The sequence below is a fragment of the Mercenaria mercenaria genome, chromosome 14 (genome assembly GCF_021730395.1).
Source record: "Mercenaria mercenaria strain notata chromosome 14, MADL_Memer_1, whole genome shotgun sequence".
NCBI lineage: Eukaryota > Metazoa > Mollusca > Bivalvia > Venerida > Veneridae > Mercenaria > Mercenaria mercenaria.
This window is the reverse complement of record NC_069374.1, coordinates 60,778,524-60,922,702: the sequence shown is the minus strand read 5'-3', so window position 1 is coordinate 60,922,702 and position 144,179 is coordinate 60,778,524. Positions and strand designations below refer to the sequence as shown.

At 32.1% G+C, this 144,179-nt stretch overlaps 1 protein-coding gene and 1 long non-coding RNA gene across 2 annotated transcripts; both read right to left on the bottom strand.

Moving 5' to 3' along the window:
* Positions 1-27,096: 27,096 nt before the first annotated feature.
* Positions 27,097-119,117, bottom strand: LOC123527841 (transmembrane protein 26-like). Its single transcript, XM_045307534.2, has 5 exons — positions 118,155-119,117; positions 33,009-33,101; positions 31,706-31,805; positions 29,828-30,031; positions 27,097-29,422 (listed from the first exon to the last, which is right to left on the bottom strand). The coding sequence occupies exons 1-5, from the start codon at positions 118,343-118,345 to the stop codon at positions 28,760-28,762; spliced, it is 1,251 nt and encodes a 416-aa protein (XP_045163469.2). The 5' UTR covers positions 118,346-119,117; the 3' UTR covers positions 27,097-28,759.
* A 20,855-nt stretch (positions 119,118-139,972) lies between these two features.
* Positions 139,973-142,104, bottom strand: LOC128548292 (uncharacterized). Its single transcript, XR_008366921.1, has 3 exons — positions 141,811-142,104; positions 140,895-140,991; positions 139,973-140,381 (listed from the first exon to the last, which is right to left on the bottom strand). It is a non-coding gene; the product is annotated as an uncharacterized LOC128548292 (long non-coding RNA).
* Between the last annotated feature and the right edge of the window lie 2,075 nt (positions 142,105-144,179).

Genomic DNA, 144,179 nt, shown 5'->3' with positions numbered 1-144,179 from the left:
TAAAAAAATGAATACATGTAATATAAAAATCTATATGCGGAAACATTATCTAACATATCACTGCCAAGTATTAAGTAATAATTAAAACATGTCAACCATGACCCCATCTTGCAATCGCACCGGCAACTTGAGATGTCTGCTAGAACGTATTGTTGCTTAGTCCGTTGAAATCGCAAAAATAATGTTCTCCAGAAAAGAAGAAAAAAGATAATTTCAGAATCTTTATGACACTAGAAGACTTTGTTTTCTTACAAATGGCAGATATAATTTAGAATGCATTAACATTTCATTGTCGACACGAAATACTAAGGTAGGTCTTTAATATTCGCTTTGATGTATATTAACACATTCTTAGAAACCCTTTGCTCATGAGTACACATTACTGAGATTTTCAAGAGCAGTTTCTTAATCAAATATACGTGATACAAAAACATCGCAATTATTACTAGTGTTTCATTTGTTTTAAACAGAATTGATTATTGCTTCATTGCTTGGTCGTAAAATTAAGCTTTTTCTATACACGAGAAGTTGTGAAAAAGTACAGTTTGAAAGACAAGTGATGCCTATCTTTCTCAAAACATCCTTAGGTATTTCTCTCAAATGTAGAAAATCCACATCAGATGGACTTAACTGATTTTATATACACATAGAATGTATATTTATATCCTTGTTCATATTTACAAGTGATGCAATAGCGGTCGATTGGTGAAAACCTTTCCAGTTTTTCCGTTTTAGTAAACTATGTTAAGCTATGATATAATAAGTGTGTACTATGTTAATTCAAATGCATAACATTGTTAAACAAATTAGTATGTTAATAAAATATTTACATATAAACTATTCACGAATGTAGCAATTGCTCAAATGTAAAATTATTATAAATTGTGTGTCTAATGCACCTGATAGAAGTATTAGAATCGTCTAATTCAAAGAATTATTTAATCACGCGCCTAAATATATGTAAGTGTTAGTTAATGATGTTATCCACCTCTATTCATCTTGATCATTATGTTGTGAAACATTTTTAGTTAGATTTTTTTAACATAATAATAAAAAATATCTTTAAGGCCACACCAAATTGATAAGTTGTTCATCGGATTTTTTTCTGAAAAAATTGAGGCGGCGAGCGAAAAAATAATTTAAATATTTGTTTAGGTTTTTGAGAAAATCAGGAGCGAGCGAAGAGCGAAGAAATATATTTATCTTCATTTGGCTCTCGGCTGACTAATAAAAACCTTAAAATAGAATGCATAGCCCTTTTAAATTAAAAAGTAAGTCCCCAGGGATTGAGAAAATCTGACCTGCAGATGCACAACAAAGCGAACTCGTGATAAAAATGTGTTAACAGTGTCACACAGTACGCTGTAATCAAATAATGCATGCTTTTGAAATGCTGTTAGAAAATATGTAATAAACAACAATGCATAACCTTACACCATACTTATCACATACATATGTGACTTGAATATTTACTGCTATGAAAATGTAGCATTCTTAGCTTTACAAAGTTTTTGATACATCAAATATTAAGTTTTATATAATGACCAATAGTTCTGTACTTTCAAAGCTTCTGACTATCATGCCCCTTTTACCGGCAAAGCTCTAAAAGCTCTAATTCATAAAAATTGAGCATGATGTCTTATTGTACAGCTCTTTTTCTAACTTTTAAACTTTCATAACATATTAAATTTGTTGAAACAAAGTCTCAATTAAAGTCTGAAATGGAGATTAACGTGCATTAGCATTAACATTAGTCAACTAAATGATTGGAAAATTTGAAAATCGAAACGGTTCTGAAAACAACTCATAATGTAAATTCCTTACCCCACCAACTTTCGTATGCAAATGCTGATCATTTGGACATGAAAAACAGAAAACAGATAAGTGACATGCATCAATAAGTATTTACCCTTACCAAAATAATGTAGATTGATGTTATCAAATAAATTAGTAAGCTTTTCTTCATCCAATTTTCAATGAAATAAATCGATTTTTTAGCATGTAATTTGGTAAACATTTGAAGAAAATGGCGTAACTGCATAAAGGGGAAACAACTTTAATGCAACTAAATATAAGTGTTATGATTTATTATAGACGATGTGTGCGTAGTATGTATTTATTTTGATTAAAATCCATTTGAGAACAACCTAGGGCTGGAATTATAAGCATTTATACACTTTTACGTCCGTAAAAAGTAGCGCACCAAAAAATTTTGGATTGATATTTTTCAATGGGGCGAGCGCAAGCCAAAAACAAAAAAAAATATTTTTTTTGTGTTTCTGAAAATATACGAGCGGCAAATCCGATGAACAACTTTTTCATTTGGTGAGGCCTAAGTGTTTTTTCTTAAAACTTCATGGTATATATCTGTTACAGGTATTTAGCACGTGCAACGTAAGTGAAATAGAACTGTTTTTATAACAGAATTTTTGTTTATTTATTCTAATAAAAGATACATAAATGGACAATAACTAAACGGAAATAAAAATGTATCCGGGTTAACAACCTGCACTTTGACGAAAAACATATCACTGCACTTGTGAATACTGATTGCACTTACAAACCTTGAAGAAAGCATGCAATTGTACTTTTTATCTTCATCTTACTTAAATGCCACAGACATTTCCCATGTTGGCTTAACATATTTCAATAAATATTAACTTCTGGTACTTCATAAGCTGTGATACATGAAAAAGTCCATGTCTAGCATTTAATAGTGCATCACACTTTTCTAATTGCTGTGGTATTTTTTAAAACTGTCTTCATATGTCAAACTGTTTTGTATTTAAAGGATCACAATGGAAATACGAGATTCCATGTCACTCTCTTTTTTTTGTGGCACCCTTTGTATATAATGTAGTTGACATGGATTATTATCACATGTTTGTTTCTGTTTTCATGGATAATGTATTGTGATGCCATGTTTTAAACATTTTATGCGGAAGTAAATCTTTCATGCTTTGGTTGTAAATGTTTGCTAAATGTCCATTTTGTCATAACGATCAAGTTATAGAATATTTTCGTTAGACAGTATTTCGTAAGCGTATGACGTATGTGTACAATGTCACTCTTCAAAAAAGGATTAAAGGCCATAATATTAAATGTTTTATGTGAACTTTTTCTAATGATAATTTGTATATCGCATTTTAGAAAAAAAGACTTTCGTTGTTTGTACGCCATGAGATTAATCCCGCAGAGAAAGTCAAACTTATTAAACATATTTCAAAGATGAGTTTGGTATAGTTTTATCTATGTGGTCGAAGAATATAAAATGAGAAAATGTTTGCTTTATCGTGACACGCCTAAACGCTTTACAAATGGGGAGTGGTTTCTAATGTTCCAGTATGTGTGTAACCTTAACTTGCTAAACTTCGTGTTTGATATTTGTATGAAATGCGCGACACACTTTGTGCATTAAAAACCTTTAGTTACTTGTGTGTTAGGTATCTACCTGGTAAAATGTACTTTTATTTTCCGGTAAGTTTGGTACATGGCTGGGCTTAAAAAATGGGTTTGTGTAAAATAAGCAGATTTAAAATCTAAAGTGATAGTTTTAGTGTTTTACTGTTATTATAGTATGTCATTGTTGTCTGTACTTATTATTTACTCATCAATACAAACGATCTGGATGCGGTGTGCTTCAAACGCTGTTTTTTTCGTGTCTTAATTCATTGTATATTTTAACGCTTATGATATACGTACATATTATTATTACTTTATAATTGCTCGTTTAAGCTGAAAATTTCCATTCACATCATTATGATACATGTCCTATCAACAAGTGTAGAAATCATGTTTTCTAACTATGCGTATTTTGTCTTTCTCTTAATTTTCTAGCGTTATTAGTAAACAAGGAGATATTTACGATATAAAGACAAAAAAGACCGTCAAGTGAGGCATATTTAATTTAATGATTTACATCACAGGTGTTAAATATGTGCGCAAACAAACACTAAGTACTTGCAACAGACTGATTCCCGAAACATTAGATAACATAGCAATAAATTAAACAAAAAAAAATACTTCATGTATTTCCGCTCTGTTAAAACAAGCAATGTCCTCTAAGCATAATTTTTGCATTACCACAGGTTCATGTATGTAAGTTTGTTTATCTCCTGTTAACTGCTTTAACATAACTTTATATTTTAAACCTGACAGTGTTAAAATAACTGGTATAATTTTATTAATATTATTTTACTAATTTCGTAGCTTTGACATTTCTAGCCGTTAAATTAACATTAGAGTATTGGCATGACTGGCATTTGAGAAAACATCATTTATTCCATTAAAGCGTTCATTACGCGTTATAAATCCATATAAATGTCATGTGTTATGAAATTGGCGTCTCTGTTCGTAAGAAGAATTTGCATTTGTATACAAATCCGAAAAAGTGTTTTCGTGGTATATTTAACTCATTTTGAAGAGGTAGTAGTTATATTGAACTAATGACGCTGCAATATAAAAAATATTAAACTATGTCAAAATTAAGAAAAAGAACAAAAATAAAATTGTTGTACTTGTACTTGATAACTAAAGTGAACATTCCAAAGGGTGTATATTTCCTTCACAATCTCCTTTGGTCAAACCAATCGACAAGGAGCATTGTATTAGACTTATCTGCTCCATCAATAGTTTAGCAGTTGATTTTCTCATGCCCTGTGTGCTGGAACTTCTTCTTCTTCTTGTCGTTCGCGACTACACTGTCAGACCAGTAGCCTCGATGAAACTTGTAGTTTGCCGCAGATCCTCAATGCCTCCATACAGTTTCTGGTGGATTGAGGTATCTATCGACCAAGTCGCAGCTCTCTCCTGGTCATGCCTTTTACATCTCTGAAGTATATGCTCCACAGTCTGATCTTCTTCACCACATGGACAAGTTTGCGATGATGTCAGTCTGTATTTCTTGTACATGTGAGCATTGAGCGTGTTGTGTCCTGAGCGGAGCCTGATCATCATCACTTGTTCAGACCGATCAAGGAGATGAAAAGCATCTTCCTCCATCCTTGGTCTGTTTTTTACTAATATTAAAGAGACAATACATCTCCTATTAAATATTACGTCACGTATAATAAACCACATGTGCAATAAGATAAATGGAATTTTTAAAACGAAACTACCAAGAATCAAAATCGTTAAATATGATTTTTCCTTTTCGCCCGAGTACAAGCGTGAGTCAGAAAGTAAAGTTTTGCTCCGCTTCGTTTCATTCCACATAAAATACCGACAAATTTATCTCGAATGTGACTGATAATATCATATATTGTCGGCATTGGAAATATAAAGGTATATGGCATCGTTTTTATACTCTGATCTGAAGAAACTGCCACAAAACTAAACAAAAACATTATGCTACAGTAGGAGCGTTTGATATTTTTGTGGCGATCTTTATACAAATTTTTGGCTTGCGTACGAACGTATCTTTTCAAATTGTATACATAATATAATCTCGGTCATAGTTCTAAAATCGAAGAACTACTCCGACAAAGTGAAGTCACAGAACAATTTGTCTTCCGCAGTAAACAGAATCCTTATAAGGAACATAATTGTTTGACTAATATTTTGCCAAGTATAGGTTTTGAAGTAGTTTATAAAATTTTAAAATTCATTTCATGTTATTATAATGGAAACTGTGTCAACCATTTTATTTTACTTCAAGACAACTACCTCCTTAGAAAGGTACGTAGCGTAAACAGTTCTACAGAGTTGCTGTAAAACGAGAATTCTTACTGAATGCATACGAAGTTATTCCAAACCAGGATTATCTTTCACGTTGTCTTTAAGCATAGTTCAGATAGAACTGTGCTGTTCATTGTCTCGTAATATCAGCTTGATTACAGGGAACAGGGATTATAATAAGGCATGTTTAAACTGCTGTTGGTAGATTCTGTTTCTATTTTAATAGTATGTCATATATCTGACTTACCTTTAAAAAGAAAATCGATGGATATAATATTTCTAAGCACCATTTTTGATGCTATCCTAATATACAACAAACAGCTACTTGAACATAATTTTCTTTTACAGCAGTCTACGATGACATCATTCAGGAATTGAAATTTGATTATTTAAAGTTATTGTTATAAGCTATAAACATACATGTATATCAAATGTACAATGTCTAGGTTATGGCCATATATAACTTGTAGTTTGGTATACATATATTCGGTCTGCATATAGAATGTCAGATTCTATACGTGTATTGTTTGCATTGTTTGAGGGACATGCCATATTCCTCCAACAATAACCAAGGAAAAACAGGATGTCATACATGTTAAGTTTAAAATGTGTACATATCGGATACATACCACAGAATGTACATTTACATCTGATCTTTCCAATAGTTTAAACCTATAAAATGATATGTTAGACGCATAAACTGTAATCGGAAAATAAAGTTTCTGTATTTTGTTTTCATTTTCATCCCCAGATATATGTATACTCATCAGTTTAATTAACTTCCACCGCATTATCATATACCTTTCTGATTTGTTTTCATACATACCGTTTTAAATGAGATAACATTGTTAATATTGTAGGCACCTTCAATTATAAACCTACTTCAGTCAGAGAAATTTCACGATTGCATACTGAAGCAGCTAAAGTATAGATCCGAAGTAGCAAAAAATATTTAACAGAACAAAAACGCTATATAGCAATATTTTCGTATTCTAAAAACCCATCCACCTAATTACGACATCATAAAAATAGTGTTTATTAAGTGTTTATTTGTTATTTACGTAAACAATAACTGTTGAGATAACATAGAAAATATAAACAGAGTTGAGAACACAGCAACAAACTTAGATAATATATGGCAGTATAATTATGTAACCAAGATAACTGCTCAAATAGAAATATAAAAAATACTATACACCCCAAGTTCTCTTGCAAAAAGAACGCATCATGAGAAAACATTTACCGGTCCAACGAAATATATTGAATAATACATATCATAGCAGTTCAGTCCAAATGGGCTTTGTAAAGTCATTCTGACACGTGAAACAGGATAAAAAAAATAACGTAAAACAGTAAAAGGGCTGAACATCAACATGCAGTGTGTCTCAAAATAGCCTATAATGCAATAAGAAAATTGCACTATGCCCCAGAAACTTTGTTACAGAATTTTCATTTGTGTCCTGAATATTTAACTTGCGTATATTTGAAACTGTTTCGAAAACTATTTAAATACTATTTAAAATGTTGTTAGCAGTCACGGGATTAATATGTACAACAATTAAAAACGTAAGCTTTTATCTAAAGCATAGCATAGAACAACTGATATAATTCCTTATAAGCTTATAGATTATTAGCGAATTACGACTTTACAAATATGATGACCATTGATCATATATCAATTACAGACAGCTGGCCTATCAACCGACAAGGACAAATGCACTAATGAGATCTACTTTGCTGCGTCAATATTTTCTGCTGTTTATGCTGCATATCGATTGCAATGCCTGAGTATCAGAACATATCATTAAAAAAAATAAATGCAGTGGGAGTTTTATCGGTAGTGATAAAATATTTAACGATTACATAAGACTTGTCATCCTGAGGCGCCAAATGAGTTATCACATTTGTATCAGATAGGGATGATTCAAATTACTGTTATGCAAGTAGACTGATATCATATTTGTCATAATGTACAAACGAAAATATTGATGCCACTTTAAAAAATCTAACACAAATGCACGAAGAGTCCATCAGATAGTCTTATATGTTGCTACAGCTCCTTTTTATGATTATACTGAATTCAACTAAAAAATTATTCTTAGGCTTATTGAAGTTATTTCAAAATTCCACTATTTCAAACAGTTTCTTTGTCTATAATTATCGCTGCTGCGGAAATTCACTCGAACGAGAATAAATATATATATTAAGATTAATCAGAAATTCTCACAAATTATTTTTTGAAGAAATTATATGGTTTAATAAAAATTTACCTTATTTGACAAAAATGTGTTTTAAACGGGCATAACTACCATTACAAAACATTTACTTCAGTTTTCTTGTTGCTAGAGAGACATCATACTTTATTAGGACACCATCTTCGTTTCGAAACCAGTTTTTGCCCTTTCCTGAGTGGGCTCTTAATACAATTATTAGAGTTATATGCTAAAAAAACAATGACATTTGTTTGTTTTTTTGAATGACAATTACAAAGAAATTATCAATTAGAATATGAAAACATGATTTATGAATATGAACACAGACTTAACAGAAACAATTGAAAACAAAATTTATTCCGATGTTGCTTTTTTTCAAGAGTTTAATGCTTGCATTCTTTCTGCTGAGCAGTTGCGGCACAGCTCTAAAGTAACAATGAAAATATGTTCACCGATTCTAATAACTTTTTTTGCAAATTGTATAATCTGTTAACAGCATAGGTTTCCTGAGATTGTGTATGCTAGTGATATGCTATCATTGTTCATAGAAAGACTGAGCCCTCTATGCTTTAGTAAGTATTGCACACGGAAAAAGCAATACCAAGTTTAACTTTTTTATCATATGTAATTCTTCCAATTTTCTTGAAAAGATCAAAAGTGGCAAATGTGATTATTTTGTTCTCGTACAAACGAGCTATTATTGAAATGTAATTTTATGTCTTTATTATTGTTTCCACTGGGAAGTACATGTCATGGCTTTCATAAAGTAATACTAAATTAACATGCTTTGGTATTTCCGCACCACAATAAAGACAGATACTGATAAAATTAGATCAGAATATAAATAAGATTGAAGCCGGCGTTTTGTTATAACCTCAAAATATCTCAACGACTTAATCAGTGGAGACGTAGACAATGCTGCAGACAGGCACCAAAGTATGCTTGCTTTTTATGGAAGGTTGCAGCAATAGATGTCTGTACCGGCGTATGAGAAACATAATAAATGAAAAGAAAATGTTGTCATTTATCCACTCTTCTAACCTTCTCCTAATATTAAATTTTAAGTTAATTTTTTTTTAAAAGGAAATGGATGGCTCATATTAAGGTCTTTTATAATTATTACCTGTGAGAATGAATGGCTTGCATGCGCATTTTGTAATTTTGTTTTGCAACTGTTTTTCAACATTCAATTCCGTTGTGAAGTTTCCAAGTTTTAGATTTAATGGTGACACATCTTTATCCTATTTGAATGTACACGTGCGTACTGAAGGTTTCTCACATTTACTGACTAACTGAATACATGTAAATCAGTGCTAGTTCCACGTTACCAAATATACCAGAACTCATAATGTCTTAAGTTTTTGTTTTTCTAAGCACCACTTGTAGCAGACAATGAAAACCTCAATCAGTGTCTTTCATCCTACAAAAAAAAAAAAAAAAAGAAATAAAGAATCAGAAGTTGACAATTAAGTGTTGTTTTTTTTTCAGCGTAGAAAATGTACATAAATAATTATTATAACTTGCGAAGGTACAGCGTAACACACATTACTTTAATAGTATGCTTACAATTAATAGGGTCGTAAAGAAACAAACGAGTAAATGCCTTTAACGGTTATCAATTAAGTGTTCATTTTTTCTTAATTATTGATTTAGAAACAGTACAGGAAACGTACGGTTAAGGACACGTTTGTTTTCTTTTTCTTAGAAATATATTTGATCTAACTCGTAGATATATATGATTTAACCCGACAGACTGAAACTGCTTTCCGAAAAAATATAAGAAAGAAACCTGTTGAATGTTCAATATAAATTTGTTCAATTTAAACATGAAATGATGATGTAGGATATAGTTATATTGCTATGACTTAAATGACTTCTTTTCTAGAACTTCATGATTCAAATTGCATAATTACAACCTGTAACAGCTCTGCGTACAAGTTTCGTATGGAAGCGCACGCAGTAGTCTTAAGACGTTTTGATTTTTCAGACTCCTGTTACATAGGTTAGAACTACAAAAATACCTATAGTAAGCGGACAACAATCGGCGTACGAAATTTAGAAGAAGACTTCTGAGAAAATACGCATAGTTTATATTCCAAAATGTAATGAATTTGTAGATAGGTTTTTTTAATATGAGATATTTTTTGTACTAAAGGTACAAGATATTTATAAAAGATGTTGGGAATCTAACATTATCACGTCTTAAGCAGGATCACACACCCACACACCCACGCACCTCCCCAACACACACAAGCAAACAGTAACAAGAGTACAACTGGAACAAGTGGGCCAGAGCAGAGAATGTTACTAAAGCATAGATATGAGTTCCTACTTTACCTTATGACATTATACAAATCTGTGTTAAAGGTATCATTTCAGACCAATGAAGGCATCTGTTTAAATCGCCTTGCTAGAGAAAGTTGTACACATCTTAGAATTAAGAACGTATTAACCAAATGTGTCGCTTGAACATGTTTATAGATACAAGAAGTTTTAACGTTTTAGGAAATAACAGCGATAATAATGGACAATATTGAAAAGAAAGTGGAGCTTTATTCTAGGTAAAATGAGTTGTAAACCGCATTTTCAACTGCTAAAACGTAAGTGTGGCTGTATAGTTACAGATATAATATATCGTTAGTACAACGAGCAAGCACACTTTAAGACTGAAGTACGTAAGCTGCTGAAAACTAACAAATGCCATGTTGCTATGCAAGAAATTATCAATACCGAAACCATAATATATATAATAATTGTATATAACCTAGTTAGCAAAATAGTTAAATTTAATGATATAAATAAACAATGCGTCAGTATGAAATTAAACAAACTTAATATCTATTTTCCTTTTGACATTATTAACTGAATAGTGATGCTTCGGGATCATGAATTCAATTCATTTAGATTTGAAGATTGAATACTGTGCTAGGGGGCGTGGGCAGTGTTGCATTTTGAATTACGGCTTATGAACAGACTCAATCAAACCGAGTCTGCAATTTCAATGTTTGCCTTGTTATCGGTGCTTCCGAGGGATCTATTTTACAGATTTTATTTGCAAACAAAATGATCTAAAACATGAAATGCAATCAAAATTAAACACTTTTATTTCATTACGCTACAATCGTTTATCAGAATATGTTTCTAATTATACTTTATTTACAATATTGATTAAATTTGGAATATAACAATTTTCATTAATTTTTTTTTTGTACTAACACATATCACATACATCGCTCACTTGTAACAAATACCAAGTACATGATCAATAGTTAATATATATAACTGTGCTCCAAATTAAACATTTATCTGAAGTCATCAGAAAAACTTTGTCATCGATTTTGAAAGTGTGGTACAGAGCAGTTAGTTATTAAAGTTAATTGAATCTAATACAGGTATAAAGAAATGATGCCAGTAAATGACTTATTAAATAGCATTGAATGAGAGGAATGTTGAACAAGTCCTTTGATTTGTACTAAATATACGTTATTCAATTTCGTAAGCTTTCAATGATCATAAATAAATGTTTAGACATATGTTTGCTGATGATAAACGAGCAATGTACGTTTAATCAAATTGAGATTAAGTTATACATTTAGAGTATGAAAATGTCATTTTCAGACATAATCGTTTGCCTTGATAGTGAAACGTATTTAAGAAATATATTACTTGATAAACGATCTTGTCAGTTTATAAAATGTTTACTTTCCAACGCTTAGCCTAGTTAATTGCTACTTAAAGATTCTTTGCTGCCTCCTTATTCAATTACGTGCATTGAATGTCAACAATTCCAAACGAATTCAAGATAATTACAAGTCCGGTATTCAAGCATTTTATTACTCAGTCTACATTAACATTAGGTGTGGTTCTCAAAATAATATATGATGACAAAACGTACATAATATCAATCTTATTAGTTTTTTCTGAACAGTACCGGAGATCAAGCAAGATAATAAGCAGGTGTACTGTTCCGTTTGTTCAGTTACATTAATGAATTGTAAGGACATGTTGTTAGGATACAAAAGATACTTTGCTGCCTTCTCACTCAATCACATAAAATAAAAAAAATCATTTATAGTTTGCCTAATGTAAAAGACGGGTTTACACATGATTTTAATGAATTGTAAGGACATCTTGTTAGGATACAAAAGATACTTTGCTGCCTTCTCATTCAATTAGGTACATTGGCTGTCAACAATTCCAGAAGGATTAGAATAATTTCGAATTTTGTATTTCATTCATTTTATTACAACATTAACATTCTTAACTGCTCCTTCATTTTCAGTAAAATTAATGTCGCTCTCAAAATTTATACATGACAAAACGCACATTATATTAACCTTACATTTTATCTAAAGAGAACCAAAATCAAGCAATATTTATAAGCATGTGTCCTGTAAGTAGATCACAAGTCTATCTAAACAGCGAAGATTTTTTTTCAGTGCTGTCGCTTGTTTTTCACAAAATATACAAATTAAGCATGTCTTCCTCGGCAAATGAAAACTCGCGTCATCGTCTATATAAAAACGGGCGGGAAAGCCAGAAAATAACACATGTTATGTCTGCCGATTAGTCGAAACGTGGGAAACATCGGGATTTTAGGTCCTTATTTTCATATATGACATATTGTTTGGTTCACATGCAAGCTATTTCTCCTTTTTAATGTTCTGAATTAAGACATTTACAATTTAAGGTGAGTGTTGCTCATTTATTGCTAGAATTCTGCCTTAACAATGTCTACGAAAACAATGTTAAAATTTCTAAATACATATATTGGCGAATTAATAGAGCGAGGCAGAGAAGCAAAAACTCAAAATTACCTGGCCTAGGTCAAAACACTTAAACCTCATAAAATGACACAACGATACAATTTTATCAACGACGTTGACAATTCCAGTATTGTGTTGTGACTACTGGTGTGAAGTTTTATGATTTATTCATGGAACTCCGGTATACTTATCGCATCTTTAACTATCTGAATAATTACTAAAGAAAAGATTTATGCGAAAATATTCTTTTACTTTTTACAATGATATTATGATGTAAACAAACATCATAACTGTTAATAAATAATCTTTATTAAACTATAAATTCAACAAACTTGGCTGAATTGTTCCCTAGGCTAGACATAACCTTTATGATACACACAATTTACACTTATAAGCGCTTAGCAAAATCTTATTTTATGTTTTAACTGTTAATTGAAACAACCACAATATTGTAGATATCAAGACAGTAAATATGGTATTTAATCACATAAAATAAAAAAATCATTTATAGTTTGCCTAATGTAAAAGACGTGTTTACACATGATTTTGACCCCATGCTTTATCTGAACTATTCCAAACTTGTTTCATTCTTTCTACAGAATATCTGAGATGAAAACTTTTCTCAGCTATAAAAACTTGGTCCGGTAATGATTAAATGAGTGAAGCACGTAACAAGCTGAAGGCTTTCTTTCATAGCTTCCTAATGGTTTGTTTTAGTTCAATGCTTTGTTGATTTAGATTAAAAGGTAATTTATGATACGTTTATATGGTTAACGTCGTCTGAATAACTGAATATTGTGTAGCAGGTGAACTTAGTCATCGATATTAGTACGTTACATTATTCTAAATTTTATATTCTAAATTTTACTTATTTTTAGTCGAAGTTTCCAGCTCACAACATTAAGATTATCTGCTTACGAGTCCGATTGACAGGTGTTATTGTAGGCGTAATGAGTATTTCATAGTAACTCAGCGTTTTGTTTACATGACTTACTGGCGCCACGAAGACATTTATAGAAGCATGCACTTCTTCGCAAATACCACAACTACTTCTAACGTTAATCTTCAACCCAGTGTCAAAGTTTTTCTGAAGATGTATACAGAAAATCTCTGTATGTGAAGTTACATACTGCACTGATTTTACACAGGGTAGACATTTATATTTAGATGAAACTCTGGAGTACGAAACCAACTGATATTTAAGTACTAGCCATAATAACATTATAAACTAAAGTAAATATTATCATTGAATGAAATTTATTTGAACATGAGAAAAGATTTTTAACAAGTTGGGTACCTTGCTACGTTAGTGAAACATTTAATAAAAAATGAAAACACGAAACACACTGAAAAGAGAACCCCCTTGCACTCCTCTACGTAGGTGATCCCTAGCATGTTGTTTTTATATTATGTTTCCATATATCTATTTAACTATTATTCAGTCCATACAATTGTTTCATTATTATGACGATCGACGTATGTTTTCAGAGAGTAAATGAAAACGTTATAAAGAACAGAAATAATTCAGGGATATTTTCCCATAGAATCAAATCAAAAGGTCTTTATCAGGCTGCTTTAATCTACAAACAAGAGAAAACTGTCACACATCAAAATAAAACAAAAATCCAGGAAATTTAAAACATAGTTTATGACAATAATGTTTGCAGTTTAAGAAATGTCTATCGGCAATTAAGTATGATAAAGTCGTAGTGTTGCAGCTGCTAACTATAATTTGCTCATTTTATGTGCAGAAAACTGACTAAACGAAGAATTTGCAATGCCAGTTATACATCTAATTAACGTTTATAATACAAAAAGTAGATGTAACATTTCGAATCAATTTACATCTGGAAAATTTATGAACTGTAGGTTTTCATTTTTCAGTGGTATCTGTCTTAAGCTTACTTAATTGCACATAAGTATTTCATCACATTTTCTCATATAACTTTACAAATATCATGGATATAAATCTGTGCGTACAAATACAGTTTAACTGTTATAACTGCTTTCTATAATAATTAATTGAAGTAAATTTACTGTTGGATCAATACACCAACATCTTCATAACATGTTACACTTTCGAAGATATTTTTTGATCTCCTATCCTAACATGCTCTGAGGGCATTTGATTACGTCTCCTTAAATAATTGTTTCGCTTTTAAGAAAAAAGCAGCCACATACCACACAAGTTTAACACCTCATATATTGATCTGTTCTCTATGCTGCAAATTATTTAACAGTACTGATCAACAATATATTATATAGTAATAATACAATAAGAATGGAAGACAATTGGAAAGTGATGCTGAAACTGCTCTGTGATTGATCAATATTGTTCAGAAGCTTGCTACTCTTAAGCACTTCTGGAATGAGTAAAAGTAAACAAGATCATAGCAATCGCATTGATATACCACAGTTTCAAATAAAATATATGATCATTTGACAAAATTGACTGTCTTATCTATCCTAAGTAATACACATGCTACATCTGAAGTTAGGACTTGTCTTCCTTTTTTATCCTGGTTAGAACGAGATTTGCGAAACAGCTATTATGATCGCAGTGTCCACGTAAGTTATTTTGCAAATGTTTTATACCTTTCAAGTTAAATAGAGCTTATTGATACATTCCCTTTGGAATCAAGTTATGACTTAGAAGGCCTGCACTGTTAGTGCTAGTCAGTGTTTTAGTTTGTTTAAGCAGAACATATTGGTTATCTATGATTGTTAAAAAAATAAAAGAATATGATACAGAATTCTGACATCAAAAGCGTTTCATAATTGATCTATAGGGCATGGTTATTTCATGGCGTTTTTTTTAAGAAATGCAATTTAGTTAATTGTTTAATCAGATAAAGAATTTAGCTAAACAGAAACTACACGTGCTTAAACTCCGTGTTCTTAAAGGAGAATGTAATCAGAATTAAGAGGCATGTGCTTAAAGTAAATATTGCAATCCAGATTTACAAAACATGAATACGAACAACAAGCAAACAGAAGCGTGTGCGGACGTCAGGTGTTGAATCATTAATTTAAATTTTAATTGACAAGTCAAGTTAAATTGTTATGAATAAACACATCCACCTCGGTTGATTAAAACATATTTTTTAGCATTCAGCTCGATGACATAAGGACATACTTAAATTTAAAAATAACAATAACCAATTAACTAAAAACCACAGCGACAAATACATTTTACTTTGCTCAGATGTTTTCAACAATAGTATTCTGTCATTGTCACCTTAACTTTGATTTTCAGGCTAATTAAAGTTCAAACATTTTACTGGAATTGTAGTGTAAGACTGTGAACTGAATTCCATTTTCTGTGTATCATGTGTCCCAGAATAGAATTTGAACATTAAAACGGAGAGAAAGTATGTAGGCTGCCGGAGAGCATCGGGACAGTCTCGCTGCACATTTTTCCCACACTGAGACATATGGCGCACAAAGTGGGACCGTAACATGCTTGCTTCGTCAGTCTTACGACGCATGCAATATTATGTACCTTCGGAACTCGAAGACAAGTTTCCAATTTGTGGGGGTGTATGTCACGGTACGGACTTTGTAAAGGTGGTGGAGAAGATGTGTCAGGCAGCCGATTAGCTCAGTCAATAGAGTACCCACACTGTAAGCGAGGGGTCCCGGGTTCGAGTCCCGGACTGATTGCACATTTTCCTTGTCGTATGACACATCTGTACCAAAGAGTAGGCCAAGTAATTGAAAATGTTTGAAATTACATGCAGGCTGAAGACCACTTTAATTCGATATTTTTTGCAATATAAATCAACTAAAGTATGCTATGAATCTCTTAGATGTAACCATGATCTCTTATTTTGATAAAAAATAAATAAACAAATATCAGAGTAATCAGCTGTTACATAAATAAGATTACATAATAAGATTTATTTTTATTTTAGAACAGGTAAACACAAAACCTTTAATGCTGATATCTTATTAGATATCGAATTACATTACAAATTGTTTTGTGATGTATTTATCGAGATATAAACGTATTTAGACGTAAGCAGAACAATGACTTTTCTAAATATATGATGTTATAATGTTCTAAGATATTACTATACATTCTTAAACATATTGTCTTATTTCTTGAACAGTATCATCATACACCACAAATACATTCATAAAACTGTTTATGTTTTTGCAATACGCCTCAATTAAATACAATATTACACTTCATTTTTTATTTACTTGGAATAGAAAATTTATCTAACCTAAACTGCTTCTTATACATTGTAAATATAAATATGAATCTTGTGCGTTATTTAATAATATTTGCAAGAGCAAAGTGGAAAAACAAGCAGTTGCTAATGTGCTTCGATGCGCGATATAGGATTTCTGTTAAACACGTGTTATTGAAAGGGACGTAAATTAGCTCGGAATTTTAATAACACTTTTGTGTATAGCCATTGCCAAAATGTTATTATGTCTTCGTAAGAATAACATGTGTAAGCTTCGAGCTGCTACTATATTGAGAATACACTGCGTTTTGACGGCTCATTAACATTGTTGGAAATAAGAGAAACACATTTAAGCCTAAAATGAAAATAAAAGATGAAACAAAAGTATCCGTCATATAACCATATCGTAAATACATGGTCCAATATAAAAATGGTTCAGGTTTTACGACAGATAGAAAGAATATCATTGTAAATAAATAAGTACATTTAAGTATTTTCCCCTCGTGGTGTCTATACTTGCAATTCTGTTCGGAAGAATGGTAACAGGTTTGTCCTATTATAGGGTCCTCAGCGGAAAAGTGATTAATGTCGCCGACTTCCTGTCATTTGTCCCTCACTTCAGTGGGTTGAAATCTTGCTTAAAGAGTAAAAGTTTCATGTGAACCATAATGCTGACTTTCAGAAGGTCGGTGGTTCTAGCCGCTAAAGAGCAAATTGGATCTTTCTCTGCAATCAAAATATGACCTAAATTGTGTCGATGGATGCAAAACCAAACAAAAACATAACAAAACAAGTTGCTTATTATTATTTACATTAAAATGGTATGTCATTTTATTTCAATGAGCTTAAATGGGCTAGGATATTAATAATGTAGAATCACTCATCGATACATCCACAGATATTGAAAAATAGCTTTGCAAAATTGCCTTTTAAGCAAATTGAACTGACTTAAACTTAGTTTGAATTATTTATATATAGGGCTTATCATATTAAATTCATTTAAAGAAGTTGAATAAAATAATAAAATATTAAGCTCCGTAGAGTAAGTTTCGATTTATATTTATCTGTTTAATGAAAAATTAATTCGATATTAAAAGACACAAAATTTAGATTCTTTGTTTAGAAGTTATTTTTTTCTTTGCTGAAACTCTATTTAGTTTTTCTTTATCAGTTGCGGCCATTGTCAGTTCATCCAGTGTGCTTAAAATGCTACTAATTTCAAAATGTGAGATTACACTTAAATGTTTAATACAAAAACTTGGTACATGGTACGGTGTCTAAAAAGTGTAAAAACTATTTAAAACATGTATCATTATCCAATTAAAATTATTATTCGAATTCGAAAAAGAATGAAAACAAATATTACAGACACTCATTGCAAATAATTTCTAGCATCAAGTTTCTACTTCTACTTTTATATTTATGTTTTTCTCCAAATGTATTCACAAACCTGTGATGTCTTATTCTATGATGCTAGAATTACTCTAGTTTGATTGATATTGACAGGCAAACATTCTCGATATACATTCAGCCTAACCGACACATTTTTGATGATAAATACAGTCTGTAAATCCAATAACCATATATTTATCAACACATCTTGGAAAAAGAATTTTGCAGTAGAAACTACTGACGATAAGATATTGTACAAATGTATGTAAAACTACCAGACACTTTTCTTGCCATATTTAACATTGTCGTCAATTTCTTCCTTTTTTTCTATGGCGATTGAGCAGCCTATAAACACATGAGAGCTTTTTTAAAATACTAATAGTGGGGCTTTAACGCGTTTAAATTCTATTACCATTTCTTACGTTAGAGATTCACCTGATGAGGACAACTTTTATTTATACTGTCCAATTACATTTGAGCATTGTTAAGTCAACAACGGGATTTAGTGTACTATCGACCACTTTACACATTGATGATTCCAATGTGGTTTCACATTGTACACCATTATCTGTTTGGTTTTCTGTTATTACATGTTTTACATAGGCTATGTATTTATGTGTATATGTCTATAATCTACATATGCATACATTCTAATTCCATAAGAATTTGGTTGGGAGTGTTATGTTTGGATCTATGTCATTGGATTTTCCGACAATACTCTAAATAGAGTTCGACAGTTTTCGAGTCCACATATAATTGTTTGTAATCAGATGCATTTAAGAATTTAATTGATATCAAACGTCCGTTTGTTTAATGTACACATTTCAAAATAGCATCATATCTCAATAATGTAATGTGAATATTCATTATAACCTAGTTATATATACACAATCTGATGTATTAAGGTTTTGGACCCGTAATAGAGTACCTCCTTTTTGAAGAGTATTCATTTCCTGCCATAAACCTACTTTGACTGCAATTTTCAGGGGGCGTAGGTTCAAGCCTCATTGGGACCAACATTTTTTTCCCGTATTTTCCTTTATTTCTAGTAAGTATTTACTTCTTTCAAGACTTGTTATGGATGTATTGTACAAAAGTGGAAAAAATTAATTTTATGAGCGGTTTCTTGCTGTTCAAAGTGAATTTACCTCTGAATCAGGAGGGGTAGAGTTAGACATCTTTAAAAATACTGAGTTACATGCGGTAAAAGTTCTCTATTTTGCCTTCATTCTTTAGATTACATATTGTGGAAGAAATGCAGGTAGGTTTTACTTATGCCCCAAGGTTATTTTTGAATGAAGTGAGCAGAATTCAAAACAGACCAACAGGATTCGGCCCTAATTTTTCAATGTTGGAGCTGGAATTCTGTCTCATTAAATCTGTTTTCTTGAGACACCCTAGAAAAAATGATATTTACAGTTTTATTTTGTGTTTTATAATTGTTTAACAATAGTTTGATGTTACTTTTATCAAAATTACTGTTGTAATAATTCTTTGCAAACGTTTTCGATAGTGTCATCACATTGAAATTTGTCTCTATTTGAGCTTGAGGAAATACCATAAATTATACAAAACTTACAAAAAACGGCACGGTAAAAGTTGTTTAAAATTTGTAACACAGTGCGAAACATGGTCAACTCTAAGAATATACCAAGCAAATGCCATGTTTTAAACATTACTATTAGGGGTCCAATACTTTAATTGTTTATTAATGATCGCTATCAAATTGCACCAATGACAATAGAATAATCGCATTTGCTTTAAGTCAAATAATTTATCAAACGATGGGACACCCTGTTACGTTGGATAGTTATTCAATAACAGCTACACTTTCATTGCGATCATTCAACGGCTTTCTTATCTCGGACAATTCTGAAAATCTTAATGCAGACCTGTTAGGTAATGTGTTGCAGACCTGTTAGATATGTGCCTGTCAAAACAATATGCTGGCCAAAAATATAGCATACTTCAATATTCTATAAAGGCAGTTTAACCATAGTTGTTGTTATAACTACAACAACTATGATATTTAACGATTTAACGATGCACCGATACAATTATATATTATATGGCATTTTTTCAGCTTTGATGGTGGAGGAATATCCCAGGTGCCACTCCTTGCAATATTTCATCACGGGCGGGCACCACCGACCTTCCGGTAGCCAGATGTATGGCTGTAGAACGCCTGGAGTGAGACTGGAACCCAATTCGGTGAGAAGCAAGTGATTTGAATAACCTCAACCGCTTGATCACGGAGGTCATATCACAAGGATCAGTTATACCATGTCATATGAAAACAACAAACCCTGAAGAAATGTATCCTACTTCTTGGTGGATAAAAGTATCTCATCGGCAAGTGCTTCGAATAGCTTTCCGAAAAGATTGATCAATGCTACACTTACATTGTTTGTAAACATGAGTCTGAGAGCAAAAATCTTGATTGAAATTAAGGCTATAAGAAATTAAGATGTTGTTTATATCTGGCACCATTGTACCTAATATACTTGACGAAAAATAACATTAAAAAATGACATTTGTAAATATCTGAAATTTAGATTTCTTCTGTGCACTTCATATTCACTATGTGAAATACAACGAAGTCCTATTTTTCTTAAATGAGCCAACCTGCACGATCTTTTGGTTTAAATTCAATTAACGCATATAAAATTAATGTAGGGACTGAATTTTATATGAAACTTATTTTTTTTTGGATTTAACGTCGCACCGACACATGATAGGTCATATGGCGACTTTCCAGCTTTAATGGTGGAGGGAGACCCCAGGTGCCCCTCCGTGCATTATTTCATCACGAGCGGGCACCTGGGTAGAACCACCGACCTTCCGTAAGCCAGCTGGATGGCCTCCTCACATGAAGAATTCAACGCCCCAAGTGAGGCTCGAACCCACATCGATGAGGGGCAAGTGATTTGAAGTCAGGGACCTTAACCCCTCGGCCACGGAGGCCCCTTTATATGAAACAAACAACAATTACTTCTATTGGTATATTACTATATAGTCCGTTGAATGGAAAGTGAACGCACAATTTAAATAGAAAAACTGCAACAAAACATTATCTTCTAGATCATTCTTTTAGGTTGGTCCATTCATAAGTGCTGTGTCTGTGTCGTTATATATAGATAGTTACATTCTATAGCTATAGGTTTGTATGAAGTACCTTTATAGCATAAAACACATTCAAAAGCCATGAATGTCAATCATTTAAATTAAAATCAATTAGCTTTGAAGTGTTTTAATATTCAAGCATCCTTAATCTGTAATTCCGACTTTTATCTATTTAGGCATTTGATTTATTAAAAGATCTTTTAAAAGAAGGCGTAACTAGTACTTAAGGTGATTTTATAATTCACTACTCTTAGAAACCATTTTAAAAGCATTTTGACTTGGTTTAAGTACTCGTATACATAAGATAAAATATTCAAAAAGAGCTCTCGTTATTTCAAAACGATGTTCAAATTTATCAACTTAATTACTTTCCATTTGGATTTAATTCTTATATACTTTAGAATTAAAACTTTCAGGATTTATTTTAAAATATTAAAGTTGTAAACATGAACTAAAATAATCTTAAACGATACATTTTGTTTGTGCAATATGATATAATTAAATGCATTCTTCTTTAGGGGAACGTGGACCTAGTGGAAAAGACGCCAGTCGATGAACAAGGAGATCATTGGTTCGTTCCCAAATGGGATCACAACTATACCACCTAAAATGACAACAGTACTGATACATGATAGAGAGTGATTTGAATCAACTTTAAGATGTCATCATATTTAGACTTAATTAATTAGTATAATGTAAATGCTTTCTTTTATAATAACTTTTTATTAAAATACAAAAAGTCATACCACTTATGTTAACTGTTTATTATCGATTTGGATATGCAACTTTAAATGCCCTTAAACTTAAAGAAAGACTTTTTTCAGTATTTGTTACATTAAAAGGATTATAATAAGTTTCTTTGTCCTATTATATTCGCCAACAAAGATGCATGCCATTTATTTTCAGGAGGTTTGGGTAAAAACACCAACGACAATGATAAAACACAGTGATCGATTTCATGAATCCAATAAGTAGGCATTTTCAAGATAAGAGGAAAGCAGCCATTAAAACTCAAATTGATTGATTATGACAAATATGTAGAACTCTTAAAAAATAAAAACGGAACTCGACATTTCTGCAAGATCTCATATACTAGTAATTCATAGATATAATTATTTCTCACAGAAATTTCTGCTTGACGTACAATAATTTTATAATCTAACTATTTCGTATACACCATTATATTGCTGCTTATATACATTGTTTATTCTATAGGGTTGTGTATTTAAGGTTAAAAGGGGACTGCTTTGATTATTGTCCTTGCTTCTCGTATTGTTTGGAAGAAAAAAATGATTTTCAAGCACTTATCGTCTTAAAGAAATGAAACCAATAATTGCTAAAAATATATTAACAGTTACTAAAAGCAAGCATCAACATGGCTTTCTTCTGTTGCTGTTAATTTTCTACCATTATCCATAAACCAAAGATGTCATTGTATATTTTGCTGTGACTGTTATTGAGAGGCAAACAATTTTGATATATATATTTAGCCTAACCGACACGTGATTGATGGGAAATACAATCTGTAAATCCAATCACCATAACTTAATCAACACATCTTTGAAACAGAAAGTGTGGCAGCACTTACGAAACTACTCGAAATTCGTTTATGCTTATAACAGACCCCTGAACATTCTTAAGTAGCTAAAAAGGTGGATGTTTCTTTCCTTTGTTCTTTCGTTACAAGAAGGCTTATTTATAAAATATAACTCATTTTATATACGTAAAAACGGATTTAAAAATTCTGAAATATCTAAGTCGACCCTTTTCAGCATTTCTCGAGTTATCATCTAAGCAATGTACATATGTAATCAATATTACAAATATCATGTTAATAAAATCGGTAAACAAATCCTTTGCAAGCAAAGAACGCAATCAAGAAGAATAATAGCAGACTCGGTTTGATTGAGTCTGTTCATAACAGGTAATGAAATGTGCAACACCTCCGGCTTAAGTGGGACCCTATTACAAATATGTTGAATGGACTCCATGATCCCAAAGGACCAGAATATATATAACAACACTGAATCCAAGTACGGGGAGACTTTTTACAGCGGCCATATGGCACAGAAAGATTACTGTTTTGATAGTTAATAAAATCTGTAAAAAGATCCTTTGGAGGCAAAGAACGCAACCAAGAAGAATAATAGCAGGCTCGGTTAAGTCTGTATTTTTGTAATTATTTGTATTGCATTAAATTCGAACACACCTTTCACTTAGTGTTGTGATATTTCTCGCCCATTAAAAGCAAAAAATCTCCCCGTCCTTTGACTCAATATTCTTATATTTTCTGGTCGTTTGGGATCATAAAGATCATTCAATGTTTCTGGGTATTAGAGTTACACTTAAGCCAGTGCTGGTGGGGCTCGAGTGGTGTTGCACATTTCATTACGTTTCATGGACAGACTTAATCAAACCGAGTCTTATATTGTTCTTCTTGATTGAATTCTGTGTTTTCAAAGGATTTCGTTACATATTTTAATGAAATAGATCTAGTGTAAAAAGTTCAAATGATGATTCAGTCCTTTTTCGTTTTATTTGGGTTCCAATAACCCAGTATAATGAATCATTATTCTGTTGTATTAATTATTCATTAATTGCATGATCATTGCTAAATCATCCCCGTGACAATAGACCACAATTAATGTATGTAGCTTTAACACCCTGTGACGTTGCATAACAGTTCCGTCAATCTACCTTATGTTTGTATTGATTCCGGGCATTTCATAATGTTTGTCAAGGTCAATCCAAACCTTTTCTTGTTACACAATATGCTTAGTTTTATTTGTTTTTACTTTTGTTTAGTTTGGCGTCACACAGACACAATTTTGTTCATATGACAATTTTTTTTCAGCGTTTTCTTGTGATCGAGGTTGACCCGTAATGACACTGTTGTAGGTATGGGCGGTCACATGGGTAGAATCGCCGACATTCAGAGATCCAAATGGATGGCTTCTGCACATGGAAGAATTCCTACCAAAAGGCGAGGTTTCAAACACACACCGGTGAGTGATTCAAAGTCAAAGAGTTTAACACCTTGGCCTGTCTGAAGTGCTTCGGTACACGCTTAGCTTTCCGCCTTAAACCAATTGATGCTCCACATACACTGTTTATGTATTGGATAGCGCAAACACGTGATTGAAATTAAAGGCACAAGACATTTTTATAAACTCTACGCACCATTTCACATACTAGGAATATGATATTTTCTAATCAACCAGAACTACTGTTCAAGTATCACAAACAACGGCATTTCAATGATGATGTATCGTTTAACATATTATTGTCAAAGATGTAACTTACGACGAATTCAACCGTTTTTTATAGTTTACATAATCCAATGGATTGTTATTGAATTGTAATAACATAAGCAGTATCAAGAGTTATTTTTTGAGACAATCATGTTTAATTCCATATTAACTGTGAGGCAATTTTAAAGACTGAATGGTACTGAATTTTGAAAATATCTATAATAAAACTGCAAAAAAGCCTTTCATTTACAGTTCACATTTATTTTAAGCGATTTTGCACAAGGACCAGTTATGACCGTTTCTTACAAAATGGCCATGCACTTATCCTGTCCATACCTTGAAGACGAACATGGTGACATATCCTAAAATAAGTGTATTTGTAAAAGTATATAATGCAGTTTCAACAATTGAAATTAAAAGTGTATGCCCATAGACAAAATCCAGGAAATGTCATAAATGCCATAAACCCCCCATCATTTTAAACAGATAAATGATCGTGTACATATCAATACCTCAGCCTTTCTTGGGGGGAATTTCAAATGTTGGCAGTTTTATTAACGATCAATGTAGGCAAAATCGCACTTTCTCCTTTGAGATACTTTTACCCATCTTAATTACTTGTAGCCGCCGTATGAATCTTATATAAATATGGTATATGTATTACATAACACTCCATTTCAGATAGAGTGATTCATCATTCCGTGTTAAATAAGATGATTGTAACAAATATGAAAGCAAAAACTTCGGCAAATTGGATAAAACTTCTTGGTCTTGGAAGCGATTTCTCAACGTCAAGTATTCGTGTTTTATGTAACTATTTTCATGTACTATCAATTCTTTCTATTTGTACAACACCAAGCTAAACCATATGACCAAATAGCTTTATTTTATGTCTGAACCATAGATTCTAGTCTTCTTGAAGGATTTCCATGAAAGTTACATCAACTGTTAGCTTCATCAATAAAACATACAGTGTGCATTACCCAAGCCACTAGGTCAAAGTTCAAGGACGAATTGTTTGTTATTGTTTTTCTTCTTACCCACTGAAAGCACTAGATCAAACCCTCTTCCGTCTTTCAAAGAGAGTCTGGTTGAATCAAGGGCCTATACAATGTCTTTGATGTACAAAATGTTGTGGCAACAATCGGTTAAGTCTAAATGTAATATGCACTAATTATTTTCTTTACCGGGAATTTTCTTATAGTTGTTAAAATGTGCATATAAAACGCTCAAGAAATGTACGGGCCTTTTCTGAGACGTTCACGTGTTTGAAAAATACAAATATTGCCTTAATAGATATGTACTTTGACTACTGGTATTCACTTGAGAAATGAAATGATTTTTTCCGGTGTTCATGCTAAATGAACGACAGAATAGGATAGGCAAATCCACGAATCGCGCTAGCGATTCATGTTTAATTTGCCGATTACATTATTACATTATATTTCCTTTCCATTTATAAACAAGATACTATTATAGATTGAATATATTTTGTTGTGACATTCAATATTAAAATCAGCTTACCGGCCATTCTGTTCACCAGACGGAACAACGTCGACATCATCTAAGAAACGTTCTCCATTACTATACGCGGACGTCGTCAAAACAGCGGTCGGATATCTCTCAGCAGCGTTGACGTAACTTTCGCGTCTTTACTTTTGCTGTTCATGCGAAATGAACGTCATAATTTTCAATGGAAAAAAATAGGGCGAATGTAAAAGTAAGTTATATATATTTCAATTTTACGCGTAAAACAAGTTTTCATTTTATTTTATGATTTTCAAAATACCGATTTAATCTAATTTTACCTGTGAAACACCATATGCTTTGCGCCATGCCGTGAAGTTATTATATCTTACTTGTAAAATTAACAAATAGTTCTTCGAAGTTTCAAGACTCTATAAATTTCATTAAGGTGGAGCTTGTATCTTTGCGTTCCTATGGCTATCTATATACATCTTAATCAAGAATATTTGTCAAAATAATTTCCCATTATTTTCAATTCGTATTCTTTCGATTTCACCTGTAGTTCTGTGACAGTAAAAACTGCAAATGTTTTTTTGTCTAACACAATAAAAGTTGTATAAAAAAATAAATGCAAGTTTTGAATCTTGTTTAACGTAATTAATTTGCAGTGGCACTCGGTAGTTTCCGTGTGATTTCACTTTTCGTCTGTCAACCCTGCAATATCCTTGTGATTTCAGATTTTCGTCTGTCAACTCGGCAATTTCCTTGTGATTTCACATTTTCGTCTGTCAACTCGGCATTCTTCGGCCCTAGATATTGCCCGAGCAAACAACGACTCGTTACGATTGTCGTTACGAGTCCACTACCTTAATGTACCCCTAGGGCGATGGGATCAGTGACTGCCATATCATTTCTAATGAACTTTGTATTCCATTGTTTTGAAAATAGAAAGTGATGCTAATATACTAAATATATCAAAGGGGAGTAGAAATAACAACCACAAACATGTTTAAACTTTGGTCAAAAAGTAATGATTTTATTTTCACACGAGAAAACAAACATAAAAAACAGGAATGAGATTTTGAAAACACGATTTTGACGGACCAGGTAATGATTTCCACACAATGTAATGAATGAAGTATGAAAATAAATGCATCTTAAGACCAAGATTCACATACGAAAACAGTTTTGTATTTTTTAAAAACAACAATTCCCGGGCCTCCTTGTCATAGAGGTAACGCTCACGTGCCCCTCATCTCCATGAGATCAAACCAAAGTATCTACTGAAATAATGCTTGGAGACGTAAATGAGCCTTCCTCTATCATAAAAAGCTGAAAAACTATCTTTATGTCCTAAATTCTGTCATAGTTATTGAAACAGAAACAACAAAACAATCTAATAAAAAGGCATTACTATCAGCAACAATTCACATAGGTGCGCGTAAATGAAATTACAAACTCTAAATATGGAAATTTAGCACAATCAAATGGTGTCCTCCCTACAAAGTTAACTACGAAAAATTATAATGCTCGTACATGGTGGTCAATGTATCAATAATATGACGTTCTCGGAAATTCATATTGTATAAATATGTTTAAAGGGATAACTGGGTTTCTTTGCCAGGAAATAGATCCAGGACAAATTTGTTCTATTTTACTCAATAAATTAAAGAAAACAAAAGAAGGTTGTTTAATCTCATTAAATCTTGCTCTGGTAATCGCTACATGACCAAGTGTGAAGTTGCAAAATAAAACATGATAAATTGTCCAGTCAAACATCTTATAATCAAACTTTGTTGATCCAAACTTATCATACGTAGGTCAGATTAAAAAATTATTTTAGTAAGCATATCAGTAAAATGTGAGAAATATGTTTACAACAATTATTTAAAGGTTCTTATTGTCTGTCCACACTTTTACATATGTATCCCTTTAAATATATTTAGATAAACTATGACATGAATACATATATGATCATGTTGATTTTAATGTTAAATTTAATTTGCCCATGAATGACACGATTTTGTCAATACTTGGTATATGCTATGTTCACAGTGTCATTTTGGTCTAAACACATACTTTCACAATGACAAATAAAAACCCCATATAAATCCGACTATCATGTATCACACGTAAGGAGAAGGGATTATAACGTGATTTTCTACGTAAAATCTGACGTCAAATAATTTGTGGAAAGTATAACTAATTAATAAAAAAGAAATGTATAATCAAATGTCCTCTAGGAAGGACAAGAAAAGCCGAAGCAAACATATGTCAATAATTAAAGTGAATGTCTATTGAATTTAAACATGTGAATTGTGCACAATTGGTTAAGTGTGTGCACTGTACACAAAGGAAACGAATACGTAATGTATATGAAAATGTTTGTTCGAGGCTAAATAAATGTTGTAGTTCCTAACATACCTTTTGTAAAAGCTTTTGGAATATTGCAAGATGATATGAAATAAAAAGCTCTAATTATGCACTGGGTCCATCGGCGTGAAGATTCGATATGGTTTAAGTGAAAACGGTTTGCCTATCAAACGTTTTCGTTTTAAACTATCCAGTTCAAGTCAAACAAAGTTATCTCTATATAAAACAACATTACAGTTCAAAAGTCTTATATTCAATGAATTTTGATGCTGGCTTCATATTGCTAATTACACTAAACGGTGTTAAAGTTTGTTTCTTTCTGTCGGTGTTAAGCTTTTTCTCCGGTCTTTGGTCATTGTTTTCATGCTGGTTTCTGAAGAAATTGTCGGAATAGCCGCCAAGCTAGAGACGCTATGACAGTGTTTAGCCTGTTGAAGTCCCCTTTTCTTAATATGTCTTGGAAGAGAAGAGTCTGAGCCTTGGTACACACTCGGTGTGCTTCTAGACCTATCTTTATTACGAAGCTGTTTACCCAAGTGCTTACCGTTGTGCTTGTGTCCGTTTGCATGTAGTTCATATAAAGGTAGGGAGATAACTGACTCCCTTTGCTTACGCCGCTTTTTCCTTGCCTCTGTATGAACCACTATAAGGCGATAAATAAGTAGTATAATAACAAGTGAGTTCTTAGAGGTGAAGAACATGTTTGTGTAGGAAACAACATGGTACCAAAAGATCAACATCAAACGTACACATAAAAATGGAAGGTCTTGTAACAAAATTGACGTCAGGATGCCGTACAACTCCGGATTACAGCATCCGACATCTTCCTCAAATTCATTTCTTTGCATTGGTAGGCCAACTTGGTCTCGTCTCGCTTTAGAAGCAGTTAACACCATTGTAAACTGTAGTAAACTCAAGGACCATATTCCCAATATTATGTAGCACAATAGCCTGTTATACTTTACCTAAAATTGTAGAAAACAATATGGTAAAAAAAAGACAAAATAACATAAACATAAATAACTGTAATTTCAGTTTATTTGCATGCATTGAGTTGAAAGAGCGATGAATAAATTTTAAATTTTGTATCAAGTTGTAAGAATTTTGTGATTTGTAATAAAGAAGTCCGTTTCATTGATCTAGACAAGACATTAATTTCACGGAGCCTTTTACCCTCTCGAAATATCATCAATCAAATTATGTGTGTAGATACGTTTTAATTAAAAACATTTTTTTCCAATTCTCTTATTTTTTATCATATAAGCATGCATTTATAACCAGCAAAAACACTAAAACATCACAGCATCTATAAGATCAATTTTATACTTTCGTCTCTCCCTATCACCAACCATAATAAACAGACGGCTCACCTCATCCTCGCTGAAAGCCTCGTAAAATTCTACAATATCTGCTGCAGTGCCTACATACACAAGCAGTAGCTGAGACAACTGATCGTGTGATATAGAACCTTTGGGCAGGATCCACCGACCAACTATTAGCATCAACAAGAGAAATTGTTCCAAAACTCGCAACCATAAATCAGCACTGAATGCTATGGGAATGGAAATACTGAGCTGAAATTAAAGAAATAGGTCATAATTCTTATACAGGTAAGCACACAATGATATATTATATTATATATTTAAACTGACAAGAAAATTGTTGAGTAACAATTCTTTCCAGTACTATGACACTTTTTGCTTGCTACATCGAACAAAAATTCATTAAGGTATATTTATACAAATATCTCGAATGAAAAAACCCCACAAAGTACTGAGACAAACTAGGTAACCGAAATAAACAAGAAGATATCTTAAACGACCTGTAAAGCAAACCTGCACTCTATATGGATGTGATTGTAATAATTAACGTCGAATATTCTGGTAAAGCTTAGTATAATTATATTAGTTATCTCATGTTGTAACACTTTTTCTCTGATATTTACAACTTGATAAATAACAGTATATTTTATACAAATGTCACGGAATTTATTTAATAGCAAAGAACTCGCTTATTCCATTTCTTTTAGATATAGAATGTTTTTGTGGTGCATTCTATTACCTAAAATACGTATAAACTATAAATGTTTTGATTTTAATTTTGTTATTTTACCTCATTTACGGTACAAACATTTTGTTGTATCATTACATTTCAACCATTTTTTATTGTCAACTTTATCAAACTAACATGATAAGATGTTACCATTCACTTGAAAATGATCACACCAGGCAAACATGGATTCCAGAACGCATTTTTCCGTAAAGATCGTATTAAATGGAAAAGCTAAGTCGCGGTTGAATTTATTTAAAGGTTAAAATGAATTGTAATATTTAGTTTGTAATCTGTTGGTCTCACTGAGCACCACTCCAAAGATGAAGGCCTTGACCGGAAAGTCAAAATACGGATGTTTTGCATTCACGGTATCAATTCACAGTTGTTCTTCTGTAACTTGGATATGATCTAACTGTATATAAATAAACAAGTTGCAAAACCTGGTTTACTACAGAATTCGTATTTTTACGAGAATTGTTGAAATTGTAATCTGGTTAATTCCTTCTGTATTCTATTTTACGAATATAGATCTACAGAATAAGTAACATTTAGTTAAAAAAAAACAATAAAAATCATAAAATAAAAGGGTAAGGAGAATGTTCATATTTGCCTTAAAATGTTCTAAAAAGTAAAGAGTAAAGAAAAATATCTGAGTTTTCTTTCATTAAATTTGTTTTGGTTGTTGGGTTTAACGTGACACCGAAACACAATTTTAGGTCATATGGCAACTTTCCAGCTTTGACGATGGAGGAAGACCCCAGCTGTCCCTCCGTGAATTATTTCATCACGGGCGGACACCCCCGGGTAGAACCAACGACCTTCTGTAAGCCAGCTGATGGCTCCCTCACATGAAGAATTCAACGACCCGAGTGACACTCGAATCCTCATCAGTGAGAGACAACTAATTTGAAGTCAGCGACCTTAACCACTTGGCCACGGAGACAATTTTATTTCATCAAGTTGTATTTTTTTCTGTCAAACTGCATGTGCAATATTTTTCAATTTATTCACTAAATGAAAATAATTGTAATAATACGGGTATGGGAAACCTTAAGTTTTTAAGTGAAGGTTTTTACAAATCAAACATTTTCGGTATGGGCATAGCTGTTGATCACAACAATAATGACCATATTCTGTGAAAAGAGCTGGACCTTTGTTCATATTATTGGTAAGGTCTATATATACACAACACTTACCCCAAAATCGTCAAGGTTAAGATTTAGTGATTCCTTTGTTACGTTGCCTTGTGTTCTCTCTATAGTAACATTCGTGGCATTTGCATTCGTTTGTTGAAGTCTGAAAAAATCCACGAAGAAATAAAATTAAACAGAACAAAAAGAAAATATGTAGAGATTGAAGTTCAAAATATTATATCCTGAACTAAAAGATAAAGGTAAGAATTCCTAAAAGCACAGGACCCAGCAATAGTCAGAATTCTTAAACTAGTCCCGCTACAAATACTACCTATTATTATAGTGAAAGAATAAAACATATAGATTCCTTCAAAACCCAAGAATATAGTACTTTTGTGAAAGATACAAAATTGGAAAAAATGGAGATGGGGTAGAGAAAGGGGTGGGGAAAATGCAAAGCTGCATTCTTACCATGAAAAGCAAGGTTCTAAATAGGCAGGCTCGCAAGATTGTTTCTACGACCGTTTTGCAACTGGTCAAATATCGAAATGTGTAAGGAAAATACAATTTCTGTGAAACGTCTCAGTCTATGTCATTACTATAATTGAAGGCTTTACGTTTGATTTGTGCTGTATTTAATACATTCAATTACATTGCTGATATATTTATCCTAACAAGTTCATTGGCGCTGTCAAATGAATCAACAGCAAATATATCGACTGTAAAGTAACTTATATTAGATTGGATAGAACTGTCAAACAGTCTGTTAGCATGAAAATAGACTCATTATCAATTTTCCCTTTTATTATGAACATAGATGTCAACAACCACTTTGTCAAAAATACACATGATCGCAAAACAATTGCTTGTGCCTTGTTAAGTTTGTGTTGTGTAATTTACACAAATTTATCTCAAGTTTTTAAAAGATTCTACTATTACGGGTGTTTAGGGAGTATTTTATTTATTCTGTCTATTACAGGAATATGGTGGAGATTACAGAATGAGGTTTAATGCAAATAAAGTAGTTCACTCTCCCCAGTGTCGGTTTTGCTACTGATTTTTTCAAGGTAACGCCTTGCTCTGTTCCCGTTTTACTTTAATATATTTCTGTTTGTTACATCTATGTTGATAATACTGCATTAATTGTTTGTTTAGATAAAGATTTACTCAGCTGGTGTACATGTGATTACAACAAACCCTATATCAGTTTAAAGTAGTGTATGAGCACTTTCGTTCTTTCAATGTGGCATTTTCTTTTCCGGAGTCATTGCAGTGTGTCATTAAATTGCGCTCATTTTGTGCATAGTATATTTAGTCTAAGACTTAAGACATTACATCATTATCCAAAGGAATAAGTCTAGTTTACCTAAGCTCAATTCTTTGTTCCATTTCATGCAACTCTAGGAACCATATAGCCGGCACCACACTGCCTAAGTAGAAAAACACACTGGGACAAAACCTGAAAAAGACGAAATAAACTGGTTAGACTTTAGCTTGCACATATTGCATAGGACGGTAAATTTGTAGCTGTAGGGAAAAATAAGCAGGCATACCGCATTGCAAGGAAACACACACACACTGTTAAAAGTTTTGAAATAAACTGTACTGACACATTTAAGTATTCTATAATGCTAACTAAATACATATAGGATGAACTATTAATGCCGTTGTATTTGTATGTTATATGTTGATTTAGTTGAAATGAATCTCACTATCATTAGCAATAAAGCAAATACAATAATTTGTTGAGTCTTAAGTCACACCTATAAACTATATAAATATACGACAACATTATTAGTCTTTGATGGTAGAGGATAGACCCCATGTGCCGCTGCGGGTACAGTTTCAGGCATGGGCGGGCGCCTGGGTATTACCACCAGCATGCCGTAAACCAGCTGAATCTCAGCGGCGTATTATTATGACAAACATTTTCCTTTTAGAAGCAGCACTACTTCAAAGACTACGCATGAATTACACCAGTGCTGTACCTATTTAAGTAAAGGTCAACTGATTTTGATACGCCAAGAACTCAAAAATTAAGTTTATGAGTTAGTTTCAGCTTTTTACACATACATTTGAAGAAAAAATATAACAGACACTCTAAGCATATCTCACTCATATCTCGATAGTTTAGTTGTTAAGAGATCTTTAAACAAATATGAACAAAAGCTGATAATATCAATAAACGATATTGAATAATTTGGAGTTGATTATCAACGAAACAGCACAGGGGTATGGGACGTAGTATGAGACAAATCGCTACGTAGTGAAGTTTTGAGACTGACCTATACAAATTACGATGATAGCTCTAAGCTGAATTTGAATAAAATGTGTTCCGTAATGTGGACAGACTTTTCTTTTCCTAATAGTATTTATTTATTAAGGCAACATCATCCAAAATAACCAGTACTCAAAAGCTTCAAATCAACAATTTGTAACCTATTTTGCTTTAAATGTACAGGTCAACAAGTTGCTGGAAAGAGGAGATAATCATTAACTTTCTGATGATTGAAGTAAATGGTTGCAGTCTTCCATTAAAGCTAAATACTCCATTTTTTTGTAAATAAACTTGTTTACACACAAAAAACAAAAAGCAGATGTTCTACTGTATTGATATATTTATGAGGTTATACCTCATGTTGTGTTTATATTTTGCTTCAATAAAAAGTGGAATTATAGAAGTAAATACAGGTTATTTGGGGATGCTATTGTTCTTGCGAGTTTTTTTTTTCTTATCGTTGTGAGCATTTTGTCTTTGACAGACAAGTCTGTTTTGATTTTTTGAATTTTCTCACATGATTGCACTGAATTTGAGCAGTCAGCATTTTTTTCCAACAAAATGTCGAAAACTTCCTCACCGAGAACAGACTGTTTACTTTAGCTGATGTGTGACAGTTTTCCCTGAACCTTAGGCTTAACTAGTTAGCATCAAAATCAATTCTTGTTGGAAAGATATCATTTGAAGCTAGTTAGAACATGTATAGTATAAAAGAAGTTATGTGATATACAAATGAAATTGATGGCAAGTCGTCTACATTACTTTTGTGTCTTTCAAATGTTGATGTCAGCATGTTTTCTTTCACGTTTATTTTTCAAGACAATTACAAAACAGAGAATTTCACAGTTGTAATGAGACAGACAGGCAGACAGACAGTCAGACAATTACTTGTCAGATTTGGAAATAACAATATTATGTTGTTTATATTATTAATAAAATGATAATATATTTGTAAATATAGAGAACTTGTTTTACAGAAGAAAAGAAAGCCGTTCAAACAAATACCTTAGTATATTAAAATCTGCCATTTTGTTTTATGTTGCTATTTAAACGAGACGGCTTTCATATCAAACTTATACTGAAATGTTCCTTAAAAGAACCTAGAAGATCGAACTTACGTTGATACAAAGTTGCCTTCTACTTTTTACACAATGTAGATATAATACACGTTTTTCTTTTGTGTATTACCATCTCCAGAAGCTCGCGGGATATTTTGTGATCGAGACCGAAGGTCGAGGTTACAACCATATCCCAAGGGCTTCTGCAAACGTTGATACAGAAAACAAACGTGTATTTTCGCTATTCTTGCATAAAAAAATACACGACACCTAAATGCATTGTTTTCATATGTGATGACTTTACGATTCCGGAAACGATAAACATGTTTTAAATACACATGTATTCATAACCAGGGCCAAGAAATCAACAACACTTCAAAAACATGTACTGAAGGTTTTTAACCGATTATTTATATCTGTCATTATTACAAACATAAAAGTATCCATATTTTTGCATATCACTTAAAAATGTGGTAAAAAAGAACACTATTTCAAAAGTAATAACTTCACAATCGAATTATTTTGAGTACGGACATATGTAGAGTACGGATGAGTACGAACGTAGTGAAAAGGTTTCAAATATTTTATCCAAATTCTTCGCGATATTAGATAAACGCATTTCGACGGATACGTACAAAAAGTATTAAAATGATCCATAAAAACCAAGCAATTGCACAAGTTACAGGCAGTTGTTATACATTCACGGCTATCAACAAAAAAATGGAGCGTCTCCGACCCCTAAAAGGCGTGTAAACAAGGGGCGGATTTTTGCATTTTTGGGGGTAGTGCGTTAAGGTTCGGTAACTGATACAGCAAAAAGTACTATGGATTAGATTGCATCTTTTTACGGTGCCCCTTAAAAGTGACATATTACACACTTTTTTTCCACTTAGGTAATGTGAGACTTTTTTTTATTTCGTTTAAACGAAATAAATATTTCGATTAAACAAAATCATTTCGTTTAAACAAAATCATTTTTATTTGATTTTGTTTAAACGAAATAGTTATTTCGTTTTAACGAAATGATTTCGTTTAAACGAAATGATTTCGTTTAATCGAAATAAAAAAGTCTCACATTACCTAAGTGGAAAAAAGTGTGTAATATGCCACTTTAGGGGCAATAAAAGTCATGTATTAACAGCACGTGAATTGCCTTGTTTGAACACGATTTTTCTCCTGTTAATACATGGGCGGATCAAGTAAAAAAGTAGTTTTTATGCTAGAATTACTTTGTATACACTCAAATTTTATATCATTTATAAAACTATAACATATTGTATATTAATAAAACTCGTAAATCTTTTGCCAGTTCTTGAAAAATACTGAATTTAACGTATGTTCCCTGAGATGCCATGCTGTAACAATAGTTTTAGGTAGTCCCCGTTGTATACATATCATTTAAAAGTGCTACTCGAAGAACATGATTAAAAAGACAAAAATGTGTTAATGTGAGGTATAGCAGCCACTGTATTTGTTAGAGGGTTGTCTGTTATAATGAACAATAAATCGGAAAGATTAAATAATTGTATTTTCGATTTGTGTCTAAAAGTTTATTACCAGTAAATTATTCCAATGCATGTAAGCTATCTTAATTTGAAACAAAGATAATAGTTATTGTTAAAACAGTAATTGATACCAGTGGGTTTTATGTTTTGACAGGTCTTACGTTGTACTATTTCTATTAAAAAAAACATACAGTAAGTACATAGATAAATAAAAAGAAAAACATTATTTGAGCAATTACCTTTAGTATTGAAATTTCTTTCGATTTAATACACAAGAAAAGTATTCAAATTATTACCCCAACATGCATGAGAAAGAGAAAAAATGAAAACTAGAAGACAAAAATGGAAATTATGTGGACTCGGTTTGTCTGAGACTGTCCATGAACGTTAGCTGAAATGCTTGCTTCCTTCCTAGGAAGACTAAATTACATAATTCTAATGTTTAACTTTGATGAAAACTTTTATAAGCCGTCTCACATTGATATGCATTTACATGTACGCATTTATTTTGTAATATTGCATTTAATATGCATTTTTACTTTATGCACTTTATACAATTAAGGAAACATATCAAATGTCATCTTGATTACGCTTGTCCTATATGGTATCATAGTCTGACTTAGTTACTTAAATCCAAGCTCCAAACCACACATAATAAGTTAATGAGGTTTACTCTGGACCTTGATGCTAGGTCGCACATTGGTCCAGAGCACTTTAAATCTCTCAACAGGTTACCAGTCAACAAACGTGTAGACCAGATTATCCTGTGTCATGTTTTTAGGACAAAAAATGGCTTAGCCCCGGACTATTTGTGAGACAATTTTATCCCACAGGATACTGTTCATTCATATAGGACAAGGTTAAGTCACAAAGGTGCTTTTGCTGTTCCAAAGGTCAAAGGTTTGGGTTAAAGTCCTTTTTATTTTCCGGTATTCCCCTATGGATTAAGTTGCCTGCTAGTATAGCACAGACTGAGAAATTACCTGTTTTTAAAACATTAGTAAAGAATTATTTACTAGACAGTTTAGCATAATTACTTTAATGTGTTTTAATAACTATTCATATGACTTTCAATGTATGAACATTTTAACTTTTTGATATAGTTTTGCAATTTCCATATTGTCACATACTTCAATTTCCATTTAGTCACATAATTCTGTAAATTCTGTTATACCTCTCTATGTCTTGCCACTAACACAAAGGACCACAATGGAAATAAGAGCTTTCTCTTTTTTGTGTAACCTTTGGTGACGTTGTGCCTGTTCTGGCTATTTATAATTTCATGTATGCATTATGTTATTATATTGTATTTACTATACATGTTGTTTTTAATTGTCCATGTATCTGCACACCTTACCGAAATAAATCTATCTATCTATTGAATGTTCCAATGGACGCCGTATTATTAACTACATGTATAAACATTGATCAATTTCTCAAAGAGACAGTGAAATTAACCGTAAAACAGACATTTAAAAAATCTAGCAAACGGAAACAACCAAAACAAAACAAAAGGAAAATATAACAACAACAAAAGAAAATCAGACTCATACATACAAAAAGGCAGCAAAGAATAACACTCTTACACAATGAAAGCAAAAAGCAAAACAGAAACACAACAAATAAACCTGCATAAAAGTCACAAACGACCAACAGAACAAATGTAACGGTCAGACAAAGACAAACGTAGATACCATTGCAAAATTGCAATAACAATTCAGAAATCAGACTTCTGGTACTCATCAAGCGTCTGCGAGAATAACATAGAGACTATTGAAACAAGAACAATAGAAAACATCGCAGAGGCGGAATTGTTAATTGAACATCTCACTTTGGGACAGATAGATAATTAATGACAGCAGTCTAAATCAAGTTATATCTGTGGCTGTAGACATTTGATATAACATGACGGAGGCAAACAGGTCTGTTTTGCGAAACTGACAAGACACTGTGACATTAGAATCGTTCTTTTAAGAGTCAGTAACACGTAATTGGAATTATTACGCTTATGTTTATATTCTAAAGTATAGTTGTAAAACACTTAAATGAATCAGTAAAAATTAAAATGGAATTAATAACATGCTATGCCTTGGGGAAAAACATTTTGCTAGTAACCGCAGGAACATGAGGCATGAACAATATTTAAATTATAAACTTAAAATTGTATATTTTTATTCCTTTGAAATACAATTTCTGTTTCATTGTAATATAAAATATCGCTCTCAAGAAATTATGAATAACATCCAAAACCTTACATATATGATTTAATGCAGTATAAATTTATTTGATCAATTATTCATTATGTATTTGAGCTCTGGAAATTACCACAAATACTGCCAAGAAAAGCAATTATTTTGGAAAAAATATGCACTGATTCGTATCAAGAAACCAGTTAACTTGATTTCCTGGTGACCTACTGACGTCTATTATTGTTGGATGTATTTTGGTTGGCGACGTGTAGGTTTGTCGATAAAAGGGATGCTCAAGGCTCGAGTTCTTTTTTCTGACATTCATTACATAGTATGAATGAAGTCTTATATTTGGAACACAACAAAATATTACTAGCCAGTAAATATACTCCTTTATGACATGTTTGCCTTATGCTCTTCTGATATAAGTTTTAACTGAGACTCTAAGTCTGGCATACGTATACAAATTTGTGTGACAGTCTATGAACACGTTTGACGCTAGATAAGTATTTATTTTTCTTTATGCCGTATTTGTAAGATAATATCGAGTAACGTTAAAAGAGCAGAAGACGTTTATTTGACTGTTATGAAAATGAACTGATTAAACATGCTTTTTCGTCTGCCATGCAAATTGCAATTTGCCTTAATAATGCTGTTGTTATTCATTTTATAATTATATGAAATTAAAAGCAGCCTGGAGACAAATGCGATAAATACTGCAAATTAGAAAATAGTTTATTTAATAAAACACACTTTTACAGGTAACTCAGCTGTACACATTGCATTATAAAACGGCAGAAATTAGCTTCTATGTCACTTAGTATCCCTTCAAATAATATAGGAAAGATAGATAAATGTTCCTGTTTTTTTTTTCATATACAAGGCGTATGTAATGTCGTAAAAAACTGAAATTGTAGCAATATATCTATATCAGTTGAAGAATTCAAATCTATTTTTCTTATGCTAGACGGAAAAATAAGAAACTAACACATAACAAGATATTATTCGCCAAAATGTGTGACTTAATTCAACATCTAAAATGTTAGTATATATCTGCAATGAACAATTGACAAAGTAGCCTAGATCGCTTTGAGTAATAGAAACGATAAAATTATCACCGTTGCAGGTAAGGTTTTACATCAAGTTCTTTTCTTGAAACAGGCCAAGTTCGGAATAAAATGTCTGCATTTGCACAAAGACGTTTCTAAGATCTAAGCTGTTGTTAAAATTGATAACATGTTACACTTTTGTAAAACATCTGGTCATTATCTGCACTGTTACTACATGAGTACGTGTAATGTTTTAGTGTGCCAAACCGTATTTTTGTAAAGTAGAAACTGGTTTAAGTTCTGACAGGTGATACAATCTCTAAGTACTTATGAACCCATCAATCAAAATAAAAATATATCTTAATAAATATAGTTATTGCATTTTTGAGAGATCTTTTCCAGCATCATCTTGCAAATTATTACTGAGAAAACAACATTTAATTAGCAATTCGTTGATACAGTTTTACGTCAATATATTTTCAAGATAACTAGTAGTATTCAAAAACTGCACTATGCGCGATTTCTTGAAAGAAACCAGTGGTATTTTCTGGTAAACTGATAAGACATTTGACTTTAAAATGTTAATGTTGTGGCCAGATTAACGTCTTTTAGATACACAGAAATGGAAACATATTTATAAGACGTATTGTGACAACAATACTCTTACTTTCGAAGGTGGGGTGATCAGTTTACTTTTAAAATTAATTGAAATTATTGCATGTTTGGTAATTTCACCATCTGTTATTCATTCATATTACTTGCAGGTAGATACAGCTTTACAAAACATCTTCCAAATAACATTTTTGTAAAGTAAACTAGGCATACAGTGTTATCTTCGAGAACAAGAATTGTTGATATTCATCATTCAGTTCGTGTTAATTTTCAGTATTCATAAAAAAGAATAAAAGTTGCTTGTTTTTCAGCAGCATATTTTACATTGACGCACGCAGCTTGTCGTTTGATTTGTTTGGTTTACATTTGATCTTTTTTTTAGTGAATATGATCTTTTCAAACACCACGCAATCTCTTAGAGAAGCAGATTTGCAATTTCTTTAGATAAAATACTTTATAAAAACAGGAAATACAAGTACGTTTTTGTGATTATTGATTTGCGAAATATGGGTAAAAAATGTACGACTTTCAAGATGTATATTTAAAATGAGAAGATAAGATATCTGTATAAAAACAATTACTATTAAATCCAGAAAATCGCTACTCCTGTTAAATAAAACATTTAATTGCATGTTGTATGTTACATGTATGTACAGTGATGAGATGAAAGACTGTTAGTGTTTTTGCCATTTATTTGGTTTAAACAATATTTTATTGATCACTATTCATTTACAACATGTACATATAATAAAAAGGCATACGAAATTGAGTAAGACGCTGAAAGCTTATTTGAAACTCCTTCCTGTGCCATTTATTTAATGTAGCAACCTTATTCATAGTACAGATTCAAAGTGGTAACGTACACGTTTTTGTGAATTATTGACATTTACTGTTGTTACCAAGGAAGCAATGTAATCAAGCCACGTCAATTCAAAATACAAGGATAATACCATGCTCCATAAAATCGAAATTATTTATGAGATTCTTCATTTTGGGACATATAGTTGATTGATCACATCAAGTTATAAAATCAAGCTGGGACCCATATAAATGTCTACTCGTTTCTATTGAACGTATATGTATAACTCTTATAGTAGTCAGAAATGGCTTGTGAACATGTTTCACTGATGTGTGATATACGCACAGTTATAAAACAGTTTTATTGTTTGATCATTAAATTTGATTCCTATGATAAACAAGAAAACTAGTTTTTTGACTGGAAATTAAACTACTGAAATAAATGAAATTGAAAATTAACAGCATTACAGTGGATTCTAGATCTCTATCTTTTCTTTATTTTTTATTACATGATATCTTTGATCGTTTAGTTAGGATACATAAAGTATGATTGATTCGCGAACTGATTTGTTTGAATGGCTACGACCTATAGTTGAGCGCCATAATTTAACATAAAAAGAGAGATTATGTAACTGTGTTTCTTTAATCTTTTCGTCTTTCTTTTAATTTTTGAAATATTATTGTCTTTTTTCAACGCTACGTACCATTGAAAGATATGAAACCCTGGACTGGCTGGAGTTTTTCACTGGAAAAAATACTTTGAATGCGAAAAATACTGTAAATGGCAGATTGCAGATTTATTTCTTTGACATTATGTAATACTGGAGTTTGTAAATAGTGTAATCGTGTTCTGAAATAAACACTAAGACACCGACACGTATAAAACAAAAGGATATCAAAGATTGTTAAATAATGATAACTATTTGACTAAAATACGAATTCTTTCAAGACCTTAGATTTTTTAACAAAACATTTTTCGTCTTTTCTGAAAATCTAATTACCCTTATATTTATTTACAAAAAGAGTTAAATGTCTCCTTGGTAGCTGAAAATTGAGTAGTACATTGTAAATATTGAGACGATACATCACTTGGTAGCCTTGTGGTAGAGCGCCAACTTCGAGTGCGGGAGGACATAGGTTCGATCCCTGGCCGCGTCATACCAAAGTCGTAAAAATGGTATCAGTAGCTTCCTCGCTTAGCTCTCAGCATTAAAAGGATAATGCTAAGACTGGTCAGCCCGGTGTCAGTATAATGTGACTTTGTGTGATATCATTTCAAGTGTCTACAGCCAGATATTCCAGTGAGGCAGATCTATAAAGTTGGCATTGTTCTCACTTGTACAAGTAGATTCCGTCGTTTATATGACTGGAAACTTGTTAAAAAAACGTTAAACACAAACACAGACAGAAACATCATTTAGCCGAAAAAAAAGTTTATTTTTACAAATTGAGCGCTGCTTGAAAAACAACATACAGACCCGATTGCAATTCTTTTAAACACCTGTCGTAATATTTTAATTTTGACAGGGATTAAAACTGTATAAAACAAGGGTGGCATTATTGTCCAGGTATAAATATGTAATGGAAATGATAATGACACTTGAACTAAATGCAATAATTGTAGAATTGGTTAGACATATCAAATAAATAAAACATTCAACACATTTACTTGCATTATCTCACATATTCTATAAAGCAATTTCAGAAAGCACTTGTGTAATCATAAGCAGGTATATATAGAGGCAATTAAAGAATGCAATAAAGCACTGCATGGGAAGAATTTAGTTTTTATTGTGTATTATCTAAACATCATTTATCTAAGCTAGGAAACTGGAAAAATATATCTGTACTAGAAGTACTACGATGTCGTGTTACAAGAAGCAAATGGCCCCTGGGGGTGGGGGGGGGGATAGGGGGAAGAAAAATGTGCAGTCAGGTCAGTACTCGAACCCGGTTTGCTACTTTCTTCTTTTCCCAGACATAAGCATTTATATAAGAAAACAAAGTAAATGTTATGAAATCAGTCTGATAATTTCATTCCCGATCTATTATCGTTTTTTTTCAGATATAAATAGTTCCAAAGTCATTAGACGCGGTTTATGTAAATAATGTAAGGGGAATTCAAAATAAATCAATGAATTAGAAACACAGATATCGCAGTTGGATAATGATTACAGGCTGCAACAAAAAGCGTGAAAATAATGTTACTTATACCTAATTGGCGGTGTCAGTCAGTAAAAATGAGAATGATTGACTTGTACAATTCCGTAAGGCATGCTCTGAGTGAGTGCTTAATGTCTTTTTTGTTTAATTAACAAAGTTAAAGTTTAGATATAAAAATTATTCTTTGTCTTACTGTTAAACCACTTATGTTTACATATCTACGATTTCAAGAATATGAAATATATCTGTACAGTCACAATAAATAAAATATACGTGATTTATAGGAAATTTGTTATATAATTTCAGCAGGGATTACTTACACTTGACAAAAGAACATGCAGTGAGCATATCGAATATCGAAGGTGCAACATGCATATCGAGTAAATTTATTCATTTTCAGAAATGCGCTCAGGTGACATTATTTGCTTATTGATGTGCACATAAGCAAACTTGTGCAGATGTTCGTGACATTAACAATATACAAGTGTTCTCTTTTGCTAGCAACTCAATAACTTATTAACCATTTTTTTAATTTTTCTTTTTTTGGGGGGATGGGGGGTGTGGTGGGTGGGGGTTAACGCCATTTCCCACAGTATTTTAGTCATTTAACGGCGGGCAGTTAACCTAACCAGTGTTCATGGATTCTATACCAGTACAAACCTGTTCTCCGCAAGTAACTGCCAACTTCCCCACATGAATCAGAGGTGGCGGACTAATGATTGCAGCAAAATACCATACGTTTTACCAATTCATTAAGATACAAGTGGGAAAAATATGCCTAAAACCTACAACCAACATAACAAATTTAGTACAATCAGTAAAGCCTTATAATTCCGCTGTTACTTTCATTCATACATTTTCAGATCGACTTACTTCGCTCGCGTATACTAAGTATTTTCAAAGATGAAGCAGGGAAAGACAGTTATAGGTAAGGTTTATGTTTAACTATTAACAAGGTTCACGAATACCGTTATTGCTTGTTTACGAAAGAAAAATAACATTATCAAATTGACCATAGCAGTAGGTAAAATACGAATGATTGACTTGTAGAATTATCTTCTATTTGTTTGAGTTAAGCTAGCTACTGTGTAGCCGTGTAAAACGTTGTTCAGGGTTGTTTACATTGTAAACATTCTTGAAGTTGCTTCAGACCTGTATGTTAAATATATACATATGGGTGAAAATATGAAGTTCGTTTTATAACTACATTATAAATATTCAGTACTTGTTGTAATTTGATATTGTAACATCAACTGTAACTTGATTAAGAGGTATGTTGAATACTAGAAATAACTGTGTTTACTTTTTTCCAAACCGGGCAATAATATACCTAGCAAAGGAATTTCGGAAATGCACAATTGAAGTTTGTTAAGAATGTCCATTATTGTTGTTCACACTGTTTAAACAGTTTTTGTTAATTACGTACTTTTGTTAAGCATTTTATCTACAATAACACAAAAAGTCGAAAATTGGATCTAATCAGGAAAATAGATGGCAAAGAAAATGACTGATGACTTATTATGCCATGTCTACTCAATACTGTAGTCAGAATATTTTTCTTTCAGCAAAACTGTATGGTATTTGAACTCCACTGATTTAAATGGTTTTGTGCATGAAGTGATCAAATTATTTTTCAGTTTTGTTGGCCCGTCTTTCGAAAGACATTTGAATTCTACGAAAGCCCAGTCTGACTTCATGTTTCACTATTCCTATGTCCTATTTCTTTCTCATTTTTGTATTATACGCTTTGAACGTGTAGAAACTATGAAATGAGAAGTAAAAGTAAGAAATTGGAATACTAAGACGTGATGTCACCACCGGACTTTCCGAGAAAAGGAAACATTTCCACTTTTATACAAAACAACTAAAGAGAGCTAAAAGTTTAGTAACATAATAACATATTTTAGTATTCGAAGTTTCAAAGAGATGAAGATAATATATAATATACTATTTTGATAATACCCAGGAAATCTAAAATTAATACAAAAATCAACGTTTTCCTGAAATAATAATATTCCCAGCTTACAATCGTGACTTTCTCTCTAATGTAATAGTATGTTTAAAGGTGGTTATTCAGAGTATGGGAAACTAAAGGATTTGTTAAAAGCTTTAACAATTAATCATACACACTTATTTGTGTTCACTGATGTCTTGATACATGCTAGAATTGTACTTCGAGTATACTTAAAGTAAAAATTTGATAAACATATTTCGCCTAAAAAATAATATGAATATGAGTACTATTGCATTACATTTTTTCAAAGCTCTGCATTGTTGGATCTTTTACATATATACTGCAACACTTGGGGATTAAAGGTTAATACAACGAAAACAAAAGTAATGTTTTTTCGTAAGCGTGGGCGGTTATTACCCGCAGAACACTGGACCTATGATGGCCATAACCTAGATGTTGTGAACGATTTTAACTACCTTGGTACTGTTTTTAATTATACAGGCAATTTTGCATTAAATCTAGAGTATTTGAAAGGTAAAGCGTTAAAAGCATTAAATACGTTATTTTTTAATTGTAAAAAGTTCAACTTAAAACCAAAGACTTTATGCCAGTTATTCGATGCTTTGGTCGGCTCTATTTTAGGATACGGATCTGAAATATGGGGTTATACTAAGTCTAAGGAATTGGAAAGAATACATCTAAAATTTTGTAAAAGATTATTAAATGTTAGAATAAATATATGCTCAGCAGCTGTTTACGGTGAGCTTGGTCGATACCCGTTGTATGTATCTCGTTATGTTAAAATTATTAAATATTGGTGGTAAGTTAGAAATTCCAAAAACATTATTTTAGCAACTTTGTATAAAGAAGGTTTAAATGATTGTATCACAGGTAGTAAAAACTGGGTATCAAACGTCAAAAAGTTGTTAAGTGACTATGGTTTCTCAGATGTTTTAAATGAAGATTACTTTGTGGACCCCAAATTGTTTCCTTATGTTTTTAAATGTAGAGTTGTAGATACTTTCAAGCAAGAATGGGCTGGTACATTGGATCGAAGTACAGTACTTAGTAACTATAATCATTGTAAATCTGTTCTTTGCTATGAGAACTATCTTGATATATTACCACGAAATTATAGAGTTAATTTTTGTCGATTGACAGTCTCTGCGCATCCCCTTAGAATACAAACTGGAAGATATGCAAGTAATAACATTCCACGCGAACAGAGATATTGTCAATGTTGTAACCTTTTAGATTTAGAGGATGAATATCATTTCGTATGTGTATGTCCATGTTTTCAAGATATACGTAAAAAATACTTGAAAAAATATTATTATGTTAAACCGTCTATGTATAAATTTATCGGATTACTTAAGAGTCAAAACAGAACGGTCTTGATAAATATATCCAAATATATTAAAGAAGCTATGTCATTAAGAAACGCAATTTTTAATTCCCAACAGAGTATACATAGATAATTGTTCAGCCTCAGTAACAGTTCAATGTGTGTGTTCTTTGTGTTTTGTTGTATATATTCATTTGCCCTGTACATATTCCCGTGATTATGATTACTATTTATATTGTATGTAGACAAGACGATGTACTTATGTATAAGTCTGGAATGAAACATTCTGTTCTGTTCTGTTAAATATATATTTGCCAAAGCTCATTAGAAATGCAAGTGTGTAAAATTATTATTACCTCCCTTTGTCTGTTGCGGTTGCGCAACCAAGATATATTGAAAATAGTTGAATTCCAAAGCAGTTTTAAAACCTTCCTTTTGTTTCAGGTAGTTGTAATATCTCAATATTTATCAAAAAGCAAACGTAAACCAAGATATTATATTGAAATCGAAAGAAATTGTCCACTTTTTAAATACTTTTTCATTAATTTGAGGTAACTACAAAATTTCATGAAAAGTAATAAAATAAACATTGCGAGTAGGGATCTAACTCTGTGTACTGGGTGTTTCTGTTCCTTAAGTAAATCTGTAATAGAATTCACGGAAACTGAAAAATGTTGCTCAAATGTGATTGACCACTCTTCAGCATAGTGGAATTACAATTTACAATACCTTTCGCCTTTGAAGTGGATTAAACAGAACGATAAATATAATATCGATAATATAGCGGCTATAGCGTAGAAAAAAAACTAATGGAAAAGAAGTTTCAAAATGTGAAAAAAAATGCATAATAATCTGTCATTATAAATTTTATTTTTAAAATGATTTACGTAGTGTGTTTATGTTTTATTATATTTTGCGCACCCTCTGTTTGAAGGTGAGGGTACAAAACACAACTTTTAAGGAAAAAATAGTATGTATTAGAAATTGGCATAATTTTAAACAAAATTTTGTAAAGGTCTTAAAACGATGAAATATTCATGTTGTTTAGCTATATAATCAGTATTTAAAACAGTAAAATCGATACTAATAAATTGACAGAGAACTTATCCATCTGGTTAACATCAAGCATCGGAAGAAAAAGAAAAGTAATATTTAGATAGCAGCCATAGGAAAAAATATACGAGAAACCAAGAAATGGAAATGCTGATTGAACATTAAAACAGATACTTAATTGACTGATGCTACAAATCAAATTACAGCTAGGCGTATATCACAAAAGAACATCAGACATTCGAAATTTGTTCGTGATCTACGACGAAAACGTATTGACAAATAAGTTTATGGGATGAGAGCAGGATATAAAAAAAATATCCGATAAAATTTATCTTATTTTATGATAAATTTGAAACAACTGGCGAAACATGAGGACAAAACGAACAAATATAGGAACAGGGTTAACCATCGCCTTGGAACGGTCAGTAAAAAAGACACCACTGGGAAACTTAAACCGGTTTATGGTGCATCTAACCTCACTTTTACCCCGATCATGTTCCAGAGTCACAGGACAGTGTAAATAAAAGCTATCCCCGCCAGATGAATTCCTAACACAAACACACACACAGACACACAATTGTTACAGAAGGCATGTTATACAAGACAAAAAAAAAAATGATCTAGTTAACTTATATAAAGGAAATCTTTAAGGACCAAAAATGCATTACTCAATGCCTTTGTAGAACACAGAACAACAAGGAAAACACCCTTAACAAAACAGTCCAGTCAGCTCAGTCCCGTAGGGATTTAAGATATACCTGTCAAAGAGTCCTCCATCGGATCCGTCAGACACAAAGAGGAAAGCGTAGCGTTCAACTGTAAAAGGGCTGAACACCGAAATGATACCTCGTCATTGTCTGCCTTTATCATTTTCACATAATAATTGTATAGTATATTGATTCTACTCCCGAGATCAACAAGATACTGTCAAGGTAAATAGTTTCAGGTGTTTTCAAAATAAAGCAAACAATAACATCAACAGACATAATGATAACCCCCTACTTCAAAGATTCCAGAGTAGACACTAACGAGTAGATAACCATGCAGTGAATAACACTATCAAAGTATCAGTGTCAGTCATTTTTGTCAAAAATTATGTATTGTGGACTTTCTCATGAAAGAAATTTGTAGTGGCATATACTTTTTAAAATCGAGTAGAAGGTATTACATGTACTTTACTTCATAATTACGTAAACAAATGTTTAGTATAAAAATCAAACAAAACTATCTGACAGTCAACTTACGTGCATCAGTCACTTGCAAATACAAGAGACAGTCAAATCTGTGTTAAAGACCACCTCTGAACAGAGACCACCTGGCTCTAAAGACCACGTGTTTTGTTTCCCATCTAAACAATTACAGTGTAGTTTTGCCTGTGAATAAAGACCACCTCTGAATAGAGACCACCTGGCTCTAAAGACCACGTGTTTTGTTTCCCATCTAAACAATTACAGTGTAGTTTTACCTGTGAATAAAGACCACCTCCCAATAAAGACCACATTTTGGTTCTCCCAAGGGTGGTCTTTAAAGACAGGTTTGACTGTATATTGGATCTTTCTTATATATTTTTGCGTCTAACTATTTTACTCCTTTTGTGTAGCGTATTGTTTCAATTAATGTTTTACTTGTTTGTTGTATTTTCTCATTGAATTCAATAGTATTGTTTAATATTCTGTTGTATTGTATTTTAGACGCTATCATAAACTAGATGTTTAGATAAGCATATAAATATTCCCTGACGATACTTACACATAATGTTACAATTTGCGACCTTGGAAACTTCAGGAATGTTTATATCAACACTAACTCGTATACCGTTTTTGAAACTTTATGCAGAAGCAAAAATAAAGAACTTTCTGTGTTTACATATTATATTTTTACGAATGCATATTTAAATCATTTTGTTTAATGAATCGTGCGCAACTCTTTATTGATATTAACCATATTATTTGTAGTTTGTATGGACAGTTCCAGTTTTTGACGATAAATTTCATCTAATTCCTCCATCTATTGCTGTTCTATTCATACCAAGGTCACGTGCTCACAAGCGGTATCACAAATAAATGGCACGTGGTCTATTGTGCAAACTATGTCAATCGTATTTGACAGTCCCGATTTGACAGTCCGTTTTATGTAAACATTTTAATGTTTGACAGTTTTGGATCCGTCCATTATACGAATAAAGATGGCAAAGCATGAATTATTTACAGCATTAAAGAAATTTATAGAATTGATTATAACGTTAAGCGTGATCACTTAACATATTGTAAAGCGACGTAAACGAAATGAGTTAAAAATTTACATACTTCGGACAGAAAGTTTTATAGTACAAGATATTTTATCAGAAGTTTCAAACTGTCATTCATAAAATTATTTTATGTAAGATATAGGCGGCACTATAGTTGTAATGTTTAAAACCTAAAAGAATCGAATTAAGGCGTTCTTGAATTTATCATTTATCATGCAATGACATACAAAACGAATTGCGTCCACCAAAATTATAGCTTTCCTCCATTACGTAAACTAAGAGTTTGCCTCTTGTCAGTCTCTCTTTGCATGTTTTGTTGTTCGCAAAAAGCTGATTAAAATGAGTGCGCGTATGCATACAAATGTTATTACATGAAATATATAAGTGCTTAATAAAGTATTTTTAGTACGATTGAGTAATTGTATTTATGACTATATTAACGTTGTAAAACTTCGGTTCAGCGCAATATGTGATATAAGTTAATAAATTATATCTTTAATTTATACAAAGGTCGTCGAAACCGTAAACTTGAAAGTTTGATAATATTTATATTATGTATATATCAATTCATTCATAAATAAATTATCAAAAATTTGTATTCTGTTACTGCCGCTGATGTTGCAAAGAAAAACAGTCAAGCAATATGTATTATATAGACCTTTCATTAGAACATCAGTTTTAATCTCTAAACACACACTGTGATAATTTAGTAAGTTTTGACACTACGATACGTGTGTGCGTCATTTACAAATAATTTTTACTTGAAGATCTTACGTTTACTTGAAAGTTAACACCGATGCCAGAATGAAGAACAGCTGCACACTACCGTTTGGATGGACGTTTTGGGGAATACATTAAATGAAAGAGAAGCAAACATATTTTGTTCTAAGAATAATTGATATAACAAAGACGGATATGTTACAAATTCTGCTTGAACAATCATAAATCTAAATTGCAATATCTATCTGTCGGTCCTATACAAAATTACAGGAACTGTAGTTTCTTTTTTGTAAGGTATTATGTACGAATAAATGCAATTTGTAAAACGAAAATGTCCTTTACTTACATTAATTTATGATAGATGTTAATCAATGTTCAAGCTGACGATGTCATACTGTTACGATGTTATTTAGTGGTCCCTTTCGACTGTAAATCATTTCGAACCGTCATTTGTTCATCTATACAAAACCCAAAAAAATACAAAATGGGTCCTAGTGTCAACTTTTGTGAGGTACAAGTTTCTCTTTTTCGCTGCATGCCAGAATCTGCTAATTACATCAGTTCAATCAGAGAATGTGTTTAACTGCCAGGATATCTGGCATGTCGATAAGATTTATAGCTATCTTGGGAAATACCGCATCAAGTTCGTGTTGAATCGAATGTGATGAAATGAGAGATTAAAAAGTAGTCCATGTGTTACTAGGTCAATCGGGATGCTTTTTTTATACTATTGTTTTGTCCCTGAAAATCAGGACACAGAACTGACCGGCCAGAGAAGATCCAAACGAAACTCCACAACAGTGTACATATTGTTGTGAACTTGAGATGTAGAAATTTTAAAAAGCTTTCAGCTCAAGTAACATATATACAAAATAGATTTTAGATGAATGTTCTCAGTAAATTTCGACTTTGTCAAATTTCCTACTGACTCTTCTGCTTTTGTTATAAAGAAACTCAGATGTAGCTTATTTAACGGTATTTTCGTCTCCTTAAAAAGTTGCACGTATGATAGAAAATTGAAACGCATTCCACAAATATCTTCTATTCTTTCCAAAACTATTTAAGTGCAAATTTTTCTTTTACAGATAAGAACGATTCGGTTGGCAGAAATCATGCAAGGTGTTATACAGTTTTAGAATAAAACGTTTAATCAGAAAAGATAGAGGTATAGTCAATTTCGTACAGAATACAATATCATACTCCGATGTCTCAGAAAACAGATTGGATAACGCAGAAATTATTTTATCAAATTGGAAATATCGGTCATTCAAGAATTTATTTTTGTTCAGTTAACGAAGCACCGACACAACTATAGGCCACATGGCGACTTTCCAGCTTTGATGGTGAAGAAAGACCCAAGGTTTCACTCTGTGTATTATTTCCTCACGGGCGGGTACCTGGGTAGAATCACTGACCTTCCATAAGCCAGCTGGATGGCTTCCTCACATGATAGATTTAACGCCCCTAGTGTGGCTCGAACCCACATCAGCATAGGGCAAGTGATTTTGAGTCAGCGACCTTATTTAGTCGGCCACGGAGGTCCCAATTCCAGAACTTTGACTCTGGATAAAACTGTATGAAATGTCTTGCAAGCTGCTTGGTAAATATGAAGCTGAAGTATATATGTTTTGGGTAAGGAGTGGATACATTTAGAAATCAGAAAGGAATAAATAAAACCTCATTCGGCCTCTAGTGATGTGCATAATTGGAACAATGCACAAAGGGGATTTAGAAGATCAATTCACTAAGCAGAACCATCTAAACACGCAATTTGCCAATTGATTCATTTCTCCTTTATTGCATTTAAATCACAACAGATGGGCAACGTAGTTTGCTGGAAACAACCATTTGTGTACACAAAACAATGTATGATAAGACTCTGTAAGTTTATTTGTTAAATTCACTTTAGAGACTTTTTTGTAAAACTAGATAGATAGGCAACTGCCCCTTGTCATGACATGTGTAAACAGAACAGAACAGAACAGAATATTTATTTTGACTTAAGCATATACAGCTTATCGTCCAAACATGAAAATATATTACATTGGCATGCACATGAAAATGGCAAAATATCTAAGTTTACATAGAAGGCACATATCATACACTTTAAACATCAACGAGTATTGATACTACATTTGTGTTTAAATAAAATGTTGATAGATACTGTTAACGATTGCTATTTTTTAAATTCAACAACTTGAACTTTTGGTAACAGATTATAGGAATGGCATGACATGGTAAACGAACCAGGTCAGTTACGCGCCCATAAAAAACTATTTCTCTTTCATTTATTGAAAATATGCATTTGCTTTGATGATTGTAATTTTGATATTTGTTTGATATGTGTTATATACTGTAATACAAAAGAACACATTATTTCTATAAAGTTATATGTAATAGAAACTAGTGCGTTCAAAGAGGGTTTTCCCTCCAACTGAAAGCCATTATTGGTGATTTTATTGATATGTACAACATAATAATATACACAACAATACATAGATAAAGACAAACTTTAAAAAACAAAAGACAAAACATAAAAGAACATTTAAACCATCGTCTTACAACGTTAATTGCAAAAGCCGAACTGGTGAGCTTAATCTGATTAATGGAGGCTAACCAAAGTTTAATTATTGATTCCCACCATCCCTAGACAGTTTAAATAAGTTGTCCTCGCCAGATAAATCACTTTGGCAGGTTATTGTGACAAAAGCCATGGTATATACATCGCAAGGTTGTTGTTCTTGGTACATATAAAAGCAAACATGAAGAATCATACACTCGATGCTTTTGTAAAAGATACAACGTGCTTGCTTTGTTGATTTTACACCAGATTGATAATGAAATAACATGGCATGACTAATGCGATGAAAGTAGAAGTATACACAATGGATGCTCTCTATTGACCAAATTCATTCTTTTATCTTTTGAAATATGTTTATTTATTATTTGTTAGACAACAATTTAGTTAAAAAATTGCAACATGTAGGTCAGTACCGCAAAGTTCTATCAGTTATCAATAGGTTTATATGTTGAACCGGATGTGTACAACATTAATGCGCTTTGAAAAATATCACATTTAGAAGGGCAATAACTCTAAATTTTAAAATTCGAAATCGAAAGTTCTTTAGACAAAATAAACCTCATTTAAGGATCTGTATGACAACTAAAGTGTTTCCGCCTAATCGCAATCTGACATGATTAAACCGCATGAATATAAACTACCAAATGGTATATGTTAAGCTACTCCTTTGACGTATATCAACTCTTTGTTGGAAGTTTTAGTAAATACTGAGTAGGCATTACTGGGATATAAAGAGCTATTACTTAATTAGAAAAAAAGAAAATATATGTAAACATCACAATTATGATTTGATTATTCCTTGATTACGCCAATTCTCGCTTCATTATTACCGTTACGGTAATTGACTTGTTTACCTATGTTAGCTTGACAAAAATGTATTATTTATGTAAGCTTGTGGCAAAAAGCTGAAAATAAGGAGGAAGAACAATTTCCTTTCATTTTATATCTCAAAAATATTTCACAAGCTTGCCAGTCGTATTAGCACTGTAGTAATATTGTCCGTTTCGGATGTTAAAGTTGTCATTTCAAACAGTTCGCGTAAATACTTTTCTCCTCAGACGTATTAAGAATGAAGTTAGAAAGTACAACACAGGCAATTTAAGAATTATACACAAATATTTAGACAAGGAAATAACATCATCGAGCTGGCACAATTACCCATTGAAGTTGTAAATGATTGAATGTTTGAATGCTTTAGTGCTTAAATTTCATGAACACGAAATACAAAGTTCACTGGTGTCGTAAGTTATGTATACTCAATAATTTGGTTCACAGCATTTCTAAACAATATTTTAAAAGCTTAGTAAAATACTACAAGGAAACTGTCCGACAAACACAGGCATTTGATAATAGGAACTTTACTCTATGCTGCCGTATGTCAACAGAAAGTTAGGTATTACCTGATTATTATAATCAGTTTAATATTTGATTTAGATGTTTTAGATAAGTGTTATAAAGTGTCAAACGAATTTTCAGGTTAATATACGGTGATTTCTGTACCTTTAATACTAAATGTTTGTAAAATTGTTCTTGTTTTATTTCTATCAATGTCAAATAATTGTTTGGCATGTACTTATATGGACAACATTAATGTTATGCATATACATGTACTAAGTAATTTGTCATTCGGAGTTTGATTAAAATGATGTCAGCCATATGTATCGTAAAATATTACTTACATGGACAATCAACCGAACTCACAACCGGAATATGTACTGATATCAATCCAATTTATTACATCACGTTATTTATAAGAAATAATTTAAATACAAAAAAGAAACGTGAATTTAAAAAAAAAAACTTGCATTTATATTAGTTCAATTGCGTTGTACGTTAAAGTTAGTTCACCAAATAAAACTGACACACACGATTTCCGCCATATTTATTTAGAAAAATACGTATTTATAATGTTGCCGTCCAATTATTGTAAAATATAAATATTGCGTATGTACTTATAATTTACTGGCCGTCTTTTTTTTCTATACCGATATGCGAAAAAAAAAGCTGAGACTGAAAATGTGATGATAACTGAATTTGGACCGGTGTGGCCTTTTCACTTACATGTCAGCAGTGTTGAACATGTATATCAAGTGTATTTCTTTAATTATCCTTCTTTTTACAAGAAATAAGACATACGGCATCTGATTTGATTATTTGATTGCATTTACGGTCATTTAGAAACACTACGAAACATAACTTATAATTTTGAAAAAAAAAGAGATCGTAAATGATTTTTTTATTGAATGTATGGAAACTTGAAAGGAAGAAAGTTTTTATGCTAATGTTTTAATCTGTTTACTAGAAAGTGTTTAAATTGAAATATATTCTTTAAACTTTATTTTGACCTATTACACCCGAGTACTAAAGCTTGACATTGATGCATTTTATCTATATTCTCCGTTATAATGATGATCGAAACATTTGTACCATACAGGCATAAAGTAGACACTATCATTTCATTGTAACTCCAATCTTTGTTATTCCTCTCTGAACTCTGTTTACAAACAACGTTGAATTATCTTGTGTCTTAATCATTATCTATCATGACTTCCGTAATAACACGAGAAACTTATGACATGTCTCACCCACAGTGCATGTTAGTGTATTTAGTCATTCAACATTCCCTGGAAAATGAAATAGTTCCATTTGTCATATTAACAAAAACAGAACACTCAAAAAGTAAAAAATTGTTATCTAAACATTTGAATGATGATCTACTCCACCAGGAATTATCATCCATCAACCATTACAAAAATAATCTTTGTTTTCCCTTTCATCCGTACTGCGTTATTACATGAATTAAGATTGAACAACATAAACGTGTTAACGACATAAAATAACATCATACATAGAATTCTAAGGACATAAGAGAAATGAATCATATTTATTTCAAAAAGCCTTCTATAAGAAAGTCCACTGTGCACCTAGATATAACAAACCACCGACCTCGTGTAAGACAGATGACTTCTTAACTTGAAGAAAGTCTACACACAAAGGGCGGTTTCGAATTTATAGACGCAGGTAGGAAGTGATTCAAATTGGGCGACTTAAACCAGTCGAGATTATGAAATAAATTTTGTGAAAAAAAAACAAACCCCACACAACCAAGCAACACAATAGGAGACTCGGTTTAAAGGTCTGTTTATGAGAGATAAAGAAATATGCAAACTCCCCCAGCTTATTATAAGCAAAATTCTATTACTGTAAAGATGGATGTTCTCCCCTATCCCAAGGGAGTAGAGAACAAAACAGTTCTGAGACCAAGTACGAGTTTGACCAAGTCTGTTCTAATGTTCAACACATCTCAAGTCCCCTAGCACCGGCTTAATGTTCAACACAATACTGAGTCCATGTGCGTTAATCTGATCTCGTGTGTACTTGAAAAGTACACACAATTTTATCTGAACGACGAAAATCAAGCGTTAAGCTTTCCATGACTAACCAGAAGTATATACATCCGTTTTATGTAAGATTAAAGGAAACATTCCAGCGAGTGCTATTAAATTCACTATCTAACATGTTTTAAGATAGAAAAATTGTGTAAGTTACTACGAAGAGTCCATCCATCAAACATGCTTCACTTTTAAATGTCGACACTGACACCTCTATCATGATTTCCTTGCCACAATGTTTGGAATTTCTCCATTTTGGAACTAATCATATCTTATATATTAGTTGATTCTATGATCATAGGTGCTCAAGTATGTAAAAAACTAATTTGTAATCAACAAATTAGGAATTCGATAGTGCTGTTGATATTGCTAAGGACAACATTTAATTTATTTCATTTTAATTTAATTTATCGCGTAGCGTAGAATAAGGTTGTCTGTATTTAGAAACAATAAGACATGTTAACATACTTCTATCTTCCACATTATTTTGTTACTGCTATACCAGTAATAAAAACAATCTAAATATCCTTTTCTAAAGTATCAGAGATGTGTAAAAGTATATATATATATATATATATATATATAATATTTTTAAATGAAATGTATTAAAATCCGCCGCAATGACGTTGATAAAATATAACAAAGTTTGAATAATTATTTTTAAATGCAAAAGAATAGTATGTTCATTCTTTCTTTTCTGCTTTTTTTTTTTTTTTTGGTTTTGTTGTTGTTGTTGCAGTTAGTGACGTTTATGATGTTATAACTGGTAAAAGTTAATATACAGGTAGTCGTCCATACATTTTTATGGTTATTTGAATATAATATTACCATGTACATACATTGTACTTATTGAAGCTGTGGTCGTTTTTCTCTAACAAAATAATCAGTCTGAAAGAATATTAGCAACATTTAATTACCAAAGGAAGACTTATATGGAACTCAGCGTGTCACAGGCTGTCAAAGGTATGGAATATGAACAATAGTAAACAGTGTATAGGCGAAAAACTAATTAAAGTGCCAATCAGAATCAAAGGGGGTATTTAAATGCAGTTGAAAGTATATAGATGATCATACAAATAATCTAGAGATGCTGATGTGTTTCATAATATTTAAAAATGAGTCAGGGCAACATTCAGATGGAAGAGACGGAAACATAACGCCGAAATACAAGAGCATCTGCTGGAATAATTTTACATAGCTATATCTTATAAGAGAAAAGGCATCTAAAGCACTGACCTCCAGATTTTGGCTAAAAATGGTCGTTCTCAAAAATTGTATTTTGGTTATGAGCATTAGAATATTAGTTTTTATTTCTTAACTATTTTAGATATGCCAAATCAAGAAAAAATGTTGGCCGCGTCGGGAATCGAACCCGGACCGCCGCGGCAATGAAGAAGTTTTCCGCTGTCGTTTCCAATACCGCTATTTAAAGAGGATTTAGTGTTAAATTCGCGTTAAATATAGATATCGAGGCAATTAATCTAGAGTAAAGCGTAAAAATAGTAAAAACAACTAATTCTCATGTGATTCCGTAACATATAGTCTGTCAGTAATAAAGTTACAAAGCATTTTTCAGAAATACAGCATTAATTGCCAGATATTTAAAAGGAAATCGTTTTTGTGCGTTGTGGAACGATCTGGAGACCAGAGCTTATAACAATGAATTAAAGTTTATTATAAATGAATACTTATATTAGAAAATGTAATCATACCTTGACATCGCAAATATTAGTACATTGAAAGCACCATGGTATAATATAAAATTGTAAATATCTATTTTTCAGGAAACAGGTGTGCATTTTGATGATAAATAATTATGAAACACTAGAAATCGGGTAAAAGGATGCAATGAAAAACTTGTCTAGAATTTAATTATCACCTGTTCAAAACTTCACCGGTTACAAAGTAGCATATTGTTATTCATTTACAAACAGTAATATAATTTCTGGTTGAATGCGCGTAAAATATGTTCCCAGAAAATGAAAAGTAATGGATTGTTTTATACAATGAAAGAATACTAGAGACTTCTAATAATAAATATATTATTGACGAAGTAAACATTTACTAAGTTAAAAGATATTTATTGAATTACAAGCTGAGATCGACATATTTCATATTGTTTCAATATGTTTTGTGAAGTCCCTTTTAACTAAATAACATTTTCTAGTTATATTTTTCCTCCAATAAAGTACAAAGAAGTATAAAAACAAAATAAACTTTTATTCAACATCTTTACGAGATGCACGCCATAGGTTTTTGAATCATTACATCGGAGTCTATTTTGGTCACCAAGATATATTCATTACATTACAGTGTTGCGTATTGATTAACGATAACCACTTTCTTGGAACATGCATTCCGATTTAACATTCAGTGATTTATAATCTATTTCTTTTTTCGATAACACAAATGAATACAATAACTTCAGGAAATTGAATTACAGCAAAAGTTGTCTGACTGCAAGAACTTGAATAACGATAGCCTTTACAGAATCTCACCCACTAAACGTTTATCTTATTATTGTATTTGCATTTTTCCCTGTTCTTAAGCGTTCGTTTGTACTGTTTGTTTTAAAAAACATAAAATTCCAAGAGTATGAAAGAAATTCAGAATATCAATAAAATCCTAGATATTAATCGTATATTACATAGTACACTGTACTTCAAAAAGTTGACACTGTTCTAAACCATGTTTTCTAATGTTTCGTATGCACTTTAACAAAAAGGAGAAATGCGATTTTCATCAGCTGTTTTTTGATTACCTCTATTTGTAGCTCGAACTGTACAGTCTTATGTGCAGTTTTAACAGGAACGCTTTTCTAACTATATTGTTTTGAATATCATATATTTGTAGTACAGCTGTTTATCGTTTTTTAACATAAAATGTAAAGCATTTAAACAAGAAATGAAACTCTGGAACTAGAATTCAAATGAAACATTTAGCTATACGCTTAAATAAATGTTAAGTATCGGTTAATTGTGTTTTTCTTTTCTATTCATCTTGAGCATAATGTTATAAGGCATTATCAGGTAGATTCTTGTAACAAAATGATACAAAAATATCTTTAAGTGTGTTTTCCAAAGACTTGATGTTATACATCTGTTACAGGTTTTGAGCACGTGCAACTTAAGTAGAAAAGGATTACTTTTATAATAGAATTAGTAATTTATTTTTCATTGAAAGGTATTGAACAAGAACAAAAAGGAAAAGAAAATTACAGTTTTACAACCTGTATTTGGATGAAAAACGTATCATTGCACTTCTTAATACTAATTGCACGTAAAAACGCAGAGGGAAGTATGCAACTGTTCTTTACCGTGCTCTAACTATTTAACTTTAATACCAAAGACAAAACTCAAGTTGGCTTATCATAATTATTCAGACAAATAATGACTTCTGGTGCTTCATACTTCGGTTGTAAACGTTTGCTAAATTTCCATTTTGTCATCATATTCTAGTCATAGAATATTGTCATTTGACCATATCTCTTGAACGTATGACGTATGGGTACAATATCGCTCTTCAAAAGGTGGATGAAAGACATTCATATTAAATGTGTTAATGGAGTGGTGTCTAATGAACATGTGCATTTCGCATTTTAGAAGAAAAGGGTCTTATTCGACCAATGTACGCCATGTGACCTTTTCCGCTGATAAAGTCATACTTACCTAACATAGTTCAAAGGAGTATTTGGTAAGGTTTCATCCATATGTTCTAAACATAAAAATTCTAAACAAAAATGTTTGGTCATTTTAAAGTCCTTAGTGTGTTTCTGCGTACAGAGACTTTGGAATCGGTTCACTGTACATTATGACGTTAGACTGCAAAGTTTTAAGATAATCAAAAGTTTGTGTAACTCTTTGGGTAGACGTAAAGCAATTAATCGAAATCTTTCTGAATCAATGCACATTTTTGATCGATCACAAACTGTCGAGAAATGTTCGAAACCTTTGTATACAGAAGTAAGAGTTCGCTGTAGTTCAGTGAGATACAACTATAATTGAGCCGTGCCATGGGAAAATCAACATAGTGGGTTTGCGACCAGCATGGATCCAGACCAGCCTGCGCATCCGCGCAGTCTGGTCAGGATCCATGCTGTTCGCTAACAGTTTCTCTAATTGCAGTAGGCTTTAAAAGCGAACAGCATGGATCCTGACCAGACTGCGCGGATGCGCAGGCTGGTCTGGATCCATGCTGGTCGCAAACCCACTATGTTGGTTTTCTCATGGCACGGCTAAATTTAGCTTACAATTCTATCAATGTTCATGCTGAAAAAAAAAATCACGCGAAAATATGTTCAGTTTCTCACGAACGTTATTAATTTTTCTTATACAACACAGCTACCTTCTCACGTAGTTTCAGCCGAAATAGAACAAGTCGTGTCCTTTAACACAATCATTTTTTTCAAATTCCGGTCGCAGAATTTCAAGTATAGCTATCGTTGCCCTTCTTTGTTGATTTTTACATTGGTGAGCACATTTCTGTAACTGTGATTTAAGAACTAAACATTATCTAGTTTTTCGAGAGAAGCCTGATTTATATCTGTCTTTACATCAGAATAATGGCTTTTGACAGTATACAAAAGAAAGACCTAGTGGCCATTGGTGTTGCCGCATAAGCTTAGTTTTGACACGTGTCCTTAATTACACACATACCATACTAGTGCACTGAATAAAATGATCTATGTGAGCTATTGTAATCGTCTTGTGCCCGTTGTTGTTGTTGTCGGTCATCAATAATGAGGCTGTTAATCTGAAGTTTAGCTAAATTACCAAACCTCAAGAAATCATTAATTATTACAGGTTGTTTGCTTTCATATTGTATTAACCGCCTTGGCTCAGTATAAGCAGGGTGTCATCTTGATTTGGTAAAAAAGGCTTTTAAATCATAAAGTATTACTGGAATCACCAAGTCTGGAATCATCATAACTATTAGTTAGCACACATTTAATATTGTTCCAGTAAAAGCTGATTTTCCCCTTTATTTATTAAACAAAAAGAAACTGCTTATAATTGAAGACGTATTTGAGATAGAATCACCAAACTTCAAACAATTATTAATTTGCCAATGAACTTTGCTCGCATATTGTATCATCATTCTACACTTAGAGTGAAAGCAGAATTTATTCCCTTGATTTGGTGAAAAACGTTGAAAATGCTTATATTATAATATCAAAAAGTATTTAACTAGAATCACCAAAGCTCACACAATTAATAATCAGCACATAAATAACATTCTTTAAAGTCTATAAGACTGTTCATGCCAATAACCTGAAGATGTCAACCGCAACCCATCTCAGTGCTTTGAGTGTTCTTTGTAATAATATGTAAATATATCGTTTGCTTCACAAGCCAAAAATTGAGTATGCCAATGTGATAATTTCAGTTAAGAATGTATGAAAAAGTATTTGTATTGAATGTAATGTAACGTTAAGTGCTACTACATATTATGCTCTTAAATACTTTTCTGACAGTGTATACAGTTTTGAGTGTTTCCTGTCTTACAATTCATTGAAATAATTGAAGCAGAATTAGACAAAATGGCTGAGAAAAGAACCTTAAAATAATTCTTGAACTTTTCTTTTGAAGTATATTAACAACTTTACGGACCTTTCAAAGTTATTAAGAATGATCAAGAAGGTATTTATCACAGTAGTGGATGGTCTAAAAACATATTTGAGTTGAGGCAAAGAAGATAAGAATGTTCATAAAATTACCGAAGCCGTTTGACCATATCTCTGGGAAGTCGTTTCATATGTATTTAAATGCTTTGCCTGTCTTTCCGGGTCCTCTTTGCATCTTTTGTGAGGCTCATCGTCATGATTGATATCTGTATGAAATGCGCGATACACTTTGTGCATTACAAACAGTGTGTGTATGCTTCATTTGGACATCTTTATTTATTATCTACACATCAGTACATACGAGGGCTGTGGGCTTCAAACGAGATATTCCGTGTTGGGCATTTTTCCTTTTACAATAACTTTAAAATAATTGAAGTGACAATTACCAGTCACATCATTATTATGATTTCGCTATCAGCAAGTGTAGAAAGCATTAACTGCTAACCATGCGCTGATTTTAAAGTATTCGGTAATTATTTGTCTGAAGAGGTACTAATTACTCATAATATACTAAAGAAGTAAAAGTGAAAAAGGAAGTGTTTTTTTTTTAACTACGTAAAGACAAAAGAAACCCATTCAAGTGAGACGTTTAAATTTTAAATTGTTAATGATTTACATCTGTCATAGGTATAACATATGCGTGCAACACACACCGTACCTGCAACAGCCTGATTATATATCTCCAACATTATATAACAAAGGTAATTAAAGTATTTCATAAGTACTAGTTTGCGGAAATATACTCTTATATAATAATCGAAAATAGCCTTAATAAAGTTTCATTTCATGCATTACCACACCTCTTTAAACAATTAGATTCCACTAAACGTAGTATCAGCATTACCACCGATATGTAAGTATGTTTATTTCTCGTTTACTATTGTAGGTTTTACACTTGCCTATAATAACAGGGAACATTTTAATACTATCTTTCAATAAATTTAGCGGCTTTTATTTTTCTAGACGATAACTTTTCACTAGAATAAGCTTTAAGATGTATTTTTTCTGTAACAAAGACATTGCTGGCACTTGAGAAAACATCATTTATGCCATTCATACTTCTGTATTTTTGTCGTTTTTTACACGTTATATTTTACACTTATATTTCATGCGTTTAGAAATTGGCGTCTGCGTTCGTAATAAGAATTTGCATTTAAATCAAAATGGTATTTCATGCTGCATTTAATTCATTTTGAGAAGGTAGTAACTGTATTGACTTAATGGCGCCACAATTTAACATAAATGAAACGTTGTTGAACATTAAAAGAGAACAAAAAGAAATTTGTTGTGCTTGTAAATGCCAACTTATTTGAACTTTCCGCAGTGTATATGTTCTTTCGCGAACTCTTTTTGACTAGTTAGTCGGCAGAGAACATAAGACTTATCTGCTCCACATATATTGTATCTTTTTTTGCAGTTTAGTATTTCAAAAGCCCGCCGCATGTCCTATGTACTGAAACGTTTTTGACTGAAATTAAAGAAAGAATAAATCCCTATTTAGCATGTGGCGGATAATTCACATATGTAAACGAACACTTGGTATTTGTCTAACAAATCTACCTAGAAACAAAAGCATGAAATCTAGTTATTTCCCCTTTTTGTTACACACATGAGACAGAAAGTAAATTAAAGCGTTTTATTCCGAATAAAGATTCGGTATTATCTGAATACACTGTCACAAAGCCAGACAAAGACATTATGCCACAACGTATGAGTGTTTAATGTATCACTTTTGGTCATCTTTATACAATATTTTTGCTTGCTTATTCTTATTTAATCTGTATTACCATAATATAATCTCGGTCATAGTTCGTAGTTCGAGGTATTACTCCGACAATGTGAAGTCACAGAGCAATTTGTCTTCCGCTTTAAACAGAATCTTTCTAATTAACTCAATAAATGAAAACACGTTTTAAAGTAATTGTTATAATTAGCAAATATTTTAAATGTACCATGACTAAGTAATGACCATATATGATTTAAAGTTCAGGGTATTATATATTTGACATGCATATAAAATGTCAGATGTATAATGTATAATGTTTGCACTCTTTGAGGGACATACAAACGTCCTCCAACAACAAAAATGATAAGATAAAATGTTTTAAACGATCAGGGTACAGATTGGATATATATCAGAGATGATTTAGATTTGAACCTTACTTTTAACCACGAATTTGAGATGTGTAGACTACTTTGTAAAACGAACAAACTGTAATCGGAAAATATTGTGTCTCATTCTTTCTCTTTCGCGTCTCTAGAAATAGGTATTTTCATCAGTATTTTGAACTTCAATAGGACTATCACATTCCTATCGGAACTTTTCATATAGTCCCGTTTCAAATCAGATAACATTTCCATTATAATTGAAGACATCATCAAGGTTAACCTGCTTCAATCAGTCATGAATTTATCATTGCATATTAAAGCAGCTTAAGTTTAAATTCGAAGGTATCAGCAGCAATAAATATTTCAAAGAAGAAAAACGCTGTATAGATACATCCTAAGAACATATCCACCTACAAACGACATCAGATTCTTATGTTCAAAACGAATGATTACGAACAGATTAAATATTCAGATTACATAGAATATTGTAACAGAAATAGCAACACACCATCAAACATGATAATATCAGGCAGTATAATTATGAAAGATAAACGGTAAGGGTAGATTTCCCGGAAGCACAGAACACCAAAATCACAACCATAGAGCCATGCATCGCAAAGTATGCCCACAACTAAAAGAAGCTGTAACGGAAAAATATTGTTAACTCAATTTACTGCTCATACAAAATATGTAGAAAGAACAGCTATCAATTCCAAATGCCCTTGCAAAAATGAACGCAGAATGAGAAAAACCGTTTAGGGTCAACTAAATTAGATCGACTGATATATATCTAAGCAGTTCATTCCAGCTGGGCTTTGTGAAATTCGGTCTAACACAATGTGTACAAAGAGGGAAACACAGCACCAAACAGTAAAAGGCCTAAACGTCATAATGCAGTGTATCTAAAAGTTACTTTATTACTGTATCGAGTGCAGCAGAATATGTCTTGCAAAACTGTCTTAAGTATAATTTATTATTTAATCTTAAACTTGCCCGCATTTAAAATTGTTCTAAAATTTGATAACTGTTTAAAAAGTTGTAACAATAATTGAAAGCTATAACAGTAACGTGATTGGTATGTTCAGCAAATAAACACTTACAGATCTATTTAAAAATTAATACGAGCCGCGCCACGAGAAAACCAACATAATGGCTTTGCGACCAGCATGGATCCAGACCAGCCTGCGCATACGCGCAGTCTGATCAGGATCCATGCTGATCGCTTTCAAAGCATATTGCAATTAGAGAAACCATTAGCGAACACCATGGATCCTGACCAGACTGCGCGGATGCGCAAGCTGGTCTGGATCCATGCTGATCGCAAACGCACTATGTTGGTTTTCTCATGGCACGGCTCATATTATAAAACAAGTGGCTTAATTTCGTATAAGCTTATACATTCTCCGATAGTTACGCTAACTGCTATGCAAAGACTTTGAAAATATGTTGCTCATTGTTCATATACAAGTTACAGACAGCAGACCTCTCAATCACAATGGACAAACGCACTAATGAGATCTACTTTGCTGCTGCGGCAATGTTTTCTGCTATTTATGCAGTATATCGATTGCAATTCCTGAGTATCAGAAAATATCATTAATTATATGAAAGGCATTGAGAACATTATCGCTAGTAATAAAATATTAAACGATTACATAAGATATGTCATACTGAGGCGCCAAATGAGTTATCACTTTTGTATCTGATACGGTTGGTGCAAATTACTGTTATGAAAAAGACTGATATCATTTTTGTCATAATGTAGAAACGAAAATATTGATGCCGCTTTACACAATCTGACACAAACGCATGCAGAGTCCTAGAGATAGTCTTGTCATTTGTGTGATTTGTACTGACTTTATTTCATGGTTTATTATGTAGTTTATTGAAATATAGGGTGAATTTTATCAGAAACATTCATTACTGCGAACAATTTGTTTTTATTTTTCAATCATCGCTGATACGGAAGTACACCTGAATGAAACTTAATTGTATTATGAAGTTATTTCGAAGAACAGATGAGCCGTGCCATGAGAAAACCAACATAGTGGCTTTGCGACCAGCATGGATCCAGACCAGCCTGCGCATCCGCGCAGTCTGGTCAGGATCCATGCTGTTCGCTTTCAAAACCTTTAGCAATTAGAGAAACCGTTAGCGAACAGCATGGATCCTGACCAGACTGCGCGTGTGCGCAGGCTGGTCTGGATCCATGCTGGTCGCAAAGCCACTATGTTGGTTTTCTCATGGGGCGTCTCAGATGTTTTTGATTAAAGTTTTACATTGTTAAACATAATTTGTGTCAACTGTGCCACGTTAACACAGAACAGTTTTTCAGATGTTTTTCTTTTTTGTTTTCAGAGAGAAAACTAAGTTAAATCAGGATACCATTTATGTTAAGAAACCAGTTTTGCCCTGTCTTTTGTGCTATATTCGTGTAAGTTATACAATAATTATACTATAATTACCATTACATTATTGAATGAAAATTTACACATAATATCAGGTAGAATATGAAAGATATGATTTTTCAGTAGAAGATACACTTGATAGAAAAAACAACAACTTTTATTGGATTGAAAACAACATTAAATTTTATTTCGATGTTTTCAGTACATTCTGTGCTGACCAATCACCTCTGCGCTCAAAAATACATCTGAAAGAATTTTCGTCGCTTCTAATTACTTGATCTATTGCCTGCATAGGTTTCCTATTGTTCTTTATGCTATGTTTGTGCTTAGCAATGGCTAAGACCTCCATGCTTTAGTAATTAAAGCACATAATAATTACAATACTTATAAAATCTGTAAAAAGATCCTTTGAATGCCTAGGATAAAAACTAACTTTTTATCTTGTGTAAAGCTTAAAAATGAATTTGAATGATCAAACTTGGTGAAAAATGTAATTATTGCATCCTTGTATTAAAGAGCTTGTTATTAGCAAGAAATATTTAATCTTTATTCTTGTTTCCACTGGGAAGTACATTTAGTAATGATAAATTAACACGTTTTGGTATTTCAGCGGAATGCAGACAGATACTTATAGAATTTGATCAGAATATAAATACGATATAAGCGTGTGTTTCATTATAGCCTCGAAATATCTAGTGAATGATTTAGTTAGTGAATGCGGAGACAATATTATAGACAGGCACCAAAGTGCGTATGAAAACATAATATAATTACAGAATAAGTAATCATTTATCCATTCCTCTAGACTTCTCCTAATATTAAGTTTCAAGATAACCTTTTCCTTTTTAAAAGCACATGGAAGGCTCGTTTTGGGGTGTTTTAATTGTCTATGAGAATGAAAAATTTACATGTCCACTGGTAAAGTTACTTTGTAAAAGCAATTGTTATTCTACATTCCAATCTCTTAGTTTGCGGTTTAATTGACACAACTTTATCCTGTTTGAATGACAACGTGAGTTTTGAAGGTTTTTTTAGGTTTTCCACTTTTCCAGTACATATTTATTTGCTGACTAATCGAATACAAATAAAGAAGCGTCTGTCGCACTTTCCCAAATAAACTGTATCAGGAATCATAAGGTTTTAAGGTGTTTTTTCTAAGCACCACTTGTAGCAGACAATGAAAATCATAATCAGTGCCTTTTATCCTACAAAAAATGTAATATGAAGTATAATAGTACATTTTTCAGGATACGAAAATGATCATAAATAAGTATAATAAATTGCGAAGGCGCAGACAGGAACACATTAGTTAAATTGTATACTTACAATTAACAGGGTCGTAAACAAACAATCGAGCTATACCAGACGGAAAACATCAATTAAGTGTTCTTCTTTCCTTTTTTTACTAAAAGCAATACAGAAAATGTACGGTTAAATGAATATTCGTGTTTCTTTTCTAGAAATATACTTGATCTAACCCGTAGTTATGTATGATTAAATCCCACAGACTTAAACCGCTTTCCGAAACAGTAAGAAAAAAACCTGTTATAAGTACAAAATAAATTCTTAAGGTTAAAACATAAAATGATGTAGCATATAGATATATTGCTTTGCTTAAATTATTTATTTTTTTAGAAACTCAAGATTCAGTTTGCATGACTACAAACTATAACAGTGCTGCGTACAATATCCGAATGTAAGCGCATGCAGTAGTCTTCAGGTTTTTTGGGTTTTTTTTAAGACTCATATAAGATAGGTTAAAACTACAGAAATAACTTAAGCAGACAATCCTCGGTTTAAGAATTTAAAAGAAGATATCTCATGAAATACGCAAAGTCTATATTCTTTAACGTAATGAACTGGTGGATCGGGCTATTTCAATATCAAGTGCTTTTGTACTAAAGGCAAAGGATAACTATAGACAAATCTTGCTATTCTAACATTATCAAAACTTAAACGAAACTACACCGTCATTGTGGTCATTCACTTTCAGAATCGAAAAAAGATTTTATATCTGTATACAGTATGAAGATACATTTTGAACAATGTGAGTCAGAGTAGAGAAAAATACCAAAGCATAAATACGTGTGTAACATTTTGACAAACTGTATATAAAAGTATTATTTCATACATATAATATAAGAAAATGGCATCTATTTGATCCATCCTTCTAAAAATATTTTGATCTATCATAGAAATCAAATGTTTCTCTATCGTGTTTGTAAATAAAAGAAGTTAAAACATTTCAGGAAATAACGATCATTTCACTGATTCAGAAAATTATTCAAAATAAATTCATGCTTGGTTTTGCATTAACAACTAATAAATTGTTGAATGTTAAAGTATATTGTAACAGATAGAACATATCCCTATTTGTATTACTTTTTACGCTTAAAAAGTTTAGCCAAACATTTTTTCTCTTTCGACTATTGTGTAAGTAAAACGAGCAAACACATGTAAGTGATACACATGCAACTAAAAGCAATTGTTGAATTTGTACGAAACTGAAAATAAAGCATAATAACAGAAAGCAGAAAAATTCAGGTTCCTCAAAGTCTCATACACATGTACGTTCAAAAACCGTCGGAGTCTTATCCGCCCACAGTTGATAATCGTTTTTCTGCTGTAATTAATCGATTTAACGTACTTATATTGTTTTTAGGCTATTATAAATAATATAATATATAATAAACGGTTATTCGTAAGTTATATTCGAAAACAAAATCTTTAACATGATATATGTTATAAATTTCATGTTGCTATTTAAGCATCTATGCAATCATTAATCTTTTAAAAACAATCTAAGTTATCTTTCCGGAATTATAAATACCGGCAGTGTAATATAATTATGTAACAATAATATATAATACTAGCAAATTAGCTTTTATCGTTACAGATAAAGAATGCATCAACACAATAACAAATTGTTTGTACATTTCATATCTTTAATTACTTTAATTATACTTTGTTGAAAATATAATTTAAATTTGGCAAAATAAAAGTTTAATTCGTGCTAACTTTAAGAAACACAAATATCACACACATCACTACCTTGGTACGAATACCACACTATTACACAGATTGAGTTACATGAAGGAATTGTATTAGACAATAAGCCTACAATCCAGTGCAAAACAATCAAATATTTTATCAATTGTTTTGACAAATGATTGCGTTGCAGATTAAACGTTTCTCTAAAATCATTAGAAACACTTAATTGCAGCTTCCGTAAATTTCATATATCACCCGAAGCCATATATAAATACGATCAACACATTAACACAGTAGAGGAATGGCATACTTTCAAACATCTTTATTGCTGTATGGTTATGTACAAATTGATATCCTTTTTAAAAATAAATTAAAAGATAAGACACATCTTCACACACCAGCCTTTTAAATTTGGTAAAATAATGGCAAATCAGTTTCAGAAATAGTACAGACATGTATCTTAATCAAACATCCTAAGCATGGAATCATTTTGTTTTAAAAAAGCTTAAAATATTATATGAAAAGTTGCAGCTATTGATAGCATTGTAAGCAAACTTTCTATTTACTGGTGCCCTCAACATTTGTATTTCCAAAATCTTTATTATGATCAACAAATATTCAGTTTGAAATAATTATTGTTGTACAGAAAATATGGACATTAATGCTAATTCTAATATGCTTGTCTTTGTTAAAACACTCTTAAGCTAGAATGACGTCCCGTTAACGTGCGGTTACGTCACAGTTTTTGTTGCGACCAAGAAAGGGCGCTTCTCTACTTTTTCTAGTGTTTGAGATTAAGGGCATATAAGAATCGAAAAAATTTATAGCACAAGCGTGCTTTAACACATTTTATACACTCGGGTGGTAATACGTCGTTCAAATAATTTCACTCGGGCTGCGACCTCGTGAAATTATTATGCCCGACGTATAACCACCAAGCGTGCATAAATAGTGTTAAAGCACTCTTTTGCTATAAGTTATTTCTTAATTGAACCTAATACAGGTATAAAGATATAATACTGATAAATGACTTGTCAAATTGCATTGGATGAAGGGAATGATGTACTTATCCTTTGATTTGTCTTAAATACACATTAATCAAGTTCATAAAATATTAAATGATCATTAACAAATGTTTAACATCTGTTTACTTATGATGAACTGGCAATGCTGTGTTTTATCAAATTACGTTAAAGATTAAGAATATGAAAATGTCATTTCCAGTCATAATCGCTTGCTTTGATAGCGAAAATTATTTCAGTTATATGCCTTATTTAATTAAAGATCTCGTCAGATTATTAAATGTTTACTTTCCAAAAAATCTACCTACTTAATGGCAGCTAAGCGTTCCTTTGTAGTCACCTTATTCAATTAGGCGGCTTTGATGTCAACAATTCCAAATGGAATCAAGATAATTGCAAATTCTACATTTCAAGCATTTTGTTACTACATTAACATTCTTAACGGCTTCGTCAGTAACACTTACAAGTTTATACGTGACAAAACACACACGCAGACACATGATATTAATCTTACATTTTATCTTAATTGTACATAAGATGCAACAGTATCTATATAAGCATGTCTTATAAGTAAATCACAAATCTGTCTAATTTCCAAACCCGTATATCCACTTACATTAATGATAGATAAGGACATGTCATTGAAATACATATAAAAGAGCATAATTATTAGAATTTTAATCTAAGTTCCCTTTCATGTCTGATACGACTTTGACAAATAAATAAAGATAAAATAATTTGTTAAAGAGACGATTTGTATCTCAATCTTCGGTACTTTTACGTTTTAGAATGTGTTACATCTTTTTCGTGTTGCGTTAATTCATTCCACATTGACACGTATACAACATAGTACTTGCTTTACAGAAATCCTGGTATTAGCATGTATAGTCATCATATAATTTAGTATATAAGTATTCTCTGAAAGTCTCAGCGTTGCTATATCTGCTGGTCACGTGGGATCACAGAGTCCTTTCAATTTTACAATAACATTCCACCAGACGGTGCTGGGGAGTGTGACGGGTGTTGCAATTCATTACCTCTCAAGAACACTTAATCAAACAAATGTTGCTATGTGTGGTTGCATCGTGTACATCAAAAGGATCTTCAAATAGACTTTATTACTCCTTTACTCTACACTTAGGAAATACAAAACAAAAACAAGCATTTCTGACAAGCATGCTGAAGAATATGTTTGCACCAGTAATTGTCACAAATCTGAAAACAGGAGAAAAAACAATAACAATAAGCTCAAGTGTTGACCTCATCTTAATCAACATAATTTTGTTTTTTTCTCATTACATATTTCAACTTTTTATCTGGGTAAAATTTTAAACATAAATTTTATGACTTTAAATTTAAGTTCACTTTGTTCATTTCTCTTTTACATATTTCCAGAAACGTTTATAGTATCAGAATATGCAATATAGAAGCAAACGGTAATAATATCATTTGATATTGTCACGTTAATATTTATATCATCGTTCTTAATATTAGTTACGGATAGTATGTTTGAACAGTGTGTAAATAAAATGAGACCAAAGTATATTCGAAATTTTGGATAAATTGAGGAGGAAATGACTGGTGGAATATTTTATGTAATATTAAGTTTCCACACGATAACAACTCGTGGAAATGATAAGCTTAGATGTTGTAATGATATATTACATCCTGACTACGATAATCACCTATCGCCTGGCCTCGAGGTATTAAATACTAAACATCTTGTCCTACATTTGGTTATCACGTGGTCAAGAATTCCTATCTCGTTCCCACCAGTAATACTCGCATGTTAATGGTAACTGTATCGCTCCCAACACTTTATTTTCGGCCAGGTGATAATGAAAATCGCAAGATTCCGAAGTTTGCAAATTGCGATAAAACCTTTTTCGAAGTGTTTGCACTGTTACAGATATATGCAAGTCTAATGTAACTTAAATGCCGTTTAGGTTAACTTAATATGCAGTCTTTTGCACTGCTGAGAATAGAAAATGAGTACGGGATATATTTATGAAAGGTCTATTCTATGACTTTCCCGTATAGCTTTTGGATTTATCTCAAAAGCACATTCGAAAGTAGGTCGTCTTTATACCTCCTCATTAATAGATTATGAAATTTAACCATTTTCTATTGATGATAATTTCATGAACTTTCACTGCCTGATGTATTTTACATTATCTTTTACAGCGAGATAGCACTGGAATCCGTCGCCATAAAGGAAGCCATGCTAATTGATTTACCTGCACTATTTAATTAACGTTCTGTATTTAACAACGTTTACACCACAGATTACTTCCTGTGTTGGCATATACCATGCGTTTATTAAAAGTTTTTTTCCCGGAATGAACAAAGTGAAGGATTTATGATATACGCCTTGTTTATTAATAAGTTCCATCAAGCATGTTTAACCGTTCTGCTATAACGGGGCCTGCAGTATCCAAATTAAATTTTGTATCTAAGACGTCAACTATTTAAGCTGTTACTGTCATTTCATAACATGTAATATATTTCTACATTCACTAAACGAATATTTGTTTTTTAATACTCTTAAATGCTCGCTTTATATCGATGCCTACATCCCTATTGTTTATTTGGCTATCACACGAGACCCCGCCATACTAAAATCCAAACAAAATGACAGTACGAAACTGTTCCAAAAAATGAAGACATTCATGAGGATACAATATTTTGTAGACAGGAAGGTGCGCCCAGATTGATATTGTTGATAATCTGGCGAATAATTGATAGAAAGAAATGAGAAGGACAAAAACAACAACAGAAATATATACATTACCAGACTCTTATTGTAACAGTGTCTTAGTTTCAGCTGAAGCACATTAAGTAGCATTATTAGGCGTAAAAAGTGTTTGTTTTCGTTATCCCAACCTACCCTAAATGTTGTTTTTTTTTTTTTTTTGTTCTTTTTTTGGCGTTGGAGAAGTTTTTGATTCAACGTTTTAATAAAAAGTTGCAAAACTACACTTTTTTGCTTTCAGCATGGTCAGTGATCTTAGAAATCAACTCCCTGGTGTTCTAAAGGCATTACCCCTTATTTGTATTCTTTTTAATGACAAAAAACATCCCGAAAAGTTCCACTACATAAAAACAATCCGACCTACCTACCCTATTATTTTTGCGCATGTTACCGGAAACAAACAATTTTTAGGCCTTAATGCAATGTCTTCATTGGTGCAAAAAAATGTTGTTTTTCTGTACAAGTCATGCAGACAGGCATTTAGTAACATATAATTCAATATCAAATTAAATATCAATTCATATACCAAGGAGACATGATATCATGAATAAAAATTTTATGTGGCTCATCACTTAGACACATCTCCATTACATAGAGCTACGATATACATGATGTTACGCGCATATAGCCAATCTGCGCATTTGGTAAATCGCGCAGCGCAAATAACCAATTTGTTATCTGCGCAACGATTTGTAAATCGGGCAACCTTATATATTTCTTATATGCGCAGGGTAACTGTCTAGCGCGTTTGGTAAATGAGTCTGCGCTTTTAACATATGGATGATATCTCCCGATAAAATTGAATAACTTAGAGGGTTAGACTTGTAGGCCTACATAAAACTGTTTTAATTTTAAAACTGACGGTGATCAGGCACGCGGAAAGGTGTGAATTGACTGTGCTTAATTTGTTAAGAACATATTTTTTAAAGTAAATGAGCGTATTTATGCGGTAATTTCAATGAGATGCTCACGTCCCTGGTAGTTTATGGACTACACATTTCTGTTGACCACGGTATTAAGAGTCATTTGTCATAGGTGTTAAAAAACTTTAAAATGATACAAAATAACCAAAGAATATTTAATAACACAAGTTTTTTTTATTTATTTTTTATTATTTGTTTTAACTTTTAAACGCCGAAGCCTGTGCGGGATGTCGATCCAGCGCTAATATCAAATCCTGAAATGACACCGATATTTCAAATATATATTGATCATTTCTTACAAATCGTATTGATATTTTTTAATGTTTTGTAGTACAAAAGAGTAATTTTCGCCAGAACGTGAACGAATTTTTGTTGTTGCGCAAGATGTGTCCTGCGCTAATAGAAAATCTTGAAATTACTCTGATAATATGAATAACTGCCATAAACCATTCTAACTTTTACATTGTTTAACAATTACAGACTGATATTGCAAATCTTGGTTTTAAAAATGTGTCATAAATTTATTTCAACATCAGTAAATTCATGGGAGTCGGTCACCAGGTTTCAACATCTGCAGTATGATACAACATGCAATAAAATTCAAACATGCGTGAAGGTGTGATTTCCTTCGGATAGCCACATCGTCCTCTCTATTCTTTTTATAACTAAAGTATTTTTACTTCATTCGATCACACGCAGTCATTTAATACCGGATATAGAACATAAAGGAGACTTACATAAAAGACTGAATTGCCACACACTTACCACAATTCACCATATCGCTTTTTTCATCATATTAAAAAAGCGCAATTCTTTTTTACCAACGTGAGCATATCTCTTGACATGGCCAGGATTAAAAATAAAACAAAAATAAGTAGAATTAAAAGACGATTCTTACAGATCTTTTATACTTATATCATTTTTTAATATTTTATAGTGAGACAGATAGAATAACTAATAAGTTTCGTCAAAATGTGAACGAAATTTTACATTTTGTAGGTGCGCAAAATGTGTGTCCTGCGTTAATAGAACTCTGAAAATTACTCCAATAACTTGAATATCTTTTATAAAACATTTTAACTTTTACTTCGTTTTTCGATTACAGTCTAAAAATGTAGCTTTTGAAAATCTGAATATAATGTTTCATCCGTAGCCTGCGCGGGATGTTGTTCCTGCGCTAACAGTAAATTCTGAACTGACGCCGATATTTCAAACATATTTCTATTCTAAAAGATACTATTTATGTAACTTCATAAAAAATGTTTTCGGAGTAGAAAAAAAAAATAGAAAGAAGCGTGATTTCCGTCATAACGAGAACGAAATATTACATTTGTTATCTGCGCAAGATGTGTTTTCCCTGCGCTAATAAAAACCTGGAAATAATCCTGATAACTTGGATATCTTTCATCAACCCTGCTAACTTTATCATTGTTTTGTGATTACAGGCTGTAATTGTAGCTTTTGCCAAATGAATATTTTGTTACATCTGTATCTTGCGCGGGATGTCGGCCCTGCGCTAATAAAAAATCTGGAAATGATTATCTTTCATAAACCATGCTAAATTTAACTTTGTTTTATGGTTACAGACTAAAGTTGTAGCTTTTGCAAAGACAAATGTAATTTTAATTCTGTAACCCGCGCGGGATGTCAGTTCTGCGCTAATAGCAAATCCTGAATTTAAATATATTTAATTTATAAAACATGTCATTTATGTACCTTTTAAAAATGTAGTAGAAATAGATAGAAACAAGAGTGGTTTCCGTCGTTTCTGTGCAAGACGTATGTCCTGCGCTAATAGAAAGTTTTAACATTACTCCGATAATTTCATACGCTATGTCAACTTTAATTTTGTTATTACAATTACAGACTAAAATTGTATCTAGAATATAAAGTTACTTCTACATAATTCACGGAATGACGGTCCTGCACTAATCGCAATTCCGGAAATGTCAACAATATACCAAATATATGTCATTTCTTACAATTCTAATTGATATTATTATTTTTCATGCTTTTATAATGCAAAATAAATAGAATAACGAGTAAATTCCATCAAAACTTGCACAAAAGTTTACATTTTGTAGCTGCGCAAAATGTGTGTCCTGCTCTAATAAAAAATCTGAAAATTACTCTGTGTACTAGAATATCTTTCATAAACCATGTAAATTTTATCATTGTTTTACGGGCTGAAAGTCTAGCTTTTGCCAAAATGAATATCTTGTTACATCTGTAATCGGCGTGGGATATCTGTCCTGCGCTAATAGCAAATCCTAAAATGATGCCAAAACTTCAAATATATAACTCTCACGATAGAATGACGTCACGTTAACGTGCGTTGACGTCAAAGATTTTGTTGCGACAAAGAAAAGGCGCTTGTATATTTATCTACTGTTTCAGATTAAGGGCATACTGGTATTGGAATCGAAATAATTTTTAGCAAAACCATGTTTTAACACTCTTTATACACTCGGGCGTCCATACGTCGTACAAAAAAAATCACTCGGGATGCGCCCTCATGATATAATCACGCCCGACGTATAACCGCCCGTCGTGCATAAACATACATAGACATACATCTGCGCAGATAACAAATGTAAAATTTCGTTCTCGTTATGACAGAAATCACTCTTTTTCTATTCATTTTTACAGTACTCATTTGAAAGTTTCATAAATAGTGTGTTTTATGAATGAAATATATATGAAATACAGTGTAATAACTTTGCTATTAGCGCAGGACCTCCCTCCCACGCAAGTTACAGGTGTAACATTATAGATCCATTTTTATTTGTAAAAAAAACTACAGTTTTAGACTGTAATCGTAAATCAACGTAAAAGTTAATATGATTTATAAAAGATATTCAAGTTATCAGAGTAATTTCCAGATTTATTATTAGCGCAGACACACATCTTGCGCAGAAAAAATGTAATATTTCGTTCTCGTTATGACAGAAATCACTCTTTTTCTAATCATTTTTTTACAGTATTCATTTGAAAGTTACATAAATAGTATGTTTTATGAATGAAATATATTTGAAATACAGTGTAATTTCAAACTTTGCTATAAGCGCAGGACCGACCTCCCAAGCAAGTTACAGGTGTAACATTATAAATCCATTTAGAAAAATTATAGTTTTAGTCTGTAATTGTAAATCAAAGTGTTTTAGTCTGTAATTGTAAATCAAAGTAAAAGTTGATATGATTTATAAAAGATATTCAAGTTATCAGAGTAATTTCCAGATTTATTATTAGCGCAGACACACATCTTGCGCAGATAAAAAAATGTAATATTTCGTTTTCGTTATGACAAAAATCACTCTTTTTCTAATCATTTTTTTACAGTATTCATTTGAAAGTTACATAAATAGTATGTTTTATGAATGAAATATATTTGAAATACAGTGTAATTTCAAACTTTGCTATTAGCGCAGGACCGACTTCCCAAGCAAGTTACAGGTATAACATTATATATCTATTTAGATTTGTAAAAAAACTACAGTTTTAGTCTGTAATCGTAAATCTAAGTAAAAGTTAATATGATTTATAAAAGATATTGAAGTTATCAGAGTAATTTCCAAATTTTCATTTAGCGCAGGGCACCGAACACATATGTTGTGCAGCTACAAAATATAAAATTTCGTTTACGTTTTGATGAAAATTAGGTCTACTCTTTATTCAATCGATTTTGTACTATAAAATAATAATAATAATATAGATAAGATCTGTAAGAATTTTCTTTTAATTCTGTGACTTTTTTTATTTCATCTTTTATCTTAGACATGTTGAGAGATATGCTCCCGTTGGTAAAAAGAATATTATCGTGAAATTTCAAGATATTTCAATATAATAAAAACGATATTTTGCTAAGTGCATGTGTGCTCGGGTGAAGTAGAAAATTATAAAAATAGCCTAAAACATACCAGAGGACGACCTGTGCAAGCTGGAGGAAATCACACCTTCACGCATGTTTGGGTTTTATTGCATCTTGTATGAGATCGGAGGCATTGAAACCTGGTGACTGACTACCGTGAATTTACTGATGTAGAAACAAATTTATGACACATAATTTAAGTACCAAGATATTCAGCATTGACATCTATATTTATTAATAAATTGACCAACTGCATGATTTATCAAACACGAAATGCAAATTTCTGATATATAAAGTTACATTTGTTATTTGCGCTGCGCATTTTGTAAATCGCGCAGGTTAAATTTATCCTGCGCAACGATTGGTAAATCGTTGCGCATATAACCAATGTACAAATATTTGTTATATGCGCTGCGCGTTTGGTAAATAGCGCAGATTGGTTATTTGCGCTCAACAATGACATTGTATACATGTAGTCCAAATACTTATTATACATGGATATTTTCTGAAATACCAATAGCTGTACCTATTACAGTTTTGAATAAAGTACATTCATCATATCATTTCAATGACTAACTCTTTCAGTTTTTAGCGAATTGTAACTATACCATATGCTATAACTAAGTTATCAAACAGTCAAAAAATAACCGACAAATGATGTTGAACGTTTGGCAATTTTGTAATTGATTTTGTCTTGTCTTGAAAAGTGATTTGCCATATAAAAGGCTCAGGTAACCATGAGATGAAAACATTAGAATATAAAGAAAACGACGACTCACGTTTTGTGTTAGATTTAATGGAATAAACAGGCATTTCATTCAGAAAATGGCAACCTGACTACTGATGATTTATAAGGTACATGTCAGTAATTTCTATTTGAACTTGCCTCAATCACTATTCGAACATTTTACATGCTAAACATCTCATGTTGTAGAGATATTTATAATGGTAAAAGTTTTTAAATGTTTTTATAATTAAATAGTAGAAGGCAGTGAAGCGTAATCACTCATGCACAGCATTCTCATGAATAACGGCTGTAATACCATGTGCAGGAGAAAGCTAAGGAAATAAAGTCTGAGACAATTATCTACCGTCAACATCTTTTGAGCAAAGCTATGACATATTAAGTCAAACTTGTCAATGTCCAAGTATGCACAAAAAGTAGTCTTTATTGATTTTCAGATTTAAATAAATTGCAATTGTTTGATTTTGAAAAAAAAACAACACTAGTCGTCAATGAAATAATATAGTTTATGTTCATTGCATATGTTTGACACTGTTTTCATTTCCAGTAATAAATCAATTGAATGAAGTTTGCCGAATCCCGTAATTACATCAAAACAGATAAAGGTGTCGGATGCTCATCCAGAAGTGTATTTGAAACCCACTTAGGTCACGAACATACCCTCTGATATTATATCGGTATTGTTTATATTTTTCCCCTGGAAGTTACCTCGAAATCAGCTTAATGTTTATGCCCTTAACACACTTGAGCTGAAAATGCTATAAAGTAAAATCAAACCATGATGACCCAGCTGTCAAAGTAGTAAAACATTCTTTTTCGTTTCATCCTGTGACTGAAATCGATTGTAACTGCTCTGGGTGTCAAAAACAAAAGATGAAAGCTAAAAATGCAAGATATCTGAAAATGTTTCGTTAACGTCGAATATGTTAACAATGTAATGAAAAAATAACAGGTATCATGCTCTCTGTTTTCCGGAAATATTCTTATTAACACAATGATACTTACATTGATTGAAACTCGTACTTGAAAAAGTAGAAATGATCGCAAATCGACGAAAGGCTGTGCACTGACCAATAATCAATAACCTATCAATGTTACTACTGTAACAGCGCTCCAGACACAGCATTTTGTGTAACAGTTATTTTGGTTTCATGGTAAGTCTGAGGAATATATCGTCTGTTGTTGATTGCTTTCTCAGTGAATGACGGATATTCAGCTGAATGTTTTGTGTAAATCGTTTATTTAAGTATTGTGCATATTCTTGTCTAGATAGATAATGCTAGCTACTGGTTCCGAGAGTACACCTGAAACAACTGTGTTTGGCGAAAGCGTTAAGGAGGGCAAAATATCCATTGTACAGTTATAAATGTCTGAAGACGAAGTGAATTTTCTTTCTATCTGTAACCCAAACGTGTAACAATGTGGTCATTCTAAGTGGTTATTAAATCTGTTTGTATTAGGTGTGTCTATTTGTTTCGTCCTAATATATATCTACTTTCAGTCCCTGTCAAATCACAAACACCTAATCTGAACTTCGCATGCAGTTGTGTTTTTCCTAGCATATTGTTGCTCTCATCATACACGAAGAATTCACACATAGTCAGTTTATACTTGTCAGTGGAGCAGATATTTTTGTAGTAGGCATCCTGTTTGCACGTTAATTCTAATTGTTTGACACTTTTATTACAGGGTGTGACTTTTAATATAATTTCATAAAACATGAAATATTTTCATAAATAGACATGGAAAGGTTGTTTTAATTACTCTATCGAAAGTAGTGTTATTACATATAATTTATTTTCTATATACCATACCTTTAACTATTCCTTTAAAACATTTCAAGATGTATACAGAATTAAATGCTGTAAATGTGTCTTGTAAAGTTTAATATTTATAAGCTAAGCTGAACAATAATTTGTGCAACACAAATTTCAATCAACTTTAAACAGCAAAACTTTAGGCAGCTGAACCTTTTTGCTTTCGCTCAGTTATCATTGGAAAATGAAACTTAATGCGTCGGTTTGTAAATGAATTTTCAGATACAAATGTACTGTCAGTTTTTCGATTGGGTGTTTCTGTGTTGATTAATAGAAGAGTGATAATATTTTCTAAGAGATATAATTTTCATTTGATATACATTATGCAATAAAGTAGTGTTGTAATATGTCCTAAAGGATGAATTTTTCATTTGACATGTTTTTATGTAATAAATAATTCAATGGCTTTGCTTTTTGGTTTTGGTTCTAATATCAAATCTACATAATTGTATTAGGACACTTATCTTGTTTGACCTAACACTTAACGCAAATATTCTAATGCCATATCTGAGGCATTGCATTTACAACATATGGCAACAAAACAAACTATCTGCAACTGAACTAAAGATGCAAGTGGAATGAAACAATCTGTATCATGTTTATAATGTGTAATGTTTTTTATTTGTAAAACAGGTGTATTTTCATTTTATTCGGACACCAATAAACAAATTATATCTCAGCAATAAAAATTTAGTCATATAATGTTGAGAGGTGACACGTGTTGTTGAGAGGTGACACGTGTTGTTGAGATGTGACACGTGTTTTCTCTGTTAATTGATTTTTCATATGTACATATCATTATAATTTTAGAATTCTAAGTAGATCCTATTCCTATGCAAGAGCTAGTAAATACTCCAATTACTGAAAACAACTAGAATAACTAAAGAGTAAACACTATGTGGCGTATAACATCATTCACAATGTTAACATAATCGAAAACACTCATTTATCGCAAACACACTTATAATTCAAGCATATTTTAATGCACTTAATTAGGCATGATGTTAAATCGACGTAATGTTCTATAGACGAATTTCATAAAACTCAACTAAAAATCAACAAAAACAACGAAAAACATAAAGGAAAGGAAAACACAAAAGAAAAACAGAAACAACGAAAACACTTTAACACCTTAAAATTTATGACTTTACACCAAATGAATTTTTTTTCAAGTACTAATCATTTAAGTTGGTCCGGATTGTATTACATGACTTCTGTTCGGTCTAGAAACTGCTTTAAATAAAGAAATGTACGTATACATTAACGATAAAACTATAAATCTGCTTAATCATCAATTATTAGTGATTCTGTAAACGTTCAAACACATCAAATACTGAAGCAAAGGCAATATTGCAAAATTAAAAACTCATGAAATTAATGACGTTTTGGCGTTACAAAACGACACCCAACATTTTGACATACGACAATCAGCTTGTCAATGGTAAATGTTCTTTTCATCTTGTTGTGGAAATTGATTTGAACGGAACTTGATACAGAAAGCATCAAAGATCAAAGCTACTGGCGATATGTTTAAATGTTTAAACTGTTAACAATTAAATGACCAAACCCGGGTTATGAGGTATTTGTACACTGGAAGTATTCTATTTTCCCCAATGACATATTGACTGAAAGTTTAACTGAGTTGAAGTTTAAATAATAATTTATAATCTATGAATTTAACATCAGACTTTCAAACACTTTTATTTTGGTATCATGGTTCTTTTAATTTCCTGACATTTGGGGATTGCTACGTCTTCACAGATATTAAAATTTATGCTACAGAATTTTGCGTGTATAAATAAGTTAATATTGTATGCACGGATGAAACTAGCAAATCTAGAAGTACTAACGATCAAACGTTGTCAAATAAAATAGTTAAGGATACATTTTCTGCATAAATCTTACCTTTAATAATTTATGATAGTTTCACTTTATTCCAAGTGTGACCACTTCTGTCTGTACAGATAGCAACTGGTTACGACATGAGTCTTATCCTTCTGATGTACTTCCTCTTTGATAGTAAGTCAAACATTAACTAACCATATAGTTTGCGAAAAACAGTTCGTTATGCCTAACTTGCTTTATTATGTCATACTATGATTTATTCATATATATTATTAAATAAGCGTTGATTGAATCAGTTGTTCTGTGTACCGTTTAAAAGCATTTCATTATTGTGCATCTGAAATTCATTTAGTTGAGAAGCAGTTTGCAAGGGTGGCACGTAAATTTAATATATTAAATAAAACTATTATATCAGCTTTATCTGTTATGTTTCACCCACAAACCACATATGATAGTTAGGTGTCACACCTCGTACGACAAAAAGGAACTATAATTAAAAATTGATATTGTATCTAAAGAAAATACAACATACTTGAAAATAATTATTCAGAAAAGATGGAGGACGATTGTAGTTCACAAAGACGTTCTTCAAATCAAAATTACTTTTGTTTCAACTTAAAATGAATAAGTTATTCAAGTTTGACTTTTAGGTAGTTTTGATAAACGATTTTTGTTGCAAAATTTCATTACTTTTATAGCCAAGTGCAGGAAACAGTCAAATAAACTATAATTAATTTACGCACTATGTTTATAACATCGCATTTTGCCAATGTTTCACTAAATACTTCTGTATTTGATGTTATTCGTGATTACTGCTCTTTCTCTAAGTACATGTTTCATAAGACAAATGAATTAATTAACGCCGTATTTTTTATAAAAAGTATCATAAGTGTATTATAGTCATTTTTCCCAGATTTCTATGACTGAAATACTGTTGAAAACGCGTTAACCCATAACAACAAACAACAAACAAACAAAACTTCTTAGCAGGTCTGCAATTAATTTAATTGAATTCTTTGCAGTCCATTCTATTTGCATCAGCTTACTTACCTACTAATCACAATTTGATGCATTTTATTCTTCAAACGATAATATTCTACAGTACTTTAGTTTGACATGTACCGACCCCCATTATATCAAGACATGTTCAGTACATTGGACTGTTCAGGATTGTGTAGCGCACACTGCGGAGTCAACACATTATATGCATTTGCACTATCAGATAGGTCTTTAACGTTCAATTATCTAGGTTATTTTACAATTCCATTTTATTATAGAAAACGTTCTTGTAAATCTTGAAAATTATCCAACGGACGCCAGAATGTATAAGCCTTCTCATTTATACGAAATTTGTTGAAAGGTATAATCTGGATCGATAAAACGATTTTAGTTTAGAGGTACCAATTGTGACTCAGGTCATTGTACAATGTGTAGGCACTTAGAACATGAGCTATCATATCTGATGGCTTTTTCTAATGAAGATTAATACACAAGATTTTTTCGAATAAATCGGTAGATAAACTATCGCAGTAGCCATACTTGAGTTTCATATTTTGGTAAACTTTTGTAAAATTTACCTGGCGTAAACATATTTTGTTGAAACAGAAAGAAGGATGGCATCATTTATTCATAAAATGACTCCGCTCAAATTAAATAAAGACATGAATAAAAGTAAGCGGTTACAAGACTATTTCCTCACCACTGTTATTTTCGTGTGGTATCATGCTTTAAAAATATATGCATACGTTGTTGGTCAGTAATCATTTCAATGTTGGATTACAAAAAGATAATATGTAATTCATTTTACTACCACATCCCGAGAACGTGGATGCTTAGGTCCTAACACTCGTTGAAGAGGCCTCCATACAATTGGATGTATCAGAAATTGAGAAATCGCATTCAATTTGACATTATACAGCTTTAGCCATATGCTAAATTTCAGAAACGTACTTCAAGTAATTTTAAGAAATTTGTAAAATAACAAATGTCTGGTTACATGTAATTGGTTTTGATCGGTATATTAATATACTTATATCCTATCATAGAATATGTATTTTGAATTTTTTTATTATTAACTAAAGCATTTTACTAACCTGACATGCATATTTTGAAATATAAATGTTACATGAGTTAAAGGAAAGCATTACTTCAGAAGATCTTGATTTCGACATACTGAATGATATTTTAATATAGAACAGCCTTTTGCAATGATCTCAAAACACATCAATATACCTACAGTATTTCTGTGCTGACAATAATTAGCGACAGACATTACAATCAACATACCACATTACACAACATATATAGTTACACACGTAAGCTTTTATTTCAGTTATCTTGGGAGTCGGAAAATAGTACTGTTGATAAACGAAATTTCCAGATGCTGTAAAGTATGGATTTTAAATGTTTCTGTTTACATTTTACAAGACTTACTGTTTTTAAACACGAGGTGTTAAGTGAATGCTCTAAGATAAGTTTTGTTATCAATGTATCTTGTTATTTAAGAATCGTGTGTAGTATCAAGCTTATGAATAAAAGTCCCACCCAAGCTATAAAAGTCAACTGGAGTTTGAGATATGAGTACCTATTGATGTTTATCATGTTATTCATGATAAAATGTAACTGCCTAACTCTCTCAAAAACATATCATAGCGGAAGATCGATAACAAAAGTTCAAACGTTTTATAAATTTTATGTAAGGAAAATGAAATTAGCATGAGTGCAAATTGTGGGAACAAAGAAATCCACACAGGCTTAATAAATAATTAATTAAAAGGCAACATCTATTTAATATGTCGAACACAATGTTCGAGAATTTGTAAAAGGTATTTGAGCCTTAAAGTGTAAGTGTTTTTTGCTGTCATTATGCAATTTAACTGTGAGGAAGTCAATATCACGAATAAATGCTAGTTGTTATGAATTTGTGTTGGTATCGTTTACAGTAGGATTTGTGGCAAATCCACACGTCGCAGTACCTTTTCTTGAATGATTTCAGAGAAGTTCAATTGTGGTTTGTACCCGGCTAATCATCCTAAATTAACATCCAATCATTTGTATACATTTAACAATAGCTTCCTACAAAAAGGTAGTTTCACTTATATAAGTATGTATAAGTATTTAAATATAAGTATTAGAAAATCTAATGATCTAACTATTGAGCTTCCCAACATCGAGATGGCCCGCATCCCCGTTATGTAAACCTTTTTGAACTGTTTTGTCTTTCAATATAACATACTTTGTGAATATAAATATTTTTTACACGTTTAACTTGAAAATACAATTGCCATGCTCACAGACAAACGATTATGTTCTTCCTGATACGTGCATATTTACACTGTAAATAAATGATAATGTGAGTTTATGTTTAGAAAAACAAACGTGAGAAGATGGTATTTCATATATGACTAACATAATCATTTACTGAATCTACTTGTGTTTGGTTGTTCATTTAATCTGCAAAAATTCGGGAAAATAGTTGTCTATCATCTAGTACTGTTACTTGACGTAATGGAAATTTGAAAACATTAACAAACAAAAGAAATAGCCATGTCTACTTATTAACGATAAAGTCATAAAGTTTGTAGATGGCACATGCTTTTCAAGATTTAGTTTTCAATTGAAAGAAAATAGAATTAGAATGGGACGTGGATTGATTCTGCGATTTTTAAGTAACTTCTAATTATTGATAAGAGATCGTTGATAGATCAGTAAAGAGAGCTAAAGAGTAAACAGAATGACGCAGTCAGCTTAACACTTACTCTACTATACTTCTATAATGAAATTGTCCATTTGTTCAATTCGGACAGTTCCATTAACTGTTAAAAGGGGTGCTTACCAAAAATACTGACCGAATGGCGAACAATGCAGACCACGGCAAGACTGCACTTCGTTATAGGGAGTATACGAGGGGTGTTCAAATATGAATGCAACTAGACAAATTGTCAGAAGTGCTTAGCAAACAATGTCAAAATAAGTATCTTAATCCTCAAAATACTCACCACTCTCACATATGCACAGTTTTAGTCTTTTAATCCAATTTTTAAAGGCGATTTATAATCTTTTCGAGGTATACTGTTCAGACATTGAAAAATAGCCGAACCGAGATCTTTGCGCGTTTGATATTTTCTTCCAGCAATGTGTTTTTTGAGCCTCAGAAATAGGAAAAAGTCACAAGGGGCAAGATCTGGCGAATAAGGAGGCGAGGAAGCTCAACAACCTTTTCCTGTTTCAGATATTCGCGTACAATGGCCGCTTTGTGTGACGAAGCATTGTCATGCAACAAACTGACACTGCGGAGACCAGTTGCTGGTCGACGGTTTGCGAAATATTTCTTTAATTTATGAAGGAACTTGCCTTTGTAAAACTTGGCATTTACAAATTTACCCTTTCGTACGGCAATTTGAATCGCAGGACCTTGATTTGTAAAGAAAATTACATACAATACCTTTTAGACGTTCATGGTGCGTTTTGCTATGCAAGCCTTTTGCTTCCTTTTGTTAACCGTACTTTGTTATGTATCTTTCGCTTGGGCTCATAAAAGTGAACCCACGTCTCATCGCCAGTGATGATATTTGCGAAAGATCGATTGTTGTATTTTGGGAACTGTTTCAACAATTGTTTGTCTATTCTTTTGCTCTTTTGTAAGGAGATGGGGTATCCATCTGGCACTTATCTTTCTCATTTTTAAATAACGTCTGAGAATTGTATGAGCAGCTCCTACTGAGATACCAACGCATTTAGCTATATGTCTAGTTGTAAATCTTACATCGGTAGCAATCAAATCCTTTACTTTTTCAACTAATTTTGGCGAAGTTGTAGTTTTCGGACGGCATGCATGAGACACATCTTTTACTGAATCTACACCACTTTTAAATTTCTTACACCACCGTGTGACAGATGAAAAAGAAAGTTCATTGTTTCCATAAACACGACATATTTCGCCTGTAAACCAAGAATACAGCGGTTATTGATATAGGACCGTATTTGATCAGTGCAAGGAGACTTTTCCCAAACCATTTTAGCTTTAGTGTATACGAGTAGATAGTGTTAATCGAGCTATTGTCAAAGCTAGATTGAACGGATTTAAACATGTATTGTATCAATGGAGAGCTTACACAACCCTCTATGCGATACATGTACCTATTTCGTGCAAATCGTGGTTAAAAGCGAGATATTGGCTTAGTTGCATTCATATTTGAACACCCCTCGTAATTATTTCACAGTACGATCTAGCCTAAACAAATACCACAACTGTTAAATTGTAATCTTTATTAAACTTTAGATTTAACAAACCTGTCTAAACTGTTCTCTAGGCTAGACATAACATTTATGATACATACAATTTACGCTTATTTGCGTTGAACATAAGCTTATTTTATGTTTGATAGTTAATTGAATCAACCACAATGATACAGATATTAAGACTGTTAAATTAGTATTAAACCACATATTTAAATATCTTTAAATAATTTGATAGTTACCATGATATGAAATCTTTATCAAAATTGTTATTTTATTTCTACAGAATTACTGCAAGGACAACTTTCAACAGCAACAAAAAAACTAGATTTGAAGATTATGAAATAAATGAAGTGCGTTACAAGTGAGATACCTTTTTTCTCAGTTTTCTAGCGTTTTGTTTTGTTTTTCCAAGGATTATTACAGTACTGTGTGTTACATGGGCAATTCTCATTGTCTAATAAAGTATTTGTTTCACTTAGCCTACATGTCCATCATCTACACACTGATACATAAATTGTTGTAGAGTTTCGTTTAAGAAGGTTTCATTTTTAGAATAAGGCCATTCCCATCAAATGTAACCAACTGCTGGATACAGAATTTATATTCAAAATGCTTTTATCAGTTACTATTTTCAATAATAATAATGCCCAAGTGATTTCTAGCTGCACATAACTAAGGTTTGCTTGTTGATGTACCATTTGGCTAAGTTATTGTCACCTGAAGCATTATACTTTAAACGTAACACCATCTATTACAGTTGTAAACAAAACATATCAAAGAACAACATTTTACTGACTTTTTCATTGAGCTCTTATTTCTTTCAAAATGTGTGACGCGGAATAAACAACATTCATAGGATATTTTTTCATCAGTTCAACTATAAGAGTGTATATTTATGTTTTATTTTAAGACTACTAAATCATTTATCAGCACTTCTGTCTAATGCTGTATTCATTCAGATCAAAAGGTAATTCAGTAATAATGTTATGATATACGCATGTATATGTATCGTCTCCGCATTCTAAAGGGTTCGCATTCTAAATTAGTCATTGATATCAATACTTAATAGCATCTTAAATTTACTTATTTTATTCTATGTTTCATACTCATATCATAGATATTATCTATTTATCAATCCAATATGATAAAGGTGTGCCTGTATGCGTAAATAATATCTAAGACATTTCAAAAGCATGTACTACTACTAATTCCAATGTTAATCTTCAACCCACACACAGAACTAACTTTACAGCTTAGACAGTCGGTGTTTGGTGAAACGCTTACGGAGAGGATGTCAAAAAGGATCCGCTATTTTATATTATATTATATTAAAGTATTTCCTGTATTAATACTATAGAAATGAAAATAATCGAAGCATATCAATGCATAGAACAAGTAAGGAAACCTATATCTACCCGTTCTATTTTGACCTATTATATATATATATATATATATATATATATGTTAGCGAGTTTATATCGGACTGTTTGATAGAGTAAATAAATACCAGAACCGTCAAAAGTTTCTGGAATTCCCATGACCGACGATTTATAAATATGTCATTCAAAAATGCATTGATAGCATATGCAAAATTTGCGCAGTATGGTATGTTTTATCAATATGTTTTATCATATTGCAGGTTTTCATTAGTAAATCTTATAATCATATATATATATATATATATATATATGTATATAGAATGTTCGAGAATCAATAATCAATAAGTGGAAACGTATACATAGGTCTCTATGTGTAAAATTACACATTAAACTGGTTTTTAAACAAGGTGATATTGAAACATTACACAGGAAATTTATAGTTAAAGATTCAGCTTGGCTTAATAACGAATACTCTGCAAGAGAACTTGCATCGAAAAATACCATTTAAGGCATGTAAACAGCAATTTAGTGACATTTGATAATAAAGCGCTATCCTCTCTCTTATCGTACAACAACAAAAATATATCTGATTTTGATTTTACATTAGTAAGATATATAATCGTTGAAAAGCTTTTTATAAGAACAATAAAGCGTTCCAGTACCTATCCAACGGGACCCCTTTCGACTGCATACGCCCGGATAAGGTGTTGCGGTGGCGCAAAACCAAAGTCACAGAAAAAACGAGAATTGTGGGCGAACGATAAGGTCCAGCGATCTTGGATCGGCGTTATACAAAATTATAAACTGTGCCGCGCCATGAGAACACCAACATAGTGGCATCCGCGCAGTCTGGTCAGGATCCATGCTGTTCGCTTTCAAATGCTATTGCAAATAGAGAAACCAGTAGCGAACAGCATGGATCCTGACCAGACTGAGCGCATGTGAAGGCTGGTCTGGATTCATGCGTGTCACAAACGCACAATGTTTGTTTTCTCATGGCGCGGCTCAATTGTTTGTACGTAAATCCAATTTAAAGGGTTTTCGGGTGCACCAAGTGATAGGGTATTCCTCTTTAGATGTAGAAACTTCAAGCAAATGTTTTAAATTTGCCTACTTATAAACAATATTTGTGCATGCAGAGCTACATTCACAATCAATAGCGTTTCAAGAATATCGACAGTTGAGAAAATACCTGAATAAAATGTTGATAGATTTCACATTCAGTTGCACTCTAGGGCTTACTACTGTACTGAAAATTAAGATTTTGTACTTTTGGTAAAGCATGTGGAGGATATACTCTGCAGTCTGCCAAAACTCAAAATATTTAAACATTTATAATAAAAAGCAATTAACATTTCCAGTACGGTGGCTGATTTCTGCAATTTCATGATTTCGTGTCTTCGCCCGACGACGAGTTTTTGTCAGCCGACGACACATAGACATGCAAAATTATCAGTTCGTTGTTTCTTCGTATCTTCGTGTATTCGTGTCATCGGGGCGGAGACATGAAAACATCTAACGACAGAAATCTGCAACACAATTCCGTTGGCGATAAGTATAATTGAAGGGGAATTCCAGTTAATTGCAGCGATAACAGAGTAGTTATCTACGAAGGCATCAAATTTAATGTTTATGACGTCATTTACTTGCTGATGCATTATATTGTCAGGAAAATATACTTTTAAAATGATTTATTACTACGTTATATTGTGTTTAATTCATTACGGTAATTGTTTCCGATTTAGTTGGGAAATCGTCCAGAAATAAGGCAAATCGTTGCTAATGAATGCCTAAGAATAAATTAACTTTTAAGCAGATATTTGTACGATGTCATAGGAACAAAACGGCAATTTTGCCATGACTTTAAGCTGATTTTTTTCACTGCCTTAACTGATTTTGGAAGACTTAACATTAATGCAATATAGTTATAATAGCAGCTTGATCGTTTGATGTCTTCGAGATGATTTTAAGGCGAGACACGCTAGCAACCCGTTTAATCCGATCTGGCAAAACCAATAAGAGCCAAAAACAATATCCGTGATCTAGGTACTGTTAAGATGACCCTTTTATTATATGAGCCGTGCCATGAGAAAACCAACATAGTGGGTTTGCGACCAGCATGGATCCAGACCAGCCTGCGCATCCGCGCAGTCTGGTCAGGATCCATGCTGTTCGCTTTTAAAGCCTATTGGAATTGGAGAAACTGTTAGCGAACAGCATGGATCCTGACCAGACTGCGCGGATGTGTTTATTTTGTGAAGGTATCATTTATGCAATAGCAGTTTGCTTCATAATAGATGCTTTGTCTAGTATGAATTACATACAATACAATGCTCTTACTTAATTTGAATCGAGACCTATGCCTAAGATAGGAGCTAGTGCGACCTCTATAAGTATTGCATTTTAAAAGCTGTTCAGTGTATAGCTTTGAAATATTTTACCACTTAAACATCATAAGATATATTCAATCAAATCTTTTGAACGTGATACCCGACATTTCTATCTGTATCATGCACTAATCCCCAAAGAGCTTAGTTTTATCAAAGTTAAAATGCAGTTCGTGACACAGCAATCATCAAAGTGTCATGATAAGTTATTTTATGGTATAAGTTTAAAACTGGAGTTAAGTAGGGTTTATTGAAACATACCCTTGGAAATCAAGTAATGACTTAGAAAGGCATCAGATGTTAAAGTTAGTCTAGTTTGTTTAGGCAGAATATAATGGTTACCTATAATTGTTTAATAACGACAAAAGAATAAGATGCAAGCGCTTATTTCATAAAAGTTCATAACATTCATCTAAATTTGTTCTCTCATAAGTATGAACTTTTAAAACACATTTATGTCATATGTTATTCTTAGTATCCCTTTTAAAAGATGTCGTCAATCCATCTTTAATTTTTAAAACACATCTAACAGCCAATTAGTTAGAATGGATCTACTTAAACTGATTTTCGTGAAACTACTTACTTCTAAGTTCTAACTTGTCATAAGCAGGTTTCGTACAACGAGCATCCTGAATCCTGACATTAAATATTTTAAAAACCGATCTATACTGCATGGTTATTCTAAGGCGTTTTCTTAAAACAGCAATTGAATTAAGTATTCATTCACATGAAGAATTTCGGTAAACATATTCTACATAAAACGTGCTTAAATTCCGTGTTGTTAAAGGAGAATGTAATCAGCATTAAGAGGCATGTGCTTAAAGTAAATCGTAGATACGAACACCAAGCAAACGGGGGCGTGTGCGGACATCAGCTGTTTAATCATTAATTGAAATTTTAATTGACAAGTCATGTTAAATTTTAATGAATAAACACATCCACCTCAGTTGATTAAAACACTTTTTATCACTCAGCTCGATGACGTAAGAACATATTTTAGTTTGGAGAAAAAATCAACAAATTTAACTAAAAGCCACAGTAACAAATACATTTTGTCCCTGCCCTGATTGTTTGAAACAAATCTATTTGCAATAAACATCAATTATGCTATGAATTTCTTAGATGTAACCAAACTGTTATTACCTCATATTTTAAACTTACGTTAAGAAGAAAAAGACATACGGAACTGATAGGTGGATCAGGAATGAAAAAAAACAAACTATGTATATCAAATAAAACTATGAATGTTAAAACAGTATTTTACTTACAGAAATACCGGTGACGCCAGCCCATTTTTAAATCACTTGTGTTCGAGACTTAAACTCTTACTTTAAAGATATATTGACAGACACACGCAACTGCTATACATTCAACACAACTGACACGTGACTGACGGATAGAAAATAAAATTGGTAAGTTCTTTACTGCTTTATGAACGAACAACTGTGACCCAGGTACGGTAGAATATATGGAAACATATGTAAAGCTAATAAGTACACTTTATATGGATATCTTCCATATTGGTCCCGTTTTGTTGTATTTGCTTTATGATTAAAAAGATCTTCTTTGTAAAAGCATGGTGTGATTTTAAAAGTCCCTTTGCGTTGAATTGTGGTGAAACATTTTTATATAAATGTCTACGTTGAAAAATAAAGCAATGAGTAATTGAAATACGTTTCAAAGATAGGCTTGTATATTAAGTGAAGGATGAATTGAACAGTACGTAACCGTAATGACGTTCAAACACATTGAAAAACATTCCAAAAGATATTAATTTATTTCTCAAACACGGTGTCATGTACAAGAATAAGCAGTAGTGCATACCTTCAAACAACAAGTAAGAATTGGATGCTTAAATTAATCAACGAAATTGCCTGTCATTTGCAGTGTTAGAGAAACCCGATTGATATTGAAATGATTTGGAATTCCTTTGAGAGCATGCAACAAAAAGAGGTCTATCCATCAATATCACGATACACAAAAACCATATTCAGCAAACTGTTCATGTTTGTGCATTATTAAATGTATTCTTGATTTTTGCGTTCATTTACATAGAATGATAGCTTTATCTAACAAAAACTGTTTATTATACATACATTTATGCAACTTAAAATGTTCTTTATTTAATAATATTTGCAAGAAGAAAGTGGGAGAAAAAAGAAAAAAAACAAGTAGATAATATTCTTCGATGCGCGATACAGGACTTCGTTTGAAGATAACTATAAATAATCTTATCACAGTAGTACATATTAAATTGTTTGCGTACATTCGAGAATGACATTTGTCCCTTTCTTGTATTCATTCTTGAACATTTGTTTACAAGAACGGTATGTAAGTTTGGACCATCTGTCTTGACATGTAATAGAAGCTTCAATGGCGGAATGGCTATAGTTGATAACTTCGAACTTTGTTCTTCGCCGAAATAGGTTTGACACTACGCTGATTATGCAGAATTCTTCAAAGTCTTAAAGCTGGCTAACAGAAGGTCGATGGTTCTAATCAGGTACCCGCCCGTTGAAGAAACAATACACTGAGGTCAATATGTGGCCTTTCTCCATTATCAAAGCTGGAAAGTCGTCTTATGACCAACATTGTGTTGATGGATGCAAAACCAATCAAAAACCTAACAATACAAACTGTCCTATAATAAAAAAAAAACATAAAAAAGTGATTACATTTCAATGAGCTTAAGCGGGGCCAGCTCTTTCACCAAACGGAATAAGCAGACATTTTCAAGGCAACAGAGAAACAATCATTTCAAACACAATTGAAGCTGATGCATTATGACAAAAAAAAATGAAATAGGAACGCCACATTTCTCCATAATCGAGAATAACTCATCGATATATGTACATATTATTTGAAACAGCTTTGAAAAATTACTTTTTATACCAATTGTTCTGACTTGGTTTAAATAACTTATGTATAGGTTATTACATAATAGTTTATTTATAATAAGTTGAAAATTATGTGGCTCTATAGATTAAGTGTTGATTTAGATTTAACTGATCTAATTTAAATCAATACGAACAGATGCAGAATTTTTTGTTAGCTTTTTTTCTGTGGAAACTCCTCTGTCTAGTCCTTCTTTATCCATTGCTGTCAGTGTAAGTTAGACCAGTTCTATATTTGAAATATCACCAACGTCAAAATGTGAGACTACATTTGTGTAATACAAAAAGTATGACATAATACGATGCAATAAGGTGATTAAATAATTATTTAAAACAGATAACATCTTCCAATTAAATATAAAAGTTCAATTAGGAAAAAAGATTGAAACAGTTATCACAGACAATTATTGCTAATAATTACTAGAATCAGGTTTCTACTTCGACTTTTATGTTGATGTTTTTCTCCAAGTTTATTTACAAACCAGTGATGTCATATTCTATGATGCTAGAATTACTCTAGTTTGATTGATATTGACAGGCAAAACTTCTCGATATACATTCAGCCTAACCGACACGTGATTGATGGCAAATACAGTCTGTAAATCCAATAACCATATATTTATCAACACATCTGGGAAACAGAATGTTGCAGTACTGACGATAAAATATTGTATGTTAAACTAACAGACACCTTTCCTCCCATACTGAACATGTTGCCTTTGATTTCTTCCTTTTTCTTCGACGAATAAACTGCTTATATACAAACGAGAGCTCCCTTTCTAACAACAAATGGGGTTTTAAGGCATTTTTCTTCTTTTACCAATTATTACGTAAGAGATTCACCAGGTGGGGACAACTTTTATTTACACTGCCTTGCTACATTTGAGCATAGTTTGGTTAACAGTGTGGTTTGGTGAACTATTGGCCAATTCCCATTTTGGTGATTCCAATGTGGTGCCACATTGTATTCAATCATTTGCTTATTTTCACCTTTTTATACAACAGTATACAACATTGTATAAAAAGTATAAATTGTACTTCTAGATCAATGGTATGCACGTCATTTGAGACATGGCTTCACATGCCAACCGCAGTATATTGATATTTTGATATAAAATCATATATTGGTCTAATTTTCGAGGTTGTATAAACTGTTACGGTTTAGCATGATATGTTACAGTTTTGGGTTGCTACATCTGGATGTGTAACAGATTTAGGATGATCCTTGGAATACAGACAAATATATAGTAAAAACAATTCAAACATCATTAATAATGCTGTTATTTTTGTAAGATGTAACACATATATTATACCAAGTGCATTTGTTTTCGAAATTCCTAATCAACTTCTGTATATACTAAAATGATATAAACATTTTCAATGGAAAGCTGTTGTTCTTTATCCAATCTACACATACAATAATCACCAGTTCGCATTGAATCGTCGTTTGCATAAATTGTACTTGTTTAGGTTACAAAGCAATCGTTATGTCCTAGCTTCAGCAGAATTCTAAAAATGTTTCCGTATCTTTAACAACGATTTCTGTTAAAAATATGCTTGGAAGAAAATATCCCCTTGGAATCGGTAATTGAGAAGTGCTGAAATTAATTGACTTTTCTAAAGAAAATTCGTAAATGTGCAATAAATTTTGATTTCAAAAGATACACATTTTTGTGAAAGAATGTATACGCATTTACTTTTGGAACATTCACTAAATAACCTTCTATTTGCTAAATACAACTTGACCTTCTTATATCATATTACGTCAGAGTCTCGGTATGGTAAATGGCGCACCTGCAGGATATTTCAAAGACATGCAAAAATCAAAAGGAAATTTTCAAAACATATTTCTCTCGGACATTAGGTCAATGGACCTGATAGTTCCGTCTAAAAAAATTAATGCGGGCAACAAAAGCATTGTTTTAAATTGTTTGATTACTGCTTATTATGCGAAACAGCAGGTGATAATTCTTAATCTTTTTTTGTAAAATGTTTAACATTTCAAGCATTTCAACATTTAAATTTCCAAGGTTTGGTTAATTAAACTCACTTGTTGGTAAAGCTCTGTTGGTAGGGTAGTGTGTAGTATTTTTTCTTTAATAATATATGATGGCACCTTTAACCGATTAGGGGCTCTGTATGCTGCTCGTCTAGGCGTACCATGTGATACTTTAAGCACTGGTTTTCGCAATAGGGGTAAAGTGACCTCAAGGGGAGGGGTGCGATCATGAATGTTTGTTTCAATAAGGCTGTTATTAATATTATTGTCATTATTAATATTGGTTCATCATTGTATAAAAATTGGCGTTTAATAAAATTATTCAGTTTCAGTTTCAGTTTCTTATACTAGACTGTTTTTGAAATTTTATAGAAAAAAAAATATCTGCAAAAATAATTATCAGGAATGTAGAGAGGTTCTACTATGGTTTAAGTATCAGTGATATGACAGTTCCCCTCATTAAAAATTTACATGTCTGCAGAAGATAAACATGATACATTATAGTTTTATGATTGACGATTGAAAAGGGCTACCGTAGCCGTTTATATTTGCTGTGGTACACCGAACCAAGCACAAATAGTCCTAAATACATCAACAGTATTTTTTTTGCATTTGTTGAGTTCATCACTTATATTTCCGGCCATTTAGAGTGCTCGTCTACAACTAGTAATGACATATTTCCAATGAATGGTCCGGCAAAGTCAACGTGGAAGCCATGATTGAACGACATTTCCCAAGGATGCAGAGTAGCTTTTGTTTCTGGTTTGCTTGGCAACCATATGTGGGAGGAACTGTCACACGAGACTCGGTTATGGAGGATATCATGTTACAGATTTAGGATGCTGTTGCTCACAGTTTTCCCGGATAACGTTACAGCATATGAAGGGTAATAATCGCTGTTGGTGATGTTTGACTAAAGAAATGGTAAAGATTTATCTTTTTTTTTTTTGTAAAAATATAAATTGTACTTCTAGATCAATGGTATGCACGTCATTTGAGACATGGCTTCACATGCCAACCGCAGTATATTGATATTTTGATATAAAATCATCGAAAAGGAATTAATTAAAAGACATTTCAACCATATTTTATGTTCCTTTGTACCGCCAAAAACCCTTCCAGGCACGCACGTATAAAACGAGGTTAAAAGCTACTGTGGGTCTAATTTTTGAGGTTGTATAAACTGTTACAGTTTAGCATGATATGTTACAGTTTTGGGTTGCTACTTCTGGATATGTAACAGATTTAGGATGATCCTTTTTGGAATGCAGACAAATATATAGTAAAAACAATTCAAACATCATTAATAATGCTGTTATTTTTGTAAGATGTAACAAAATTAATATATTATACCAAGTGCATTTGTTTTCGAAATTCCTAATCAACTTCTGTATATACTAAAATGATATAAACATTTTCAATGGAAAGCTGTTGTTCTTTATCCAATCTACACATACCATAATCACCAGTTCGCATTGAATCGCCGTTTGCATAAATTGTACTTGTTTAGGTTAAAAAGCAATCGTTATGTCCTAGCTTCAGCAGAATTCTAAAAATGTTTCCGTATCTTTAACAACGATTTCTGTTAAAAATATGCTTGGAAGAAAATATCCCCTTGGAATCGGTAATTGAGAAGTGCTGGAATTAATTGACTTTTCTAAAGAAAATTCGTACATGTGCAATAAATTTTGATTTCAAAAGATACACATTTTTGTGAAAGAATGTATACGCATTTACTTTTGGAACATTCACTAAATAACCTTCTATTTGCTAAATACAACTTGACCTTCTTATATCATATTACGTCAGAGTCTCGGTATGTTAAATGGCGCACCTGCAGGATATTTCAAAGACTGGCAAAAATCAAAAGGAAATTAACAAAACATTTTTCTCTCGGACTTTAGGTCAATGGACCTGATAGTTCCGTCTAAAAAAGTTAATGCGGGCAACAAAAGCCAACGCAATGTTTTGACGAAGAGTTTTCATTTTTTTTTTTTTTTTTTTTTTTTTTTGGAAGGTGATCTGTCAAATCATGTCTAGCCTTTTACAATTGTTTTGAATTGAATACTTATTCCTTTTAGTGTAATAAGCTTATAGCTCGGGGTTTATTGACTTTTGATACCATCCATTAAAACATAATCAATGTCTCTTGACACAACCTGGTCAGGCCGTGTTTCACGTGCAACTTGGGATGCTTTGACCGGCAAATATTCGATGTTAGTTAAACTGAATTCACCACAATCCTCCTTTTCATCTCAAGGCTAAAGGTTCCATTGGTGTTGTCCGTTCACTGTGGTTAACTTTTGTAATACTGTTAAATTTCACCGAAAACTCTCATTTAAAACAAAATCCTGCAAATTTAATCTTCGTCGACAAAGTTCTATGTATTCCCTAAAGAAACACAAGTGGGTTCTTATTCCGGACTGTTTAAGTAGAGTAAAATTTTGAAAAAATAATAAGCTGAAATCTGCTATGGTTTAAGTATCAAAATATGCCACTAACCATCGTTTTTGTTAGAACTAGAACAAGTATGATACCGGAAGGATCAGTTGCATCATGTCATATGAAAAGAACAAAATCCTGAGAACAAGGGTCCTTTTTTTTTGGTGCAAACAAATATCTCAAGTGCTCTGGTACACACATAACTTCCCCCTATAAAACTAACTTATGCTACGCTTACATTGTGTGTAAACATGCGTTTGAAGCGGAAAATTCGTGATTGAATAATTCTTATAAGAAAAGGTATTGTTTATGTCTAGCCTCATTTTACCTAATACAACCCATTTTACTTTATATGTGAATCTGACGAAGTCCTATATTTCTTTTTTGAGCTAAATTCATGTAACCGGCACGATTTCTATTGGTTTAAATCTAACTAACGCCGATATAACTACTAAAGAAGGGACTGAATTTTATATGAAACAAACAAATATTGTTCTGTAAGTGCTTATTAATTCACCTGTACTTCAGATTCTCCCCACACTTGTTGCAAGCTCATTTTCAAATGTGCATATTTTAATTATACAAAAAGACATAGAAACTAAGCATTAGTTTGAATTCTTATTTATCAATTTGAAAGAATTAAGTAGTTTTGTCTCTAAAACAAAGGTTTACACTACGTAGTTATAATTTTGACATTTAAGACTCTGAACAAATTGAGCAGAAGTAGAGGGTTTATGATTTGGAAACGCAGTTGTATAGAGGAGCCATAAATATCAATACTTTATTGCATTTTCTAATAAACTTGGAAATTGTTTCAATTCTGTTCCATCTTATATACTAGCCAACATAGTCTTTAAACATTTCCAAGATATTTAAACCATTTAAAACACTTTCAATATTAATCTAAACACAAATAAATTCTAAAAGAAAATCCGCCAGAAGCACAGAATGCAACCAAGCAAAATAATAGCAGACTTGTTTTTACGCTAGCACCGACTGAAGCGAAATTCTGTTACGTAGATATTGAATGGAATCCATGAACTAAATAGACCAGAAGATGCAACAACACAGAATAAGAGCACGGGAAGATTTTATACGGCACGACACTAATATAATAACATCTAAATGAAGATCATTTGGAAGTATATAATACAATCAATCAAAATAATAGTAGACTCGGTTTGACTGAGTCCGTTCTGTTTATGAGAGGTCAGCATCTATTTAAATATCACCATATGACGTTACAAAATAAACTCAGGGATTAAAGTACAAACTTCAAGTAGGCACTACTTATTTAGATATATCTGGAAAAAATAAGGACCATTCTCCGAAAAAGAGTTATCTGAGCCAAAATTATGATTTATGGTAAAATATATGATAAAAGTAATCACTGTATTACAAAAGAAGTCCTTCAGCAGGGCTACCATTATCATAGACTGAGAAAATAGTTTGGTATAATCGAACTGCGATAAGGTTTAGAAAGATGTCAGAGCAAATTGTAGACCCTTCTTCGACAAGATGATAAAAACCTGACTTTTTTTAGTTTTGAGAATTTTATTTACAAACTTTTTATGCTCTGGTTTTGAAGGAGATTATCAAAGGTTTTATTAAAAGAGGTTATGACGCAGATACATTGTCCTCGTTTTACTCAAAAAGTAACAAAATTACAATAACTATAAAGCTCCACATACTAACTGCAACAAATATTAATAAATATCTCAATAATAACGTGCCGTATAAATTTAAATTTTTTTTGGCAAATGTCCAAGCTTTGTTATTTGTTCTCTCTAAGTATTCTCGGTGCCCTTATTCATGGACAAAGTTCTTACAACGTCAATAGCCTCTAAACAGGCAGACACATGGACGTAGAAAACAATATTATCAAATCATTATATAGCATCAAATAATTTTGCCATTATAAATGTCTGAAAGATCAAGGTAACAATTACTTGTTCATGGCATGTTATAATAATATTTAAAATGTTTGAATATACTCTAGACCTTGTATCAATGGTGCTGTAAAGTATTACGTTATCTTAAAGACTGAAATACTTTTTTCAGTTCATAATTAGTAGTTACTATATATAAATATATATGTTACGTTAATCTAATATTAGCGTGTAACCTTCTTCCAATGTAAAAATGTAGCCATATACATAAATGTATACACAAATATTTATGAATGCATGCAAATTTTACTGCTCGTCATCAACTGTGCCTGTTTATATCCTCAAACTCATGCACATGCCATATTTAGACACAGACATATATTTAACCCATTTGTCAGTGAACTATCGAAATATTAGAGTGAAATATATCTGGTATTTTCAAAGTGAAAAATATCAAATATATCGTCACCGGTATGAAACTATGAAATGGGTAAATTCTATCAAAAAATGAAATGAAAATTTGTTTGTTTGACATGAAAGATCAAAATATCTTTCACCCATGAACACAATATCTTGCATTTTCACTCGCGGCTATGTCACTCACGAAAATACCGCATTTGGTGGTCACTCGTGAAAGATATTTTAATCTTACATTGAAACAAACAAAAATCTTCTATGTATTTTAAACATGTATAAAGCTAATTAAGTGACTTAAATATATGCTTTTATCTTCTTTGTCTCCTTGTATAATAATAGCTACCAAGAAAAAGAGTGCATATATATTCGGCAAAATTGGGGGAAAATGTTACTTGAGGTTAGTTATATGCTATCTTCTTTAAACGATAAAACAAGTCATACATTTCAAAAACAGGTTTGTATTAGTTACATGTTTTGGCTGTTGAATGGAAAGTGCACGCACAATTTAAATAGAAAACTGAAACCAAACAAACCATTATTTTCATGATCATTCTACTTGGTTGGCCCTTTCATAAGTACTGTACCTTTCACGGTATGTAGATAAGTGCATTTCAGCTATAGGTTTGTATGAAGTACCTTTATAGCATAAAACACATTTGAAAGCCACGAATGTCAATCACTTTAACTTAAAATCAATTAACTTTGAATGGTTTTAATGTTCAAGCATCCTTTATCTGTAATTACCACTTTTATCTATTGAGGCAAATAATTTGATAGAATATCTTTTAAACGTAGGCGTAACTAGTACTTAAAATGATTCTAAAATTCACTATGCTTAGAAGCCGGTTTAAAAGCATTTTGACTTGTCTAAAGTGCTTTAAAGATATAAATATCTAAGAATCTCTTCCAAAAGATCTTTTATAATTTCAAATGGATGCTCAAATTTATCAACGCAAGTACTTTCTATTTTGTACTAGTTCTAAGTATAACAGTTTTGAATTAAAACAAAGTCAGAAATTATTTTGAGATGCTATTGTCCACACATTGTTACAGATATACACTGAAACGATTCAAATGATACTTTATGTCTGTGTAACTGGCTATAATTACATGATTTTTTTAAAGGGGGGCGTTGACCTAGAGGTTAAGCTGCCGGCCGATCAGTCCAAATGTTATTGGTTAGAACTCCTCTGGGCCACAACCATACCTCATCATATAACAGTGGTTCAAGGGGGCTGATTAAAAGTGATTTAAATAAGCTAAGATAAGTAAGCGTAAACTAAACATATTCTTTTGTTATCAAAATAAAACAAAGTTTTATCTAACTTTTACTGTTTACTATCAATGTAGATATGCAACTCAAAATGCCCAGAGACTTATAAAAGGGAAAAACTTGCAGTGTGTATTTAGTTTAACCCTTATCATGGTGGACACGAATAATTCTGCCTTTGCGGCCAGTGCAGATCATGATCAGCCTTCACATCAATGACCTGCACTGTTCGCCATTAGGTCAGTATCTTTTTGGTAAACACCCCTTTTAACAGTAAATGGTATTGTCCAAATTGAAAGCTAAACAAGTTCATTATAAATATTTAGCAGGATAAGGGTTAAAGGGATGTCATTATTTTCGTTTCCCTGTGCTATAATATTTAACAATATAAAGGTATGTCATTGTCAGGGCGAACACAAGAACGATAATGGTAACATAGTGATCAATTTCATGAATCAACTTAGCAGGCAGTTTCAAGGTAAAAGGAAAATAGTCATTAAAACTGTAATTTTTAGATTATGACACGTATCTTTAAAGAAATGAAATTGGAATTCAGCATTTCTGCCAGATCGCATATTACTCATAGATCTTTATCAAGGATTCCAATACATAGACATAAATAAAATCAATTATTGCTGAAAATTATTAACAGTTACTATTAGCAAGTATCTAAATTAATTCGCTTCTTATGTTGCTCAATTTTCTACCATTACTTATAAAGCAATGATGTCATAATATATTTTTCTAGAACTGTTCACGTATGACCGGTATTGACAGACAGATATTAACATACATTCAGCCTAACCGACACGTGATTGATGGCAAATACAACCTGTAAATCCAATAACCATACATTTATCAACACATCTTTGAAACAGAAAGTGTGCCAGTACTGACTACTGAAATGACTTAAATTTTGTTTATGATAAAAACAGACTACTTAACATTCTTCTTCAGCTCAAAGGTGAATGACTTTTTTCTTTTCTTATTTATCTCTTTTTTATCACAATAGGGCTTATTTATGCAAAACAGCCCATCTTGCCTATTCTAAAATGAGACTTTGCGATACAATTTCAAAAGTCGTAAAGTCGAATGTTCTCAACCGTTCTCGGGCAAAAAATAATACCAATGTTATAGTTTCCCCATCAATCCCTTTTGCAAACATATATTTCATGTAATTCAAGCACATATCTTAGTGTAAAGAAATCAAACTAAAATGCTTTAATGTTTGTTTCGTTTCTATCGGGTCCAATGTCACACTTACACAGTTATATAGCATATGGTAATTTTCCAGATTTTGAGTGTTGATGAAGACCCCAAGTAACCATCCGGATATTATTGTAAACGCTTACGAGCATCTAGGAAGCCTGGATAGATGCTATACAAGAAATAATTCTTCACCTCCAAGAGGCTTCAAATCTAAATTGGTGAATGACATTCGGTATCATGGTTCGGTGATATTACATCCTTATTCGAACTAGAATTAGTTGTTTGTTAATAGCATGATCACTACTGTATCACCCCCTTGACAATAAACTAAACGAATATGTTTAACAATAATTAATGTGATTAGCATTAGAACTATAAAAAGGCTATACTGGTCCTGGGCATTTAATAAAAACAGGCAAAGCAAACATTTCCTTGTAACGCAATACGTTTATTTTAAGTTTTGTTGGATTAAGGTCACACAGACACATTGTACAATGTAAGCCATAATTATGGGGAGTTTTCCAGGTGTTTGGTGGTAGAGGAAAACCCCTGATGACAACCCCAGGCATAGCTCCAGCCTTCAGGCAGTAACCTAGGTAGAATTGTCGGCCTTCAGGACGCCAAATGGATGATTTTCTCACTTGATGAAATTTACCCCTCTCCAACTATTTATTTATTTTGTTGGGTTTAACGTCGCACCGACACAATTATAAGACATATGGCGACTTTCCAGCTTTGATGGTAGAGAAAGACCTGAGGTGCATTATTTCATCTCAAGCGGGCACCTGGGTAGAACAACCGACCTTCTGTAAGCCAGCTGGATGGCTTCCACACATGAAAAATTCAACGCCCCGAGTGAAGCTCGAACCCGCGTCGACGAGGGGCTTTTGATTTGAAGTCAGCGATCTTAACCACTTGACCAAGGAGGGCAACTCCTCTCCCATTAAGCGAGGTTTTGAATACACACATATATGAGCGGCTATTGATCTCAAGTCCGTGACCTTAACTAATCAGCAACGGAGGTCCTTTTAACATAATGCAATTTCAAGAAATATGCATCCTGTATCAATGCAACAATAATGTAATGCAACGTCTTTATTAAAAAAGTCAGTGTAACAATAACGAAGCATTACTAATAAACATGATATAACATGAGATAAATATTTTATGGAGACGGTTTTTATGCCGATGGTGAAATGTTGACGTTGCAATTGTTGAGTTATTAAAGTTAACAAATATAATATATTAAATAACAGATTTGTTTTCAGTCATTAAATGGCTTTGTGGACTTTTATTTGAGTATTTTCTATGACTGTACAATATTTCTACCTTCTATGTAATACAATAAAGACGCTAAAACACTTCAGCGGGAATTATTTGACTGTCCCTCGTTTAAGAGCCGTACTTATTCAGGAATCGATACGAATAGATCAAATATGTCAGAAGGTATGGCAATAATTATGTTCCTGGTACAACGTATGGGTCCTCTGCCAAAAACTAATTTATGTCACTCGTGATATAAAATCCACTTAGTGCTATAGTTTACATTAAGTGAAAAAGTATTCACAGAGCATTCAATCGCAAAATGATCAAGTAAGACACTCAACTGCAGTACAAACATAGACGTCTATTGAAAAGGAAAGAGTAAGTCTATCATACGTGCAACATTTCAGTTGGCTTACTCCTATGTACTGATTCATTATATAACACTATAAGAACAAGCGTCCTATTTTTTAAGCACTTAAATCTCACAAGTGCTACATAGCTTTCCACCTAAAACTAATAAATGCTACACTTAGATTGTTTACACGAGTTGGAGAGCGCAGAAACGTAATTGTTTTTAAAGGCCCTATGCACACAAGACATTGTTTATAAATTCGTAGCAACCATTTACCCAATATTTATATCTTTTAATCAATAATAATGATTTTAAGTACCACAAACTAAAGCATCGACATTTCATCGATGATGTATCGATAAACTAACGATATAACACGCGACGAACTCGCGTGTCTTTTTCTTATAGTTTATACAATCCTGTGGTTTTGTTATTCAATTGTAATTACATGAGCAGAATTAATGCCGTGTTTTACTTATACACAATCGCGGCGAGGCAGTGGCAAAATCTGAATAGTACTGAAATTTGAAAACAATAATAAAAAGCTACGTCATGTATACTTTCAGGATCAACCAAATGAAGGTTTATCAAAATAGAGAGAAGAAAAATATATAAAATTATTAAGAACATTTAGTGACGGCTTGCTTTATTTCAATGATAATTGATATCCTATTAACAGAAATGACGTATTTAAGCATATTAGCGAGTTGCCAATGTGGAGGTTCTATTGAGTCACGCGTTGTTAAGATTTTATTGTTTTATTGATGTTTAACATGAGTTCTTTTTTGGAGTTGTTTTGAAGTGCGGGGGATAATTGCGTGTTAGGTGTAGTCTAAGTTCATTCCACATTCGTTTCTAGATCATTTTTGTGTAGGCGGCTAACTTACTTCTTTTGAAAGACATTCAAAGTTATTCGGCATTTTGTATTTCTTTGTTTCTAAACAACACGTGTTTATAACACATAAACATTCGTAAGAAGATCAGTTTGGCATTTATAACTTCCAATATATTAAGTTTAAGGGTAGAATGAATTTTTGGTAAAGCTTTTGCACGCAGCAGTTAATTATATTATTTAGTGTATTTTCTTAAGACATGGAAGTTGCTTGATTCTACGTTATCTGTACATAACGTTTTGTAATTACGAGCATATGTTAAAGCATAACATTTTCATGAGAGGAAGTGGGTGTTTTGTCGGTGTTAGACGAGTTTAAGGCGTTTAAGCGCTAGTGTATAATAAATAATTATCGAAAAACCGATCAGACAATTGCATTTGGGAAAGCACAATAAAAAGAGATTTTTCTATCAAATAAATTTTCCATCACAAATGTTGGAGAAATGAATGTAAACATGCATATTTATATTACGTTAAAAAAAGAAATCTGAGTACAAAATGAGTTTACAATCTTTCAATTCTAAATGTTCCATGAACAAATACGTGAATTTTATTCCTCTGCTTCAACATAAGCGAATGTTTTTATAAGTACTTTTGGAGTTCTAAAGTGCGAGTACTGGAATACTTTATTACGTTATTGCTTATGTATGCTATGATGATTCTTAACGTGCAACGAACATACTTGAAAATATGTGTATTTAATTTGAACATTTCTGTACATTGTTTTCTCATTTATCCAGCAATTCCTGTTTTGCAAAATTCAGAAAAAAATACGAAGTAAACAGTTACCTTACCAGTTTGTAATCAGACTCTTATGTTTAGATTGTATATATTTTGTATAATTATGTCCATTTCATTCATCACGGAAGGGACGACATTTGCTGAGAGAGTAAAATAGAAAAAGAAAGAATTAAAATACTAAACAGTCACTTGGCAGTCAGTAAATATACACTTATTTTACTAATGAACTATATTAATATATTGCTACTGCTGGATGGATTTTGTCTAGCATGACTGTGTTGACATTTAGATATTCTATACAACCTGAAACCTGACGTGTAGAGCACATCCAGCGTATGCAGGTTTACGAAATTTTTCATCAAATTAACTTGCCTGTGAAAAGATATTTTGATTTCATACAAAACTTAACAATTTGTATAAAAACCGTTTCAAAGCAGATACCGTTAGATATTACTACATTTCTACATAATATATGACACTCAGGTTTTGAAACATGGACTGGAATTAAATAAGATGCACGGGGTTAATGTGCATGTTTATAAGTTTGAAATCCACGAGCCATTTGCTTGAAATCTTGCAAAATGCGTATTATGTTTTACATCGCATTATAATGATCTTTAGTATATTACAAAATTAATAAATTAGAAACACAGGTCCTCAGACAAGACATTAAATTTGGAACATGCACTAATTCCCATTTTCACGATTGTAGTTCTATTTTTATTGATTTTTTTTTCTTAAATAAATCAACCAAAGTCACAATTATTAAACCTCCCTCTCAAGGTTTCAATAATTTAATCAATTTTGATAACTTCCAAAATAATAAACATTAAAGCATAGTTAAAGCTCTATAAGTATCTATAAACGCCCACAAAGACAAATGCTGTATATGTTTAATCATCCCTAAATGTGAAATGTGAACACCACTTATAGACTTATAAATGCAACCGTACGTATAGGTTAATAATAAAATAGAATCGAAAAAAATCCAGATGTATGAAACTGTTCTCTCCAAAATAATCAAAGAATATACATCAAAACCTGAAAGTGCCAGAACACTTTTGAAATGTATGCATATATTTCTATAAGACATAAAAAGTAACACATCAAAAACAACATCAATAAAACTTTTATGTTGTGGACCCGAAAGTGCAATCGGCAAACTACTTATTTTTACGTGCGATTTCGATATTGTTTCAGTTGTTAGGGTAATATATGTGTAGGTCGAGCTACTTGACTTCCGAAAAAGGCTAACGTAAAGTGCCGAGTGTCCTGATATACATCACTAAAAAAAAACAACAACACTAATCTACAGCAAATTGAGCGAGCGTATTGTTATATCTAATTAAATCTTTATTGCGTTCGTTGTCTGTAAATATCATCGCTTACAAAAAAAAAAAAAAAAAAGCAAAAAAAAAAAAAAAAAAAAACGATAAGTTTTGGAATCAGACTTACGAACGTAGATTTTTCACCTTGATTTTAGTAACTAGGAGTACAGAAACTGCCGCGAGATATATCTATACGATATTCCTAATGTTCCTTACATTATTTTCCCACATTAAATTTTAACGAGTTTTTGTGTAAATTCATTATATTTTAAGAAACCATTAAATGTATTTATATAAACATTCTATAATTCTTAACTTTTCCTATAAAGTGTTCATAAAATTCAACATTACTCCGCCTGATTTCATAAATGTGCTTAATGTACATTAATTTGAATTACGTTGGCATCACTGAATCTATATATTTACAATTTCTGCATGGTGGGAGACATACGTTTTTTGTGTGAAAATAATCTCAAGCTAGAATAACATTATTAATCAAATAATTTTGTTGAGATGCCAATATGATATTGGCAATTCATATTTCGAAGTATTTGATAAATTTCTAAAATGTACTGTTATTACTCAGAAGAAGCATATAGATATCCAGGTGGTGTTAGAAGTGTCTTCAAGTGTATTTCACAATATAGTAAATGTAACAGAGAAGATTAATTATTTATAAATTACAGTTTTAAAACGAAAATCAAAGATAATTAAGAAATGAAATTGAAACTGCTTTTAGTTGATATAAACAAAAGAATGTTCCCCATATGAAACAATGACAAACATTAAGAACAATTTGTCCAATATCTTTTAAATTAATATGATAGTGTCTGAAACAGATCTGAATCACATGACTTACAATAGATTTCCGTTTAAGCCGGTGCTGGGGGCGTGAGAGGTGTTGCATATTTCATTATCTCTCATGAACAGAACTCAGTCAAACCAAGTCTGCTATTATGTTACTTGGTTGTGTTATATGCCCCCAAAAGACCTTTCCCACAGATTTTATTCAAAAGTAACTAAACTTCGTTTTACTTTTGATTCAGTGCCAGTTTATCGGTTAATATTCTGTCCTTTCCAGCAGGAAAATAAAATCATTAGTAAAGTAAAGAACATAATAATTATCCATGCTAAATGCCTTTCTTGATAAATATGCATTATATCGTTCACAGTACAGTGTGTAACTCAAAACTAGTTTAATATGCCTTTAAAATATAGCTTAGAAACAAAATGTAATTGCATTTATTCAGTTATAATAATTTAAATTAACATCATTTGTAGGTCTGCCGTTAATTTGAGTCCGATACAAAGTATTTCAAAAATATCAAAAGGTTTAACATCAATATTCTATGTAGCGCAGCTTCTCTGGTATTGACCAACGAATGACCCTCGTTGTATTTACTATACCACGTGCCAGAATTTACTTTGTTCTTCTGGTTCTCATCAGCAGCAATGGTTCACAGAAACTGAGTATCTACTTTACACTAAGAACTTTTGTAAATTTTACACTTAAAAGTCAGTACAGGATTTGTTGTTGACCAGCCACGTGTAGCATGCTGTTTCCGGTATCTGTATCGAGCTTCTATGTTCTCTCGGTTGCAGAGAAACAAACACAAGATATTATATAAGAAGTAAATAAACAGTTCACTTCTTCATAACTATTCATTTAGACAGAAAGTATAAAATTACCATATAATTAAAAATTTAAAAAAGACATAGATGACATATCTGTGTTACTATGTAGCAACAACAAAAAAATACTAAACATTTAATGTAAATCGTGGTTTATTGTGATCTTTAGGTATATAAGCACCTCTGCTCAAGCAATAAAATAAACATTTTATTTTTATTGATATGTTTTCTTTTATGTCTAAGTGTTCGGGAATTAAAAGAAAAAATTACTACTTAATTCATAAGCTAGAACTCTGGTAGTGACTCATGCATTCTTAGATATTTGCTTTGTGCAGAGATTAAAAACATGTCAAAAATTGTTATCATTGAAATTCCTTTATTTGTTATCTAGAATCGTCAGCACTTATCAAATTATTTATTTGATTTCTTAAATTTGTTGCTTGCATTAATATCAAAAGCAGCCTTTTGACATTTATCTGCCATGTTTGCTCAAAAAAGGTTTTTCGCTCGTTTAGTTCTCACATATACCTGGGGCCGTATTCATAAAGCATCTTAAGTATAAGTTTTGACTTAAGTTTAAGATTTTACTTAGTTTGTGGTGATTTCAACTTAAGTCTAAGTAAAAACTTAAGTTCTAGTCATAAAACAGCTAAAACTTAAGATACGTAAGAAATGACTTAAGTCAGAAAATAAAATAGCGTGGTGAATACGATTAAGTGTTGTTTTCAGATAAAAGCACTTTAAACATAATTGTGCATGTTGTATCTGTCTGAAATTAATGTTGTTTTTTAATGTTTTCGTCCACAATAAAAAACAAGAATTACTTAAATAAGTTGTTTTATGAATAACAAATATACTTAAGAAAAATAAATTTCTAACCTAAGTAGTACTTAAGTAAGTAATCAATTTCTTATACTTATACTTAAGATTCTTTATGAATACGGCCCCTGTACTATACTTTCAATTTATTTAAGAAATTATACACAAGAGTTTTACCAAATAACTTAAAGATAAGTTTTTTGCAAGCTAAAAATAAGGTGATAAACAATTGTGTCGATAAACGCCATTCACTTTCCTCCGACTGCAACGTCTATGTCTTTTGATGCATCAATAGAAATAAAAATTCACTTAATTCAATCATTATATTTTCATAAACATGGACAATAACTTAATATTGGAAGTTCCAACAATTTACGACCCTTGAGTACTATAGAAACGAACGTAGACTGAATGTACCTGCTTCTATATCTGATAAAAATCTAAATATGCATTCTGCAAATATCTTTAACTACAAAAACTGTATATTTCTGAATTATGCATACAAAAGTAGATTCCATACACCGATTTAGAAACAAGTACAGCAGGAAGTTATAATATTTAGGTTAGCATTTTTCTTAGGTATTATTTCCTCTAAATATGTTTTACGAGCCGTTTTTATTAGATTTATTGTTTCTAACACCATTAAATACAGGTATATTTCTTATATTATTATACTGCTTCCGCCATACTAGCTGAATTCGATTTAAATCCCGTATTGAATATTTTACAATGGAAAAGTGAGCTGTCAAAATGAAGGTATTTACGATTTCTGGCTTCATTTCAGTAAATGAATAAAATAAACATCAGATATTAAAAGATTAGAGATACAGTTTATAAAAAACACCAAAGGAATTCTTTATTCCCAGTTCAGTATTTCTATCAATTGAAAATGTGAATAACTACCCAAATTGTTTAAGAAACTTAGTAGCCAGTTAAACCCATCATTCTGTACTTTTGCTCTTTAATTAAAGAGAAAAATATTACCACTGTATACTGGACGTTACATGACGACCATTTGGTAATCATCATAAAAGCATGTTATATCTGAACTTAATTACCATCTTTTCCATACGGTCATGATTAGTCTTCAAAAGTCCGGGCACTGTTTTTTTTTTTTTTTTTTTTTTTTTTTTTTAACTTGAATGCACATATAAGAAATGCGTGCGATCAGAAACCCACGTGTGATGTCTGTCGTAATTTACATACTAATAGAACAATTTAATACAAATATAAGTAAAAGAGATAAATAAAACGGTAACTTTCATCGTTATCTTTTTTTTACATTTTGAAGATTATAAAACATGACATGTTAAATAATCCCGAGGCAAGCCATAACTCTTAGTGTATACAATTTTCTCACCTGTCTGCAACTATAAATTTCTTGTTTTATTGATAAATTTAATTAACTACACCAGTCCAATGACTTATTATCTAAGATTTTCAGCGTTAACTCAAAGCGCGTATCAGATATTTTTTATATTTTTATTGCTTGCAATTACATCCAAAGTATATCAATTAGATCATTTTGCTCGAGATTCGATTTTCTCACACATATTTCACTCTTAAGGTTACACAGGCTAGAGCATCCTACTCTTTGGTATATTTGTCAATCTTGTGATGAGTACAAGGTATGGAAACGAATCTGTATTTTGCTTAACTGCTTGTCTCAGAATGATCTCCATATTTTAGTATATAAAAGTCTTATAGCATTCCAATAAATGTATTTTTTTCCAATAAATGTATTTTTATACATTAATGAATAGAAATTCTCCATTTTCAAATTATTACATTTTAAAAACGGTCTTTGAAGCACAAACAATAAACAACAATTGCGTCCTGAGACAGTCTGTACTTGCCATTATTCATGAAGTTTCGTATACCAGGGTTTTCAGTAAACAATGAATGATCATATTTCTTTTATCATTATCTTAAGGTGCATATCGTATAACACAACAAAGTTGAGAAGAAACAACGACCAAAGAATTGAGAAACAAAGAATTACAGCTGGTTAAAGAAGGGATGTGAGTAACACTATTGCTAATTTAACTGTATTTTAAAAAAGTTATCACACAAATCGTTCAAATTAACAATTAAAGTATCCCAAGGTGCGTGATTTGAACGAATTTGAAGATAATTGCTTTTCAATACTACATACCAAATATCGAAAGCTAAGGTCATAACATAGAAAGGGATATACTACAATTATACTAAACGAGTATGTTTAACTTGTCCACTATGCTATGCTACATGCCAAATATCTAAGCTTTGAGGTTTGAGCATTAGAGAAGAATGCTTTTCCTGATATACTTCTATATATTTTTTTTACCCACATGCGTAGTGTCAGACATGTAATGAGCATCTTTGGTAGACGGCCTCTACATAAAGTTGCATGCTTAGATATCTAAGTCACACAGCTTGCGGCTGCAGACAAGAGTAATGTTTCAGTTTAGTAACCCTCTGTTGGGACCAAGTTTGACCCAAGAGGCATGGCCAATAAATGCTACACAAAGCTACATACAAATATCCATGCTCAATGGCTTTTATGGGTTTTCGACTGGAATCTTTTCAGTTTTTTCCCCGATAAATTTACGTTTCTACGTGAAATAAATAAATGCCATGTCTGTGCAAGTTTTGACACAAGGGGCATGATTTGTTTAAGAAATTAAATGGTTCTTTTCGGTGTTCATGCGAAATGAACGACAGAATAGGATCGGTAAATAAAACATGAATCGCGCATGCATGAACACCGAAAAAATAGTTTAATTTCTCATATTAACATTATATTTCCTTTCCATTTGTAAACTTTATAACATTATGAATTGCATATAATTTGTAGCATTAAACATTAAAATCAGCTTCCCGGCCATTCTGTTCACCAGACGGAACAACTGTGACGTCATCTAAGGAACGTTCTCCCTGACTATACGCTATACGCGGACGTCGTCAAAACAGCGGTTGGTTATCACTAAGCAGCGATGGCGTAACTTTTGTGCCTTTCCTTTTGCTGTTCATACGAAATGAACGTCAAAAATTTCAATGGAACAGAATAGGGCGGATATAAGTATATAACCATGGCTATATGCTGCATATCTAAGCTCAGTGCATTACTGCTGTAGAGACGGAATCTGTTTATGTTTTGATTTCTATATAGGTATGTATGTTTTAATTTTGCTGACCTTATTTTTTGAACGGTGAAAGTAACAACGTTTTAAAATCGATGCAGATTCAATCGAATAACAGCAATATTACAAATAGTCATTTTCTTACATACCGATTGAAATTTTTTGTAACTTACTTTTAGCCAGTATTTTACAATCGTATGTTTAGCAAGCGTAAATCTCTATGGAATGTACCGGTGTGACGATCTGTTGAGGTATACAAAGCTAATGTGAACATCGCGGCCCGAGTTATTACTTGCCTACTGTAGGAAGACAACACTGATTCATAAAAATGTTATTGTTTGGCTAAATTCCGATGAGAAATCAAGCATACATTTCAGCTTTTGCACCAGTATTGACAATACCAATTAATATATTGCCAAAACATCGGGGATATTTGATTGATTTTGTATGATCACACTTATTTACAGCTAACGATACAGTACTGCCATAAAGTTTCACAATGTAGGGAAAAGGAAAGCATAGACAAAAGACGAAACATTCACGAAGTCCAAACTACTCATTATAAAATATTTTTATGTTTGCAGAGCACAACACTTCAAACTTTGATGCTTAGAAATTGCACAAAGACGTGAAAACACGAATATTACTGTTACGGTGTGTACGAGAATATTTGCATGTCTGTGCTGAAAATTTGCATGTGCTTAAAACAGTTTTAAATTACCGTCAAATTGATAATAGACAACAATATATCAAAATACCATTTCTTCAAGCATTATAAAACACTAAAGAGAATTCTAACACTGTAAATGAATAAAACTCTACAGTTTCCAATTATCATTTTAACTTCCAAAAAAAGAAACGGCAATATATACAGTCTCAATAGGGAAGATAGTTTCAGAGATTGATGAGTGTAACACCAATAACCTGCAACAATTTGTTCACTGCACTGTATTCTTTCAGCGTACTTACTTTTAGAAACGTTTAATATTAATGAAATACTGACCACAAAGATTGGTCTTTAAATACCATGTTATTGGTTCGTGTAATAATGCAAAAACAGCAATATTCTTTCGAAGAAATATTATAAAAATTCACTTTGATAACATACAAAGAAATGACATGACCACTATCATCACCTGACCAAAACTTGGTAAAACAGGACAAGTTATTTTGAGAAGACTGAATACGTATCTATTAACTATTTATCCTGATAACCTATAATCGTACCCATATTTTCATCGACTATGCCGTGCCAAGGTTAACTATACTTGCAATTGCCAATATTCAATCAAATCGCATCTTTTCGTTTATTGAAAATCATTTTGTTTATGGCAATTTCCAGACGATCGTTACAATAATCACATTCCTTATTTTCTGCCGCTTTTGTTCCCACACATGTTTCGTTTTTAAGAGTAAACAGAAAGAGTTCAGCTTATTTCAGATACAGCTTCAGCTCCACTTGAAAAAGGATGACTAGCTTTGTATTCATTTCTTGTTAGAATACATAGCAAAAAGAAATGACTGATTTCAAAAAAATATCAAATCCTTATATCAACATGGCTCCATATTTTACAATATACAATACACGATGAATCTATATTTTCAAATTACATTGATATGCAACAACTCACAACAACCTTAATTACGTGCCATTTTGGTAGGAAAACTGACAGAAAAATAATAGAAATTTCACTTAATTAGATATGCAGTAAACATACTCAGATGAGTATTACGTAGTATAAATAGATAATATTAGGTTACTGCCTTTCTTAATTTAAGTTAACCTGCCAAGTTGGAGAAAAGAATATTCACCACGAGGCTTGCCGAGGGGATTAAACATTTCGGAGACGAGTATGCAGTTTCAGTTTTTTAAAAAAATATTTCGTTACATCAGTTATACCAGAACCATCAATCATAAACATCTATTGGTTATTATGATATTGATACGAGTCTGACGTGTGTTAATCTACTTCAACGTCTGATAGAAATGTATGTACATTCTTTGTCTGCAAATACCACGAACTGCAAAAAAGTTAAACTTGCAACCCGTCGATATCATACACAAATAGCTGTGTGAGGTTTTACTTTTTATGTTATTTGTATTTATTGTTTATTTTCCAAAAATCAGGTTTGAGGAGTTGACGTTTATTTGTTATAGCATTAAATACCTGTATTTTTTATTTAAAAAATAATTTATAGCAAGATTTTGTTTTAACACTATTTATACACGATAGACGGTTATACTTTGGACGTATTAATTTCACGAAGGCGCAGTCCGGGCGAAAGTATTTACGTACGACGTTTATTCGCCGGTTTTGTTATAAACTGTTTTGATTCTACTAAATCTTATTATACGATTTAGATCAAATATAATAGAACTGTTTCTTCGCACATGTATGGCGCAAAATGGTATTGCGTCTATACACGCCAGGACCGGAAATGGTAATACGTCTTGCGTGTATAATTCCATTAGGGCGCAAATGATAGCGAGTGAGTAATCAACCAAATGTGTGTGTGTAAATTAATCAAGATAGTTGTTCAATGTGACATTTCGTTTTAAATATGTGTTAAGTAAAATATTTGATCAAAGTTGAAAGCGCCGTCGTGGTTCAATTCCTACGCATCTGAACTCTGAACCATGATAAATTAGACAAAAAACCACTCGAAGGCCTTGATTATTTGTTAATTCTAATATACTTTTCTCTGCTAAAACACTCTTACGCTAGAATGACGTCACGTTAATGTGCGGTGACGTCAATGTTTTTTTTGCGACCAAGAAAGAGCAATACTATATTTTATCTACTGTTTTAGATCAAGGGCGTATTAGAATCGAAATAGTTTATACCAAAACCGTGTCTTAACCTTATTTATGCACTCGGGTGGTATTATGTCGAACAAGTAATTTATTACGCCCGACATTTAACCGCTCATTGTGCATAAATAGTGTTAAAATACTCTTTTGCTATAAATCATCTCATAAATATCAAGTGAATAGAAACAATATTCGTTTAATGCATAGACACAGATGAGGATCATAGAAATTTGATTGACTTTTTAAGGTCTACGTTATTTCTTTTTTAACTGAGCGATTTTTTTTTATCATTTAAGACAAGCCGAAACATTCAAAGCAGATTAGATGAACGTTTATAAATATAGGGAAAATGCTACTTTAGATAGTTTGAAAACCGCCTTGGCATTTAAAGAAAAATCACAGATTGTGTTGGTAACGAATAAAGCGTAAATATCTGTTGGCTAAATAAAACTTCGATTTATCAACCCTTTTGTTTGCTGTCTGAAGTGTGCCTCAGAAAATTCTAAACTTCTTCGATCAACTTTTACTATACATCAATATGTTAGAACGCTAGCAATATGGACGTTGAGAATATTATTTGTTAGAAACTTTTTAATGTAAACATAGCATGACTTGCACGCTATAGTTGTGATAACAGTTACAGAAGAATAGTTACAGAAATATGAAAAGAACACATTGTCTTCGAATATAATACAAATATAATGGCATCAAAGAAACTCAGTTCAGTGTGAAATATTGCTCTCCGTGATACCTTGTTATACTATCCACACTGAATATAATGAGTCAAAATTAGTAATAATTACGTTATATAAATATAAATAATCATACCATTACATGACTTTTATTTTTTAAAAAAAAGAACAAAGTTACGAAAATTATTTAGCTGACAGAAACGAAGTGATCCGTAAAAGGAACAACAAATAAGACATCCAATACAACTTTCTTAATACAAACAATATATGTGAAAGTTGATAGAGATATGCTTCGTGTTAAACCAATAGAAATGATTTGCTCTATAAAAAACATTTGATTTCTTTAGAGAAATTATGCAAATGATTTGATCCAAAAAGACAAAAAACAAAATAAATAATTAAAAAAGAATTAGTTTCTAATATGTCACTATGTTTGTCTTTGATAAATATGTTTTTTCTCGAATATCTGTAGTTTTAACACAAAACTATACATACATATAAAAGCAATTATTTACAAAAGTGATTTTCATTCCGATACGCATATGTTCATAATTAAAAGGATTTGTGAAATTAACAGTTTGAAACATGCATAGTTATTATTAATAGTAAACCTTATTATAATTTGGCATTACAACTAAATTTGTAAACAAAAAGTGAATTGCTAGGTTTTAAAAGACTTACCACTTCCATTCATTTCCACGCTTCTTTGCAATGGTTATCAGTGTCTCGAGAAATAGTCCAAACAGGGCTCCGCCCAGATACCAACACCACACACTTCCGGTCACCATATAGAGTCGCCATATTGCCATAATGCCATGACAGGCGAACATAATCCGCACGAGTAACGCGCGAATATAAGTGACCAGTCCCATTTTGTAAAATTGTTTATTTGAATTGCTATTTACAACGTTACTTCAAAAGGCTGTATCTTTACAGCGTTCAGAAAAGTATCAAGCAAATTGTCCGTAACAATAACATGCGTCCTTACTTTTAATTAATAATATATTGCTTTAATATACATAAACCCTTGTGAGTGAGAGTTAGAATTGAGTAATATTCCAATATTTTTTTGTGAAATGTCATTAAGTAAGATCGACATTTTCAAATCAACTTCAAATTGTAAACAAATGCTATTCAATTTATTTTGCACTATCTTAAACATCACGTTTGATTACATCTCATTTTGTAACTTTCTTTCCTTTATCCATTTCATAATTCTAAATACAATTCAGAAAATATAAGGTAATCCAAAACTATATTTCTATAATATTATATACAAGATCATTCCATGAAAATATTTTCCAATGTTAAGTTGCAAAATTTCATCAAAGTTTTACTGCATTATTGACTGGGTTCTGCTATGCTTTGATGTTTTAGAAATATCCTTACATCAAAGCAAAGAAGATATATTCAATGGATTCATCTGCCCAATAACTATACTTCCTGCCTGCACTCTGACTCTACCAGCAAGAGCAGCATTCTGTTCTCAAAGCATCGTGCTATACCAATTTATCTAGCTTATCCCTAACTCTCCCTGTATTGAGTAATTAATTATTTCATTTTTTGGTTTTATGTACAGGTTATTAAAGATAATGAATAAAACAAATTTCCAGAGGAAAGAGCGGCGCACAGGTGATGAATGGTTTCATCGTTTCGTGGTATCTGGATTTTTTTTCCTATATTTTTATAGGCAAGAGTTCTACTCTGTTTTGCTAGGGGCGGAATTTCTGCAGAAAACGAACAAACATGATTATTGATTTTCTAACTTGCATGAACTTATGATTGATATTATTGAGGCGTGTCTCCATATGAAAATAATGAGTTTCAAACTCTCGCACAATAGGCGTCGGACACCCTGAATTGAAAGATTGCCTTAAGCAAACTTATTCCGCCAACGCAATTTTCTATAAAAAAAATAAGATGAATTAAACTATTCAATGGCTGATGTGACAAACGACCGTAGACGGTACTTTTCCTGTCCCGAAGTACAACTGAAGTAAAAATTATTAGTAATATTTAATTAAGGTTAATATTTAATATGTATGATACATATACATGTAGTATAGCTATCTATCTTCTGTTTTGGGCCACAATGCTATTGCCTGACTCACTTTTGGGTGATCACTGCATTTAGAGCGGACTATAATGATTGTTTTTAATAAATAAACACTGTCTTAAAGTTACAGGATCACTCATATTTTCCATTTATTTACAATTGCTAAATACTAAATGCAAGTTATAATTTGAGGCGTGACCCTTATATATCATGATAAAATGCTATAAAACATCCCTTCTGCAAGACATATTGAAAGTTTTTTTTTGTACATAGGGCTGAAATATCGTGTTTTATTTCATAAATACGTCATAAGTTACTGCTTAATATATTACAGTCGACAACTTACCGATAAGAATTAAGGATGAAAAACAAACGACTTTGAAAAATTGTTTTTTGATTAACTCGCAGAAATCAAGTGCCATCCAGAATTATCAAATTTATGTTGGTTACAAAATCGTGTTACGTGAATACGAAATAGCTTACCGGCATAAATAATGTGCATGAAAACTTCCCAGTTAGAAATATTCATATAGAAACAAATGTCCTTGCGAAAACAGAAAAAAAGTGAGAACCTAAGTTGAGAAAGGTTTAGTGTCATACAAAGTAGACATGTTAGGTTACTTGTTGTTGAGGAAATCGACCAATCATGTTACACTAAATACGAACGACAAAACCATTAACTGTTAAAAGGGATGCTAACCGAAAAGACACTGAATGAATGGCGAACAGTGCAGATTATGATCAGACTGCACGGATGTATCCAGTATTATATGGGTTAAAGAAAAATGTAAGTTGGTCTGGCTTACTTCAGAGCAAATATGTTTCGAAGAATTGGGGAAATTGAACATTATGACATTTAGAAATGATTCTCAATTTTTACAGCGGATGCACGCTAGCCCCTATAATTACTCACACTAGTTGTATGCTGTATAAAAGACGCTCTAAACAGTAATTATATCTTTACCATTACCCTGCTAGATAACTTTTAAAATGTACTGGTCTATCATTCATTTTGTACAGTACCATTTATTATTCAAACAAGAGTTCAATGAAAATTTACTGACTGAATAGCGAACAGTGCAGATCATGATCTGATCTTTGCCTGCACTGGTCGCAAAGGCAGAATCACTTGCTGCCAGCAGGGTAAAGGTTAAACACCATTTACTTGAAGTTATATCATACATGAGATATCTGATCTGATTTTGTGAAACAAACGTAAATGAACTGATAGTGTCTGAAGATACATCACGATACAGAGATTAATTATGAATTTCTCTAATAGTTTTTATCTAAAAGAAAACCGCAATTAAGGTGGCGGAGGTGTATCAAGTGCATTTGTGGTTTTCATCCTCCTGTTTGTTCCTGTGTTTCACATAATCCTGTCTGCACCAAAAGCATTTATCAATTGGCAATGTTCATTTCTGTTTGAGACATGCATCAGTACTGCATAGACAGTCTATCAGATGAAGCAGAACGCCAACACACAAAATGAAACTTATCCTAAGAATCATTTCTCATGTTTGAAGTTTTGTATTTTGGCAGAGTTGTAAAGTTAAGATTCTTAACACCTTAGGTTGAATACTAATTAACGTACAATGATATGCTTAAGGAACCTGGTAAATTAAAATTACCCTATAACTTTATGACGATTTTGTTTTACCTTGAGTTTTGAGGCCTTGCACAACAGAATAAAAACTTGGTTAAAATCATAACATGTCATCAATAATTATATATCTTTAATCCCTGAATGTAAATGTAATGTTTGTAAACTGTTGCATCTTCAATTGAAATCTGAAGTATATTAGTACGATAAAAAAACTGGATACTTGATTTTATCACGGAATCTGTTTCTTACAGACGAAAGACTCAGTTTTAGACTGCTTTTTCAAAATGTCTTTCTATATTCAGGCGCATATCCGGTTTTCAATGTACCATATTTTATTTCCCACGTATTTCTTATGATTCGAGAATACATTATTTTCTTTTCAACACCTCCCAAGGATTGTGTTTACATTGTTTAAGTTTTTTGTTTTTTAAAAATCTACATGCACCGTACAATGAATCATTAATGATCTAAGCATACAGCTTGATGAGAAAATAATTGACTTCTTGCTCGGTAAATAAGTGCAGAATTCAAATTGCTTGGGTAATATGCGCTGGAATTCTTCGGAACGCCTTTCCTGATATAGCCATTAGAAATGAAACATTTATGCTGATGTATGGCTCTGTCTGCTGTATATAAATTGCATAATATGGATCGGATCTGAAAAGAAGGACAAAAATACAAGATAAAAATATGTGTTTGTACTTGACAATTGTCTATATTTCCCTATTTTCTGCGCCACTTCCACCACACTAATTGCAGATACTAAAATGCATGCATAAATTAAGAAATAATAAATATATCACTACATTATCAGTTAATAAAAGATGTGCAGGAGTTTGAAACTCGTGTTTTATTTTTTTCTTTTGCATCTGAACGACTACGTATATTGTATTACCTGATAAAATTATTGAAACATATTTATTATTTCGATTCTAACCACGCAAATTCCTCGCATTTTACAGGGTTTTTTTAACTCGACACTTGTGTTGCATATCGGAATGTTTCGATACTCAGTAATCTATTATTAAGGTATGAAATAGTAACCGTGAAAAATGTTATTTTAATGCCATGTAAAGTCAGATATAAAAAAAAATCAGAAGTAAATACTTTATTCAACATTTTGAAGTCTATGCAGTTTCTAAAAATAATACACGTCACGTATGCGAGACTCTAATACAAAAATTATGAAATACACGATAGGACATTGTTGCAATTAAACCACATAAACACTAGGGTCTGGGCGATACTGTTATTAGAGTTGGCATTTGTGATATCTGTATTAACTGCACTGAAATTGTAAACTACAGGATCAAATAGACGCCACTGATGTTGAATTAGCGACTTATCGGTACAGCAAGTTTCGAAGTCATTAGAGGAAAAAATAATTTTATCAGTTCGTAAAGTGTTTAGCTTGGAAATAAAATCATGTGTGTTTTATTACTTCCATTTAGCACTAGAAAAATAAACGAGTATATTAACGGCAATTGGAAGTAGAGTAGCATATCTGTAATGTTACAACGGTAGGGTGAAATAGAACAGCTATATTTTATCGGAGCTGCTTGCTTTATATTTATATAGCAATTGCCGCTTTTTGTTTTCCAAAGTTGCTGTCATTAATGGCTTTGGTAATCTAACGTACCTTTAACGGATTAGGTTGTTTGTTTTAAGGCAGTTATACTAATTTAAAACTGGATTTTATTTTTAAAATATGAACAACTTCTAATTAAAGCTGATGTGGACATCAAGTTAACATGTTAACAGTTTTACGTATTACGTTTGAAATAGTACACAAACCATTTTATTATTATTATTATTATTCCAGATTTATATAGCGCCCTTTTCATGATCAATTTCACGTTCAAAGGCGCTTTACATAGTTCAACTGCAGCCACACAGGGCGCATAATTCATCCTCTACGAGTACAGACACAGAGCGATCTGACCAGAGGGACAGAGTGAGACAAAGCCCCCACGACAGAGAGATCAGAAATCAGATACAGGCTTGTCCGGCTAACTTAGCTTAGCTCGTTGCGAATAGACAGCCTGGTTCTTTAACGTGCTCAGTGTATAGCACTGATACACGCAAGGATTGCTAAACAAAATATAACATGTACTACCATTAAATGTCTGGAAGGTCTCTATTAGGTATCTGTTAATGCAAGACATGTACTTATACATGTAGCTCTACATATACAAATAATTTATACGTTTCGTAACATTATTATGCTGGACACAATTGATATAGCCTTTGCGACCAGTGTAGATCATGATCAGCCTGCACATTCGTAAAGTCTGGTCATGATTTGCACTGTTCGCCATTCAGTCAGTATCACTGTGGTAGGCACCCCTTTTAACAGTCAATGGTACTGTCCAAATTGAAAGATGGGCAAGTTCATTATAGAAATTCAGCAGGGTATTGGTTAAGTAGAATGGATGAGAATTTGTACATTTAAAGCACATATCTTAATATTAAATAGCTTAATGTATGATAAATTGGATATCTTTAATCAGTATTATGAAATCATAATTCTTGATGTTCATAGATATTTACATTCAAATAAACTGATGCGTATCAGACTTATATTTACTAAGTTTAAACATTAGGAATGATTATTTATTTAGCTTAATTGAGGGTTTAAAATGAACCCGGATATAAACTTATGATAAAACATTCTGTTTAAAATCGGTTTATCTGTATAATATGCAGATTGTTTAAGACTGTATGTAACAGGAAGCAAAGAAACAGATAAAGTATTTGTAATTATTTACAAGATTACGCTAGATTGTATGAGATAACATCATAATGTAATGTTAAGAAATATCTTTACATCTTGGTTATCTAGCGACACACAAGATTATACATACATAATATCATAGCTTCTCCAGAATGTTACATTGAGGAATGTTAGACTAAGTTTTAAATTGATACTACACCGAATTATCGATGCTTAGATCTACATATATAGTTTCATAAAACATCTCATTATGTACAAGATAAAACTTGACGTTCTGTAGACACACTAAAGACATCTCAACGCAGGCAATCCAGATTAGCATCATTATCCAACTTTGTAAATAAGAAGAATACTGCAACGTCAAAGCATAGCTTGTTATGTAGCGGAAAATTTGATAAAGGCGCCAGTTTCTGATAGCAATATATCTACTGTCAATGTGACTTGACTCTGACATCACCTTTGCTATAATTCATATCGGAAAATAAAGTTTGATTTATGTGGCTATGATTTATCATTCTAGCGTATCTGATAAACGCCTTATTTGTCCCTAAGACAAATCAAAGAGTTGTGCTTTTCGATAACATAATGTTTTAATCACACATTAATTAATTGGGTATGATTTATTTAATAAAATGTTCATGTTGAAACAGTGCAGTTAAATCTTTTATTAAAATGTAAACAGAAAACAGATACCTTATTGAGTTTCATATTTTCTCATATGACATGTTGTATGACAAGATTTATAAAATGTTGAGGTTTTTGATGCTTTGTTGTATCATTACAAATGTTACAGTAGAAAATATCACTGAAATTTAGTAAAATCACATAATAGACACGGAGAAAATATTTGTCTTACAATATTTAATGCATATTTTACAATGTATTTTCAACGGAAAAACTAGAATCAACATTGTAACAAATGAAACATTCTCTTCTGTATATGGCTTTGCCGAGGAGTAGCTACCAGATTTTGTGGAAAAACGCATAACTAAACCTTTTGTACTATAAATTATCGCTACATGACTATGTATTAAGATTATGTAATCATTATGTAATAAACATTCTCACGAAAGAGTAGGGTTTGTCAAAGATTGCCAGTTTGCATTTATATATTGCAGTTACATCTACCCATAAGGGCTTTAGTAAGAACAGATGTTATATTCTTTTCACAAAAGACGTCTTCGTGTGTGACAGGTTGAATCGTTCAGTAGACAACTAAAAACAAATTAACGTATGTTTTGAATAATATAAGCGATATGTGCCCACAATCTAAAAGCGTGAATTAAAAACCAGTACTGGAAAAATGATACTAACCAAAGTTTGAGATATAGGGAAATATTTTATAATGACGCCAGTTCTGATTACAATATCTCTACTGTCAGTGCGACTTGTCTCCGATATAACCTCTATAATAACTCATAAAGGAAATTGCAAGTTTGATTTAACTGACATTCAAAGTATCATGTAATCACTGTATATATTATATTAAGAAAACTCTCGAATATGCCTTGGATAAAAAAGTATTTATTTCGGAATTTAGACGATAGAAACTCTTTCCTGGATCATCAGTCATCATATATGTCATGTAGATAATAATGATAAGTATTCTTAAAAATAGGTTGGTGTACAGAAAAGATCCATCACCCATAATTTACTTGGCTATGTTATGATAATATTCAGTTCAAAGTACATGTATGTATCAACACTACATATATTCTTTGTTGAAAACACTCTCGAAGGGAAAGGCACAGTTGTTCTTATATCAATTGTGTCTGTTAGGATTTTTTTAAAAATCATTTATTGAAGTGAAAGTGTTTTAAACTCGGCTTAAAAATGAGACAGGTATGAGCATTTAAATATTTGAATAAAATGGCGGCCATTTTGTTTTCATAGAAACAAAAATACAAACAAAAATATGGAGGATTTGTTCAAATTCTAGAACTATATTTTACTAAATCTGTAAATATAATTTATCACTTTTCGGGCTATAATGAAACAAATACCATGTGTTACATCTAATACTCAAGAAACATTACGAAATTAATCTATTTAAAAGGTTATTTGCTAAATAAACAATTCAGCAGCGTGTAAATGAAGTCATAAACACACTAAAATGGCTGCCTCCAAAGTCAGCTATTTTCTTAAATTTCAAACTGCCATATCTTTTTTAATAGTGGTCCGATCAGCATTATGGAAGACTTGAGTATGTCTTTCATATAAAATTAACTTTTTTTCAGGCATTCCTTGCCCTTTAAACATTTTACATATATTTGATTTGTTAATGATGCTTGTAATGTTTGACAGTTTCAATGTCATAATTGCTCGATTCATTTTCATTTTACACAAATGTATAAGCATCATTTGTATTGTTTTTGACATCATTTTTGGATAATCGATCTGAAAAAGATTCAGCACACTGACGTTGCTACTTGAAGTCAACGTCAGAACGTGTGGACATGCTGACGTTCCGGTTACCAGGGACCATTATTTTTATTTATATTTATATTAAGGTATATAATAATAATCCGACTGGCTAACGGAAGGTCGATGGTTCTACCCAATTGCCCGCTAGTTATGAAATAATGCGCTGAGGTGCTCTTGTTGTCTTCCTCCGCCATCAGATGCTAGAAAATCGCTATATGGCCTAGAACTTTAAATCCAAAACAAATATAATAATGGTAGTTAATCAATATTAATAGTATAATATTTAGTTAAATGTCTCAATATGTGACTAGTCTTCTAACTAAAGCCTGCCTGAACAAACCGTTGAGACATGTGCCGTTTTGCCTTATGATACACCATTTCACAAAAAATTGAAAGGTCACTTCGAGAAAGTTCACCTGAAAGAAAAAAAACTGTATCTCAGAACAAAGTGTAATGCCTGATGAAGTCTCCCCACATATCAAATTACGATACAGGAACCTGCTACTAAAAATATGAAAATAATGGAGCATTCCTGTCAAAACTTAGTAACTTAGTCCATGTGGACCGCTATCACCCTGCCCCTACAAGGAGCTTAAGCTACATAATTCTACCTTTATGTACAGAATTCTAATCAAAATTCGTTTTTTTTTTGTTTGTTCCTAGAGCAGTCCGTCCTCCCAAGCCATGAACAGTCTAACTTCAGCAAGCCTGAATAGATGGCTGCCATACATATAATCTAAGTGATCTATTTTGTTTTAACTAGTGCACAATGGACGCTTTATTATTTTATCCCTTTTCGGATCTTTCTCACTCGTACCAAATGACATATGACTTACGTGATCCGCAAAATAATTATTAACGAGTTTGTAAAATTATTGTATGAATATTAATAGAAATGACGTATTGACACTGCCTTTACATACATGATGATATGATCGATAAACTTACTTCATCACTAAACAAAAAAACCCCAAGAAATAACCCTTTTTAAATAAGTTATCAGAGCTTCAAAAGATTTATGGAAATTACGAAATACAAATATTTGTTGTCACATTGAACAATTAAGCTTTTATATGCATATTAATAAGAAAACTGGTAAAATATTATACACTTTCTTATAATCCTGTTAAAAGGGTCAGCGGTTATTTGTTTCAAAATACTGAAAGATGTTCTTATTTTTAATTCTAAAATTAATTTTAATAATGTTGAAAATTACTAAAATTTGACCTTGCTCATTTTGTGTATGCTTTTAGTTATGACTAAATCAGCTAATAACGACATTTTAGTTAATTAGATATTTGTAAAATCCTAATGGAAGCATTGATTCGATCCTTAATCCTTGTACATTCTCGCCAACTTGGCCAGCATCAACTTTTGTGTATTTCAAAGCATACATGCGCAGAATTTAGTATCGAAGAACAGTGGCCTGCGTATACATGTCTATTCTAAAACACTGATGGTTTTTTTTTTCTCTATAAAGTAAAAGTAAATCTGTTTAAATAATTAATGCAATGGCATGTATACCAATGACTGTGTATAGTGGTAACTTTGAACAAGAGGGAATGATTAAAATGTAGTTTGGTTTTAATTCCATATAACGGTAACACTAATTGTTAGGCATAAAATGTAACATGTTTTTCATTACTTTAACTAGTTTAATATAATTTCGGATTCTAACATCTAATTATACTCTGATCATGTTATCAAAAATTTATAGAAGGTCTGGACAAATTAATTAAGAGTAAACGTCCTAATAGTAAGTAAATGAGCCGTGCCATGAGAAAACCAACATAGTGGGTTTGCGACCAGCATGGATCCAGACCAGCCTGCGCATCCGCGCAGTCTGGTCAGGATCCATGTTGTTCGCTAACAGTTTCTCTAATTGCAATAGGCTTTGACAGCGAACAGCATGAATCCTGACCAGACTGCGCGGATGCGCAGGCTGGTCTGGATCCATGCTTGTCCCAAAGCAACTATGTTGGTTTTCCCATGGCGGCTCAAATGATTTCTCATTTTAAACCACGGAAGTAGCTTGTTTGCGTTATTTTTTGTTTCAGTAAGTTTATGTTTACATTAATCATCAGACAATTAATGTTATGGTCCATAACCTTAGTCTGTAATGACCATTGATCTTCTCATCAATCATACATATAGATCCTTGTAACCGAATAAATATTGACAATGAAATCATCTCTCTTCAGTCCGTACTCACGCTCTGGGGAAATTTCCATTCACATTTCAGAAAGACTCCATCATGGCTGATTCTATAGGAGACAAAACTGACAGTGTTTCGTATGTTGAATAACTTTATTTCATATCGTATATTGTGTAATATTCGCGAAGATATTACTGTTGCTAATACAAGCAAGCGAATTGACTCGGTAATTAAAAAAAATGGTGAATAGAAAGCAATATTATTTCAAAATTATATCCGAGAGCTAGGTACTTGTTTGCTTTGGATTTAGTGCTGATTTTCATTTTTAGTTTTGTAACGGCGGGCAGTTAACCCCTAACCAGTTTTCCTGCATTCTGTACCAGTACTTACTAAAAATCTTGTTCTCCGTAAGTAAATGCCATATTTCCCCATTGATCAGAGACACAATGTATTTAATCAAATCGTCACGACGAGCATACGCCCTCGCCCGCGGATCGAAATCATGACCCCGCTATCCGTAGACATGCATACTACCCATTGAGCTACGCGAAAATATCTGTTGTCTATAGCATAACGTGAGGATTACCCTTCCCGCAATCCTAGACTTCATGTTTCAGTCCTTAGAATAGCTGAAGGCCACCCTTTCAATGAACATTGTGACATAAAAATGGGTAAAAGAGGAAAAATATGACTACTTGGTTTAAATTGCAATTAATTACAGGAATATGAATATTACAAACAAGTCGTGGTCGTGTATGAAATTCCCCGATACTCCTCAGTATATTTAAATTGTTTTATGAAAAGGCAATACAGGGATAGGGATAAATGCAATACGCTTTTTATTCAATAGGTTTTGTCTGAAGACACGTCACGGTAAGGCGGTAAAGTGATTAATTAAAGATAGTTCTTTAACAGAAAACCACAAATGAGAAGTAAGTGGTTTATTTATGAAGTACATTTGTGGTTTTTATTCTCTTGTTTGTTCCTGTGTTTAACATAATCCTGTCTGCATCGAAAGCATTTTACTGGCAAGGTTCATTTCTGTTTTAAACATGCAACAGGCATCAAGAGACAGTCTAATAAGTATCTGATTAAAGAAAATGCTTATAGACGAGATGAGGTTCAGCCTGAAAATCATTTCTAAAGCTTTGATTTTCTGAACAGTTTACTAGGTCAAGTTTTGTTTAGCATATCAGTCGTTGTTACTTTACAACTTGTACGCGGGCAACAAAAGTTAAGAACGATTTAGTTTAGTTTTGTGCCATATTATAAAGGAACCTCATGTTTTATGTACACGTTTTTCGCACCACCCCGTCTTCTATAACTTAGGCATATTATTAATTGTGTTTGGTATTATGTGCATACTGCTAATGTATATAATTCTAGTAAAACCGTGTAATTGTGTTTATATTTGCTTGAACGTAGATGCTGATATAAACTGCAACACAGATATATATTGGTTTTCTTATCTTTTTTTCATACAATGATATGCTTAATTTATTTAGTTTTGAAAGTATACCTCTTTGACCTACTCTCTACCAATATCGGCTCTCTAGGCTAAGTTATTTTCGCGTGTGAGACTTTTTATATCAAAATAAGGTTGTGTAATAACTTTTTTGACATGCCTCTACATAGAGGTAATTTCATCAAATACGTATTTTGCAAGGAGTGGGTTGAAGATTAACATTGGAATTAGTTTTAGGATTAGAGAGATAATGCATGCTTCGATAAATATCTTCATGGCGCCATTAAATCAAGTAAACAAAACGCTGAATTCCTATAAAATACTGATTACGCCTACAAGCACACCTTTAAAACGAATTGATAAATTAGATAATCTTAATGTTATGAGTCGGAAACATGAAAAGTACTGATATCAATGCCTAATTCCACCTCCTACGCAATCTTTTGTTGGATTAAACGTCGCACCGACACAATTACAGGTCATATGACGACTTTCCAGCTTTGATGGTGGAGGAAGACCCCAGGTTCCCCTCCCGGCATTATTTCATCACGAACGTGCACCTGGGTAGAACCACCGATATATGTGAGCCAGCTTCCTCACATGAAGAATTCAACAACGCGAGTGAGGCGCTCGAACCTACATCGGTGTGGGGCAAGTGATTTGAAGTCAGCGATCTTTACCACTCGGCAACAGAGACCTCTCCTCCGTAATCTTGAGATACTTAGACCTTTAAAATGCGAAGACGATACCCATAATGTGTATTTCATAATATATTATCACTTAATTATCTGTTACTCTGAGTAAATAAAGCATATATGAGCCGTGCCATTGGAAAACCAACATAGTGGCTTAGCGACTAGCATGGATCCAGACCAGCCTGCGCATCCGCGCAGTCTGGTCAGGATCCATGCTGTTCGCTTTCAAAGCCTATAGTAATTAGAGAAACCGTTAGCGAACAGCATGGATCCTGACCAGACTACGCGGATGCGTAGGCTGGTCTGGATCCATGCTGGTCGCAAAGCCACTATGTTGGTTTTCTCATGGCACGGCCCATATACATATCAATAATGATTAAGCTTCATTACAATAAAACATGATTTTATATTTTTTTATGTTTAGACTGATTAAAAAGACCAGATGAATGTTGGTTGTTCCGCGCTTTACATTTTGAAAGAAATGAATGCTTGTTAAAAAGCCAATAAAAGCTTGTTCAATTACGTGTTTTATTTTGCAGTTGTAATTGATAGTTTGCATATTAAAGGATAATGTTTTGGATGATAATTGTGATTTAAAACTAATTTACAGTCTTAATATCTGTAACATTGTGGTTGATTCAATTCAAGTTAAACATAAAATAAGATTAGTTTAAACGAAAATATGTGTATTTAATTTATAAATGTTATATCTTGACTATGGAACAGTTCTGTCAGGTTTGTTAAATCTATAGTTTAATAAAGATTATTATTTCACATGTATGATATTAGTTTTAATTATAATATCATATTTTAAAAGAAAAAGAATATCTTCCAGGAGATCTTTGCTATCGTAATAATTCAGACGGTTAAGCATCTGATAAGTATATCGGTGTTAATATAATTATTCCCTAATTCACACCAACTCAACACTAAGTTTAAATAAAATGTGCTTTGGTCTTTTCTAAACGACCGAGGTACATTTTTTTTTATGAAACACGCGTTATGAAAGTATGATTACACAATACATTTTCGTTGCACAATAGACGCTTAATAACAGTGTAGCATGTAGCGTCCTCTTTTAATTGTAGTTTATCTCCTTTTTTCTCTTTTAAACGAATATCTTTTATCAATAAATACAATGAAGCACCGAATTTCTCATGGACTGTATAAGTGCAATAAGCTGCCCATTAGTTTGTTCATATTCTCAAATAGAGAGCTGGGTAAGTGAATTTAAGAACGGCAGAATTACCGTGAAAGAACACCAGCGTGCTGGGCGGAAATTCAGTGCAACGGACACATACAATATAGATAAAGTAAGAGAACTATTGAAAACAGACATAATACTCACATGTGAAGAGATAGCCCAGGAAGTGGACATTAGTGTTGGCTCTGTTTATTTGATTGTACGAACAGGTTAAAATGCGCAAGGTTTCCGCATGGTGGGTGCCCCATCGTATGGCGTAAGAACAGGCAGAACATCGCTTAACCATCGCTGAAAACTTGCTTTCGCGCTTTAATGCAGAAGGACGGAACTTTCCGTCTAAAACTGTAGCAATAGATCAGACGTGGATTATGAGCCGTGCCATGAGAAAACCAACATAGTGGGTTTGCGACCAGCATGGATCCAGACCAGCCTGCGCATCCGCGCAGTCTGGCCAGGCTCCGTGCTGTTCGCTTTTAAAGCCTATTGGAATTGGAGAAACTGTTAGCGAACAGCATGGATCCTGACCAGACTGCGCGGATGCGCAGGCTGGTCTGGATCCATGCTGGTCGCAAAGCCACTATGTTGGTTTTCTCATGGCACGGCTCAGATCTTACGAGCCGGAAATGAGACGACCATCAGCAGAGCTGTATACTCCGAACTCTCCGAGGTCAGGAAAGTTTCGTCGAGTTCGAGGGAAAATCATCCCCATAAACGCTTTAATTAAGTATCTTTGAAAAAGCTGACAATATTATCTCTGTGAAGATTCTATCTTGCCCTATTTAGAATCAGAAATGGATGTCACTGTTAAGCTTTGAAAGCGTTTCATTTCCATCTTCGCTCCAGTATAAAATGAACAGAAATTTGAGAAAAGTTATGATGGAGCAAAAACTAAATGTTAGTCAAATTAGCTTTTTCAGCGCTTATTAATTACAAAGTTGTGAATACATTGTTCATTGTCTGAACATATCTCGTCCATGCAAAGATAAACCATGAGACGAGAACTAAATCAACATCAAATCTTAAGTTAGAAACTAATTTAATGTAATGTATTACATTGTCATTGATCATCTCGTTAATTGTATTGAACATTTACTACATGCTATTCTATTTTGAATAATATAAAACATCATGTAAGCACAATTTGTATATTTCTTGGTAAACAAAGAATATAATTACAGCAATCTTATTCTAGGTTAACCAACTAAAGTTGCCACCATCACAATTATTGTTTTCATTCCATCATTTTAACAACACATTTTAGTCCTGTTCTGTTGCTTTGAAATTCCTCTCGGGACAATTGTTTTTATAAGACCTTAAGGTGAAAGTAAGTGTTCTTAATGAATATTATGAACTATTTACTCATTGTAATTTAAAAAAGGATACAATGTTCTGCAGTTGAATTGAAAGTGTAAGTATATCTGATGACGAAACACTGGTCAATAGATATTGCTAAACTATGGCTAAATGTTTTCAATTGGTCAAATGACTCATTACTGCACAAAATGCTTAAGTCAACTATTGATATTGCGCAGTTACAATCTTATTTATATATACCTCATAAAATCAAACAGTTGCATACTTTTTCAGTTTATGGAAATATCAATTTTCATACACATATAATGTTTGTATCTTGGATTCGATATCGATTCATACATATCTACATATTTTATTCGTTTCAGTAAGATTTTCCATTAGTTATTTCAAACATGTTGACTAGCTTATCAATCCTTTCGGAAAACTTGCATTGAAAATTTTCTATCATTCATTACAAGTATATTGGTGCGCCGTAAAACCCAAATAAATAAATAACAAGTTGGATGAATGCTAGCATTTTAATTTATAATTATCTCAGTAATTCCGTACGTTCTTGCAGATATTGCAAATATCTTACAAGTATTTTCTCTCTTTCAAGACAAATTATTCCCATTTATCTGTCATAATCAATCACTAGTCAGGTTACTATTATCTTGAAAGACATGCCTATTTATTTCGTTAAGAAATATGTGTCGTCTTTTTGTAAGGTCTGGTGGCCTCATGGCGCTGTTACATGAGCTGCCAAGAAATAATGACAGACGTTTTACAAGACTCGACAAATTATAAATTTGAAAGAAAAACTGGAAACAGAGGACGAAAACACAATACTTGAATGTGTAAGCAATATCAATCTTTTCTAAGAGTAGTTCGAACTTACTAAAACGTTTTACTCGATTATAAGGCAAATCTCCAAATTAACTCTCGAATTCACTTCTTGGAAACGTCATTGTTACATTTTCTTAATTCATAAAATACTTATTAATATTATATTTTACAATGATGCAAAATTCTTTCAACGCGAAAGCAGCTGGCAACATTTAAGTATCATTAGTAGTTCCATATGATAAGAAGTTTCTTTGAATCACACTTGAAGTTGGTAAAATTCATAAGGAACATAAAGTGATATTATTTCGCGCAATATCAAATGAACTTACATTTGATATTGAAGATAACTGTATATGCTTTATACTCTGTAGCTATTCAAACTGTTATACCGAACAATGAAAGATGTCTTGTCAATATATGATTTCAGAATCGAACAGCGTTTAATTCTAGTTACATATGCTGTCAGTTGAAAGTACTTCACGAAAAGCAAGTGCGGCCTTAAAACTACATGATTGAATTGTTAATGTGGAGATATCATTTGTGTGTTGGTAGTAGGAAAAAGAACAACAGAATATATATTTTTCTTCACCTTTATAAACATTTTGGTTACGTCCAGTAACAACCTTTGTTAATATACCAGATGACAGAGAACTAGTTCCCGTATGTTTGCATTTTAAAGAACAATCAACACAAGTAGATTCATTAAGTTATTATTAATGTTATTCATTAATGAAATACAGTTTTCTCAGATTTCGTTTTCTAAGCATAAACTGTCACATTATCATTTATTTACAGTAGAAAATAAGGACGTAGTCCTTTCTCAGTGTGCATGGTAATAGTGAATTTGCCACCTGAGTGCATAAGAAATTATTTACATAACATTTTGTATAAAAAGACAAATTTAAAATGTTCAAAACATTAGGTGCGTTCATTTCCGTCTCATTGCAGACATGACTTGATGGTATCCTATCAACAAGATAGCATTGCAGGAAAATTATTTTTTTTTTAAATGGCAACAAAACATTCAGATTTTTTTAAAAAGAATTTTTCTGACAAAAGATTAAGACTGAATCAACACAACTACATGATTTTATTAAGTTTAGTATATTTTAAATCTAAACAAGGCATTGAATGCAAGTTACAATTTAATATGGACAAGCCTATTCAATCTCAATATTTTTTAAATAGGACTGTATGACATTTGTGATGGTTTTCTGATATTTATGAAAATAAGGGGCTTTATATTTATCGGAAATCAAATAGCGTGTTCTCTATTGTTGGGAAGCTCGATAGTTTAACATTTATACAGTTTTCAGATACTTTTCAAACAATTTTATTTTGTTGAAAAGCTAGTGTTAAATGTATACAAATGTTTATAAAGATATGATGTTAAATTTCGGAGATTCGACTACCACATTCAATTTTCTTGAAAATCATCTAACATTTACTAGTGCGATGTATGGATTTGCCACAAGTCCCAATGTACAAAATATCAGTCGAAACTCAAAAGTAACATTCGATCATAAGATTGACTACCGCGTAGTTTACATTCACGGTAGCAGCTAAGACCATTACACCTTTACCATCACACACATTTTACAAATTTTCGAACATTGTGTTCGGCATAGATATATCTGCTTTTCAAATGATTGTTTATTATGCCTGTTGGAATTCCTTTTTTCCCACAGTTTGAATTCATGCTAATTTCATTTTCCTTACGTAAATATCTATGAAACGTTTGAACTTTTTTTATCAGTCTAATACTATAATATGCTTTTGAGAGAGTTTGGCAGTTACTTCTTATCATGAATAACATGATAAACATCAATAGATACTCGTATCTAAAACTCTAATTGACTTTTATAGTTTGGGTGGAACTTTTATTCATAAGTTTGATACAACGCATGTTCATAAAATAACACAGTTTATTGATAACCATAAATAAAACTTATCGTTTAGTTAGAAAATTCACTGAACCTTTAAGAAATATAACAACACCTCGTGTTAGTGGCAAAATGTATACAAAAACACAAAAAAGCTTACCTTACAGCATTTGAAAACTCGTTTATCAACAGCACTATTTTCAGACTCCCAAGATAACAGAAATAAGAGTTCAAGAGTCTAATGATTTGTGGTGTAATATGGCATGTTACTGTATTTAATACTGCAGGTATATTGAAGTTTAGCCTAACCTTGGTAGAGGACCACGAGATGATGTTATATACCAAATATAAAGCCCTATGACAAGAAGATTTTTTGAAGTTTCCTTTCGGTTGCCATGGCAACAAGGGGTCTACATGGAATTCAATTCTTTGAACAATTTTCAAAGAAGATCATCCAAGGAACATCCCTGTAAAGCCTCAACAAAATTGCCCTAATGGTGTAGGAGGAGATGTTGTGGACGGACGGACGAACGCCGAACAGTGAGCGGTCACAATAGCTCACCCTGAATATGTAACTTGAATTATTGATACATAGGCATTGTATTTTAGTAATATCCCATTCTTACTTACTTAGAAGATCACCAAAAATACAGTTTTGAGAAATTTCAATGGGGGAGAGGGGTGGGGGAGAGGGGTGGGGGAGAGGAGGGGAGGAGATAGAGAGAGAGAGAGAGAGAGAGAGAGAGGGGGGGCAGAGAGAGAGAGAGAGAGAAGCAAATGTATTACAAATACTTAGCACGTCCTCGTTCAGCCTGTCGATTTAGGTGATCTTATGATAAAAACGGATAAAATTTAGGTTTCAAGACACTAAAGTTTGAACTAAAGGGTCTTAATTGCACTTCTAGAAAGACCTGTCCCATGTTTACTGCATATGACTGACCTAAAACATATGTATATGTTATTATTATGAGCATAGAACGGGCCACACGTAAATAACTGTGGGTAGGAAAGAGTCTCATACCCGCTTACTTGAGCTAAATCTACCTGGATAAACGACCGTTCCAGTTTTGACTGCCTTCCGTACAACTGCTCTTTGCAAGTTTTTTAACATTCAATGTGGCGAACCTTACAAAAGTTATTATCAAAAATCATCAGTTCAATATAAATGTCTATAAAATCCATCCACAGACTTTATTCAGAAAATCGATCCGACCAAAAATACGAAACTGGTCCCTGTCATTTAAGTTTCAGTCATTTCATTCATACAGAAATTCAAACAAACAGCGATAAACACTAAAAACCGATCCTGAAAAATATCACATGAACATTTCTTAGACCAAGATGTAGAACAAAAATGCACATAAACTTTTTTAAAACTGGAAAATATTTAGTCTTATCATTCTTTGGAATAATATTATTTACTCATATCTTAAGTATCTATTTACTCATATCTTACGTATTAGAGAAAACTAAAAGTACAAATTCTTAAGTGCACTTGCTCCAAAATGGTTTCATTGAATGTGTAATCTATCAATTTGTTATACAAGTATTTGCTCATCTGTCAATAATCACTGATTTTTCGTGGTTAAAAGAAAAATTTGTGTAATCGCTCATCCCCCATAACTTAAGCTGTTGATATCTACATATCATAAACATCAAATAACGCTGTGGTAGAGAATGATTGAAAACTGATCAATATCTGTTTTAGGGGGTCCTAGTCTGTCTGCGTTTGTCTAATTCTCATGATCACAAAGGAAAAACCACAAGGTCTTCTACTTATTATCTAAGACAGACAAATCCGTTAGACTTAAAAAAAGAGCCACAAATCTCCAGAAAGTAATTTCAGTCAGAAGGCAATTCCAAACCATACTTCCTGAAAGCTCGTTATACAGTAGTACAAAAATCCCACATTGCTAATGCTTTTACTTGTACGAAATATATTAAAAATGGCATCTGATTTCTCATTTGAGAAAATGGTTGCTTTGACCCAGTAGTTCTGTTATGCACAACGTTGTTATATGAATAAAAACTAATGTCATCTGCCTATATATATCAATAGCATTTTATCTGTAAATGAAAGTACATAAGATTCATTGGAAATGCAAAGGATATAATAAAAGTACGAAGTGCGGTATGTAAAGGTACGTTGACGTCCGGAAGTATGCGCTTACAAATGTCCATTTGAAACAACCTCTTGTTACCTGTTACATTGTCATATATACAATTTATGTGTGTAAGTACATGCCAAGCCTATGTACATTTAGAACTATTAATTGTTATAAGGGAAGAAAATGCTATAAAATTAGTGCACCAGCTTAAATAAGGTAAGTTTCAGATGCAAAAATGAACTTGGGAACTACAAAGAATTCAATTCATGCACACCTTGATATGGCAGACCGATCAGTAATATACTATAAGATATTTATAATTAAACCAGGCGTATATGTGACAGAGCATGAGATTTTGGGTCCAAATGCAATTTTGGTCAAAAATGCGGTTTTGGGCTAATGTGACAGACTGACCCGTTCTGAGTAAAAATCTTCAGTTTGGCAACAAAAATCAGTCGTTGTCATGGAGATATTACCACTTTTCGGACACCATGTTTTTGTCTAACTGTATCAAAATTGAGACAGTATATCTTAAAAATGACTCCATATTTAAATAATATCAAGATAAAATACATGATAAAATAACAAAAGCAACATGCAATTAATGGAATGTATTTCCTTTTGTCTCTTTCTTTCATGTAGTATAAAAATATTTATGTTCTAAAAATCGTTTCTATAGCAACACTGTTGTTTTAACCTCTTTTTTAACAGTCTCTTGATGAATCTAGCAATAAATTACATAGAATGTGAAATAAATACACAATTAACTTTTTCTAGTGTGCTAACAGTTTGCAGACAACTGTTTTATGACATTCTTTTGAACAAGATACAGAATTTATTTGATATCAAATTAGACAACATCCCAAAAACTAGGACAATAATCTTATTATTATAGACACCTTATCTATTAAACAGTAAGAAAGAAAATTATTAGACTGTTATTATTAACTGTGAGTTTGCTAAAATTTCAAAAGACTTAGATATACTGATCAGTGAATCATTACCATGGCAACGATGTGGTATTTTCTTACAAAAATACTAACATTACCATGGCAACAATGTGGTATTTTCTTACAAAAATACTAACATTTTTGGCAATTTCTTTGTAATTAATTGAATATTGGAAGTGTTTTTCCATATATTTACATCAAAAGCTGTCTGTTTTCTTATTTAAAAGTAAGAGAGTAGACATCATTCTGTGAAAATTAATGTAATATGGTTTGAGAAATACATAATTTTCAGATACACCTCTCTCAGTTACAACTATTGCCATTTTAAGGCAGGCTTGTGTAATAACATAGTGCTTTGTTGATGCAATTATTACATATGAAAATATATTCACTAACATAATACAGCTTAAGATATATAACATATAAACAAGAAAGATGTTGTTTACATATGATGATATCCAAAATAATTTAATATTAAAGTTAAATCAATGTTACCATGGCAACAATGTACTATTTTCTTAAAATAGTAGCTTTTTGTAAATTTTCCAGAAAGAATCAGAACATTCATTTAGCATCTGTTCAGTATACATTTGTTTTACACCACAAATGGTCAATTATGATCATTTATAAAAAAAAAAAAAAAACATCATTTTATGTAATATAACTTGTCTTTCAGAACTACATATTTTCCTGATATGCCTACCTGCATTACAGCTCTGCCATTTTATGGCAGATATGTGTTATGATATGTTTTGTTGATGGTTACACATAAAAGATATTTTCTTGCAGTCTGATTAGCGGAATATAAACAAGACACATGCTGTTTACATAATCAAACAAATCTAAATTTAAGTCAAATTTGTGTTACCATGGCAACTCACAATGTTTTGCAAAAAAATAGCTATTTCTGCAAAGGTCATGTCATTTAAAAATATCTTTTAACACAATTATAACCATGGATTAACATGATTAATTCTTGAAATAAAATATATTATATTCAGCCAGTAACAAATATTTTCTGCTATATTGGTAGTTTTCTGCCATTTCTGGAAAAATCCTTCCTACACTCACACTGGCAGTTTTTATTGTAAAAATGTTTCGTCCAAAGGTTGTGCTTTAATGTCACACATGTTGTAGTTTTGAAACAACTAGGATTCATTCAACAGACATGTCTTAGTATTTCATGCATGCAGTTTTGGAAAATTTATAAGTTAAATTCTGTATTGTTAGAACAATTAGGATAGTGCTTCTCAAACAATTTCACAGCTTTTTCTTGAAACACATCTGTAATTTGAACTAGAATTTTTAACTTTTTCAGGTCATGAGGGAAGGAAACATGACATTATTTGTGCAATATGGAGTTATTTGCTCATATCAGTATTTGTGACATGCACTCTATTCCACAGGCATGATTACAGCTGGATGATCAGTAGAACATATTAATTCCTTCTGTTTCATTCCCATTTATATATTCATAGTTCTTTCATCACTGCAAAACAAAAATTCATCAACATTAGAACTTCATTTTAATAAGATTAGTATAAGGTTACAGAATATAAGACTGTAAAGCAACTTTTAAGCTTAAGAGAGTCTTTTTGTTAAAAGCTGACTGAAAGCAGATTTGATAAGTTTAAACTCATCCAAGAATCTTACAGTATTCATGCAGAAAAAGTAGCTTTTCAAGAATACATAAACTAGCTAAGATTCCTACAGACTAGACATACAATTCATGCAATCAAACTTAATGTAAACACAAATACTGTAAAAATAATTTTAAAAATATGAAAAAATACATACATGATATATTCAATTATTGTATGTCATAACTTATTCACTTCTTAATATATTACATATATTTGTTGAATGAGTCTATAATCAAAATCATTTCTCTTAAAATGTTATGAATGAAATAGATCATTTATGTTTATGCTACTTTAATGTCTTTATCTTTCTTAGAATAGCAGTATAGTAACTGTAAAAATATATGAAGAAATTTACAAACCCCCATAAAATCCAGCTTGTTGTGTATAGACCTTCCTGGAAAATCATTTCACTGTTTAAGGTCATTGCATCAAGCCAAACAATCCACAGTGGTTGATCTGTAAAATGAAAAAATACTGAAAAAGGCTGAAATGTGAGATAAAAATGCCCTGGGCAGTTAGCTCAGTACATATTTAGCACAAAGACTTCTATAAAAAGAGTAATAGGTTTGAATTCCTGGCAAGGCTTCCAAAACAAAATGTATCTAAAGTTTATTTATTTTACTAAGTGGGTTTTAGTCACTTGCCAAGAACAGTACAGAATGGTGAGGAATCCAGAAATAATGGCCAAGTGAACAGTATGCAAATCTTACATGAAAAGCTTTGGAAAAAACTCTTTCTCTTTCCAAGTAAAAACAATATTTATGCCTTGTAGAATTTTTATGTATGGACTGATTTGAAATTACATGTAAGAAATTAGTGGTTGAAGCTGACAACAGATGTGTTTCAACTATTCCTAATCAGTCACTTTCATGGCATGGCTATATTTATATGATAATGGCTTTAACTTTAATATGTAACTAAACATTATGACTGACTGTTGTAATTTTGTCTGGCACCAGAGTCACAAGGTCTTCATGTAACTGTCTTGCATACTGATTCTACTGAATACTTCTTGTAATTGTCTTGCATACAGATTCTACTGAATAAGAGTCAAAACTGATTTAAAAAAAGTTGAATTCATGGCAGATTTAGTAAATAAAATATAGTCTACAATATATTGACACTTGTAAATAAAATGTGAACTGCGCTAAATCTACCTCGAATCTGTCATTAGTGTCAAATCCGGGCTATTTTTGGAAAAGATATCGGACAAAACTGTCGATATGAACTCAAACAATATTTTTAACACTACATATCGCTTAAATACTTACTTACCTTGAGATTCGCTAACTGTCATTCTTTATACAATCGAAATAAATCATCAAATAATTGTTTTTGGTAGTTCCATTTTCTCCGCGACTTTCGATGTTTACAAATGGCGTGTCGATTCAAAGGGCGATAAATTATCAATCATTTAAAAATTTTAAAGAAACGGAATTGCAAAACACGGAAATGTTTATAAATGTCACTTCATTTTTTTCTTGTGGCAAGGTAGAGTATTATTGAAAACAAGAAATGCATCAATTGCCGCGAACACGTGGTAACGTCCACCATTTTTTTGGTAACGTAACTTTAATCGATGTTTTCTCAAATGACGTAACGCCGAATTTGGACCCAAAATGTCATGGCGCGTCACATATCTTAAATCCGTTTCTCTTCTGAAACACGTTCTTGAGAGAAAAGAATGTTTAATCAACGTGTGTAACATGTGAATACATGAAGTATACAGTGGATCAAACATTGCGAAAGGCGGATGTTAATTCAAGAAATAGGTTAGTGGGTTTAATTTGGACGGTTGCCCATGCTCTCTGGCTATGAAAGTAAATATGAAAAAGATACAACAGAGAAAATCGTTTATGAAAACTACGTAAACACTCTAAATTCATTATAAATCTTATATTCTTATTAAGAAATATAATTCACCTTTCGTACTTTGTAAGAGGTATGTTTGTGTAAATTACACATTTGTCGAATTTTTTTTTTTGTATTTTGATTAAAAGTAAGTGAGTATTTATTTCATCTTTATCTTTAGATTCATTAGTTCCTTTTTGTGTGACACTTCTATATCATATTTGGAATATAGGTGAAGCAAAAGAGAAAAAGCCTGATAATAAATTAGTTATATTATAAGTATGTCTAAATTTACGTGCTGAATGGAATTTCAGATGCATTACAATTGCAAATGTTTTAAATTGTATACTACTCGAACAGCTGGAAACTAATTATTAACTGCTACTAAATATTATATGAGCTGCAAATGCCAAAATATGAACAAAAATACATCAATGTTAGGCATAACTTAACTGTTTGTTATGACATAAATATGTGGCTATAGTGTGTGACTTTACTGGAAAGTAGGCGAGACACTTTTGTAAGCCTGTTTGAAACTGACGGTTGAAATAACTTTGAGGAACAGAATGAAAAACAATGCATATTTAAAAAAAATAAATAAATAAACTTTAGTACATTCTGGTATCCTAAACTTTATTTACCTCAAATGTATGTGTCTATCGTTATCTGCTGAGTATAAAATGTTAGAACATTTATATATTCCGTAATGTCAGCTTTATATGTAAACATTCTTTAGCATATATTTTAATATCTGTGAAGGCTTAGCAATCCCCTGATGTTCCAGGACTTTAAAGAACTATAACACTGAAATAGTGTCTGAATCTCTGAAGCAAAAACACAGATTGTAAATTATTCATTGATCATTTCTACTTTCCATCAATGTGCCATTAGGGTAAACAAAATACTTCCGGTTTACCAAGACCACATTACCCATTGCCATTTACTTTTTAACAGTTTAAACTAACAACGGTTTAGACCTTGAGCTGACAATTGACCCTGCTCCCCCCCCCCCCCCAGGGGGAATTTTCAACACTATGATTTTCTTAAACCTTATGGTAGTTGGCATTCACAGACAAAAGTTTGCAAGTTTCCGTTGGGGCTTTAACGAGTTACGGAGATTTAAAATACGTTACCATGCAAATTTTCATTTAATTCACATTTATGTTAATTTAATATTATAAACATGCCTGTTGTACAATTAATCGTAATAAACAAGACACTTAGATATGTTTATGTATTTAAAATTGAAATTATCATATGTTCACATCATTTTAAGTGAACAGATGTTATGTATTATCCGTAACTTACGTTACTTTTTTTAAATTACTAGAACATAGAAATATATCAACAATGATGATTTTTTAAGTTGTAAAATACTGATAATGGCCAATACACAGTTCAGTAATTAAATTTATATATAATAAAACTGTCCCTAGAATTAACTTATTCAATACGTCACATATGATACGTTACCTTTCCGAAATATGTGTTAAAGAAAAAATATTTAAAATTTTGGTATTACCTATATGGTTAGGATTTTAAAAAAATTATACATTGGACTATAAATAAACATCACCAGACATGAAAAACATTATCAAATAAATGTATATAGATTTTATAATTCATTAGAAATATTATTTAAATGTATATTAAGAATATATAGCTCTTTGAATGTACCAGTATGACTGCATATCATAATTATTATTAGTATAATTAAATAAAATAGACTCCGCAATGCGAAGCAATATTAGTCCTAAGGTATGACCTCTGATGACTAAGTGTGACATTGAGCT

What these genes read in the sequence shown, in the direction of transcription:
- LOC123527841 (XM_045307534.2), bottom strand. Translation starts at nt 118,345, where the DNA reads ATGGGACTGGTCACTTATATTCGCGCGTTACTCGTGCGGATTATGTTC. An exon ending in GAACAAAGAATTGAGCTTAG is followed by an intron (nt 31,806 to 33,008) that starts GTAAACTAGACT and finishes GGATTTTTTCAG; the next exon opens with ACTTCAACAAACGAATGCAA. An exon ending in TTAACCTTGACGATTTTGGG is followed by an intron (nt 30,032 to 31,705) that starts GTAAGTGTTGTG and finishes CTTTAATTTCAG; the next exon opens with CTCAGTATTTCCATTCCCAT.